This window comes from Phodopus roborovskii, unplaced genomic scaffold (assembly GCF_943737965.1).
Source record: "Phodopus roborovskii unplaced genomic scaffold, PHOROB, whole genome shotgun sequence".
NCBI classification, from domain to species: domain Eukaryota; kingdom Metazoa; phylum Chordata; class Mammalia; order Rodentia; family Cricetidae; genus Phodopus; species Phodopus roborovskii.
This window is the reverse complement of record NW_026126448.1, coordinates 119,141-260,587: the sequence shown is the minus strand read 5'-3', so window position 1 is coordinate 260,587 and position 141,447 is coordinate 119,141. Positions and strand designations below refer to the sequence as shown.

At 50.4% G+C, this 141,447-nt stretch overlaps 3 protein-coding genes across 4 annotated transcripts; 2 read left to right on the top strand and 1 right to left on the bottom strand.

The window, feature by feature from the left end:
• The first annotated feature begins 23,632 nt into the window (after positions 1 to 23,632).
• Positions 23,633 to 76,439, top strand: Acot11 (acyl-CoA thioesterase 11). Of its 2 annotated transcripts, none has more exons than XM_051188361.1 (16): positions 23,633 to 23,676; positions 53,937 to 54,144; positions 54,750 to 54,819; positions 57,497 to 57,557; positions 58,410 to 58,508; positions 58,867 to 59,002; positions 61,693 to 61,846; positions 63,229 to 63,348; positions 64,057 to 64,201; positions 65,462 to 65,517; positions 66,734 to 66,800; positions 67,090 to 67,173; positions 67,965 to 68,095; positions 70,955 to 71,086; positions 71,693 to 71,819; positions 72,608 to 76,439. In XM_051188361.1, the coding sequence occupies exons 2-16, from the start codon at positions 53,949 to 53,951 to the stop codon at positions 72,761 to 72,763; spliced, it is 1,734 nt and encodes a 577-aa protein (XP_051044318.1). In that variant the 5' UTR covers positions 23,633 to 23,676; positions 53,937 to 53,948; the 3' UTR covers positions 72,764 to 76,439. The 2 variants fall into 2 exon arrangements, with proteins under 2 accessions (XP_051044318.1, XP_051044317.1); XM_051188360.1 differs by lacking the exon at positions 23,633 to 23,676 and adding an exon at positions 28,682 to 28,746.
• Fam151a (family with sequence similarity 151 member A) lies at positions 72,824 to 86,261 on the bottom strand. Its single transcript, XM_051188321.1, is given in 8 exon segments — positions 72,824 to 73,554; positions 73,966 to 74,109; positions 74,751 to 74,890; positions 75,284 to 75,508; positions 77,405 to 77,564; positions 78,580 to 78,732; positions 84,302 to 84,448; positions 85,949 to 86,261. Coding segments are annotated over 8 exon segments (1,827 nt in total). The 5' UTR covers positions 86,076 to 86,261.
• A 4,525-nt stretch (positions 86,262 to 90,786) lies between these two features.
• Mroh7 (maestro heat like repeat family member 7) lies at positions 90,787 to 141,035 on the top strand. Its single transcript, XM_051188358.1, has 25 exons — positions 90,787 to 90,819; positions 94,952 to 94,986; positions 95,875 to 97,052; positions 102,095 to 102,159; positions 104,763 to 104,846; positions 106,033 to 106,112; positions 106,306 to 106,435; positions 108,522 to 108,617; positions 109,248 to 109,352; positions 109,489 to 109,624; positions 112,941 to 113,053; positions 113,808 to 113,984; positions 114,354 to 114,508; positions 115,607 to 115,745; positions 115,931 to 116,121; positions 124,194 to 124,331; positions 125,532 to 125,646; positions 128,974 to 129,114; positions 129,799 to 129,978; positions 130,636 to 130,791; positions 131,378 to 131,500; positions 135,542 to 135,644; positions 137,593 to 137,655; positions 138,304 to 138,575; positions 140,921 to 141,035. Exons 3-24 carry the CDS (start codon positions 95,942 to 95,944, stop codon positions 138,546 to 138,548), a joined length of 3,846 nt encoding a protein of 1,281 aa, XP_051044315.1. The 5' UTR covers positions 90,787 to 90,819; positions 94,952 to 94,986; positions 95,875 to 95,941; the 3' UTR covers positions 138,549 to 138,575; positions 140,921 to 141,035.
• The last annotated feature ends 412 nt before the right edge of the window (positions 141,036 to 141,447 follow it).

Below are 141,447 nucleotides of genomic sequence, written 5' to 3'. Positions count from 1 at the left end.
GTTCAGATTTCCCCTCTTTCTGTGTATACATCTATATCCATATATACACTTTCTACCTATATACTCAACTCAGAGCCAACCCTGGCCTTTCAAAGCCAGAGGCTTATAATTCTATGCCTTGATAATGAGATTCTTACTGCTCCAAGCTTTCAAAGACACTAGAGACCATAACCGTGGTGTTCAGGTCTCAGGCTTCCTGTTCTAGGCTTGCGTGCCAGCAACCCAGCACATAGAAGCTAGAGTTTCAGTTATGTCACTTCGGGAGTTGGGCCTTCAGCTCTCAGAAGCTCTAGCAGAACCAAGGCTTGTGGCACTTACCTTTAACACATAGCAGCCTTTCACCCTCTAATAGTCTCAGCTCTTCACAGTTTCTGCTCTAGCCACCCTCTGGAACTCTCCAGTTGCTTTCTCACTGTGTGGACTGTCTAGGGCTAAAAGCCAAAGAGCGTTGTCAGTTCTTTGTGTAGCTCTGCTCAGCCTACTCCACGTGGACAACAGAGCACAGACAATAAACGACTATTCTAAAGAAGCCTCTTATTCGGGCTTGATGTAATATCAAGGGGTGATACACAGAAGAGAAACCTGGTTGAAAAAATAGCTCGCTTAGGTGTCTGGAAAAGGGACATGGCCCACCTGTGACTGTAATTCTGCAACCATAGCCTGGTATAACAGGGCTCTCAGGCTTCCTGAGTAACAATAACTACAGGGTGAGTAGGGTATTTGTTTTGCTTGGAATAATTAATCTCTTCCAAAGCTAGTGCAAGCTGGCTCCAATGCTCATGAGCTCCTTGCTCCAGAAAGCAAGGCCCTCTCATTCAGGAACCATGGCTTCCATAGTAGCTCTGTTGGCAGCGATCCATATATATATACATATATATATGTATATATATGTACATATATATTAGACATATATATAATAGACATATATATTATACACACATATTATATGTATTATAGACATAATTTGTTTTGTTTTTTTTTGAAACAGTTTTTCTGTGTAACAGTCAAAATAGCCAAGATGTTTGCCAGAACTCTATTCTACCTGCTGAAGTTGAGATGCGTGTGCATGAATATTATATTTGCTCCCCTCAATGCTGGAACTGGACCCATGACCTTACTCATGTTAAACTAGCCCTCTCTTCTGAGCCACAACCCTTAGTCAAATTTTTTTAAAAATTTAAAACCCTTTAATGTTTAAAAGAAATATTTAAAAAAATCCCTCCATTTATAATAGTCTTGTTTGAAAAAAAAAATCTGCAGGATTTTTTTTTGTTGTTGTTTTGATTACAAGAGAAAAAAAGTGTAACTGGTGAAAGTCAGAACCAAAACTTGAACCATGTGGCCTGTCCTTTTTAAGCTGGTCCCCTCACTCTGGTTCCCTCTGCCATCAGGAGGGTCCCAGGAGGCTCCTGAAGAAAAAAGGGTCTGTCTAGGGCATGGGTCCCATCCTGTAGGGAGAAGCCATTGTGGGTAGTGAGGTCAAGGGCAGTCAACGTCAGAACTTAGTCTGAGGTGGTGCATATTTAGAAGCAAGAAGGGAACCAGGCATGATGTGCACACCTTTAATCCCAGCACTCAGAAGGCAGAGGCAGGTGGATCTCAGTGAGTTCCGGGTCATTCTGGCCTACAAAGGGAGTTCCAGGACAGCCAGGACTGTTACACAGAGAAATCCTGTCTCAAAACACAAAAACAAAAAAGTAAGAAAGAAACAAAAAGACCAAAAACAAAAAAAAAAAAAAAACCAAAAAAACCAAAAAAACCAAAACAAAACTCTGAACTCTGGCACCTCTACCCATCTCTGCAACTTTGTCCCCTTGGGTAATCTAATGACTCTTCTATGCTTCAGTTTCCACATCTGGTACTTCTAGTGGCAGTATCTTCCTTATGGAATATTCCAGAGGTGATACACCAGTAAGAGGCTCCAAACCCAGGTTGAGCACCCAGTGGATGGGATCTTTTTTTTTGTGGGGGGGGGGGAGACAGGGTTTGGAGCCTGTCCTGGAACTTGCTCTGTAGACCAGGCTGGACTCAAACTCACAGAGCTCTGCCTGCTTCTGCCTCCTCAGTGCTGGGATTAAAGGCAGCGCATGCCACCAATGCCTGGCATAGACTGGATCTTGTTTCTGTGCTTTGCTTTCTTCCCAAGTCTTCCCTTCCAGGTTCCTCATCCCGGAAGCCTCTGCTCCATTGGTTTCTGCTTATGCTCTTAAAGATGTGCATATTTTGGGGACTGGTGTTTGGGTGCTGATGATCTTCTGCAGCCTTTCCACACTCTGCTTGATGAGCCCTCTCCCAAGCTTAGAGTGAATGTAGTGATGGTGGCCTCCAACTTGTACCCTGATCCATGTGCCTTGAGGTCCCATAGGGAGTGTCCCAGGAGATCCATATCTGCTTAGTTAATGCACACATGGCATAATACACACATGGAGGTCAGGGGACAGATAGCATGTGAGAGCCTGTTCTTGCTTTCTGCTGTGTCGAGGGTCTTTGTTTCTGTTGCTGTGTGTTATAGGGCTACAGATGACTTAGCTTTTTTTTTTTTAAGGTTTATTTAATGTACTTTGGTGTTTTACCTGCATATGTCTTTGTGAGGGTGTCAGATCCCCAGGAACTGAAGTTACAGACAATTGTGAACTGCCATGTGGGTGCTGGGAGTTGAACCCCGGTCCCCCTCTTAACTGTTTAGGCCAACTCCCTCCTGAAAGAGCATGGAAATTTTCCTGATAGTCAAGCTTCTCCAAGCCAGGAAAAGGGCTACATGCAGAGTCTGGGGGTCGGGGAGTTGTATGTTGCATCTCATGTGCTTTTTGGGGTAACTTTACTCTGTCTAGTTCATGACATCTTAGGAACATTGGAAGCCACACGTATGAACACTCCGGGAAATTGAAAGAAAAGATGGTGATTAAGTGACAGGTCAGGGATCAAGAGGGACCAATTGTAGCCAGGTGTGGCAGTACACACTCCTTTAGTCTCAGGTCTTGGGAGGATGGGGCAGGAGGGTCACTGAGAATTCCAGGACAGATGGCCCATATAGTGATACTCTGTCTCTTCCACCCCACTCATTCTTTATTTTTTGTTCATTATTTTGGACAGGGTTTTGCTCTGTAGATCAGGCTGGCCTTGAACTCAGACACCTCCTGCCTCAGATACCTTTGTGATGAATTACAGGCCTGCATCACCATGCCCAACTGCTTGCTTCTGCCTGCCGTTATGGCGAGTTCACCGTGGTGGAAGTCAGATGTCATGTAAGCAGCAGACTGTCCTGAAGCCAACATGCTGTGAGAAGTGTAGAGAAGGTACAGGAAGAAGTCCCAGGCTAAGTCAGAGGGCAAGGCGCTTAGCCATTACCTGGCTCCTGAAGTCCCCTGCTGACCATGTCTGGTTGCTGTTTGATTGCAGTATAAGGGGCCCCTGCCCAGCTGAACCCCCTCCAATGTACTTACATGGAGAAGAGTTATAAAACAAATGCTGTTAAAGTAGGAAGGTGCTGGCTGCTTGATACACAGCAGTGCTAATTCCACAGGCTTATACTAACTCTGTCTTTGCTGACAGATAACAGTTGTCATCTATTCAATTCCCAGAACCTACATTGGAAAGTTCTAGATGTACCACGGATATTTGATGTATGAAAGAGTGAAAGTTGACAGATATGGTGGCTCACATCTGTAGTACCAGTTCTCCAGAGGTTAAACAGAACAGTTGACCTAAATTTGAGACCAGCCTGGGCCACATAGTGGAACTCCAAAAGGAGAAAGAAAGCCAGGTACATTGGCAGCATGTTTATAATCCCAGCACTTTGGAGACTGAGGCAGGGTGTCTGTCATGAGGCCATCTTGAACTATGTAGTTTCAGGCCAACCTGAGCTATAGAGTGAGACCCTTGGCCTTAATAACCAAAGAAAGAATGAACCAGTTAGACAGTTCATTGCTACTGAATCCTGACACGTTCAGTCCACGGTAGTCTGATGTGGTGGGTGAACATCTGTGATCCTAATACTCTTACATCAGGACGGAAGACACTTGTAGGCCTGCCAGCCTGGAGAACACAGAGTGGCAGAAACAGGAGACACCGCCTCAACAGGGTGGACAGAAAGAACAGGTCCCTGGCAGTGGTCCTCTGACCTCTGCACCGCGGCCTGGGCATACCTGCATTCAAACACCCGTATAGTGTGGCTGGAGAGAAGGCTCGGTGGCTAAGAGCATGTGTTGCTCCTCCAGAGGACCTCAGTTCAGTTCAGTTCAGTTCCCCGCACCCACACGAGGTGGTTCACAATTGCTTATAACTCCAGCTCTAGGGGCTCCCACTCCCTCTTCTGGCTTGTGGGGGCACCCAAAACATGTGTACATGTGGCATACATTCACCTAAACACACACACATGAATAAATAAATAAAAATAAATCCAAAACAACACCCACATCATGTACACACACACACACACACAGAGAGACCACACACACACACACAGACAGACAGACACACACACACACACACACACACACACACACACACACACACGGGGGTGGGGGGTGGCATTTCACAATAGATAGAGGGAAAGTTAACAGAGCCATGTCAGCATGGTGTTTGGGGAACTAACATGTCCCTAGCCCAGCCTGGGAGTTCAGAAAGGGTCCTTGGAGAAGGTGTTCTGTCCCTTGGTAGGGCTGGGGACCCATAGAATACCTGTACACCTACTAAGTTCTCCCTTTTCTTGTCCCACCAGAGGCTTCCTGGCTTGGTGTGTCAATAGGCCCATCCTCACATCTGTTTGGGGCCCCTTCCCTCCTGCTCTCCTCCCTCCCTCCTCCCTCCCTCCCTCTCCAGGCCTGCAGGCTCACTCATGCCTCCTCTGTCTCTAGGTCTGGCTGAAGAAAATTAAGTCAATGGGGAGGGAGGAGTTGACAAATAGAAGGTCTGGTAATTGAATTTTTTCCTCTCCCTCCCTCCACCCCCAGAGAGCAGGAGGAATGGCTCTGAAGACTAGCTTGCTTTCCCTGCTCAAAGAGCCCTGCCAGTTTCACCCCTCCCGGCCTAGGCCGATGAGAGCTGTGCAGAGACAAGCAGCCCCGGGTAGGTTCTTGAGGGCTAAGCTTTGTACACAGGGGGAAACTGAGGCAGTGGAGGTCACAGTGTGCTAGAACAGAAGCCAGGACTGGAAGGGAAAGGCCATCCAGGCCAACTCTCCAAGAAGGTGGGAGCAGAAGCTGGGAGGGTTCATGTTCAGCAGTGATTCCCCCTGCCCAACTAGTGCAGAGACCCAGCGGGTTCCAGGCCCTGATCAACTTCCTGCCCACCTCTGTCAATTCCAGAGTCTAGAGAATGACCTGCCCGATAAGCATTGGGTACGGTGAGCTTGTCTACTGCCCAGCCAAGCCACAGGGCTAGCCTTGCAGCAGGTCTTTCTTCAGGTAAAACACCCTCAATGGGTGCAAGTGTGTGTGTGTGTGTGTGTGTGTGTGTGTGTGTGTGTGTGTGTGTGTGTGTGTCAGTGTGTGTTTGTGTGGTCACAGCTGGTGCTGAAGGGCAGAGGGGAGGCCAGGCTGGAAGTAACCACAGGCTGCCAGGATCATCGTTCTGAAGAAAAGAGCAGGGCAGCGTGCATCTCACAGGCTGCGGTGAATTAGAGAGGGCACAGGCCCTTGGTTGGTCCCCAGTCAAGGGTCTGCTTTGCTTCACTGGAGGACTGAGGTTCCTGGGATACCCGGATCTAGTCACTGGCCAGTGTCAGGAGTCAAACCAAGAAGCCAGCGACCTAGATGGGCTTGGGGCGGGAGGGTGTGGGGGGTGCCCGCCTCGTTCAGCCAGGCAGGAGGGAGCTGCGACGGGCGCCTACCCCCGCCACCCGGCCCAGCGGGCGTGGGCGCCGCGGCCCCGCCTAGCAGAGCGGCGGCGGCTGGCTGCTGCGGGAGCGTTTGATTTATTAAGCTAATGTTCTAGCACATTTTCTCCATCCCGTAATGAGCTGTTTCCACCAGGGGGTGTCTGCAGAGCGACTGCGGCTTCCGGCCGCTCCGGGAGGGAGGCTGGGCTGGCGGGCTGCGAGGGGGTGTTTGTGGGGGTGCGGTCTGTGTTTCTCGGAGGGGTGACTTGCAAAGCCTGGGCGGGCGATCCGCTGGAGAGGTGGAGGGAGGCCACCGCCCTGCAGCCTGCTAACGACCCCTGCTTTCTCTCTGCTCGCTCCCGCCGGATCCGTCCACATCCCGGGGCTTCAGAGGACACGCTGCCCCTACCCTCCCACCCCTCATTCAGCCCTAAGTAACTGTCACCCACATCTCATGCTGCTGAGCCTCAGTCTGCCTGCCCCTCCTGGTTAGCTTCATTGCATTGAGACTCATCCAGGTTCAAATCCCACCCCAGCTGCCTTCTAGAGGTGGAGTGTTTTCCATTTTAAAATGGTGCTGAAGACTCGTTTGTGTGGCTCTGTGGAGTTTAGAGATAGTGCTGGTGAAGCTCTGCACTTGTCAGCATCCCTAGGCACGGGGGCAGACCTCCTGGGCACCTGAGCTAATAATGCATGGGACAGAAGCACCGAGACAGCACCCTGCACCCACAGGCCTCACCTGGAGACCTCACCTGTAGTATTTCTGTAGTTTTTCAAGGCAGATTTCTCCCTGGCTGTCCCGGAACTCTCTGTGTGGATCAGTATGACCTCAAACTCACAGAGATACCCTGCCTCTGCCTCCCAAGTGCTGGAATCAAGGGCATGCACCACCACCCCTGAAGGTTTTGTGGTTTTTTTGTTTGTTTGTTTGTTTTGTTTTCTTGTCTGAGACAGTGTTTCTCTGTGTAACAGCCGTGGCTGTCCTGGAACCAATCTGTAGACCAAGCTGGGGATCCACCTGCCTCTGCCTCCCGAGTGCTCACCTGTAGTTCTTAATTCTGTATCCACGGGCCTCGCCTCTGCCCACTGCTCTCACTGATGACAAGCCAGAGCTTTGCTTTCTGCATGGAGGGTATGTGATGTTTCCTTCTCTCCAGGAAACATACTTAGTCTCTTATCGCTGGTGTCCCTCCCAATTGGCACTTGTTCTTTCATACCTATCCTTTGTTGCTCTTTTTCCTGAGCCCTGGCCGGTCACCCAGAAGGTGCTTATCGAGATGTGGCCTTTAACTACAAGTGTTGAGGATGCTGTTCCACTGACTCATGCCTGGGAGGGGACGATGGTATGACTAACTCAGGCTTCTTGAGAGTTGTCTCAATCTGTTTTCTGTTGCCAACAACCCAGCACCACAGCCTGGGTGAGGTGAGAGGGGAAGGGGTTTATTTTGGTTTGAATTCTGGTTTACTGTCATGGGCCACATCTGGGCAGGTTTTACTGTTATGGGCCACATATGGGCATGGCTTTTCTGCTGGCAGTGTCCCAAGATGCAAGACCCCCCCCCCCCCCGCCGTCTCTCTCTGTGTGTGTGTGCGTATTCTGGTCTCTTCTAAAGCCATCAGGATTCAGTCGTAGGGTTCCATTTTGATGGACTTCTCTAATCCAGTCACTTCCCCAAAGCTGGCTTTATTTTTAAAATTACATTTATTTATTATGTATGTGCATGTGTGTGGCACACATGTGGAGGTCTGAGAACACTGCGTGACTCTGTCCTTTCCTTCCACCCTGTGGGTCTGGGGACTGTACTCAGTTGTCAGGCTTATATGGCAAGCATCTTTACCCACTGAACCTTCCTGTAGGCCCAAAGCCTACCTTTAAACAGTATCCCTGATTAAAACGCCACTCTCTCAGTGCCTCACGACTGGGATTAGATTTCAACATGATCTTCTGGTCCCACAAAACTAGCAAAAATACCAAGTATCTCTCTGACAGAACGAGGGAAACAAAACCCTGTTCATAGTAATGAGTGCTGTGGGTACAGGGCTGAGGGTTACAGGTGAGAGCTGAGGGTTACAGGTGAGAGCTGTGGGTGCAGGTGAGAGCTGTGGGTGCAGAGCTGTGGGTGCAGGTGAGAGCTGTGGGTGCAGGGCTGAGGGTTACAGGTGAGGTCTGTGGGTGCAGGGCTGAGGCTTGCAGGTGAGGTCTGTGGGTGCAGGGCTAGGGCTGCAGGTGAGGTCTGTGGGTGCAGAGCTGAGGGTTACAGGTGAGGTCTGTGGGTGCAGGGCTGAGGCTTGCAGGTGAGGTCTGTGGGTGCAGGGCTGAGGGCTGCATCACAGGTGCCATGGCCAGCTCACCTTCCTTAGAACTGGTACCAGCTGGGGCATGGAGTGACTTGTCTAGGTACCTAGGTGTCAGAGCAAAATGGAACACTTGAGTGCTCAACCATAGAGTGATGTTTCCAGGCCTCCCTGGAGGTAGTGGAGGGCCTTGGGCTTCGGCTGCTGATGGTGTCTTCCAGATTCTCCTCTTACAAAAGGGAGAGCCCTGCAAGCCTTGGCGCTGGGTGGTTGGGGAACTTCAGAGAACCCTTTCAGCAGTTGGGGAGGAGGCAGGGCCTGCCGGAGGTCCACTGCATGTCTGTACCTGTTGTCTTCTTTCTGTTCCCTATGAATTCAGAGCCTCACTGAGTCTACCCCCCTCCCCAAGAGAGCAGAACCTTGCTTGGCGAAGCTTGGGTGAACAGGTGGGATGAGTGAAGATTGGAGCAGAGATGGGCCAGGCCCTTTTTGGTCATGCCCCATAACGAAGAACCTAAGGTCACGCGTGCAAGGCAGTCCATTCTCTGGTGTCCATCTCCACCCTTGACCTTCTTTCACACTGCATCCCGTTCTGCTGGGCTCTCTGATGCCTCTGTCCTCACCTCCCAGTCTCTGCAAGTGCCATTCCCTTTGTGATAGTTTCTCTCTTCTGGCTGCTACACCTCCTCAACAAGGCTGGTCCTAGTCTTTCCTGGCCCAGAGAAGCCCTACAACCAGCTCAGCTCCCATCCTGTTAGTGGCAAGGGTTGTCCTTCCTTGTAGGAGGCAACTAAGCCTTGTTTATTGCCTACTCCACCCCCCTCCCCCAAGCACTCATTATGCATTACTTGAGCAGGGACCCTGGCTGCCTTGTCTCCAGAACAAACCCTTGAGTGCAGTGCTGGACTGTCCACTGTATTTGCATATTTATTTGCTTAGATAGGGCCTTGCTATGTAGCCCAGGCTAGCTTTGAACTTGGTATCCTCCTGCCTCAGTATCCTGAGTGCTGAACAACCATCTTCACATTTTTTTGTGGGGGTGGGGTGGGGTGGGAGATGAGATACAAGGGTGCAGAAGTCTTGAGAAACCTGTGCTTGAACAAGTAAAGAGATGGGATGTGTATTAGAAATGTTGAAGGGGACCTGGGGACCAGGCTGTCACTTAGGTGCTGAGCCATGGAGACAAGGAGATGACCCTATTGGCAGACCTGGAGGTAACTGTTGGTGCTAACGCTGGACTTGAGATAACTGTTGATGTTAGTCTCCAGATAACTGCTGATGTTCAATTAGACATTAGATTGAAGATGGAAGAATGACATTCATAAAAGCAACCAAGTGGCAAGTATCTTTAAGACCTTCCAGAATTCAATGTAGCATCAAAACAATGTAGTCATCCCCAAACAACTGATCCTTACTTGAGGGATTAGCAAAGATCAAAAGAACCCTGACAGTTAACAAGGAAGGGCCAGGGAGATGGATCTCTGAGTAAAAGCACCTGAAGCCAAGGCTGATGATCAGAGTTCAGATCCCGGCTGAGTACTTGTGCTCTTATTCACTGAGCTATTTCCCCAACCCTTCAAATAACTTTAAAAATATATAAATTAAAGCTGGGCAGTGGTGACACATGCCTTTAGTCCCAGCACTTGGGAGGCAGAGACAGGCAGATCTCAGGCCAGCCTGATCTACAAAGTGAGTTCAAGGATAGCTAGGAATGGTACACAGAGGAACCCTGTCTTGAAAAACAAAAACAAAACAAAACAAACAAACAAACAAACAAGAACCAGGTATGGTGGTACATGCCTTTAATACCAGGAAGGCAGATCTCTGTGAGTTCAGACCAGTCTGGTCTACATAGCAAGTTCTAGTGTAGTCAGGGCTATATAATAGAGAGACCTTGCCTCAAAAGGCCAAGCTAAAAAGGTAAAGTTACATTATTTATTTTATTTTGTGTGTATGCAGAGGTTGGAGGATAACTTATGGGAGTCGGTTCTCTTTTATCACCATGGAGGTGCTGGAGGTTGAATTTGATTACCAGTCCTAGAGGGAAGTGCTGTTATCTCCTGAGCTTCTTACTGGCCCTCCTTCCCACAGTTTTGATGGCTCCCACACTTGGCCTGGGCTAGAACTGAAGGCCTGCCTCAGGTTCTCAGTGCTGTGGAGTCAGGGCATGGGTATTAGCCTAAGCTCCACAAGGGAGTTGATTTGTGACAAGGTGGGTTAGAGGAGGGGTTGCAGAACAGCCCAGCCAGCCTGCGTGATTTGGGGGTGGGTGAGGCTGGAGTGTGTGTCTGGTTCCGTGGCAGGCCTGGAAGCATACGTGGAAGTCAAGTCCATGAGCGGTGGTGGGTCAAGGGCTTTCTGGGCAGAGAGGCAGCGTGGCTAGAAGCATGGGTGTCGATAGCAGGTGATTCCATTCGTGGGCAGTGGAAATTACCTTTTCTCTGGATGTTCTTCCTGGAGGATGCTGATGGCAAGCCAACGAGTTTCCATGCTGCCATGGCAGTGGTAACCTTGGACTGTGAGTAGAAAGTGTTCAGGACTTCCTGGATCTAGATCTTAAGTCAGGGATACACAGGGTGCTGGTGAGCACCTAGGTTGTGCTGCAAAGCTGCCATTCTGGGTAGGTGAGGTCGAGCCTGATCCCACATGCAGGTCTAGACTCTGTACTATTTCAAATTAGTATGCGTGGCTTGCCTGGAGAAATCATCCAGCAGAAGAAATGTAGGATCCTAGGGTGGAAGCTGAGGGAGCCCAGGGGACTGAATTCTCCCTTAGGGACAAATGTCACTGTTAATGTGATTATGGACAAAGAAATCCAAACACAGAGGAAGGTAAGTCTTCACAATCTTGTTCCTTAGCCATGATGATATTCATGTGTGGTCACCGTTGAGGTTCGTGGTCCGACCGACCACCAGACAGATCGCTCTGAGATATCTCCTCTTGTTGGGCTCATTCAGTGACCTCCCCCTTTTGTGCTCCTTTTGTGCTAAAAAATTAGGGTTCTTTTCTTCCAGGCATGGCCAGCTCTGTACCCTTGGCTGTCACCTGCCATTCTCATTCAGGAGATGGCTGGGCCAAGTTGTGATGTTCAGCTCCCACTGTTTCCTACATAGGCTGAAGTTGCCTGGACTAGAAGGTTCTGGGCATCCCTGTGCGGCCAGTGTCCAAGATGACCCCAGGACGGTGCCTCTGTGCTTCCTCCAGCGCTGAACCATACCTGGCTGCTGTAGGAGCACGCAAGCAGCCCTGGAGAAAGCTGCATCAATGGTATGGGCTTGGCCATAGCCAGCACCTGCCTACCTGTGTGGCTCTGGGTTGCTTCGGAAATGTCTGCTCAGCGGGGCTGGGGGTGCTTTGGAGATGTACACTCAGCTCTTCTGTGCTGGTCTGGGTATCTTGGGCCGGATTCATCATGTGCACTGGTTTAGGGTGGGCCAGAACTGATTCACAGTGAAGCCTACTGGGATATTCCTTTCCCAATGCCTTGCTGGTTAGAATCCCAGCTGTACAGGCTCACAAAATGGCTCAACCTGGAAAAGTGCTTGCTGTCAAGCTTGATGATCTGAGTTTGATCCCTGGGAATCACATGGTAGAAGGCAAGAACCAACCACAAATTGTCCTCCCTCTGACCTCCATGTGGACACTGTGGCACATATCCCTAACCCCGTGAAATAAACGTGATTTTAAAAAATTTAAAAAGAGTTTCAACTGTGTGTCTCTTACTAATGCTTTGTTATTTGTGTTCCGTTTTCCTTCTCGTCCCCGAGGGACAAAGCCTGTGAAGAGCCATTTCTCTCCCGAAGCATGTATTCTCCCCCAAACCCACCAATTGTAAGCAGATGGAACCCTTTTTCTCTGGCTGCAGTATTTGGTTATGGATGCAAGAGTGTGAGTCCCGGCTTGGCTTTCCCTGCTGTATGGCCGTGGGCAACTATTTTAGATTCCCTGAGCCTGATTCCTCATCTGTAAAGCAATGACAGTTCATTCTTGGTGGAGTTGTATGCACACCAAACGAAATACTATATATATCAATACTGGTCCTGTAGCCTCCGCTCAGGGTGGCATTGGACTAGGATGTCACTGTGGTTCCCACAGGTCCACATATGTGTTGTGTGTATGTGTATTCACACTGTGCATATGGGTGTGTGTGTGTGTGCTATGTTTGTGTGCACCAAGGGCAGATATGTGTAAACAGAACTGCGTGGGCATGCCTGGGCGCCTGTCTGCACATGGCTGAATGCGCAAGCGTTTTCCCGGCACTATTAGTGGAAAGCTGTAATTATGCTTTACGGCGGCAGCAACGGCAGGGCTCCCCTAGCCATTAAGCCGCTCATCTGGGAGTGGGGGGACCAGGACCACCCGCACCCTCCCAGTCCCCGAATGCTGCATGAGCACACAGACATCCCCCCCTCACCATATGCCTGTGTTTTACAGTTCTTTGGTGCATGGTGCCCATCGAGTGGCTAATTAGCAAAATGAATTAATTGACATCCATACGTGTAATTAGCAAATGCTTATAAGCAGCTATTCTCCTTGGGATGTCTACATTTCTAAGGGTCAGATGCTGGGGGCTGCTGTGGGGGGTAAATAAGAGATGAGAGCTGCTAGTGTGAGCACCAAGACCTGCCTGGGGGGCTCTGTGTGCCTGCCAGTCGGGAGAAGGGGGAGGGTGGTGGAGGAGATACATGTGAGTCTGGGAGGAGGAAGCTGACTCCATACTCTGGCAATCAAGAGGCCTGGGTTCTGGTATCTTTCATGTGATTTCCTCTGTGACCCTGGGTAGGGCCTTTCCCCCTCTGGGCCAGCCTATGCTTTGTGTGTGTGTGTATGTATGTGTGTGTGTTAGGGTATGTGCAGGTGCAGGTGTTTGCATAGTGAAGGTGGAGGAAACCTTGGCTGCTGTTTGCAGCAGGGTCTCTCAGTGGCCTGGTATTTGCCAAGTGGGCTAGACTACCAAATCAGAGAGGCCCCAAGGAGTCTCCTCTATCATTTCCTCAGAGCTGGGATTACAAGTATGCATGACCACACTGGCATTTTACATGGGTGCTAGGGATTCAAACTCAGGTCCTCAAGCTTGAGTGCAAACAACGATATCCACTGAACGATCACCCCAGGCTTATTCTTCAACTCTAATAGGGATGAATGGGACCAGCTGGTCTCCAGGGGGAAGTTTCTTGTTCCTATATCCTTTCTTGCCTAAAGCTAAGCATTCTGACAACCAATAGGGTGGTGCAAAGAAGGGATGCTGTCTCCCTATTTGTCCCAGACACGGCACCACATTTCACATACATGGGGCCTGGTCCATGCTGTGCCCTCTGCTCCACAAGCCCTCATCTACTTTCCCTGCTACTAGGGCAGTGGTTCTAGAGCAGTGGTTCTCAACCTGTGGGTCATGACTCCTTTGGGGTAGAATGACTTTCACAGGCATTGCCTAAGACCATTGGAAAACACAGATATTTGAGTTACTATTCATAACAGTAGCAAAATTATGGTTATAAAGTAGCAGCAAAAATAATTTTATGGTTGGGGTCACCACATCATGAGGAACTGTATTAAAGGACTGCAGCATTAGGAAGATTGAGAACCGTCATTCTAGAGCCTTCTGAAATGGTAACATATCTCAACCTGTGCTGTCCTCTATGGTAGCCCTGACCACCTGTGATTTCTGAGCACCCAGCAGCTGTCTTTTGAATGCATTGACTTTTGTTTGTGTCTGAGTAGCCGCATGTAGCTAAAGGCTACTGTGCTGGGGAGGAAGGCTCGTTTTATTCATTTATACACCCATTCACCAGAGTCTACAGGACACTTGCTGTGGCACTGAGGACACTGTGGAGAACGGTGTCACTCCCCGCAGAAGCCGAGGGGCGAGCTGAGTCTGAACAAGTTAAGTCAGAGGTGATGATTGTGGGTAAGGCCAGGAGGAAGGAGCTGCGTGGATGAGGAAGCCACGGTGAGGATGGTTAGAGTGATACTGGTTACCCAGGCCTCCAGGCAGGAGCGTGACATGCCAAGCACACGCCTTCAGAGGCCACCAGGCTTCATGAGGGAAGCCCTGAGGGAAGGAGGGCTGGATAGGACCAGGTGTAAATAGGTCGTCTCTTCCCAAGGGACAGCCTGTGCCTACTCTATGCTGCCCCTGGTTTTCTCTGTCTCTGCCACCACCACAACCTTCTACACCACGGCCACCTTTGGATCTCATGACCCGTTGAGGTCATCTCCTACACCTGACACAGTGTCCCCAGATATCTTAGCACAAGGGCCCCTGGAAGGCAGCTGTGGCAGAATGTTATTTTAAGGTGTGTGACTTGTTTATGCTGTGGGACATTTGTGTAATGATGCAAATATGTGTGGCTTTTGTTTATGCTGCCTTTGTTTAACTCTGTGAAGCTGTGTCACTGTGCCTGTCTAAAACACCTGGTGGGCCTAATAAAGGACTGAATGGCCAGTTGTGTGGCAGGAGCAAGGACAAGCAGGCACAGAGTGTAAAAAGAAGGAGAGCTGAAGAAGAGAAGCAACAAGAGAAGTAGCCAGAGGAAGAGGAGGAGTGTAGCAGGGTCCAGCCACCCAGCTACACAGCAAGAAACGGAGCAAGAGTAAGATTTACATAAGCAAGAGAACGGGTAAGCCCAGAGGAAAAAGGTAGATGGGATAATTTAAGTTAAGGAAAGCTGGCAAGAAATAAGCCAAGCATGGGGCTGGAGAGATGGCTCCGAGGTTAAGAGCACTGGCTGCTCTTCCAGAGATCATGAGTTCAATTCCCAGCACCCACATGGTGATTCACAACCATTTGTAATAAGGTCTGGTGCCAGCTTCTGGCCTGCAGGCAAACATACAGGTAGAACACTGTATACATAACAAATAGAATCTTAAAAAAAAATTAAAAAAACTAACAATCCAAGCTAAGGCTGGGCATTTATAAGTAAGAATAAGCCTTTATGTATGATTTATTTGGGTGGGGCCCCCCAAAAGAGTAAAAAACAACCAACAATAGGCAGCCCTTTTCCTGATTGGCCTAATGTCCTCACCGCCTGTGAAGCTGGTGTCATTGGAACTGTGGCTTCACTCCCAGGTGAAGAAATGTGAGGAGGTGAACCTTCTAAGAGGGGTGCACAGATGGCTCAAGTTAAGAGCACTGATTGTACAGTCATGAGGACCAGGGTTGCATCCCAGAACTCATGCAACAGCCTGGTGTCCTGTGCATGTCTACAAAGCCAGCCTCAAGGGTTGGGGTGGGGACAGGAGGATCACTGGGACTTGCATTGGGATCTAGGGTAGGTATGGACCATAACGCCTGTTTGCAAGTTTGGTCCACATTAAACTCAGTCAGAGCTCCAAAGTGACACCCTGCCACCACCTCCAAAGCACCGGAACTGAAGGCGTGCACCACCATGATGCCTTCTGCTGCTGCTGCCTCTACCACCAGCTCTCCTCCTCCTCCTTTTTATCTTCTTCTTTGGTTTATTTGTGTGTGTGTGTGTGTGTGTGTGTGTGTGTGTGTGTCCCTACCCCTTCAGTGTGTGTGAGAAGCTGTACATAGGGCATCAACTGTTACTCTCCACCTATTCCTCTGAGGCAAGGTCTCTCCCTGGACCTAGGGCATGTATACACACTCCTGTACATACGCACACACTCATGTGCACACAGATGATGCTAATTGGATTAAAAGAGAGACAGGAAGAGCTGGCCCCTGAAAGTTCTCCTGTGACCTCCTTCATGACCATGGCATGCACGTACTCCTCCCTGCCAAAATGTAATAAAACTTTTTTTTTTTTTTTTTGAGATAGGGTTTCTCTATAGCTTTAGAGTCTGTCCTGGAACTCGGACTCACAGAGATCTGCCTGCCTCTGTGTCCCCAGTGCTGGGATTAGAGGCATGTGCCACCACTGCCCCATGTAATTTAAAGGAAACTTCAGAGGTACTTGTCATCCAGTCGAATGACCCTCCTTTGACCACTGGGATCCACTTGGTGGAGGAAGAGAACCTTGTCCTAAAAGTCATCCTTCACACACGCTCTGTGGCACGTGTTCACATGCACACACAAACATCCAACATGAATAATGAAATGCAAGTTTAACAACTTCTCAGACTAGACGTGGAATGTGTGAACGTATGATAATTTGGTTCAACCAAGTCACGTGGCCCAGCCTGACATTAGAGGAAGAAACCTGTGCGATTCCCCCAGCCTCAGGTGGGGTCTTGTGTGAGCGAGGACCTACATGCCAGCCAGCCTAGCTCTGAGAAAGGAAGAAGAAGATGAGGGCAGCCATCTGAGCTGGGCAGAGGAAAGCATGGTGATGAGCACAGGGGTGTCATCAGATTGGTCCAGAACTGCTGGGGAAACAAGCAGGTCTATAGGAAGGGAAAGGAAACCATGGGAACCCACCTGGCTCTGATATCACCAATATTCCTGTAGCCTGTAAGGAGGCCACACTGTTTGATAGGATCAATCTATCAACATTTTGAAGGCCTAACTTGATTACTTTGACAATCTGACAATTCAAACAAGTAAGAGATACATGTGAGAGATCCACCCAGCTGCACCTGTGGCACTGACCACACCCATTTGGGCGTGGTCACAGGTGTGTAGGCGAGCCATGTGGTGTTTGGTCTGGGGGCCAGGACAGGCTTGCTCTCTCTTGGTTCCTGGTGGGTCACGGAGAGCAGCCTGGGTGTGGGTCTTTGGAGCGGGAACTTGGCGGGTCATTGGTTTCTCGTGTAAGTGACTTCTCCCAGAATAAAATATATAACCCATATTTATCCTTGTCCCATGTATCTTAATCTGTACATCTTTAGAGAGCTTCGGGAAAACAAGGGCCTAGACAGCTTTCATTTTTCAAAGTGTGTTCGGAGGTCATGCACAATGGTCTGCAGATGCTGGAGTCTTGGAAGAGTATATTTGTATTGCTCACCCTCACCCCCACCTCCACCCCCACTGAGGTAACGAGACAGGAACTATAAATGTTGATGGAGGGAGACTACTGTGGGGTGTGTACTGATTCATTGCTGACCATGAAGCAGCAGCCTAAATGTAATGTTTAAGTTGATAAAACAAGGAATTGTATGAACACATTATATCGAAGAATGGAGCTGGGCCTGGCAGCTCAGGCCTGCAGACCTAACCACTCAGGAGACCGAAGCAGTTGGATCTCAAATTCAAGGCCTGATTGGCTACAGAGTGAGTTGAAGGCTAGCTTAGAGAGACCCTGTTTCAAAACAACCCCAGCAACAACATTTTTGAGTGATTATGTGTGTGGGGTGAGTGTGTGTATGCATGTGTGTGGGCACACGTGTGGCTATGCATGGATGTGGAGGCCAGAGATTGATATCCAGTATTATCCATGTTATATTTTGAGGTGGTCTGTTGGTTGAACCCCCAGTTCATCAATTTAGCTTGTTTAACTAATGTGATTGCCCAAAGTGCTGGGATGTTGGTGGGCTATCACCCCCTGGAGTTTTACATGGGTGCTAGGATCCAAACTCCAGTCACATGTGCATAGCAAGCCAGCAAGCCCTTCACCCACTAAGCCATCTGCCTCCCCACCCTTGTTTTTCCCCTGAGACAGGGTTTTTCTGTATAACAGTTCCAGCAATCCTACCTCTGCCTCCCGAGTGCTAGGATATTAACAGCATGCACCATCTGACCTTTTAAATAATAATTAAAAAATTCATTCATTTAAAATTTAACTTTATTGTGCCTAATTATATGTATGTATGTATGTGTGTCTCTGTGTGGATATGTGTATTTGAGTGGGGATGCCTTTAGAGGCCAGAGATGTTGGAGCCTTGTAGGACTGGGGTTGCAGGTGGTTGTAAACCACTTGATGTGGGTGCTGGGAATAGAACTCCTCTGGTGGTTTGAAAAAAAAAAAATGCCCTCCATAGGGAATGGCACTGTTAAGGGATATGGCCTTGCTGGAATAGATGTGCCTTGTTGAAGGTTCTGAGGTCTCCTTTGCTCAAGCTGTGCTCTGTGCCACAGATCAAGATACAGAACTCTCAGCTCCTTCTCCAGCACCATGTTCTGCCATGATGACAGTGGACTAAACCTCTGAACTGTAAACCAGGCACAAATAAATGCTTTCCTTCATAAGAGTTGATGTGGTCATGGTGTCTGTTCACAGCAATAGAAACACTAACTAACATACTCTGGAAGAGCAGTGGTATTCTTACCCATGAGCTATACTCTAGTTCCTAAAACGAAAAAGGAGTCTGTGTATACATGTATGTCTAGCTGTGGGTTTGCGAGTGCAGTTCCTCCAGAGACCGGAACACATCACCTGGAACCGGAGTTACAGGAGGTTGTGAGCCCCCTGGTGTGGGTGTTGGGAACTGAATCATTTCTGCAGCACCTTCCTTCTTCTTTATAATTTTTTTAAATTTAAAATTGAAACAATGTTGTTTTACATGTCAATCCCAGTTCCCGCACCCTCCCATCCTCCCCTGTTCCCACCCCACCAACCCCCATCACTTCCCCTTTCTGCTCCCCAGGGAGCAGATTTCCATGGGGAGTCTTCAAAGTCTGTCATATCATTTGGAGCAGGGCCCAGGCCCTCCCCATGTGTTTAGGCCAAGGGAGTGTCTCTCTAAGTGGGATGGGCTCCCAAAGTCCATTCGTATGCCTTCATCTAGTAGCTGATGGAAACAGAAGCAGACACCCACAGCTAAACACTGAGCCCAACTCCTGGAATCCAGTGGCAAGGAGGGAGGAGTAGCAAGAAAAGGGGTCAAGACCGGAGAAACCCATAGGAACAGCTGGCCTCCCTTCTTTTTAGAGAAAGATGATGAGATACAGCTGTGACTTAAGATGGATGGGTTGGTCACGAAGTCTGACTATGTCAGAAGCCACATGGGGGAAGGAGACAACTGACTCCAGTAGTTGCTCCCTGACCTCTGAACAAGGGCTGCAGGTAGAGCTCAGTGGTAGACAGTCTGTCCTGCCTGTGTGAGACCCAGTAGCTTCCTTGCACCTCTTCCTCCCAGTGACAGCACCGAGAAGGAAGCTGGGAAGTGATTGTGTATGGGGAACAGAACTAGTAGTAAGGGACAGAAGCAGAAATACATTTTTTTCCTCCCTTGAGACAGGGTTTCCCTGTGTAGCTTCGAAGCCTGTCCTGGAACTAGCTCTTGTAGTCTTGTAGACCAGGCTTGTTTCCAACTCACAGAGATCCGCCTGCCTCTGCCTCCCAAGTACTGGGATTAAAGGTATGCACCACCACCGCTGGACATATTTGTTTAATCTTAATGATTATATTTTAGAAAGAGGTTTAAAAACAACAACAACAAAGAGCTAAAGATCAGAGAAATAAAGGGGCACAGGATTCAGAGCCAGTTATTGGAAGAGCTGGATTCAAACAGGAGTCCTCAAGTTTCCCGCTGGGGCTCAGCTTGTTTGCTCACAGAAGCCTCTGATTGAGGACATGCTTAGGGGCTGGCATGGAGTCAGATGCTAGGGGAGAGATGAGTTAAGTCCTCCCACTGTTTCTAGCCCCTGGTGCTGGGGGGGCACACATGTCAACAAGCCCTTATAATGTAGTGTGGGGGTATATGATCATATCATTATGTGAAGTTTGGAAATGAGAGCTGTTTTTAGCCACAGTCAGTTAAGACTGTTGTCTTTTCATTTTACTTCCCCTTCATAGAACTTTCACTAATGTCAGGCGGTATTGGAATAGCTGTGGGCTCCTGTGATATTGCTACAGAGAAGTAGTGCAGAGACTACGTGTGCTATGGATTTAGTAGGATATATCTAGGTAGTTGGTTTTCAGTCACTCCCAATATAGTTATGCTATTGACAGCTATCCTTGCATAGGATTGGAGTAACAATAGATACCTGATTAATAAAAGAGAAGGCAGAAATAGAACGCAAAGAGAACATTAACAGATGAGACAAAAAAACACAGCAAAAGGTAGATCTAACCTAAGTTTGTCAATAATCACATTACATGTAAATGGCCTAAATATTTCAACAAAAGGGAAGAGATTGTCAGATTAGGTTAAAAAAAAAAAACCCATGAGATTTAGAAATCTGGAGAGATGGCTCAGCCATTGAAAACACTGGCTATTCTGGCAGAGTCCCTGGGTTGGATTCCAAGCACTCATATGGTGGCACACAATGGGCTGTAACTCCAATTCCAGGGGATTCAATGCCCTCTTTTGGTCTCTCTGGGCATTGTATGTATGTGGTGCACAGGCACATATGCAGACAAAAATGTCCATACACACAGAATAAAATAAAACAACAAAAAAGAAACAACAAAATGTAAACTTCAAAAACATGTTTATAAGCAATATATTCTAATAGTGTAAACACACAGACAAAAGAAGCAAAAGAATTATAAAAGATACAGTGTGCTAAAATTAATCAAAAGAAAGTAGATTTAGGGGCAAAGAACACCATTATTGTATTACTCACTCTCTTTTTTTTTTTTTTTTTCCTCCTGTGACAAAAACAACCTAAGGAAAGAAAGGTTTATTTTGCCTCAGTTTGAGGTACAGTCCACCACAGTGGAGAAGGCGTGGCAACTGGTCACATGATGTCCATAATTAGAAAGCAGAGAGTTAACAATCAAGACTAGCCATCACCTGTATCAAGGATAAAAAAACAATAGTTATATAATGATAAGAGGATCATTTAGTTAATCAGCCATAACAAGTCTATATGACTGTGTATTTAATTTCAAAGAATCAAACTACACGAAGCAAAAGCCAGTAAAACTTCAAAGAAAAATGAACAAGTCCACAATTATAGTAGATTTCAATATCTCTTTTCTTTGCAATTTAATTTTTTTTTCTTTTTTGAGACAGGATTTCTCTGTGTAGTGCTAGACAGGACTGTCCTGGAACTCACTCTATAGACCAGGTTAGCCTCAAACTCACAGAGATCCACCTGCCTCTGCCTGCCTCTGCCTCCGGAGTGCTAGGATTAAAGGCATGTGCTACAACTGACTGGCATCAATATCTCCTTTCTCAATATTGGAACATAAAGACTAAAGTATCAGTGAGGGCTAAAAAAACTGGGATAATACTGTCAACTGACTTTACCACTTTCTGTCTCTTTTTCCCTAAATAGGGTCACTGTGTGTCTGTGTATGTGATTGTGCGTGTGTGCACTGTGTGCATGTGCGTGTGCATGCATCTGTCTGTCTGTCTGTCTGTAAGTATGGGTATGTGAATGCCATAGCGTGTGTGTAGGACAGAGAACAAATGAGAACATGTGGGTCCCAGAACGGAAGTGAGGTCATCAACCTTGGTGGCAGGTGTCTTTATTCGTTGCAATATCTTGTTGGTTCAATAATACATTTCTAATTAAACTATAGAGCCAGGCGGTGGTGGCACATGCCTTTAATACAAGCACTCTGGAGGCAGAGGCAGGTGGATCTCTGTGAGTCTGAGGCCAGCCTTGTTTACAGAGAGTTCCAGGACAGCGAAGGCTATTACACAGAGAAATCCTGTCTCAAAAAACTAACAAAACAAAACAACAACAACAAACCCCTGTAGATCAGTGGTTCTCAACTTTCTTAATATCTTTGAATACAGTTCTTCATGTTTGGTGACCATCAACCATAAAATTATTTTTGTTACTACTTCATAACTATAATTTTGCTGCCATTATGAATCATAATGTAAATATCTGATATGTAGGATATTTCATATGTGACCCCTGTAAAAGGGTTATTTGACCCAGTTGTGACCCACAGGTTAGGAACTGCTGCTATGGATCAAGAAAAGCCAAAAGAGCCAGGCAAGGCCCGTTAGCCTCGCCTACAGCTGACAAGGTTCTAGGCCATTATAACCCTGACCCTGCCTCAAACAAATAAAGTAAAAGATGCCCGACCAAACGTCGTCTTTTGACCTCTACACGTTGGAGCATCCACCACCCAAAATGTACCCACTCACACATGAACACATACCCTACCACTCCAAAACAGTGCAACTATTATGGTCATTTTCTTAAAAAGACAATTTGAGGGCTGACCATATGGCTCAGTTGGTAGAGCGCTTGCTTGGCATACACAAAGCTCTCCGTGAAATCTCCGACACCACATCAAACAGGCATGCCTGTAATCCCAGCACTTACAGGTGGAGGCAGGAAGGTAGGGAATTCACAACCAGCCCGGGCACACCATAACAAGATAGTGTGAGGACTGGCATGTAGCTGTGCGACCGAGTTCTTGACTAGGCCATGGATTCATTGACAGCTTCACAAAAAGGAAAAGAAAAGAAGATAATCTGAATATCCTGTAGGATTCACCATCTGACTCTGGTGTCACAGGAACAGTAAGCCATGGTTTATGACTGCCTCATGACATTCTGCCAGAGCGAGAATTCCCCTTCCCGGTGTCCCTGGGATGTGTGTCATCTGCACTCAGAAAATGGGCTCACATGCCATTTGCTGTTACTGGAACCTAGGTATCTGTTGAGCCGAGGCTGGCCTAATGTTGCTGGCCGAGCCAGAGCTGCTCTGTGGCTGGCTGCTGCTGAAACCCATGGGTGGGTACCTTCAGCTCTGGCTGTGAAGGTCTCATTCTTAGTGTGCTCTGAGAGCATGGCCATACAAGTGACAAAGAGAGGCCCCTCACTGGAAGGCTTCTGTGACCCAGTGTGGGTAGCCTCAGTAGGTGGCTCTCCGTTTCACAAACAGCTATCCTTTTGTCCCCAGAGTGGCTGGGGCAGGACTAGTTCCTATGGGCCTCTTTGGGTGTCTTTGGAGGGACACACTCCTCCAGGCCCAACCTCTCTGTAGAATGTACTGGACTGCCAAAGTCCCCCCCCCCTGCTACTCTTTCAGGGATCCCCATTGTGTTTTATCTGATCCCTTCTGGGTTTGACAGCTGAGCCAGCATCCCAAGCTGGGCATCTTTTATGTGGCCCGCCAGTTCTATATGTCTGTCCAGCAGCATGTAGTTCATACTGTATATAGGGTAAGGTAAATACCACTGGGGCGGGGGGTTGAAGGATGGAGTGGGGGACTGCATCCAGTCTATCAGGAAGCTGTGTTAACAGTGGCTCTTACGGATAGAGGAGGTCGGTGGGTAGTGTTGCCTTTGCCTAGTTCCGCCCTGCCACCCCTGTCAATAATCCTAAGCAAAAACTGTGGGTTCTGTTTAGCACCTCATCCCAGCACACAGCACAGGACTGGGCACACAGTAAAGGTGTGGTTGAATAGCAGATAATACTAGGACTGGTAGTCACGCTTTAGAAGTAGCAGTCGGCTTTTGCTTCCAGTGGCTGCCAGGTGCCCACTCTTCAACCTCTGCCCTGTGACCAGGGTTTGACAACTCTGGGGCTGAAGTGCCTACAAGACTCTTGGCATAGAACCTGTCCTCTAAGACCTCCCACCGGGGACCTCTGGGATCTGCTGACCCCGCCGCCCCTGGTGGCCCCACCCTCTCCAGGCAGGGGAGGGAGGGCACAGACTGGCCCAGGAACTCGTCTGGCCGCTCCCGCCTTCTGCCTACAGCCAGCGTTTCCGCCGAGCTCCAGCGGCAGACGCTGCTCTGGCACCCGGGGGGTCCCCCACTCAACCCTGCCAACCTTGGAGTCAGCATTGTCCCGGGACTTGGGTAAGATCCCCGGTGCGCGCGGTCACTCTTCCCCTTCTGGAAGGGCACACGTGTTCCTGGCGTCTCAGCTCCGTGGGTCGCCTCTCTGTACGACTCTCAGGTCGGTCTCTGCTGGGGACTGGCTGGTGCTTAGGTGCTAACCTCCGTGAGGATTGGGGAGGGCTCCAGGCTTGCCACCAGGGACCTGAGGGCTCAGACTTCCCAGAAGGTGCACCTTGTGTTGATTTACTTGGCATAAGGTGAGGTGAGAACAATTCCTGAGCAAAAGCCAAATCTGAGAATTTGGGCTGGGCCCAGGCCCTCCGCAGCTGGCCACGTGGGAGGTCCACTCGTCTCAGGAGCTGGCACAGACTAGAATCCGTTTATCACAACCTATCCGGCAGGATGGTATTCAGGGCTGGTGAAACATTGCTTCCCCAGAGGGGTTCCACCCTCTCCCCACCCTCAGGAACACTGCTTGTCCTCTTCCTGGGCCAGTCAGTGGGCTTCCCGTTGCTATCCTTTACAGGCTTTTACTCCACCAAGTGCAGGGTTTGGCACTAGGGCCTGGCTCTGAATAGTCCCCTCCGTTTCCTCTTCTGCCGGTGTCATTACTCTTTTCTTGGCCCCTCCCTTCATCAATGCCCCGCCCCCTTTATCTCAAAGCTTCCCTTAATCTGCCACACTGCAGGGCCCCAGAGGCTGGGGACAGAGAGAGGGTGACAATATTCCGCTTCATGCATTCATTTGAGCAGATGTATTCGGGCAAGTACTTCCGCTCAGTGTCCCCTTGCCTGTAATATCCCTCCATCCCCCATTGCTAGATGCTCACTGAACGTCTATTACGTTCAAGGCTCTCACTGTGAAGGGGCAGGGTGTCCTGATGAATCTGTTCCATTTCCACTGCCGGCTTACTAGAGGTTAAAAAAAATTAAAGAGGACATCAACATAAGCCAACTAAACTAACAGAGAAAACGCACTACGTGGGGATGCAGTTTTCCTCCCATGCACAATGCCCTGGGCTCAAGTTCCAGCACACAGAGAGAAATGTATGAAATGTGTGCAGAGGTGACAACTGTCAAGTCTCTGGGCCTCATTATCATATCCCTACTGCAATGTACCATTGGTCTATCTCTCTGGTCCAGCAGAATTGACATCTCTAGGGATTTTGTTAGACAGGTAAGTGCCTGGGGTTAACTTCTGCTCTACTGAAACAAAAACCTTGGAGTATGGCGCTGGAGCGATGGCTCAGCAGTTAAGAGCACTGACTGCTCCTCCAGAGGACCAGGGTTCAATTCCCAGCACCCACATGGCTGCTCACAACCATCAGTTCCAGGGGATCTAATGTCCTCTCTTCTAAGGGCTCTAGAGGTACAAGTGGACAGACATGCGTGCTGGCAAAACATACATATAGAATCAAAGATAAAAACAAACTACACACCTGCCTGGGCCCAGCACCCTGGATATTAAGGGGCCTTTGGGAGACCCTGATGCAGGCTCAAGTTTGGGCCCTTTTAGGACCTAGGATAGATGTCTCCATGTGGGGCTGTGGTCTGGGTATTGAGGAAGGGGCCCAGAGATGAGGGAGATGTGGTCCCCGCCGCCGTTGGGACTCAGGCGCGTTGGAAGGGGAGGTGGATGCCCATGGAAATATCTCTTAGTGGGGGCAGAACCTCTGAGGCTCACAGGAACCAGTCATAGCTCTGTGAGTCGCAGGAGTCTCTGTAAAAAGATTTAGTTCCCTGTTGTGCACTCTGGGGTTCAGCCTCCTTGGAAGTCGTCCTTGATGTCTGAGTGAAGCCTCTCCATGGTGTGCCTGTGGCAGGATCAGCTGGATGGGGCTCTTCTCCAGCTTTACTTTCCACATCTGAGCCTGAGGTGGTCCTGCAGAGAGAGGGTTTCAGTAGCAGGGTCTGTTACATTCCCGTGGACGCAGTGAGATGAGCTGCCGGGGGTCTCTCCACACCTGCTCTGACTTCCTTTCCAGGCTTCATCGTGTTGAGCAGGTTCACCACGTGCAGACGAACATCAGTGTTTCAACACTGTTTCCCGATCCGTAAGGCCCCCTTTGACAGTCTCCTGATTTCCCGTAGGGTGACACCATCCCATAGCCAGGACTGCACCTGTCCTGTCCTGTCCTGTCCTGCCAGGCTTTCCTCCACTCCCCCCCCCCCCCAGCCTGCCCAAGTCCATTCAGGCTCTAGGCTGGCTTTAGTACCACCTCCTCCAGAAGCCACCTGGATTTCTCTAGTCCTTAATGCCATCTGTGTGTGTGTGTGTGTGTGTGTGTGTGTGAGAGAGAGAGAGAGAGAGAGAGAGAGAGAGAGGAGGGGCAGAGTTACTTTCCTCAATTGCTTTTTCATCTTTAACAATTTTTAATTTGTTTCATTTGTTATTATTAACTATATGTGTATGGATGACGTGCATATGGCAGGGGCACATGTGGAGGGGGCGCATTTGTGGAGGTCAGAGGACAACTTTGTGCAGTCAGTGCTCTCATTCCACTTTTATGTGGCTCAGGGGGTTGAATTCAGGCTGTCAGGCTGGTGTTGTTGGGCAGTGGCTTAGTGCTCCATTGCTGTGAAGAGACACCATGACAAAGAAAAATTTTTTCTTTTTCTTTCTTTCTTTCTTTCTTTTTTTTTGAGACAGAATTTCTCTGTAGTTCTAGAGCCTGTCATGGAACTCCATCTGTAGATCAGGCTGGCCTCGAACTCACAGAGATCCACCAATGCCTGGCTAAAGGCAACTTTTTTTTAAGATTTATTTATTATGTATATAGTGTTCTGCCTGCATGTATGTCTACATACCAGAAGAGGGCACCAGATCTCATTATAGATGGTTGTGAGCCACCATGTGGTTGCTGGGAACTGAAAACTCAGGACCTCTGGAAGAGCAGCCAGTGCTCTTAACCTCTGAGCCATCTCTCCTGCCCCTAAAGGCAACTCTTATAAAAGAAATTGGGGGTTAGCTTACAGATTTAGAAGTTTAGTCTATTATCAGCATGGTGGAGAGCATAGAGGCACTCAGACAGACGTGGTGCTGGAGAAGTAGAATTCTATATCCAGATCCACAGGCACAGGCAGCAGATCAACACTGCACCTGGCTTGGGCTTCTGAGACCTCAACACCCACCCTCAGTGACACACTTCCTCCATCAGGTCACACCTATTCCAACAAGGCCACACCTCTTTCTTCTCACGTAGTGCACTCTTGATGGCCAAGCATTCACATATGACCTATGGGGGTCCTGTCATTCAAACCACCACAGGCAGCAAGCACCCTTTGCATGCTGAGCCACCCCATGGTCTCACTTTATTTTTTGAAACAGGGTCTCTCAGTGAACCTGGAGCCTACCCATTCTTTTAGATAGGCTGGTCTGCAAACCCCAGGGACCTTGTATATCTCTGTTTCCCTAGTGCTGGGATCCCAGGTGCCCACCACTGCATCCAGCCTTTTACATGGGTACTAAGGAGCCAAACTCAGGTCTCCATGCTTCCAATAACACTTTGCAAAACGAGCTATCTCCTCAACCTCTACTACCATTCAGAAAGTATTTATTTTTAATTAGGTGTAGGTGTGTGTGTGTCTGCATCTACAGATGCCCATGGAGCTCAGAGACATTGGCTCTCCTAGAGCTGGAGTTACAGATGGTTGTGAGCTGCCTCTCATGGGTGTTGGAACCAAACTTAGCTCCTCTGGAAGAGAAGCAAGTGCACTATACCACTGAGCCAGTCCCCATCCTCTTATTTTTTTTTTAAATGACGTCTAACATGGTATTATAGATCAAGCTGGCCTGAAACTCACTATGTAGTCTAGGTTGGTCTTGAACTCATGGCTGTCCTGCCTCAGCTTCCAGAGTATTGGGTTTACAGGCATGAGTTAGCACACTTGGTGTCCATTTTGCCGTTTTGAAGCTATGCCTTCAGTTTCTCTTTTGCAGATAGATGACAAGACCTCACAAGGATGGTGTGATAGCCCTTGGTTCCTACAGCAGAGGCTTTGAGAGAGGAGAGGACTTGCTCAGAGTCCTGGGCAATGGTAGTGAACTCAGAGCCTTTGGCAGAGGGCATGTTATCAGCTGAGTGGGGACTAAAATGGAAGCAGAGAGCAGAAGAGACTGTCCCTTCTGCTCTGTGCCGGCTGTGACGCCCAGGGATGCGTCCCTTCTCAACTCCAAGGGTCATCCTTGTGGGAGAGGGCCAGGGCCAGCAGGAAGCCTGAGTCACAGAAGGGCTCTGGTATTCTAGGACTATGTCCTCAGCCACTTGTTCACCCTTTCCCTTTGGCCTCCAATAAGACGTTTTTGTTCCGTCCAGTGTGAGTGTTAAGCCCTCGTGCAGAAGTGATAGGGGAAAGGGGAAATCCTGGAGGGTTTCAAGCTGTTGATGGCCATACGTGCTGAGTCTGCATGGCATGAATGGTGGACTTTGGCAGCTGCCTCCTTTAGAAGAATCACTAGTTAACATGAAAGTGGCTGTTGGGGGCTGGTATACTGTCTCCCAGATCAGCAGTTGCTGGATGTGGGCAGGCTGGCCATAGGAGCCAGTCAGCAGCACTCTAAAAGGTGAAATCCTGGCAGGTGGATCTGGTGTATCTCTAGGAGGCTTTGGCAGTTTCCTGGCATCCTGCCATGCTCCAGCCTGCCCTCTTGTGGATGAATGGAATCTTTGGCAAGAGAACTGGAGCTCTGCGACCTGGGAGTCATTCTGTTAGCTAAGGACAGGGCGTAGGGGGCTGGAGTTTGACTGAGTCTGGTGGAGCCAGTAGGTGGGCACCAGTCCCCATTTGGCTGTGGCCCAGCTGGCGGGTGCTAGGAGCCTTCTGTGCTGGGGTTGTATGTGTGTGTTGGGGGGGGCACAGAGGGCGGATTGAGGAGAGGCCAGGACATGGGGCGGAGATATTAGCAGCTGGCTCTGGAGGGCGGGAGCTTGGGAGGAGGAGCCCTGGGAAGCCGGCTGCCTTTGGAGCTGCTGGCCGCCTGTGGCTCAGGTGACCAGAGGCCCTCTAGGAGTGTGCAGACCCCCCAGAGCCTGGCAACCCAGCAGGCAGAGCAGCAATGATCCAGAATGTGGGAAACCACTTGCGAAGGGTATGGAATGGTGGGTTAGGGTGGTCTGGGAGCCAGATGGGCCTCCCGATGTGGGGCCCAGAAAGTAGTTGCTTCCCTTTTTAGTCAGGATCTGCATCTCCAGCCTCACTGTCTGATGTCTGTTCTGTAGTTCCCTCTGGAAGGAGAAATTGCAGAACCCACGGACTTCTTAAATTATAACTAGTAGTCTCCCCAAAGAGCCCCGGGGTCAGTAGGCTCCCTCAGCCTGGCAGTTTGTGGCTGGGTGGAATGTCCTCTGTAGCAAGTTCTGGAATTCTGTTTGGTTGAGTGTGTGTCCTGTGCACATAATGCTGCTGCTGCTGCTGCTGGTGTGTGTGTGTGTGTGTGTGTGTGTGTGTGTGTGTGTGTGTGTGTGCGCGCGCGCACGCTCAGGGCTCTATCTCCTAACCTCCCCAGCTCAGGACTCCAAGCTGACTCTTGACAGAATTTACAGTGTGAGGGTGTGTGTGCACAGGCGAGAACAGGAGAGTAAGGACACAACCATGTGAGGGAAAGGCTGTGTGGAAAATGTCCTATGGAGTGACCTTCTGGAGTACTTTTTCCTGGAACCTCCTAACTGGAACTTTGGAGCAGATATAGGTTGCTGAGGTCCCAGAAACACCCAAGTGTCAATGGCTCACTGGGGGCCTTTGGCCTGTTGCCTGGAGAAGGACTCAGGACAGCCTGGGCAGCCTGTGCTGAGCACAGTAGCTGCCAACGGAGGACATTTCAGAAGAGGCAAATACATGCCTCACCCGCCTCTTTGCCAGCACGCAGCTCAGCATCCCTGCCCAGCCCCAGGGACCTTGTCCTCTTTCATCTGCTCTCACAGTAGGGGGTAAAGTAACTGTGGCACCTGCTCAGACTTACCTGGCAGGTCACCATCTTGGTGGCATGCTTGTCTAGGTCTCTCTGCAGGCTCTCATCCATCCCTCTGTGTTCATAGCAGCACCATACTGACTGGCTTCTCCTGCCTCCGTGGGCCACATAGGCTTTCTCCAGCTGCTGTGTATTCCATACCTTCCACCAGTGATCTCAGCCTCCCTGTACCTCCCCTAGCCTGCTGTCTCTCCGGCAGTTTCCTTCTCGGACTCCAGATTCAGCTGGGATGCTGCCTCCTCTGGAAGGCCTTCCTAGATTTTTTTTTTTTTCATGACATCATATACCCTTTGTGAGCCCTGCTCTCACTAGGATGGGAGCTTGGCTCATATCTCTATCTCCATACCCAAGACAACTTTACAAGATGTGATTGATGTACCTAGGCCTAGCCAGAGGCCAGGGGATACCTAGAGAATAAATGTGGGCAGACAGTTTCTCAGCCAGGCCCAGGGTGGAATCTGAGCCATTGGGCCTCTTGCTTCTGCCCCCTGACCCCAGGGTAGAGTATCCTCATGTTGTGACTTTGCCAGACAGAATGCTAAGTGCATGCACCTTCACTTGCCCTGTTCAGTGTGGCAGGTCCTTTTTACCTTCCCTGTGGTGGCTAATCTTCACTGTTAGCTTGACGGAGTTCAGTCAAGAGTGTTTCTATAGAGGTCTAAGTGGTGGTGGTGGGGAGACCCACCCTGAATGTGGATGACACAATGCTATGCACTGGGGCCCTGGCCTGAGTAAAAATAGAAAAAGGGGAAAGTATCAGGGTACCAGCACCATTTCTCTATGCTTCCTGACTGTGGACAGTGTGACTGACCATCATGTGCTTGCCTCATGGACTGTGTTTCCTGAAACCGTGAGCCAAGGCGAGCCCTTCCGTCCCTTAGCTACCCTGCAGGGTGTTTGGTTATAGCAGGAAAGAAAGTAACCCTTCACCCTGCTGCTCTCTCCCCACACTCATCCCAGATGAGAAATAACTCAGTCTCAGAGGGGTCACAGAGGCAGGAAGTGGCAGAGCTGGGATTTGAACTCAGTGGTGATGGTTTGAGAGCTTTTCTGGACATGAGGCTTAGCATTTCCACCCTGAGCCCTGATTTAATCTCAGCTAGCATCTAGCCTCTGGCTGTGGAGCTGGGTGTTGGGTGTGGAAATTGGGACAGAGGGCCACAGGGACCTCACATTAGTTGAAAGTGACATTGGTCATTACCTTTGAACTTGTGCCTGGTTGGCAGATCTTGAATTTCTGTGGCCTGTTAATTTCCTTTGCTCCTATGGAATAAAATGGGGAAATTTGGGGTGCTTTTCTTGGTTCTGAGCTATTTTCATTTTTATATTTGAGACAGGGCCTCATGTAACCCAGGCTGGCCTCAAATTTGATGAAGATGTTTCCAAAGATGATCTTGAACTTCTGATTCTCAGTTCTAGTCTGGTCCAAGTCCACTCCCAATGAGGCTTAGGAACCGTTTTGACTGTACAACTGGTGATGGGCTATTTGGCTCCATTCTCCTGAGACTCCCGCCCAGTTGGTCCTAATGGCAAGCTGATGGAGACCTGAACCAGCAGTGGGCGGGCATCTGTGCCCTGCTCATGGGCCTGTGTGCTGCTGAAGACCTCCATAGGACCCACTTTGAACCCCAGAACAGTGAGAGTGGCTTTTCCATCCTTCATCGTCCCCAGCCTCATTAGGGGTCTGGTTTGGGAAACAGCCCTTGGATTGGAATCTTGTCTTTCTCTCTCCCTTTCTTCTTTCTTTTCTTTTTTGTTTTGTTTTGAGATAGTTTCACTATGTAGCTCAGGATGGTCTCCTATTCCTGATCCTCCTGCCTTAGCTTTCTGAGTAATGGGATTACAAGTGTGTGCCATAGTGTCAGTCTTGGATTAGAATCTCATTTTCAGGTCTGGGAAGTTGGTTCAGCAGGTTCGAAACAAGAGGGTATATGTTCAAATCCCAAGCATCTATGCCAAAAGTTTGGCACAGCTCTGTGAGCCTGTATTCCCTGGGAACTAGCTAAGATTCTAGCCTGGCTAAAATGGTCAGCTTCTAGTTCAGTGAGAGACCCCACCTCAAACCAATAACGTGGCGAGGACAGGACACTTGACTTCTTCTGACCTCATGCATGTACAAAGGCATATACGCCACACACATATAAACTACACACACAAAACACCCACATGCAAACATATATATACACACAGAGGGGAGAAAAAATCTCATTTTACCCATTACTCACTGTGACTTTAGGCAAGATGTTTGTCTCTGGGTGCCTGTGTGCTGGGTGATCCTAGAAGTCCCCCAGCCTTGGATCTGAATGTTTGTGAAGAGGTGGCATATATAACTCTGATGTGGCAGGAGAGGGGGGGCCTATAGACAGAAAATGCTAATGCCCATCATACAGCAGGACCCAAAATGGCTGAATGGATGAGTGACCCCAGGGGATGGAGGGGTTGTGGTGGTGGTGGAAGGCTCTCTGAGGCTCAATAGCTTGTTCAGGAGCTGCATATGGACTCCAGACTCGGCCACCGGCAGATATCCACAGTGTTCTCAATCTGTGTAGTTGATATGTTTTTATCGTTCAAAACACAGCTCAGCCATCACTTCGCCTTTGACTCCCTATCGTGTCTGGCCCCAGAGTTAAAAAACGCTCCCTAACAATGTTACATCCAGTTCATTTGTTCTCTACATGGGTGTTTACTGAGGGGTATGATAGGTGCCGGAGTATGCTATGGCTTATGACAGCATGGATCCCAGCTGTTGAGCTAGTGGAGACAGTGGAAACCTGCCATGAATGCTGTGAATAACAGTAATAATGAGTGTCATATAAAGTATTACCCATGTCTGAGCATGCATGAACTCAGTCCTTATAACTCCAAATGCGCTTGGGCCCTATACTAAAGATGAAATGAGACAGAGAGGTTAAGTCACCTTCCCGAGGTTACACAGTTGTCAAGTAACATTGAACAGCTTGAAACTCAGGCTATCTAGACAGCAGGAACCCAGAGGATGTGGGTGGGGTCCTGAGTAGATGGACATCTGAGCAGGGGGACCCCGGAGGCTGAGGAGGTGGGGAGGGTCTCTGGGAGGCTCGCCTGGGCAGACAGAACCCTTCCTTTGCAGGCTTTAAGGCAGGGGAGTGCCAGGGGTCTGAGCTGCTTAGTGGAGCTTTAGCAGCCTGAGCCTGGGAGGAGCAGCTACCAGCTGCCTGCGGTTGGAGGGACTACAGTTGGCCTTGGAGTCTGGAGCATTGTGGGTGTTGTCTGTGAGCTTTCTGGGGGTTTTCTGGTCCTCTGGTTCAGTTTGTTTTTAAATTAATTTATTCTTGAAACAGGGTCTCACTATGTAGCCCTGGCTGGCCTTGAACTCATAGAGATCTGCCTGCCTCAGCCTCCCCAGTGTAGGGATTAAAGGCTTATACCACCATTCCTGCTGTTTCTTGACTTAGTACCTGCTTTTCTTTAATTGACCAGCTCCAAATGGTCCCAGCTACCTTCCTATCCCCCTTGCTTCTCCCAAAGGGGAATGGGGTTAGGACCAACCAGGAACCCACGAGGCACTAAAGGAGGTACCTGGGCTTGGGAAGTTGTTAGCCGGGGGCCCCTTCTTCATCTTCAGTTTGACTATGGAAGCATCTGCAACTCCAGTGAGTGGTCTTGCTGTCATCCCTTGGGAAGCCTCCTCTCCTCATCCTTGTACATTGACAGTGTAAGCTGGGGGACCCAGGCTGTCTGAGCTGACCCCACCACCCACGTGCCAGGGTCTGGGGCTGGTACCACCACTCTTCACCTGCACCTAGTGTGGTAGTGCAGCCACATTTTCCTCCTAGAGCCTTGGGAGAGCTGCCCACTACTTTGCTGGAGGATGGAAGGGTCCAGAGACACCAACTCACTCTGTTTGTGTAGACCACACGTCTCATCTGTGAACTGGATCCACCTCTGCCAGCATTGTTAGAACCACTGCTAGAACTCGAGACACTGGTGAACCACAGAACTTGCATGTCACTGGCCATGTTAAATAATCACTCCTGTTTCTCATCTGTCTGTGGGTTTCTGTCATGGCTCAGTGGCGGGGCATGTTGGTCAGGTGAGGTGGTAAAATGGTGGTTTCTGTTGAGGCCCTGCTGAATGGCAGGTGTATTTAAACCCCTAACTGCTTTACATGGCTGCTGGTTTTCAACTGGCTTTACAGAGGAGAAAGTCAAGGCACTGGTTTTATATCACTTTGAACTAGTTAGAGAATTAAACCATCTTGTCCAGGGACTCGAGAGATGGTTCAGTGGTTAAGAGCACTTGTTGCTGTTCCGGAGGACCCAGATTCTATTCCTGGCACTCACATGGTAGCTAAAAACTATCTGTAACTCCAGTTCCAGGGTATCCAGTGCCCTCTTCTGGCTCCAAGGAAACCAGGAACAGCTGAGGTGCCCAGATATACATGCAGGCAAAGTACCCATGCACATATATAAAAGCAAAAACATTAAAAAGTTTTGTCTGACCCCGGGCTCCCGCTGGGCAAGCCCTGGGTACTGTGGCTTCTCACCTTGTCCTAGGCTGACCTGGCTGAGCTGACAGTCTGGCATTTTTGCCTTAGGCCTGCTCTGTCCTGTGACTCCAGGACAGATGGTGCAGCCAGCTGGGTCCTCTGCCGGTGTCCCTGCCATTCCAGGAGTAGCCTCCCTATAGGTTGGACGTGACAGTAGAGTCATGGCAATGGCAACAAGGACCAGAGTGCTTTAAGGACAGGAATGAGCCAGACCAGACTTGTCCTTCAGTGCTGTTAGGGCACCTGAGGTGGCTATTAGCTCATAAAGACAGCACAGTATAGCTAGACTGGCAGAGGAGGACTGAGGTGGTCCTCGTCACTCAAGAGGGGTCCAGGCAGGCTTCCTGGAGTAGGTGACCATTAGCTCTGGCTGTAAACTTCTCTAAGGGGGCAGGCAGGGTTCAGCAGAGGCAACCGTATGGAGAGCCAGGAAAGAGCCCATCCCATAAGGAAAGGTAAATGACCCCTTGAGGAGTGGCTTTCTGTTCTGTCCTCCTTGGCCATATGATATAGGAATCTTTCCAAGGGCCTCCTCAGTAGCCATAACTACCCTCAGCAGATGACATATTGATGAATTAATGATACTTGAGGCAGTCCAGGGAGAAAAGCAGGACCTTGGCTCCATACTCACACCTTAAGCAAGCCCTGTAGACAACCTGGCTTCGGCTTTCTTTCCAGTGCTGGAGGGAAACCTGTCCCTGGCAGGATTTGCTGAGAAGTAAATGGCATCTTGTGTGTAGAGCCCCAGTAGGAAGTGTGTGAGGGCTGCCATATTGTAGGAATGGCTGCGAGCTGGTGCGCTGGCTTGCTCTCAGGGCATCTCTCCTCCATCCCCCTCCTTCCCTCTCTGTTGGGGTATTTCAGACACCTTGGCCCTGAAGTACATGGTTGAGGCTGTCCTTGAACTCCCGAGACAGCTGGGTCATTGGTGTGTGTCAGTCACTGCTGGGCATCTCAGGATGTTCCTTCCCTCCTCATGTGTGTATTTACCTCACACTTTAGAAAGTGCTGTATGAACCTTAGCTTGGCTCTTCAGAAAGAGAGGCCTAGGAAACCAGCCCCACACCAGCGGTCCAGACTGGACCTTTGTTCCGCAAGCTCAATGTGGCCCGTGGGCCTGATTCTCACATCTCTCCACTCCTTAGCCTTGTCTTGGGGTGTGGCCTGGCCTGGGTCAAAGAACTGAAAGGGAGCTGCCTATGGGCTTCAGAAGGCAGCCCAGGTTTCCCAAAGCCAGGTGGGTGGGTCCTCGTTTCCTTCAGATCCCTGATGAAGCCTGAAGAGACCAGAGCAGCATCTTCTTCTCCCCCAGATCACAGTCCTGTGAGTAGTGTGTGTGTGTGTGTGTGTGTGTGTGTGTGTGTGTGTGTGTGTGTATGAGTGATTCTGACTGGTTCTTTTCTTTGTGTCCATGTATGTGTGCTGTGCACACACATGTTCAGGATTCACTGGTGGAGACCAGAGGAAGACATCAAGTGTCCTGCTCTATCCCTCTTATTCCCTTGAGACTGAACCTGGAGCTAGGCTGGCAGCCAGAAAGTCATAACAAACTGCCTGTCACATACACCAATACCACACCACACCACACTACATTCCTTCCACACCACATCACACACACATACACACACCACGTCACATCACACATCACACCACACCCACCCACCACATATTACCCACAACCACACACACAACACACAGACCACACCAACCACACACAAACACCATACCACAACACACACACACATACACATGCACACATCACACCAACCACACATGCACAGCAGCAAGTGCTCTTACCTACTGAGCTACCTCCCTAGCCCTCTGGCTGCCTCTCTCCTAGTCCTCTCTGAGCCCCAGTGGGAATATGGGTTCGTGATGGTCCCTGTACCTGGGTCGTGCTGGTGAGAAGGTTCATATTAGCAGACATTTCCATGCTGGAGGAGACTCATTGTTAGAGAGTAAGCGGTGGGCCAGGCAAGATGGCTCAGTGGGGGAAGGCACGTGCTGCCAGGCTCTATGACCCAAGTTCCATCCCCGAGATCCATACAAGTTGTTCTCTGAACTTCACACACGCATGCTGCACACACCTCCCCCACGGCTACACACAAATAGCTGAACAAAATGTCATAAATTTTTTTCATAAGAGAGGAGAGCAAGTGGTGGGTGAGCCAAAGGTTTAATGACTGTGGGGCAAGGGGGAGGGGCCGTCTTTAAAAGGAGCCAGATGTTGGGGGGGTGAGCCCAGGTTGCTTCCCAGCCCCCCTCAGCCTCTCCCCAGGGCCCCAAGGTCCTCTGAGTCAGCCTTCCTCTTGCTTTGAAGATAAAAGTAAAGTTTCCGGGGCGGCAGTGCTGGGAAGGTGTGTCTCACTTGAGAGTGGATTTTGAGCTGGCTGCATTGGCCCTTTGGATGGGGAGTGTGCTGGTAGTTGACACAGCAGCTTGGATGTCTTTGCCAGGAAAGATCCCCAAACCCTGGAGGGCCCCAATGTCATACCAGCTCTGGCTGGGAGCCAAAAGGCAACTGGAGAGCCTGCAGTGCCGCGCCCTGGTCACCTGCTCCCCAGTGCTCCTGCCACAGCTGCACTGGCTTTCCTTTGCCCTTTTAATGAGTGGGAGATGAAGAGTTAACCAAGGCTCACCCCTGCACACAGTAGGCTCACACCAAACAGTAGATGTCTTTTTTAAAAGACTCTTTGAGCTTGTGCCTGAGTACTTCTTAGATGCTAGGTGCCTATCCCGTGGGCAGCTCTCTGGTGCTGGGGATGTCTCCATCTGCTGAACACACCCAGCAGACAGATGAACAAGCCCCAGTATTCCCCAGCCTCCATGTAAGCAAAGCCGTTCAGGTCCCTGCCAACTACTACTCGAGTGGTACCAGTTTCCACTTGACTACTTCTCATCCTTTTCTAAGACACTCTGACTGGACTCCTTCCCAGCATCTCTTCCCCACCTTTCCCATCTGCCTTTCCTCTGCTCAGTGTGTCAGGGAGCTTGCCTGGGGCTGCCCTACAGCAGGCTGATGGCTTCCTGAGTCTTTATGTGTGTGTGTGTGTGTGTGTGTGTGTGTGTGTGTGTGTGTGTGTGTGTGTGTGTGTTCCCGTCTACATCCCCCTAGGGCTGCAGTGCAAACCACACTGAGACTCTGTGGCTTAGTGAACCCACCAGTTCATGACGCATTGTGATTTGTGGGTTGGAAGCTTGGACAAGGCTGGGCAGAGCTCTGCAGGGCGGTTCATCTGCCCTGTGGGGTCCAGGTGGAGGTTAATAGGTGGTTTTAGCTTGTGTGTGAGCTCACTGGGGTCTAGTATGGCTTCAGTAGCATTGTGGTGGGCATGGCTTCAAGGTTGGGCTTTACTGGGAATGTCATTCAGAGCACCCACATGGGGATTCTTTGTTGTGACAACCATATTTCTTACCTGGCAGCTAAGTTCTAGGAGGTCTTGGAGGTGCTGTAAGCTTAGCTTCCCATGACCTGGTCTTGGAGGCATTGGTTGAAATGTCACTTACGGTGACTCAGACCTAGGGGAGAGGATTAAACTCCACCTCCTAAATCCTTATACCCTTTAACCTACTGCAGGTGTAGAGTTCTGGGACTCTCAGATGCCAGTATGTGCTGGTGGTTATTTTTTGCAGTTGTGTAGCCCCTTTTCAATAGTGGGGTACAAATCAGAACTTCGATACATTCAGCGAGCATTTAACAATAACTGGAAATTTAAAAAAAAATTTTATTTTGTGTGTATTGGTGTTTTGCCTGTGTATATATCTGTGTGAGGATGTTGGATCCTGGAATTATAGACAGTTGTGAGCTGCCATGTGGGTGCTGGGAATTGAACCCATGTCCTCTTAACTGCTGAGCCATCTCTCCAGCCCCTCTAGAAAATTCTTGGTCCCTTTCCTTGCTCATTTCTTTTCTGGGATTCCCAGACTCAGTACCTTTACTTCTCCCTCACTTCACGTCCTGCCCCTCCTTATCTCTGACTGTAAGCATGGACTCAGCCACCAGTGCTGCTGCTAGCTGGACCTCTGAAATGCCCTGGGCCAACCCTGCCAGGTGTCATTCCTTCCTGCTGGCAGCACTGAGACCCCACCTCATTCCGAGGGTCTGTCTTCCTTCTTCTCTCTCTCTCTCTTTCTACACACACACACACACACACACACATCCATGCCCAGTGTGGAGAGATCCGAAAGGCAGGTCCCATCTCTCCACTTACAGACTCTAGCTCTTCGGGTCAAATCTACACTCTGGGGATCTGCCCAGTCTTGGGCCACGTGGACCAGGCTGCCCTCCTGGCTTTTCACCCACCGCCCTCTGACGTCACAACTGTCCTCTTGGGACTTTGTATCTTCCCTTCTTTAGAAACCCCCTCCATGACTTTCATAATTGCTCATTCTCATTCATTCATGCATTTAGTCAGATCTCAGCAGGAACCCTCCCCCATTACTGCCTCAAACTGGAGAATTACCTTCTGCCTTCATCACAGTCCCCTGTCTTTCCTTTCCTGTCTTTCTCTTTTCTTTTTGAGACAGGGTCTTAAGCTTCGTAGCCGAGACTGAACTTGATCCTCCTGCCCCCATCTTCCAAGTGCTGAGATAATATCACAACTGTTTTATGCAAGGCTAGGGATCAAACCCAGGGCTTCCAGAATACCCAGCAAGCTCTCTAGCAGCGAGCCACACCCCTCGCTCTGTGCTTTATTTCACTCTTTAAATGATCTTGTCTCTTTTTGCTTGTCATGAGAGAACAGACTCTTCTCTACAGTGCTCGGTAGAAATGAATGGGAGCCCCTCTCCTCCCCAACAGGGTTTTTTTTTCTGTGTAGTTTTGGAGGCTGTCCTGGAACTAATTCTGTTGGCCTCAAACTCACAGAGATCTGCCTGCCTCTGTCTCCTGAGTGCTGGGATTAAAGGCACATGCACCACCACTCAGCCTGAAGAGGAGTTTTTGTTTTTGTTTTTCAAGACAGGGTTTCTCTGTGTAACAGGCCTAGCTGTCCTGGAACTAGCCCTGTAGACCAGACTAGTATTAAAGGCATGCCCCCACTGCCCAGGCCTGAATGGGAGTTTTAGCAGAGATAAACAGCATTGACTGTAGAGCTGGTTTCTTTCTAACTGTCCACCTGGCATGCTGTTGACCTTACATCCTCCCTGGAACCCTGTAGGCCTGGTTTTTAGCCAGCCCTGTCACTCAGCTAGAGGCCTGAGCCCAGATCACGCATAGCCTGGTGCCATCCTGTTCCTCCATCCAGCCTGTTGTCTGTCATATCTGGATTCCTGCTCACAGAGCTGGGCCTCAAGCAAAACCCCAGCCTGGGGCTCCCTCTTCTGCACTGAGTTATTCCTTTCTCCCCTCTCCCACCCTACTAGGGTGGAAGGCCTCAGCCACCACAGGGCCACGCTTTGGTTAACAGCAGGAGTTAACCACAGTTGAGTTTGTGGACAGATGACATCATGAGGCTGTTTTCACATAAACAGCTATTAAGCTAGAGCCAGCCCTGCACACAACCAACTTAAAGCAAGGGGACAGTGACAGATACACTGAAATGCAGGCAGATGAAGCCAGCCTTTTCCAGGGTCCCAACCTTTGAGGCAGCTACCGATGGCCAGGCCCCTCTCTGTTCCAGCCATTTGAGACAGTGCTGAGTGGAGAAGGAGCGCAGGGCTGCACGGGAAATGCCCCTGGGCTCCATGCTGGGTACTGGCGATGCTTGGGCCCTGCACAAATGCAAAATACTGAAGTAGTTTATTGTGGCTCGGGAGGCTTCTCCCAGTCCCTGGCCCACCTTGTTCCCACTGACCCCTGGCTGCTTTCTAGTGATCACAGACTTTGATTCCAGGAGTCTGCTTCCCACCCAAGGCCCTGGAGCCTTCCTAGAACTGGGTGGCATGTCGTTCTGGCAGTCATGGAGTGTGGGATGCCTGTGAGGACCAGACTGTCCTGTCCAGCCATGATTCTCAGTTGAAATGAAGCCCTCGTGTCGACAGGCTTTGTGTTCCACTGGTAGTGCCGGGAGGAAGAGAGGATGTTATGGTCACAGGCCTAGCTGCCTTCGAAGCGTTCTCTGCTTCCTGGCCATTCTCAGCAGACATCTTACCCCTGGGACCTGTGGGCCTAGGCTTCTTAACAACACAACGCACTACAGTTTGGGATGCTTCCCGTGAGTCAGGTTCTGGTCTAAGCACCCTGGCTCCTTCCTATGATACTAGTGTTTGCATTTTATTGATGTGAACAGTGAGGTTCAGAGTGGCTAAAGTTATGGCTCAGTGTTCTCCATCGAACAAGACGCAGGGTCACGTCCAGAGGACTGAGAGCCACAGCCCTCTTACCAATCACCCCCACACCTGTATTTGTCTTTCTTCTCTTTCTGCCTTTCTGTTTTCCTTCAGCAAGCTTTTCCTGTGGCTCAGGTTCCTCTTACACAGTGTGGGGAATATGTGGGGGCCAGGACAGGTCAAGACTATTTTGTAGCCAATCAACTCCCCTGCGGCAGGGGCTGGAAAGGCACCTGAGATGTAGGGGTGCACGGTCCCTGCAGAGCAGCTTCTGTCAGGGTTGCCTGGCCCTGCTTGGTGTCTCTTACCGGCAAAGAGTGACAGGATGTGTTCAGTTGGTAATCGTGAGGCTTGCTTCTAACCGCTCTGCAATGCTTCTTGGGAATGGTTTCTTAAACACAGAGGAGAACTAAGTTGGGTTGAGCCGGAGGAGGCTGGGTAGGGGGTGGGGGTGGGGGTGGAGAGGACAAAGTGGCAGGAGAGTTTCCATGCCTGAGGGGTGGCAGAAGGGGCCCCACTTGCTGGGGGAAGGCCTGGACACCATCCCTTAGCAGGGTGGAGTCTGTAGGGCCTAGAGAGCAGCTGGAGGGGCCCAGCCAGGCTGCCAGCTTCCTGGGGCAGGAAGTCTTAGCTGCCCGGAATCTCTAAAGCTGTGAGAAGCTCAGGTCCAGGAATGTGTGGTGTGGCGAGAGGACCAGGAGGGGCCTCTTTCCCGTCCCTGCTCTCTCCCTCTCTCTGTAGTTGTTTTGTTCCCCTCGTCTCTCTTTTCTTTCCCTCTACCCAGTCTTTCCTTTTCTCTCTCTGATTGTGCGCCCTGCCTCGTAACCGTTTTGTCTTTTTCTTCCCCTTCCCTCTTCTTCTCTTTTCCTCTCCAGAAGGAATTGTGATATCTGTGGCTGCTGTGCCCCACTCCAGGGTAAACAAGGTGGCTTGCAGGATGGCAGGGTCTGGGCCCATTGCCTGGCTTCCCGTTGCCATGGTAACCCAGAGGCAGGGACAAGCTGCATTCTTGGCTGTGTAGTGGGGAGGGTGTAAAGGGTTCTTGTGGGGGAGAAGCCAGGCGTTTTCTCTACAGCCCCCCTCCCGAGTGGCCCACCTCAGTGCCAGCCAGGCACTGGAAGAATTGGGGGATGTCAGTGGGGTTTGGGCCGGGTGTGTTCAGAGTGGCTCTTGGGACACACAGTGGAGTCACTTGGCATTTAGGTCAGACTGCTTGTGCTCAAGACATTCTAGTCTCTTTCTAGGGGTGGGCAGTGGCAAACAGCCTGAGGCAGGAGGCCCACAGGGAGGCGTGTGGAGGAAGAGGGCGGGAGATGGAAGGACTGGACAGTACAACGGTTTACAGAAGGGAGGGAGCCCTCTGTGTCTGGGGCAAGCTCGCTCATGCCACATGTGGTGGGTCACAACACTGGACCCGAGCAGGGTGTGTCTAGCTGATGTGAGGTGTCCTCTCATTCTCCAGAACTGCAGATGGACAAAGTCATTTCCAGCATTTTCCTCCCTGGTGATGGGCCAGTGGACAGTGTTTCAGAAAGCGTTTTGATCTGGGTCCTGACACCAACAGTGTCGTTGCAAGAGGACATGAGGGGACACTGGGAGGAGGCTCAGGATGCAGGTGTGGGCGCTGGCCTGGCCTGCCTGTGGTCATATCAAATGCCCAGAGACAGAAATGACTGTCCTGTCTGCTAGGTGGAAGTTAGCACAGCACAGCTACACAAGTCCCAATCCTATCTCTATTGGCTGTGTGATCATCTGTATTCATGTGCCATTTGCTTATTCCTCTTGAGCCTCTGTCTTCTCATCTGTAAAATGGAACAGGACACTCAGCTATTAGCTATTAGGGCTGTGTGAAGATTAAAAAAGTAAATGTAGCAGGGTATGGTGGATGGAAGTCTGTAATACCAGCATGTAGGAAGCTAGTTTAAGACTAGCCTGGGCTACATAGTACGTTTGAGATCAGCCTGGACCACAGAATGAGATCCTTATCTCAACAACAACAACAACAACAACAAAATGTCCTTAAAGGAGGGTAGTTATTCTCGGTCTCACCCGTACCTCACTACCTCAGCTACCCATTCCAGTTTTATGAACTGAGGAGTCTGAGTTCACAGGGTGAAATACTTGCTCACATTCCACAGGCTGTAAGTTCTGGTACATTGTAGGCACAGTGCCCAAACAATGCAGAGAAGTTGGAGCGAGCAGGGATGCTGTCCAGGGGAAAGCTGGATTCTGGCCACTCAGCCCCCCTCCCCATGATGCTACTTCTTGCCTAGTCTGTCTTTCATCTGGGTCAGCAGCCCCCTTAGACCTCTTACTGGGCAGGCTGACCCAGCCTGGTGGCAGGCCCTTGCACCAATAGAGGCCAGAGCCTCTATTGATTGGTGGAGACCTTTGGTTACATCCCTCATTCCCCTCATTCACACCCAGGTCAGCCCTGCTAAGTCTTTTGAGTCTCATTTTACAGACAAGGAAACTGACCCCTGGGGCTTCTGGGTGGCTGTTGAGCAAAAGAACCACTAAGTGGACAGAAGGCAAGCAAGGTTCCCAGCCCCCCCCCTCCCAGGGTTGGGCTGGATTAGACTCAAATGCCATCCAGACTCTAGAATCTTCTCCACATTCCTGTTTCCCAAAGTGGGAGATGGGCTGTTGAGCTCTGATGTCTATCCAGCAACTCCTCACTCTCCATACTCTTCCACATAATGACCCCCCCAACACACACACACACACACACACACACACACACACACACACGCACACACACACACACACACGCACACACACCACACACGGCACTTTACTGTGAGTGAAGTGCCTGTGGTTTCCAAGATCTGTGTTGATGCTCACAACACCTTGAATGGAAATGGATACAGGCATGTCTGTTCTCCGGAAGACGGTCCATACAAAAGAAAAGTATAAAACTGTGTTTAGATTTTTGTACCTAACGCGCTGCTGGAGGTATCAGATAGGTAGGCTACAGCAGAGAGCAAATGCTACAGCCTTATTGAAAGTTAACTTACTGTAGTGTTAGCTTTGGGGCTGGTGAAGGAGGATACTGGTCTGCTAGGTTAGTCACATGATCCTAGAGGCTTCCTGGTAGTTATGGGTATGTTGGGTCAAGTGTGGAGGTGACTGAATGGCCTTGGGAAGGACTGTTGATAACCCTAGCACTGAGACAAGAGGAAAGCCAAGAGTGTGAGGCCAGCCTGAGCTACAAAAGGAGACTCTGTCCTAACCTATCTCCCTAGCCCCTGAAAGGAGCAAAAGCAATTCAAGATAGGTTTGCTCCATTTCTCCACAGTTACAATGTTCGACTGCCAAGGTCACACCGTCTTCAGGATGTTCAATATAGAGACAGCTTCTTTGAGAAGTTCAATTCACAGGAAACAACTCTGACAATTTGTCTAAAAAACTGCTGGCTTTGCTCATTCATTTGAGACCTAGGACGGAGACCTCCCATGTCTGTTTCCCCACTGATATTTCCCAATAGGTGTGATTAATTTCTAAGCACCTCTCAGCATCAAGATGCTAGATAAAGGCTGTAGGTAGACCAGTAGGAGGCATAGCCTCCAGTCTTGGCTCCTTGGGGAGGATGTAGGACCTCTCTGGGCTCCAGTACATTTTGTCAGTGAAAGCTCTTCCAGTACTTGTCCATGGGTCAGACAATGTATGTGTGAGATCGCATTCAGACTATATCCCTGTTCTTGATCTGGTCTTCTACCAGCTCCTTGGTGGGCCTGGGCAGTTCTAGTGACTAGGTGATGCTAGGCATCAGATTACAGATGAGGTTATTTTTATCCTTGGGGCGGAGGGAGGCAGATGATGTTCTGCTGTGTTCTAGAATGTTCTGCGTTCTTCCTGTTTGTGGTTGGTATTAATTGGAATTGGGAACCCACTGAACAAACTCTTGTGTTTGCTTCCCAGCAAGCCAGGCTTGCTTCCTAGGTCCTGTGAGAACCAGGAGTCGAGAGAGGATTTTTGCTCTGTGTCTTTTTTTCTTTAATATTCCCACAGTTAAATAATAGTGTCACCATGAGAGCAGTGTTGAAGTGAGGTGTTCATACCTTGGAGGCCTGGGCAGGAGGTTCTTCCTGTAGGGAAGCCTTTCATGGCTGGAAAGTCTTGACAATTTGTCCAAGGGCCATTTGAAAGATAAGGAAAGTGAATCTACAGAGCTAATGACCCCATTCCGCAGACTCCCAACATGCTCCAGGTGTCATGCCGGCACGATCTGTTCTCTGCTTCCCCAGCTGTGTGTGTGAGCATGTGTGCAGGTGGACAGGGGCCAGAGGTCAATGTGCTGCGTCTCCTTCATATTGCTCTCTAGCATATTTGTTGAGACAGGGTCTCTAACTGAACTTGAAGCTTGGATTACCTGTATTTTCTGAGGACTTATTTGGATTTCTTTGAAAAATTAAAAAAAAAAATGTTGGGATATACTAGGAGTAGGAGGGCTCAGACATTAGGTGTTTCTGATTAACTTTAAAAGTTATTGTAATTGGGCTGGAGAGATGGCTCAGAGGTTAAGAGCTCTGGTTACTCTTCCAAAGGTCCTGAGTTCAATTCCCAGCAACCACATGGTGGCTCACAGCCATCTGTAATTGGGTCTGGTGCCCTCTTCTGGTGTTGAAGCAGACATGTAAGCAGAGCATTGTAAACACAATAAATAAATCTTTAAAAAAAAGTTATTGTAATTTATGTGTACATAGGTACACATGTAGGTTTGTGCATGTATGAATGCTCATGGCAGTCGGAAGAGGGTGTAGTTTCTCTGGGGCTGGAGTTATAGGCATTTGTGAGCCTTCTGAAGTGGGTTCTGGGAGCTGAGCTTTGTGATGCTCTTCTGCAAGAACATCCCACACTCTTCACTACCGATCAATGTCTCCAGACCCTCTGTTCAACTTTCTTCTCAAGGAAATGGTCTTCTGCAGGTATTCAACACTCTACATTCCTGCCAGGACTCTAAGGGGTCCTGTCTCCATATCCTGGCCCATACTCATTTCCCATGATTTTGTTATTTTTTGAGACAGTGTCTGTCTTCATTACTTTTCCATTACTGTTGCAAAAACACCGTGACCAAGGCATCTTATAAGAGGAAGCATTTAACGGAGGGGCCTGCTAACAGCTTCCGAGGGGGAGTCCATGACCTTCATGGTCGGGAGCATCACAGTGGGCAGTGATGCACGGGACTGCAGAAGTAGCTGGGCTTACATCCTTGTGTGCAAGTAGGAGGCCAAGACGAGAACATTAACTGGGAATGGCGGGGGCTTTTGAGACCTCAAAGCCCACCCCCAATGATATACCTCCTCCAACAAGGCTACACCTCCTAGCTCTTCCCAAACATCCCACCAATGCTGTGTGTGTGTGTGTGTGTGTGTGTGTGTGTGGTGGGGTGGGATATGACAACATAGAACAGGCATTCAAATATATGAGTTTATGGGGCCATCCTCACCCAGACCGCCCCAGTTACCCGTGTACCCCAGGTTGACCTCTTTACTTGCCATCCCCTGCTAGAGCAGTCTGAGTGCTGGGATCCCAGGCGTGCACCTCCACTTTGAGCTCCTCTCTGTGACTTTGAGTTTAGCTGTCCGAGTGGGCTCACTAGCCTCAGGCTTTTGGCAGATGCAGAAACTGAGATGAGAATGACCTGCTCAGGTCTCGTGGGTTTGATGCGCTGAGAGCCATTCGTATTCAGGCCAAGAGGCCAAGAGGCAGGGCTGAGGACCCCAGCTGAGGCTGAGAGAAAGAGAATGCTTGTCCCTAGCTTAGCCTTTCCTTTCCTTCTTCTACATATTGAGGTCAGGCCTCTCCCTACCCCAAGCCAGTGGAGCACGGTGAGGGCTCAGAGGCACAGGCCCAGCAAGCCCACTTGCTGCACATTTAGCAGCCCGATCACTTCCTGTCAGCCTTTGGTGTGGGACCCAGGGCCCTGGGCTCTGTTCCCTTCTTTGTCACTGGCTGGCTGTGTGACTTGGGGTATATTCTTGACTTCTCTGAGTCTCTGCCCTTTACCTCTAGGGCCTGCAGAAATGCTCATGACCCTTTGCTAGTGGTCCTGGGATGACTAAAGCACTCCCACATGCAGCTGCACAGAAGCCATGTTCCAGGGTGCATGCTCTGCTCATCAGTAGAGGCAGATGCTTTGCAAGGTAGAGAATGAGAATATGGAAACACCTGCCATGGGCCCTGACACTTGAGCTGACACAGAGATGTTTAACCTGGGTGAAAAAAAAAAAAAAACCAAAAGAAACAAAAAGGAAAGGAGAGGACAAGACTGCTCCTAGGTGTGGTGGAGGAGAAAGTTTAGTGTAGGTATCTGGAGAGCATTGCCAGATGCAGGGACATCTGGGAGAGTCCACAGCGGACATGGCCAGACTGAGCTGGGCCATGTGGTGGGGGAGGGGAGGAGAGAAGAGAGAGAGGAAGAGAGGAGCCAGGTGCAGCAGCCAGGAGGCTGAGGGTCCAAAAGGGAAGGGAGGTGCAGGTAACCAAAATGTCTGGATTATATATGGAGAAGCCTCTGGGAGAAGGGCAGCTCAGCTCCTGGGCTTCAGAGTTCAGGGTAGAGGGCGTGTGTGTGTGTGTGTGTGTGTGTGTGTGTGTGTGTGTGTGTGTGTGTGTGAGCCAGCTTTGATATGTTAAATAGGCACCTCAGCGATTGTCCTAGTTTTGAAACTTAACATAACCCAAAAGCACTAGTTCATTTCTCAACCCTTCCAACTCTTCAGACTTGAAAAGTACGGTGCTAGCTAGCACACTGTACCTAGACGTAGCATCCAGATGCTTGCTTGGGTCCTGGGGGAAGATGAAGTTGTAATCTGTTGTTATAGACCTCAGGAAGCCAGAGGAACCATTCTCTGGGCTCATTCCTTCCAATCGCTCTTTTACCCAGGGCTGGAAAACACAATACCTACCTTTTTGTGTGGTCTGCTGGGAGCCTCCTTTCAGCCATTTCTCCCTTACCTGGTTTCTTAACTTGAGTTGTTTACATTCTTGTTCTCAGTGTGTGTTCTCTGGGGCAGCCATTAGGTCACTGGGATGAGTCTGACATCCATTAGTAAGAGCTTATGCACTGTAGTTTGTGTGTGTGTGTGTGTGTATGTGTATGTGTGTGTGTGTGTTCCTTTTGGGGAAGATGGTGCTGTTTAGTGTGAACAGAGCTTTGGAATGTTGACAGATGTCCTCGGCTTGCTGATGGGTCCAGTGGCTGGGAGATTGTCCTGGCAGCACCCGGCTCCCTGAGAGGCTGGGGCCATGGCCTGCTTAGTGAGGACAGCATCCAGTTTAGGCAATACCATTACATGGCTCAGTGCAGCTAGCTTCAGACAATGAGGCCTTTCATGGGGCCTGGCTGATGGCTCCCAGGGTAGACCAAAGAGTTCTCTCCCCACCTTCTTGTGGGATGCCCTTCCAGCCCCTCACATGGCCTTGTGAGAGACAGGACGATGGGGGAGGGGAGGAGGAACTCTAGCTGCAGTCTGTGCCTGGGATTGAAGCCCTTCTCTGTGGCCCAGTGGTCCATAGATTGCTGGTGTTTCAGATTCTTCTAGCATCCCTCCCAGAAGGATGGTAATTAGGCCCCACCACACCCCCAGTTACCCTGTGGACCTGCTGAGTTCATGGTAGAAAGGACAGCTTCTCCTAACTTAGTTTCAGAAGTCTGACTCAGTTTCACAGTGTCAAAAGTAAATGCTCACTCAATAAATGTTCTCCATGGATGGATGGGTGCCAGGAGTGTTACATGTTTGATGTCCTTCACTGTCAACCCCAAGGTAACCCTTGGAGGCAGGTGTTATGATCCTATTTCTTTTCTTTTTTGAGACAGGGTCTTTCTATGTAGCCTTGACTGTCCCTGGACTCTCTATGTAGACCAGGCTGGCCTAGAATTCACAGATATTTGCCTGCCTCTGATCCTATGTCTGTGGACAAGGAATTGGAGGCCTAAAAGGAGGTTGGACAACTTGCCTGAGATTGTACAGGTTCATTATGTAACTACACTTGAACCCAAGCCAGGTGACCTCAACACCTGTTTCATGAGTTGCCTCAAAGCCTCCCAGGCCTGCACCTCCCTCCAGGGCACTCATCTCCCTTGCCCTAGGGCTGCTGCTCTAGAATGGGCCCATAGACACTGCTCTGTCTGCCCTCACTAGCCGCTATAAGCCATTCCCCCCTCCAGGGCGTTTCAGGATTGAAAGGGACCCCGTTGGGTCGGTCTTGAGGCCCCCGATACCCTCTGTCTCCTTATGTCTCTACCCAGAATTCTCCTCCCTGCTCCTCCTCCTCCCCGCTCCTCCTCCTCCCCGCTCCTCCTCTTCCCTGCTCCTCCTCCTCCCTGCTCCTCCTCCTCCCTGCTCCTCCTCCTCGCTGCTCCTCCTCCCCCTGCTCCTCCTCGCTGCTCCTCCTCCTCGCTGCTCCTCCTCCTCGCTGCTCCTCCTCCTCGCTGCTCCTCGTCCTCCCTGCTCCTCCTCCTCCCTGCTCCTCCTTCCCCCTGCTCCTCCTCCTCCCTGCTCCTCTTCCTCCCTGCTCCTCCTCCTCCCTGCTCCTCCTCCTCCCCGCTCCTCCTCTTCCCTGCTCCTCCTCTTCCCTGCTCCTCCTCCTCGCTGCTCCTCCTCCTCCCTGCTCCTCCTCCTCGCTGCTCCTCCTCTTCCCTGCTCCTCGTCCTCCCTGCTCCTCCTCCTCCCTGCTCCTCTTCCTCCCTGCTCCTCGTCCTCCCTGCTCCTCTTCCTCCCTGCTCCTCCTCCTCGCTGCTCCTCCTCCTTGCTGCTCCTCCTCCTCCCTGCTCCTCCTTCCCCCTGCTCCTCCTCCTCCTCCCTGCTCCTCTTCCTCCCTGCTCCTCGTCCTCCCTGCTCCTCCTCATCCCTGCTCCTCTTTACTGAACTGCTGCTGTCCTGCTTCTTTCCTTGCAGCCTCACACACCTCAGCCCTCCCTTCCTCCTTTAGGGCTGGGTGTGAGGTCCCTTTCCTGTCTCCCTTCCACAGGTGGTTGTTTGGCACCTGCTCTGTGCTTGGCCGGGTTCCTCTCCTTGCCCTGATGGGGTGGCAGCACAGCATGGTCAGTGCTGTGGTGGAGACAACAGGAGAAAGGGGAGGAGAGGCCGGGGCAGGTATAGGGTTGTAACAGCAGGGGAACAGAGCTGGAGTGAGAAGGCGCTGTGAGGAGCCTGTGTAATTCGGAGCCGTGAGGACAGCTGCTGGACTTAGTGACTTGGGGACTTGCGGTGGCTGGATCTCGGTCCCGACAGCAGTGGAGAGTCATCCAATAGTCTTGAGAAAGGCACGTGCCTGGTAGGGCTACTCTTTAGGGAGGACAGAGTACCACAGGGAGGCCTGTGGGGGGGCAGCAGCATGGACACCTGATTAGGTCTCCCTGGGAGGCAAGGCGTAGCAAGTGGCCATGGCTGTGGCTGTGGCTGTGGCTGTGGGGTTTGTTTTAGTCTGAGAGTGGCCAATAGAGTGTGGCGGCCTGAGGCCAGGGTGTGGAAACATGGACAGTTAGAAATGCAGGGCCAGAGTGGGCAGGGAGTGGGCTGCACCAAGCATGTAAGGAATTGGGATCACCGGGACTTGGCTACTTGCACCATGGAGGAAATGGAGGGGAAGCTGTTGTCAGGTTGCCTAGCAGCAGCCTGGCTCATGAGGGCTTCTATTGGCTCTTCTTTTAGGTGACATTGGGCAGCCTTTCCCTTCGTGTCTCATCTCTCACTGTAGAGGGTTTGAGCAAAGTGGTTTATTCTGCTGTGACCCAATAGGTCTGTGATGGGACACATGGCCATGGCATGGTCAGCTGGGGCCTAGGTCAGGACTCAAATCTGACCAGGTTTGGGGTGGCCAGGGGCCAGTGCCTGGCATAGCTGCAGTCTGGGAAGTCCTGTTTCTGACCTCCACATGCCCGCCCTTCCTGTCAGCTGTCTTGGCCCTGCTTGGCTGGCCCTGACTCCATCCCAGGCTTCAGCTCTCCTGGGAGGAGTGGCCATGCTCCAGAGTCCCCATTGGCTGAAGCTTCCCTGCTGCACACATCCCTGCCTCCTGCTGGCTGCCTTCCCATCTTGACTGCTGGAACTGAGCTCAGGGAGAGTGGAGTCTGAGGCACTTCTGTGATAGCAACTGGAGGCCCTGATCTTGCTGCCTGGGCATCTAGAAGGTTCTAGGAGCTCCTAACCATGAGAATGGTGTGGGAAGATGGAACCTACCTGCCACACCCAGAATGCTAAGCCGCCTGTATCAACATCTATGCAGACTCCTCCCCCCCCCCCCCCCAGCCAGTGCACAGTCAGGCTGGAGATGCCTTTGGCAGTTGTTTCCATGGTGATGGACCTGGCCGCTTGAATGTAGCAGCCTTCAGGCAGCCTTTGAGAGCCTGAAAGATGGGCAGCTGTCATCTGATGACCCCCACCCTGGCCAAGAGTTCCTAGGCCTGCTGCCTTCTTCTCCCCTTGAGGCCTTGCACCCAGCACTGTGCCTTGCACCGAGGAACTCTTGGAAGAGGCTTCATCTCTGGGAGGCACAGCAGCTCTGGATCGGACAGACTTGGTCCGTCTCTTATCACTCTAGGAGTCATGGGCTTTGGACAAGAGCCAGCTGTGTCCTCATCCCATAGCTGAAGTAGGCTCACACCTGTCACTATCATGTGACAGGGGGCCCTGGAGGCAGTGTGTATAGCCTGAAGGAGGTCAGGTCACAGTCAGACCCTGGGGCATCAGCTGGGTTTTTTGGCTCCAGCCTCAGTTTCCTTGTCTGTGACATGATGTTAGGAGAGCATAAAATGGAGAAAGAAATTAGATTACCACATGTGAGCCCCCGAGAGAGTATGCAGCACGTAAGTGCTGTGTCAACAGGCAGTGACTGTGACCCCCGCTGCACAGTCAGCATTGGCCACGAGGACTGGAACGCAGTGCACGCTGCCCCCTTCACCCGTTTTCCCAGCTCTCGAGAACACTTCTGACTAGGGGGGCAGATAAACCGAGATGGGACAGTAGGTCTCCTGTCAGAGGGGCTACCAGGCACGTTCCCCCTTCTGCCTGCAGAGCAGGAAAGGGTGCTCCAAGCTTGAAGCCCCCCTTCTCGTATGTGGGGTGTAGAACTTTCTCTGTTGGCTCTTCAGCTGGGTCAGGTGACCGGCAGTGACTACCTGGAACTCCGTGGTCAGTAGATCTGAATGCTGAAGCACTGGCTGAGGTACTCCTTCTGAGGTCCTCAAGAAGGGGAGAGCCTCAGAAGGGGGTCTGTGGGCCTGTGGGATGAAGTCGGAGCCATGCTTGAGACACTGTTTTGGGAGCAATTCCCAGGCTCCACTGACCTAGGCCGCCCAGCATAGGAGGTGGATGAGGTCTTCCTTATATCCCTTCCCTGCGCCCAACCCCGGGCCTCACTGTTCTTTTCGTCCATATAACTTTTAATTGTTTGTTGAGAGAAACTACTGCTTAGCCCAACACTCACTCGTCATCACTCGGGAACACAGGTCAGCCATGAACATCTGTGGCGCTCAGTCCAAAGATTTCTTCACCATTCTGAAATCATGTCTCACTTTGAGAGCAGCCTTCCTTGTCTCTTCAAAAGTCTCTCATGGAATCCTAATTCCTGTAGACGTCTGCATACGCCGTCTTTCTTGCTTCAGCCGCACCAAACTCACAGGGAGCTGCGACTCCCAGGGCCACAGTGCATGTGCCAACAGTAGCAACTGCAGACGCTTGGCCGTGCATCCGAGGTCTCAGCACTGCACTGGAAGTCACCGTAGTGAATGTCCACTACACCAGCATCCCTTCTGGTTCTCACAGAAAGTGATCTTCAGCATCAGTGCAGCCTGGCCACCCGCTTTTGCTTGGAGCACTTGTTCCATTTGTTTCCCAGTTTACTACTTTAAACCTTTTCATTATTTTAAAAGCAGGGTTTCACTGTGGAGCCCTGCCTGGCATGGGACTCTCTAAGTACTTCTGGCTGGCCTTGACCTGTGGAGGTGGAGATGTCTCAGCCTTCCAAGTACTGGGGTTAAAGGGTGTACTACCATACCTGGAAGTTAAACATTTTCAAGTGTGTAGTTCAGTGGGATCAACTGTGTTTATATTGGGTCCCCTTCACCACTGTCTCTAGAACTTTTCATCTTGTTTAACCAGAACCCACCCTCTGCTCACCCCATTAAGCAGTAGCTCAGTCCCAAGCCATCCCTACAAATATGATCCAAGGATGTCCTATGAGTGACTTCTAGTGTTTGTCCTTCTGTGACTGCTGTCTCAGTATAATGTCTATACCTTTCATTGAATTTTGAGAATATGTCAGAATTTCCTTCCTTTTTAATGTTGAGATAGAGTCATGGGACTCCATATATATTCCCGCTACATTTTGTGTTGTCTGTGTGAGTGCATATATGTGTTCAGGTGCGTGCGCACCAAAGGAAGGTATTGAGGGTCTTTATCCATCACTTTCCACCTGTTCCTCTGAGGCAGAGTTTTGCCCTGAACCCAGAGCTCACATTTGCTTGGCTAGGCTGGAAGCCCCAAGCCCCAGTGTTCCTCAGATCTATTGACTTTGGAGCTCTGGGTAGTCACTGTCAGTCATCTGTCACAGCTGGAGAACTAACGGAGAAGGTTCTGGAATCCACACATGAAAGGTGGGACTTCAAGCTTGGTGTACCCTTTCCTGTTCTCAGGCAGAATGGTCCCTTTCCCTCTCACGAGTGCCATACATTATTTCCCTCCTGGCTATGCTCACGTTGGGGCTAGGGTACAGGTGTTTTAGTTACTTTTGCTATGAAGAGACATCTTGACCAAGGCAGCTTAAGAAGGGTTTAATGGGGGCTTACAGTTCCAGAGGGCCAGTCCATGACCATCACGGCAGGGAGCATGGCAGTAGATAGACATGCATCGCACTGGAGCAGTAGTTGAGGCACAGCCATGATGCAGAGAGCTAACTGGGAACGGCATGGGCTTTTGAAACCTCAAAGCCTGCCCCAGTGACACACCTCCTCCAACAAGACCACACTTCCTGATCCTTCCTAAACAGTTCCATTGACTGGGACCAAGCATTCAAACATGAACCTGGGGGGGCATTCTCATTCCAACCATCACACTCCAATGCTATGTGGGTGCTGGGATCTGAACTCTGGTCCTCAGGACTCTGCAGCAAGTGCTCTTAACTGCTGTGCTATCTCTCTAGTCCCCTACCATCTTTTGTAGAGAGAAAGTCAAGAGTGAAACTGGTGACATGCCTATAATTCTATTCTTTTAAAGACTGAAGAAAAGAAAACGCTCAAAGCCAATCTGGGCTCCACAGAGAGACACTGAAGGAAAACTTTAAAAGTTGCCCATTGTCTGTCTGTAACAAGGAAGTAGGCACTTCCCTAAGAGGTGGCATTCCTCTGAAGTCTGAGAGCGTGGGCTGGAGGATCATGGGTCATGGTGGCCATCCTTGATTAGGCTGGTGGGAGGAGGGCCGAACTGCTTCTCCTCCGTACTTGAGGTGTCAGGGTTAGCAGGGCAGAGACATGCAGAATGCTGACCGTGTTGTCTTCTCCTGTCCCCAGGGCTTTGCCTCTATGTTCTCTAGTCGCACATCCCGGAAGTCCATCTCACATCCAGAGCACGGAGATGCCATGGCAGAGGGTGAGGAGTACCGGAACCCCACAGAGGTGCAGATGAGCCAGCTGGTGCTGCCCTGCCACACTAACCACCGTGGGGAACTGAGCATCGGACAGCTGCTCAAATGGATCGACACCACAGCCTGCCTGTCAGGTGATGCTCTGCTTCAGGCTCTCCATCATATCCCCACCGCTTGCCCTGTAGAACCTGGGTGGGGGGCCTCAGTTTACAAAGATGGTCTCTTCCTCTCTCATGGTCTCCATACTTGTTCCCCCTCTGGCCTTAGTTCCTGCTCATCCCTTGCCTCAAATCCTCTGTTCATCTAGTTGCTTGAGCAGCCTGTCCCTCTCCTCTAGTCTCCTAGCCCTGGGTGATGGTACCATGAAGATGTCCCTGTCTGCCTCTGCTGCAGCCTTAACCAAAGCTATTTCCCAATTGGCTGGGAGACTGTCAGGCTCAGAGACTGACTGTGAGTGTGTGTGATCCTCTCCACGCTGGCTTTTGTTACATTTCTGTTCTCCAGCCTCCAGGTCTAAAACAGTGACTTGGCTGTACCAGCAGGGATTGAGAGGCCCCTAGCCAGCCATGCGGTCAGGGAAAGGGCTCCAGAGGGGACGAAGGACTGAGGCAAGGAAGCAGAAGTGGGAAAAGAAAGATGGGCACTCTTGGTGGAGAGGTCTCTGGAAGAGGGACATATGTTTAGAGGCCTGTGTGACATGGGGAAGCTGCTAACATTTGGCTTTCTTCTCCCGAGCCAGCGGAGAGGCATGCTGGCTGCCCCTGCGTCACAGCTTCCATGGATGACATTTACTTTGACCATACCATTAGGTAAGTGGCCCTCTGACTTTACTACCCTCTTGGCCTGCCCATCTCGAGCACAGGGCCATCATCTCTGCCTCTCCACCTACCGGGCTGCGCGGTATTAGGAGCTGACTCCATTGACTGATGGCTTTGGAAGGTGGGATCTGGTGTCTTGGGGGTGGAACATCTTTCTGCAATTCTGTGGGGTAGCAGTGGGGTAGGAGTGGGCTGTTGCTTTGTGCCAGCAGGAGAGCTTTCTTGTCAGGATTCGGCCAGGGAAGTTGTCTCAGGTTTGCAGTTGGAAGGACTTCTCTGGGAGGGTCTGGAGGCCGAAGGCCAGCCGTGGAACATGCAGAGCTAACAGCTCAGGTTTCTGAAGTGTGTCGTGTGGTGCGGTGTGACTTTGGGTAGCCCAGATTCTCTCTCTGGGCTTGGTTTTCCTCACCTGTAAAATGGAAGGACTTGAATTTGACCAGGAAACACCTCTTTTATCTCAGACATTTCTTCATAGGCTCCTGGTCACCAGACTGTAGGGAGACGCCCTGACAAGGCACCAGGGCCCAGCCTGTGCTAGAAGAATGAGCCCAGCCACCCCTGGTTCAGATCCACTCCAGCTCTTACCCAGGCATTCTCTTTCTTTTTCAGTGTCTGTAAAGGTTAGAAAGCTTGTCATTACCTCCCATGCTTTGCCACTAATCCTTCTCCTGCTGGGACACAAGGAAGCTGCTGAGCCCTTGGCCTAGGACAGGCTTCACACAGAGCTCTTGCTCCTGGTCTACTCCTAGATAATGCCAGTGCACACAGGGTATCAAGTGCTAAGGGCTTATTCAGGGCTGCCAGGCCAGGCCCCCGGTGTGTGACTAACAAGGGCGATGTTTGGCCAGTCCCTGTACTCGTCAGTCACTACATACTCTGTATTAGTTAATGTGCTGGCTGATTTTATGTCAACTTGACCAAGCTGTCACAGGGGCCAGAAGAGGGGGTCAGATTTCCTGGAACTGGAGTTACAGGTGGTTGTGAGCTGCCCGGTAGATGCTGGATTTGAACCTGGGTCCTCTGGAAGAGCAGCCAGTACTCTTGACCACTGAGACATTCATTACTCGCATTTTCTTTTACTTTTACCTTTTGTTGTTGTTTGGGTACAGGGTTTCTCTGTTTATTCTTGGCTGTTCTGGAACTTGCTTTGTAGACCAGACATCTGCCTGCCTCTGCCTCCCAAGCACTGGGATCAAAGATGTTCACTACCACCACTGGGCTCTTTTCTAACTTTCGACCATGAAAACTTCCAAACACATGGACATTAGGACATGTCAGTGTTGCTAGGACCTGATAGTAGCTGCTTTGCTGTCTTGCTTTATCTACACATGGATACATGCATGTAAAAATACATCTTGCAGATAACACTTTCCTGCTTGAGTGTCAGTATTGCTGGAAACATTAGCAGTAATGACATGCCCAGCACTGTGAGCAGAGATCACTCACTGAGCCCCTGAGCTGACTAGCCAGGTGCTGGGCTGAGTCACCTGACCTCTCACCGATCCTTACGGGTACAGGCAGTCCCCACGCATTCCCAGAGGTATACATAGGAGAAGACAGACTCGGAGAAGTGAGGTGACTTGCCCCAGGTCACCAACTGGTGATATGATGGTGTGACAGTTGAAGCGGGGCATGGCAAACCTAGTCTTGTGTGGCCACACTGTGGCCTTGTGACTGACATGCCCCTTGGAACCGACACTTTCCAGGCTTCAGTCGGGGGCATGCTCTCTGTACGTTCATGAGCCAAGGTGCTGAGAGGTAAAAGGACCTCTTGAGGTCACAGAGAATGAGCTGGGACAGCTTTCCACCTTTTGCCCTCCTCATCCCCATAGCCCATCAGCTGTGCAGGCACAGGGCAAGCTAGCTGGCTCCCAGGAGATTTATGTGAACACGTGAAACATTCAGGGAAAGACAGGCTGGCTGCAGCTGGGAAGAACTGGGCTGGTTCTGTCAACACTGCCCATTTCAGTCCCTGCCCTGTTGCGTGTTAGTTGAGTGGCCTTGTTAGCCGGGTGACCTTGGATGAATGACTTAACTCTGATGTTCAGCCCCTCGAAACCCATCTCCAAGTGTGAGATTGCACACAGAGCACCTTGAAGTGCCCTGTTTCCTTGCTCACTCCTCTCTCCAGCCATGGGCACTTGGCAAGCCTCACCATTTAGGTCTCGTGCTGGCTGCCGCATGTGCTTGGTGTGTTGGTGAGCAAAACATATGCTCCCTGGGCTGGGATGTGACTCCCAGTGGAGCGTGTGGCTGCCCCGTACAGGCTCTGCCTTTTATGAAGCACAGAAATGCAACAGAAGAAGAGAGAGCAGAAGCCAGGGCCCAGTGTGGTTTAAGGACAGGGGAGGCAGAGGTCACACTGGAGGAGGAGTGTTGGGCGCTGTGGGGATAGGAGGGCTGCCCCAGGTGGGGAACTGTGGGCAAAATGAGGCCACGTCGCTCCTGGACAGTGGGGCAGAAGTGTAAAACCAGGCGCTCCTGGAAGCTGTGCATCTCCACCTGTGGGATGAGGGCTCGTGCCGCCCGCTGGCTTGGTGACATTGCAGATGTGACTGTGTTCTGGGGGTCTAAGTTATCCCCCATCTCTGAGGTGTTGAGGGTCTGGGGCCCCTGTCCTCTCCCTTCTTCCCTCTGGAAGGCTCACTTCCTGATTTCTTCTCCTCAGTGTCGGCCAAGTGGTCAATATCAAGGCCAAGGTGAACCGGGCCTTCAACTCCAGCATGGAGGTGTGTGTGGCTGGCCCTGCTGGGGGTGGGATGGCCTTTCTCTTCCACTCTGTCTTTTAAGATCCAAAGCCAAGCCCCCTCACACCTGGGACCCTGACTAGAGTTCCAAGATGGCTGGCTTGGGGAGGAGGACCCTAAGGCCTTCCTTGCTAATATTCCACAGCACAGGAGGGAGCATGGAGGCCAGGAAGGGGAGCAGGCTTGCTCAGGGCTTCCACTCCTGGCCAGGCACATGCAATAAATAGTAGGTGATAAAGGCTGAGGAAGGCAGCCTGTCATGAGGAAGGTCATGGTGCTGCAATGGGACAGACTGGGCTACTAGCTCACCTTAGTGGCCTCTGTTCCCACGTCTGTACAGTGGGCCCATGGCTCCTGCACTGAAGGTTTAGTGGGAGCATGGTGCCGTGGTTTACAGGCAGCTGCTGAGGACTTCATTTCTTCTCCTGGGCTTTAGTTAGGTCCTGCAGCGTCACCCAGTGAGCTGGTGATTCCAGGAGCCACAGAGGCCGGGGTGGCAGGGTCCTGACCATGCCTCTGGGCAGTACATAGTACCAGTTCCTTCCCAGGATCCCACAGGTCTGCCCTTTCAGTATCAATAGAGGACAGGGGCATATTTTAACCCTTTCAGCAATCCCTCAAGGGTGGCTGTGACCATTCCCATTCTATAGATGAGGAAACAGACTTAGAGAAGGGGATGTCCAAGGTTTTCCAGGAAGTCAAGGGAAAGTCAGAACCAACTCTATGTTCAGAGGCTGAGCCTGGGTGTCTCTTTAGCTTCACCAAGCTTCAGGCCTTGAGTAGTCCGCTTCCTTCCTTCCTTCCCTCCCTCCCCATGGCCCTGTCCCCCTCTAGGTGGGCATCCAGGTGGTCTCTGAGGACCTATGTTCTGAGAAACAGTGGAGTGTGTGCAAGGCCTTGGCCACCTTTGTGGCCCACCGGGAGCTCTCCAAGGTAGACGGCTTTCCCAGCTGCTCTGTCAATGCCCACCATACCCCCAGTGGGGCCCTCTGGGATCCTACCCAGGTTCCTGCTCCTTTCCTTGCCTCTCCTTGCCCTTTTAAACAGGAGGAACACTGTTCTAAACAGATCCCTCCATCTTCTGGCCCTTTACCCAATAAGGATCTTGGGGGGCATTAGAGAGATCTGTGCTCTGTCTGGTTACAATGGAGACAGGAAGGCGGGCACAGAGGGGAGAGATCTCTGGAGTACCCCTCTTACCCCAGCAGCCCAGACCTACTAGGTACCAGCCTCAGGCATCAGGCGACTGTGCTGTCTTAGGAAACTGGTCCCCGTCTCTCTTGACCAACAGGTGAAGCTGAAGCAGGTCATACCATTGACAGAGGAAGAGAAGACAGAGCACGGGGTGGCAGCTGAGCGCCGGCGTATGCGGCTGGTCTACGCAGACACCATCAAGGACCTCCTGACCCACTGTGCCATCCAGGATGGTGAGTGTGGGTGTAAGAGGGAAGCTGGGTGTACACAGGAGGGCAGCTGGTTGGTGTCCTTGAGCCCCCTTTGAGTGGAAGGAGGACAAGATCCCTTATGGACCTCTGACCCTGGTGACCTCAGGCTTCTCTGGCCTCCTTGGCCTCAAGATCCCTTCCAGGGAAAGCAGATGCCGGGGCCACTCACTCACAGAGCAGAAGCAGTGGTGACGGAGTGGGGACCAGCTGAAATCCCCGTCACCCACAGTGCACTTGGGCCTCTAGGAGATGTGCGGGATGATAGTGTGGGAAGGTAGTATTGGGCTAGGCTTTGAAGACTTAGAGGAATTTTCAAAAGCATATGTGTACAAATGTGTATATATGTTTTCTTTTTCTGCCCAAGAAAAACAGAAAGATGAGAAGCAAGGCTCCCTCTATCCCAGAGCCCAGGTCATCTCCCCTGAGGCAAAGACTGAGATCTGGCTTTGAATATCTTTCTAGGGGTGCTCTCTGTAGATTTAAGTAACATGTGTGTCATTTAGTTCCCTGTTTTTACCCCGAAGGGAACACATAGGACACATTGCTCTGTATCTTGATCTTGATATTTTTTCCTCTATAAAAATCTCTTTTGATGGTTGTTCTCTATTGGTACAGGATGATCTGCCTTGGACTGGGTGGGATTTTGGCAGGTGGGGGGGGGTGAGGAAGGTGTTCTACAGAGACAAAGGCCCTGGGAGGCAGGAACAGGCACCTTGGGCTTCTTTATTCATCTCCATGTTCTTATGTGAGGTCTTCCTTCATATTGAAATTGAAGGAGCCAATTTTCAGGCAAATAACAAGTAATTCAGCTGAGCCAAGTGACACATACCACTAATTGTAGCATTCTGGAGACTGAGGCAGGAGGATCATGGTTAGAGGCCAGCCTTGATTACATATGAAGTTCAAGGCCACCTATGGATACATAGTGAGATCGTGTTTCAAAATAAACAATCAAAAACTGAGTGTTGGCTGGGCATAGTGATTCATACTGGCAATTCCAACAGGTACTTGGCACAGGAGGCTGAGGCAGGAGGATCAGGAGTTCAAGACCAGCCTGGCTATACAGCAAATTTGAAGCCAGCCTGCACTACATGAAACCCAGTCTCATTCCCTTACATCTCCCTCCTCTCAAAATACCTGCATGAACACATGGTGTGGTAGCTTATTTCTGTAAATCTAGCATTTGGAAGGCTGAGGCAGGAACATGCTGTGATTTTTGTCCCTGAGTCCATATAATGAGCAGGCAAGTCTGGGCTACAGAGAGACCCTCTCTCAAAAACCCCGAGAGAGGATCAGTGAGATGGCTCAGCACATAAAGGAACTTGTGCAAGCTTGACAACCTGGGTTCAATACCCAGAACCTACTTAAAGGTGGAAGGAGATAACTGACTCCACAAAATTGCCCTTTGATTTTCAAATGCATCCTGTAGCAAAAAGCAACCCCACACCACCATCATCATTATCCTCCACACTCATGATAATGATGCTGATAATAATAAAATAAAAAATTAATAAAACAAAGCCAAAAAAGAGCCACATGGTGTCAGTGCCTATAGTCTCAGTAGAGGCAGGAGTTTCACCACAAGTTTAAGGCCAGGTGTCCTACTTATTGAGTTTCAGCCCAGCCAGAGCTATGAGGAGAGACCTTGTCTCATAGACAAACAAAAACCACAGAGGCTCTGGTAGAGCACTTGACTAGCATGCACATGGTCTGAGTTCAATTCTCAGCACTGAAAATAACAGCAAAACCCAAAAGCCAGGTAATTTTTCTTTGCTAAAATGGGGAGAGAGCGGAGGGAACTCACTGCATGCTGAACTCTGAGTTCCTTGACCCTGTCTTGCTGGGTGTAGGGATGCTATAGGGGCCCTGCCCATTCTGTCATAACCCTCCCACATCCCTGCTGTCGGACAGCATGCCTCCAAGGGTCACTCTAGATACAGAGGTTAGGGCTAGGGTTAGGGTTAAGGTTAGCCTCTGACTAATGGTTCAGCCCCAGGGCCTGTGTCCTCCCATAAGCTTAGCCGAAGGCCTTGGCACCTGCCAGCACCTCCTCCAGACTTTGGCTTAGGTAATTTTCAGCTTCTGTTTTCCTGTGACATCTCAGCAGCCTTTCACCCCAGTGAAAGTCATCTCTCTGTTGGCTGCTCTGCGGAGGACTCTTAGGGTTCTGGGGATGAATAACAGCACTCTGCTTCAATTGGGCATGTTGGCATCAGCTCTCTGACCCCAGAGGCTCTGTTTGCTCCTTGACTTCTCCCACCCTGGGTATCGTAATGCCACTTCTGCGAGGAACAAAGATTGGTCAGGGTAGTAGGTAGCAAGGACCGTCCTGAAAGTATAGCACATGACAGCCACAGCCGTCCCTCACTGACACACAATCCTGTCTGGCTGGGGTTGACACTTGCTCCTTATAGATGGGTGTCTGAGACCCAGTGGTCTCCTTGATGCATCAAAGTCACACAGCCTGTGTTCGGTGTGGAAGGGGTTGGCTCAGGTGTGCCTTGTCTCCCAGCTGGGCTCTGTCCTTCTGTTCTTTACCAGGACCAGTCTAGCCGTGTGATCACTTGGTGGTATTACATTAATGCTCCAGGGTGGGGGCCGGAGTCTTGGGGCTTCCACGGAGAGTCTATCCTTAGGGGTCTTCTCACCTTCCCGCCTTCCTCCCTGACCAGACCTGGACAAGGACAGCAGCAACATGGTGCCGGCAGAGAAGACCCGAGTGGAGAGCGTGGAACTGGTGTTGCCCCCTCATGCCAATCATCAAGGCAATACCTTTGGTGGCCAGATCATGGCCTGGATGGAGAATGTGGCCACCATTGCAGCCAGGTGAGACAGCCTCTATTTGCACCTTCTCTGCTTCTTCCAGAGATTGTTTCCTTGGCAAGAGAAACCCTTACTCTGTCAGCATGCAAGGCTCTAGAAGCTTGGATGTTCTGTGAGGATAACCTTGGATTTTCACACCTGTCAAACCAGAGAGGTGCCATTTCTGTGAGATGGCCATACCTTCTTTTACCCACCCATCCACACATTCCAGGTAGCTACTGGGAGTCTCCCCACCAGACTGACCCTGAGGCCTACCCTGGTCTGGCTTTGCCTGCACTCCAGCTAGTAAGCTAGTAACTGCCCCTTCAGCTTCTGTTCCTGCCCTCCAGATCTCCCATCTCATCATTTGGCTCCTGGTGGGACCTCCCACCATTTAGCACACCGCCCAGCCCCACCATAATGCCACCATGATCTGGTCCCTCTTTCTAATGATGAAAATAAGTCTACTTCCTCCGATAGCCCCTATGCTGGGCCGGGGTCCAGCACTCTAGTTGTCAGGGTTAAAAAAAAAAAGCTTTGATAGCCAGTGGTCATTAACCGACACTCCTGTGCCTCCCTCAGCCCCTCCCTAAGCCACCTTCCTCCACTAGGCTAGTTTTCATTCTGAGAGCCCAGCCCAGGCCAACACTGAGGTTAAGTTGGAGAGTATCTAAGCAATACCATCTGAGAAGTCTGGTCTGTGAGTGTGAGATTTGAGGGGTCCAGGGCCTGGGATGATCAGGGAAAGCTTCCTGGGGGAGGAGTGCTTTGCTGGGGCCTCCACTGACAAGAAACTCTTCAGGAGGGTTGGGCTCCAAGGTGTCAGGGGACATAGACACGGAGGCAAAAATGCCAAGGGAGGGAGGGAGAAGGGGTTTGCTTCAGGTCATACTATAATGAGATGTCCACCCCACCCACACCTGTGGCACCGACCACACCCATTTGGTCGTGGTCACAGGTACGGACTTGGGGGGTGGGTTTTAGGTCTGTGGTCAGGACAGGTGGCCCTCTCTTGCTTCTGGCTGGTTCACAGAGGGCAGCCTGGGTGGATCCTTGGAAAGGGAACTTGTGACGGTCACCTGCTTCTTGTGTAAGTGACTTCTCCCCAAAATAAATTGTATTTAATCTATATTTGAACCTAGTCCGGTGAATCTATCCGTGCATCCACATCACACTCTAGGCTTGTTTTCTCAAAATCAGCTCCTTTCTAGCCATGCACTGTGGCTTCAGCATGATAAGCTAGAAACAGATTTAGTGTGATGCATGGAGCAGAATTGTTCCTGGGCTGGGCCAGAGGACCATTCCTGTGGTACAGAATGAATTAGGGGCTAGGAGCTGGAGAAAGCTGTCCCAAGCACCCTGATGCAGTACCAACCATTTCTTCTGTCTCCCTATCTTCCTCCCAGCCGGCTCTGTCATGCTCACCCTACACTCAAGGCCATCGAGATGTTCCATTTCCGAGGCCCATCACAAGTGGGAGACCGTCTGGTGCTCAAGGCCATCGTGAATAATGCCTTCAAGCATAGGTGAGGGGTCAGGATGGCTGCCGCTGGACCACCAAGGGTTGCGACTGCTTCCTGACCTAGAAACTACCTAATGCAGACCTGCCAAGCCTTTCCCTAGCAAACAAGGTCTGAATTGCTGAGTTGTTCACGTGGCCCTAGTTTACCCGGTGTCCCCTTTTCTGGAATGTTCTATGACTCCCATTGTTGTCCAGTGGTGGGTCTGGGGTTTCTGTATGTTTTCCATGGGTCCTGTGTTTCCCTCCAAGTGGGAAGCTGCCTTGTGCTGTGTGCCCCATCTCTCTCCTGTTTGGCTGGAGGATGGAGCTCTGGGGGTGCACAGGCCACAGGGCCTCTTCCTGCTCATGTTTCCCTGATCCTCTCCTACCCATGTCCTAAAACATGTCCTACCCATGTTCTAACATCTCACCTTGGGATGAGTTCTGATGTCTGTTCTCGTCACAGCTGGCTTTAAGTAAATGCTGTTTCTGGGAATGTGTGCTTGTTAAGGGTGAACACTCCGGAGCCAGGCAGCCTGGGCTTACTGAAGAGGACATGTATGGTTCTGGCCAGTGGGACTTGGGTCCAGTTGCTAAATCTGCAAGAGAGTGTGTACACACTCTAGGTGCACCTGCCTGCCCGTGTGTGTACTTGTGTGTTAGTGTGTGATGTGGAAGGGCATGGCTTGGGGAAGGTCCGTTGAACTTGACTCCATCGTTCACTTGACCTTAGCATGGAGGTGGGCGTGTGTGTGGAGGCTTATCGCCAGGAGGCCGAGACCCAGCGACGGCACATCAACAGTGCCTTCATGACCTTTGTGGTCCTGGACAAAGATGACCAGCCTCAGAAGCTGCCCTGGATTCGTCCCCAGCCCGGGGTAAGTGCCCTGTCCCCAAGTTCCCTCACTTGTCACCCTGTGGCTGTCCCATCCCTGGCTCTTCACTGAGGCACATCCAGATCTGAGTGTCCTGGTCTTGACTCAGGGATTCCCCCATGAAGCTGGGCACCTGCTCTGCCTGCTAGAACAGGAACATTCCGTGCGGTCTGGCTGATGTAGGGGGATCATGGACCTGAACAGCCCACAGGTTGCAGAGACCCCTGGCTTGGGAGCCATAGATTGGTAGGGTCTCACCCCTGCCACATTCTTAAACATATATTTTCCATGTGTTTTAGCCCTTATCTATGTGATTAGTGTGTCTGCAACTTCTGCCTGCCAAGATGTGGCTGTGGGGTAACCCACTACCTGCAAAGCCTTGGGGCCCTTGAGAGGTTGTCATAGCATTATGGGGATGGGGCAAGGGAGGAGGATGACTGGGTTTTCTGTGAAGACACACACTCTTGGCTTGCTGGGGGCCAATTGCTGTGTGTGTGTGTGTGTGTGTGTGTGTGTGTGTGTGTGAGCGCCTACGTGTGTGTTTTAAACACTCTTATTTTACACACCAATCCCAGTTCTCTCCCCCTCCCCTTCTCCCCACCCCACTTCCCATCCACTTCTCAGAGAGGGTGAGGCCTCCTATGGGGGATCATCAAAGACCACATCATTTGAGTCAGGACCAAAGCTCCCCCCCCACTGTATCTAAGCTGAGCAAGGCATCCCTTGGGATGGGCACCAAAGGCCAGTTCATGCAGTAGGCATAAACACTAGTTCCACTGCTGGTGGCCCATGAACTGGCATCTTTGTGTTTTGAGTGGGGGTAAGGCTGAAGAGGAGGTGGCCTTAAGCTGGCCTTCTGAGTTCTGACCCCAGCTCCACCCTATACTCTATGACCTTGGGAACTAGTCAACCCCCTAGGCCTCAATTTCCTCCTGTGTAAGCTGGGAATCACAGGTTCTAGGCTCAGGAATGTTGGACGGAGAGCAGGTGTGATCTCAAGCAGAGCCCTTGTGAGGGTCTAGTCCCTAGTAAGTGCCCTCTGAAAGTGGCTCTAGGTACCCCCAGGAGGGGGCCAGGATCCCCGAGGTCACCAAAGACTCTACGGGAAGCTAAGCTACAGCTTGGGGCCCTGGCACTTTCCCAGTGACGACGTTTTGACCCCTGCTGCCGCAGGTCCTCTGGCTCCAGAGGACAGGGATGGCAGAGCTATGGGCTAGCTGGCCATGCCACCTGTACCACAACCTGTCCCTGTTTCCTTCCTAGGAGGGTGAACGCCGATACCGAGAGGCCAGTGCCAGGAAGAAGATCCGCCTGGACAGGCGAGTGGGGAGGGCAGTGTGGGGGACATGCTTCAGCTAGCCACCTTCTGACTCCAGAACATTCGAGCTTCTTCAGGGTTACTCAGGCTCAGTACTGGGATGTCCTTACCTATTCCCTTTTTTAAAATTTTATTTAGAGATAAGATCTCAAGCTGTAGCCCTATAGCCTAGGCTAAGGTGGAACTCACTAAGTAGTTTAGGCTGGTCTTGAACTCTTGGGAATTCTCTGCCTCTGTCTTCTGGGCTGGCCCTTTGCATTGCACATTCTTTTGCCTTTCTGCTTTTTTTTTTTTTTTAATGCATGAGGACATTGAGGACAGAAAGTTAGGTTTCTTGTCCTTAAGGCACACAGTTGAGTGAGAGTTACTGTTGGTCCTGGCTTGGTCTGGGTGATTTGGAATCTTGTTTTTATCCCATTGATCCTGAGGCCTGTTTGGCCTGTCTGATGGAAGGATCTAACCTCAGCACTTGGCAGGGATGTGGTAGAGGATGGCCACAAGGCCAGCCTGGACTACAAAGAGAGATCTGTCTCAGCCAAAACAAGTCAACTAAAACAAAACCCAGAAAGGTTTAGAGCACAGACCCAGTGGCTAACCTGGCATGTTGGAGTCCGCTTATAAAGTTGTAGAGGGGGCTGGAGAGATGGCTCAGTGGTTAAGAGCACTGGCTGCTCTTCCAGAGGACCGGGGTTCAATTCCCAGCACCCACATGGCAGCTCACAACTGTCTGTAATCCAATGGGGATTTGAGGTCCCTATAGGCAAAACACTGATGTATATGACATAAAAGTAGATAAATCATAAAAAGTTTAAACAACAACAGAACAGCTGTAGAGTGTTGTAGCTGCATCCAGGCTCACGCATTGTATTACTAAGGAAAACCTACATTTCCGGGACATTTAACATATACTAAGCACTTTGCTCTGTGCAGAATCCCTCAGAAGACATGGATTCCATTCCAAAGAGAATACTGAGGCATGGCTGAAGGGGAGCCTGAGCCTTGTCCTTTTTTTCCTTGCCAGTCCCCTGTGAACTGCCTAGGGTGCTCGCTGAATGCATGTGCTCTCAGCTGCTGTTTTCTGGGTGTCATTGGGCCCAGTCACTGCCAGGCACTCTTCATCCCCACCGGGCTCAGCACCGGCCTGGCATGCAGTAGGCAATGTCATCTGCTAAGAACAGTGGACTCTGAGAGACTCAGGGTGTCCTCTTCTCTCTCAGGAAGTACCTTGTGTCCTGTAAGCAGGCGGAAGTGGCTCTGTCTGTCCCCTGGGACCCTAGCAACCAGGTAAAGCCCTTGTGTCAAAGCCCACAGGGCCCTTTTTCTTCCCTTTGGCCAGAGTGGTTTTGGAGGGAAATTCACAGGCCCAGGACCATGGAAAACTCTTTGTTCTGCTTCATGATTGCAGTTCACAGATGCAAGAGGGAGTAGTGGCTCTGGTTATGGCTGCTCGGGGTTGTGTGGAGGACTTGTGGGAGCCTGGACCCCTTCCCAGTTCCTTTCTCCATATGCACAGCCCCACACATGGGACCCCTGGGGCAGGAGAAGGTAGCATTTGTTGGTGGGCTCTTCCCAGGTATACCTGAGCTATTACAACGTATCCTCTCTGAAGACGCTTATGGCCAAGGACAACTGGGTGCTGTCTGTGGAGATTGATGAGGTAACTGACCCACCTGCCACCTTCCTGTCCCTTACAAGTGGCTAAGTTGGCTGCTGGCAAGCATCGAAGTGGGTATCTTCAAAGCAATTCAAAGCGAGGTCACTGAGCCACCCAGTTTCGGTGAAGCCCTTGATCCTTTCGTATTGCCGGCCACCTTTTACCCGCCTTGAGCCCATGGCTTTGCACAGCCTGTTCCTCCCCACTCTCCCTTGGCTCTGTGCACAGCAGCTCCCTGCAGGGATGGGGCAGTGGGCAGTGTGAGCTCTGCTGCTCTTGTCTGTCCTGTGACAAGCCATATCCCTATCCATATTATTAGGGAATTGGATAAAGCCAGGATCTGGAGACCTGTTACCTCCGTTACTGCTTTTTCTTTTTTTAAAAAAATTATTTTTATATGCATAGATGTTTAACCTGCATGTGTGTCTGTGTACCACAAGTATGCCTAAGGGAAGCCAGAAGAGGGTGTCCGATCCCCATTAGACGCCAGTGGGCTTATGAGCTGCCACATGGGTACTGGGAACTGAACCCTGGTCCTCTGGAAGAGGAACCGGTGCTCTTAACCTCTGAGCCACCTCTCCAGCCTTGAGTACTGCTTCTTAAAGAGGCATTTTCTGTCTGTCCTTACTGAGCTCTGTCAGAGGTCCATTTTCATGGGGTTGTATCTAAGTCTCAGAGGCATTCAATTAGTCAGGCATTGTGTAGGGGCACCCCTGACTTCAGGAGACATCCTCCACCAGCAGCACGGTCTGGGGGTGTGGTGCAAGAATGAGGCTGCCCTCTATGGTACGCAGGTCAGCCTGTACATCCTGGAGGAGGAGTTCCTGTCCTTTCACTTGGAGATGGTGGTGCACGTGGATGCTGCCCAGGTCTTTACACTGCTCTCTGACCTGCTCCGGAGACCAGAGTGGGACAAGCATTACCGGTGAGGGGCCATTGCTGGGCGAAAGGTGGGAGGGTTACCTGCTGATGCTAAGCATCCCCCATGACGCTTTGTTCCACTGGCCTTCTGTAGGGACAGACCTGGCTACAGGGTATAGTTATGTGTTAAGTGGCAATCAAAATCATGGGCATGCTGAGGCCCCAGGGAAAGGGCTGAGTCTAGAATTGGATGTGGAGGCCTGAATTTAAGTCACGTACCTGTTTTAAATGGCCACGCACTGTTGGTCAGGTCATTTCTTTTCTGGGCCTCCATTTCCCCCTCCTCTTAACAAGTTTTAATCATTCATTTTATGAAGATGGATTTTTTTTAGACAAGGTTTCTCTGTGTGACCCTGGCTGTCCTGGAACTCCACAGACTAGGTTGGCCTTGAACTCAGAGACCCATCTGCCTCTGTCCCTAGAGTGCTGGGATTAAAGGTGTGCTCTGCCACCACCTGGCAAGTAAGGGTATTTTGCCTGCATATTTGTGTACCTCGTGTTTGTGTGGTGCCCAGATTCTCTGGGACTGGAGTTACAGATGGTTGTGAGCTATCATGTGGGTGCTAGAACTTGAACCCAGGTCCTCTGGAAAAGCAGCTAGTGCTCTTAACCACTGAGCCATCTCCCCAGCACCTACATTCTTAAAAATGGCATTTGTGTGTGTGTGTGTGTGTGTGTGTGTAGGTCAGAGGACAACTTGTGGGTCCCAGGGATCGAACTCAGATCAGCAGGCTTGCTGGCAAAGTGCCTTGCCTGCTGAGCCTACCTGTGGGGTTGGGAAAGATAATGTCTAAAGTGGTGTTTGTTCAAGATCCTTGAAGTCAGCTTTTGTCCTGCCGATGCCGTGGCTCATTCAGAGCTTACACTACACATGCTTCCCTAGGAGGCTGGATGGACTCGGGAATGTACTGAGCGGCTGTGAGTGGCTCACCACCAGCTGACTTACCACGAGTGGCTGCTCCTTCCCAAGTGTGCCCTCAGCCGCTCACACCTGGGCTTCCTGCCTAAGCTTTCTTTGTAGCCATGATTGTGCTGGGCTGGGGAGATGGCTCGGCAGATAAAGCACTTGCCCACAAGCATGAGCACTTGTATCTGATTCCCCAGGAGCTAAGTAAAGCTGGGCATGAAATTCATGTTTGCAATCCCAGTGCTCCTCCTTCCAGATGGGAGACAGGGACAGGAGACTCCTCGGAACTTCTAGGGCCAGTTTGCCAGGCACACACAGAGGTAAATAGCAATGACCAGTACTTGAAACCTCAATGATGTGATGCCCACAATGCACCATTAAGTGAATACCTGTACTCACGAACACTCGTACTCATGTGCATGCATGTGTGCGTGCTCGTGTGTGCGTATGCGTGTACATGCTCGCACAAATGCATACGCACATGTACACAGAGCAAGAGATGGAATAAGTGAGTAAGAGATTGAGGGTAAGAAGGAAAGGAAAGGTACGGTAGAGGGGGAGAGGAAGAGGATGACTTGTGTCGATTTAGAAAGCTGTGCCCGGGTAACCCAGGCCTGCTCGTGGTGTGTTCTAGAAAGCTAAGAGGTGGCTGGTGATGGGTGGTGGCTAGGCAGAGAAACCGAAAGAGGTGGGCTGGTATGGATCAAGCTTCACTGAAGGTGTGAGTGACCTAAGGGTAAAGGGCCCCCAGCACACTTCTTTAGCCTGGTACAGACGTCCTGCTCCCAAGCCAGCGTGCAGCAGGGGGGAGGAAGAGAGGAGGGGAAGATATAGATGTGGTCCTGTGTCCTCATGCCACTGTCCTTGTGTGTCTGTAGGTACCAAAATCAGTCTATGGTGTGTGTGTGTGTGTGTGTGTGTGTGTGTGTGTGCCTGGGCTTGTTATGTCTCTGCTACCAGCCAGGCTGGACACCCAAGCCCTGTTGTCTCATGAGCTCTGTGGCCCAGGGTGGGTTATCCCCTAGCCTCAGTCCCTCTGTGTAGTGGGGATACTGAGACTGCCCACAGCACGGCTGTGCTGTGGAGGGGGCCTGAGTGCAGCGCCTGGCACACACTGGGGACTCACTGGATAGTGCATGCAGCTACCAAACCCTTTAAGAGCTACGTGGAGTGTGCACATCTGCAGACAGATCTGTATGTTCAGGGGTGTCCACCTGTGTGCCTGTGTTTGTGTGCCCATGTGTGAGCATATATGTAGCTTCGGCGTTCCTGTGTCTATATGTGTCTTAGTCTCTTTTCCTGTTGCTATGATAAAAATACCCTGACGAAAGCAACTGAAGGGAGAGTGGGTCATTCGGCCTCAGTGTTCAAGGTGCAGAAGTCAAAGCAGCTGATACTTGAAGCAATTGCTCATACTGCATCCACAGTAACAAAGCAGAGCGGGACAAATGCATGCTGGCGCTTCCTTCACTTTCTCCATTTTATGCAGTCAGGGATCCCTGCCCAGGGAATGGCACTCCCCACAGTTGAGATGGGTCTTCTTATATCAATTAATGTAATCAAGGTAATCTTCAACAGGCATGCCTAGAATCCCACCTCCCAAGTGATTCTAGATTCTACCAAGTTGACAGTTAACCCTATCAGTCTGTGTACGTGTATTTGCTCAAATACATGTCTGTGTGCCTATGTGTTCTGCATGTGTCTATATTTACCTGTGTATGTCTCTGTATATGCATACATGTGCATGTACCTGTGTATCTGCTCTGGTGTGCATGACTTTGTGCCTGTTGTGTGCATGGGTGTGTGCACACACACATGCGTGGGCACTTGCATATATACACACATGTGCATCCTGGAAGGCCTCTACCCTTCCTCTGTCTCTGCTGAACTGTGCCTAGTCCTGGCTGAATGGAGAGCTGCTGTGGCTCCCAGGTCCTGACTCCAGCCTCCCAACAGGAGTGTGGAGCTAGTACAGCAGGTAGATGAAGACGATGCCATCTACCACGTCATCAGCCCTGCCTTGAGTGGTAATACCAAGCCTCAAGACTTTGTGATCCTGGCCTCTAGGCGGAAGCCTTGTGACAATGGGTGAGTGCCTGCTTTCTGAGGGGTGCAGTAGGGGTGGAGAGGCCCCCATCTCCCTCTTCAGGAGAGCAGCAACTTGGAGTCAGAGCTCTGCTGCCCACTGGTGGTTGGACTCAGAACCTACCAACTGTGTGGAGGCTGCCAGTGAGGGTTCACCATGACCTCTGTATGTCTCTGTATATCCATACATGTGCATGTACCTGTGTATCTGCTCTGGTGTGCATGTTCTTGAAAGCAAGGCTGTTCATGGTGCTTGTGGCTGAGGCTGCTGCACTTAAGGCCATGGACAGAGTATCTTTCACACGACTATCCCTTGTCCCCTGTCCCCTGGAAGCTTGCGACTGATATCTGCAGCTTGGGTACAGCCAGGATAGACTGCATCTCTTTTTCTGGAAACATGGACCAGAAGAAAAGAAACTCTAAGGCACACAGATCCATGGGGACACATGAGGCCTTAGCCTGGGGATGCTAACATAGATAACCCCTGTCTGCAGCTGGCCCTGAGCAAGACACCGGGTTCTGAGGGAGTAAATTTATGCCTGGGAACAGAACAGGGACCCACCTTCTCCTATGGATGATTTCTGACTTCTCATTCTGACTCCCCTGTAGGGACCCCTATGTCATCGCACTGAGGTCAGTCACGCTGCCCACGCACCGTGAGACACCAGAATATCAACGTGGGGAGACTCTCTGCTCAGGCTTCTGTCTGTGGCGTGAGGGGGACCAGTTGACTAAGGTGAGGTCCCTTCTATCCTCCCACCTATGGGTGAACTGGACTCTATGTTTTGGGCTGGGCGCCTTTCAGCTTTCCCATCAGAGACCGAAAAGAGATCGTCATTGAGATTTAGTCAGTGTCGACAGTGAGTGGCCGCTGCTGGGGCTTAGAAATAGCTCTGGATACAGACTACAGAAAGCCCAACTCTGATCTAAAATTCTGTTTCATTATTTATTTACTGTGTCCCCCTTCTTATCTGGGAGGGCTTTATGTGGCTCTGAGGGCCTATAAGGCTCAGCAGGGTAGTCAGTGTTAATTGAAAAGGTAGGGAGAAAGTGGGAACTCTCTACCCCGTCCCCAGCTTGCAATTTCCCTTGCAGTCCTGGATCAACACTGAGCCTTGCCCAGGTGCTGACTTGGCCAGCGTTGCTAAGGCCCAATGTAAAGCTAGTCCATGGCTTATGTCTACCATGTTTCTGTGACCCCAGCGTAGTCATATCAGGTGGATTCAATGATAGGCTTTGGAGTCTCAATCCCTGTCTTCTGGGGCCACCTGGCCAGTATGGAGGTACACAATGATTTTATCACCATAAAATAGGGCAGCCAGGGTTGAAGTACCCTAAGTGTCTGGAAAACCTGTCAAAGGAGGCCATGCCTGCCAGTCAGGTTTTCTAACTGAGCTCCCAGACCCAGGATTATACCTGTTGCCTCCTCAGAAGGCAAGCAAGACTGACTCTCCACTGGCCTCCAGCCCAGCCCCTGAGCCTCTCCCCATTATGCCTCTCTGAGCTTGGCTTCCTGCCTTGCAGGTTTCATACTACAACCAGGCCACCCCCGGCTTTCTCAACTATGTGACCACCAACGTGGCAGGCCTGTCCACGGAATTCTACAATACATTCAAGGCTTGTGAGAGTTTCCTGTTGGAAAACCGGAATGACCTGGCCCCCAGCCTGCAGACCCTCTAGGGACCACCCCACCCTGCCCCAGGACTTACACAGTGCGTGGAGCAAAGCAGAGGCATTTATTCACCATGACTCCCCAGGGAAGCCTTCCACATTAGATGGTCCAGTCCTACTGGATGGTCAGTTCCTGCTTACATCTGCCAGCAAGTCTTCTCGGTACTCCTGGGGTATCCTATAATAGACTCGGGTCCTGTCCACAGCCCTGGCCACCCACAACCCAGCCCATACATCGGCATAGCTGTCCCCAGCAATGCTGTGGTGCACTGTGACAGTGGCTCGAGGAGAGGCTGCCAGCAGCCTGGTTACAGCTCTGGCTGTACTCCGGCCCAGTGGCCCAGCCTGCAGCTGGAAGGACACAGGTTGCCAGAGCCCCTGACACAGCTCCAGCATATCTGTGACCATCTGCTCCTGATAGCCATTGCCCAGCACCTCTTCAGGCCAGCCTGGTGCCACAGTCACATGGGGGAAAACCTCAGCCACAGCTGTAAGCAGCTCTCTGCCAGCCACATGGCCAGGGACCACAAAATTACCATGTGAGACTGTGGCCCCCACCCACACAGGCCAGGGCAGATGGCCAAGGGTGGAGAGGTGTGCCAGCGTGGCCAGGGATGGCCGGAGAGCTGCGGGTTCCACTATGTTCACATGGATACCCCAGCGCCTGGGGTGTACAGCCAGCTGCAGCAGACATGTCTCCAGGGTCATAACAAGACCACCTGGGGTACGCAGGATGGGCACAGGGTTCCCAACTTCAGGTTGCTGGAGGCCGACATCCAGCAGGATCATGCCTTCTCTGTCTGGAAGAGGCAACAGTGTTTGGAGTACCTGTTATTATGGGATGTCAGTGTCTCTTGGTAAAGGGGCAGGGGAGGCCATGGGCACAGACAAGGAGGAACTGGTACCAGCTGTTCTTGAGTCTACCAGCCCCGTCTCAGGCTCCAAATGCTGTGACTGGTGACTCTCAGGCAGACATGACAAATTGTTGGCTCAGTTCATGGCCTTCCCAGTGACTCAGAGCTGGGTCACCAGCCACTCTTCTAGTCACAGTGTGACTGAGGGCTCAAGGCTGCTCTTGACATGATTCCTCCCACTTTGTATTCAGTGTGAGGCTTATCATGTTGCCATGGTAACTGAGAACGAAGTTACCCATCCAGGCAAATGACAGACCTGTGGGTTAGCCAGGAGCTTTAGGGCTGCGGCAGACTCACCAGGGACAGTGATGGCTGCTGTTCTCCCACTACCATTCACTTGTAGAGCCAGCCACTCCACCTCTAGACCATCACTCCTGGGCTGCTGGAGAAGAGGGATCAGGCTGCCACCTGTGTAGTAGGTTCGCTTCCGGGTGCTGTTCACTATGGGACCCAACATTGCCAAGGTGAAAGGACCACTCTCCACGGTTACACCCTGGCTTTCCTGCATCCTAAACCTTGTAGCTGTCAGTAGTTCCCTCTTGGATAGGTTAAAAGTTGTTGTCTCAAGGTCTGACAACCAGTACACAGTTTACTGGGCCAGAAACCAGATGGGGCTAGAGCTGAAGGACCTAAAAGCTGGTCTCCGCTGCCCCTTGGGATGGCGTAAGGGTATGTGCTCCTAGACTCAGGGTCCAGAGGACAAGGGGTTTGCATGGTGGCATCTGGCTCATGAATTAGTGGGCACAGAAGAGGGCTGTGCTCTGAAACACTAGTGCCACCAAAGATGAGTGGCTGTGGAAACAAGGGGAGGTTGGCTTGGTTCTGATCAAGCTACATTTCTATAAATTCCTTGTAGTTTTGGACCTCCCTTTCCTTCTCTATCGACCAGACACCCGCTTTGTGGATAGGTGAAGCTTGGATAGCATACTATCCCAGAGGCAGAACACAAGATCTCAGAATGGTTCCTGTCTCCTGTTCCACCTAGAACTCTCCCCTTCTAGATGCCCCCCCCCCACTTCTGCTTCCATACCCAACCAAGGCTGTCCTGAGCAGAAACCTCCCCTTCTAGATCCCCTTCCTACAGGCCAGCTGCTTGAACTGCGACAGGACAGGCTCAAAGAGGTCATAGTAGATTTGGTGGATGGCACTGCTGTCCCGGATGAAGAGGAGATCGTCTACCGACACGGGGTCTGAGGCACCCTGCCACAGTGTCAGGCTGTACCTGGGATCAGAGAGCTGACTCAGTGCCCACCTGGGCCCAGAAAGACCCTCAGCTCTACTCCTATGCTCAGAACTGAATGCCAGCTGAGCCCAGGAGTAGACATCTGTCCTCCAGCTTCCCACTAGCATCTCCTGAGCACCATCCCTTCCAGAGGATGGTGGAAAGCAGGACTTCAGGGAGTGAGAGGATGTGCGCACTTGGGATGTCTGTTTCTGAGTTACCATCAATGGAAGTAGCGAACAGCTTGTCTGTCACCAGAGGAGTACAAGCCAGAGGCAGGGCATTGTAGGAGGTTGTTAGGCCTGGGCAAGATGATCTTTAGGACCCCCTTCTGCCATGTTCATCTTAGATCAGAGCCCAGGATAGGTTTGGAACCAGAAGAGGGGGCTTCACCTCTCAGATTGGCCCAGGAGCCAGCTGAAGTGGGGCCAAGCGGCCCGTGCCATGAAAGCCCGAACTGGGAAGGTGACCCTCTGGGGCAGCGCGCCCACCAGCTCCTGCATCTTCTCTACCATGGCTTGGGTGTATGTGCTGTTGGGCAGCTGAGGCACATAAAGAGTGGTAAAGCCAGGAGAAATGGTGACCTCTGGATACTTCTCCTGGACAAGTGCCAGGAACCTGCAGAGAACAGAGAGATATCCACCTTTGCAGACCACCCCAGCCCCCTATTGTGGGTTCTTGTTGAGTTGTGCTTGGAGGTTGGCAACATAGCTCTAAAGAGCAACAGTGGTCTGCACAGGCTCCTGCTGATACTACCACCCTGTGTAGTCTGGGAGCTGTGGAGTCCCTACTCTGCCTCTGGTGGTCACTTCAGCCTTCCATTCTTAAAGAGACAGTGACGGTCTGGCAGGGCAGGTAGGTAGGGCCTTTTAAATGTCCCCATGTGGACCGATGGGGTTGAGTAAGACTTGTAAGGTGTGCAGGTCTGCAAGCTACCAGCTGGCTTCGAGTCCCCAAAGTTTCAGATTCCCATTTTTTCTTTTTTATATGAGCCAAGCATGATGGCACATGCCTGTCATCTCAGCACTTGGGAGGTGGTGACAGGAGCGTTAACACTTCCTTCATCCCCAGCTACATAGTGAGTACAGGGCTAGCCTGGGCTATATGAAACTGTCTCAAAGCAATACATCAAAAAGAATTATTTGAATTTTGTTCAATGCGGATTTCTATAGGAAAGTTATGTCACCTACCACCCAGCCTCCCTGAGGAGAGAAGCCTTTGTTTGTCTTGGGCTCTAGACTACATCTTAAAAATTATTTTCTTCAACTATATATCATTTTGAGACTCACAGTAAATATTGGGTGGGTGGCTGGGCAGATGGAGGGAGAGGTACCTGTAGACCACAAAGCTTGGGGAGGGAAAGGGTTATGGGAACCTTAGCTCTGCCATTTTGTAGACTTAGACAGGCCATTTAATCTCTCAAAGATAGTTTCTAAACTTACAAAATGAAGATGACTAGTTGCTACCTCATTCTCCTAAGAATTCAGCTGTATTCTGCAAGTAAAGTGCTTGAAACGGTGCCTGGGGTCACAATAAACTTGCAAGAGCACGCTTCCGCTGTTGTGAATTTTCACATCTGAAAAATGGGGAAAACGTACTTCTAGCCGGTCAAGGGGCTGGATTTTCTGGAGGGCCAGGGAGGGAGCTATCATCTTTTTATAACTTCTAGCAGGTCAAGTCCTGTGCATGTTACTGGAGTGACAGAAAGGACATCTCTGTCTGCTCCCTAAGAGTCCACAATGGAACAGGGGTGACAAACATGTAAGTCAACAGCAACGGTCCAATGGAATCAGGGCTGAGGGGCCCAGGGAAAGTTCTTCAGGAACCTGGGGTAGGTACTAGGGACACTTCTGGAGATGGCAGAGACTGGGAAAAGGCTCTAGAAAAAGGAGGACAACTAGGCATGCTGGTGAATATCAGGAATAGCAGAGATGGAGACAGAAGGATTTCAGGTTCAAGGCCAGCCTGAATTATATGCAGAGTTCAAGGCTGTTCAGGGCTGCATGAGAACTCATCTTCTCACCACCACAAAAAAGGTAGAAAAAGAACTAATCCAAGGAACAAACACAAACAATGAAGGTATAGTGGCCCATAGCTGTAACCCTGGTACTAGGAGAAAAAGGCAGCAGGAGCCGCACAAATACAAGGCAGCTGGCCCATATAAGGAGTTCCAGGACAGCAAGGTCTGTATAGAGAGACTGTGTCTTAAAAACACACAAAGGGGGCAGGCACGTGCTCACAGGTGAGCTGTTTGCCACCAGGACTGATGATGACCTAGGAGCCCCAGACCCCACGTGGTGAAGAGAAAAACAAACTCTTGAAAGTCATCCTTTGACTTCCACACGTGCACTGTGGCACACAGGCATAAACACACAGACAGGGCAAAGGGAAAGGCTCAGTGCCGAGGCCTCATGGTGGGACCGGCAAATGCAACAAAGGTCCCCCTGTGTCCCCATTCATGCTCGGTGCTGACAGAAGAGGACTGGACCCGGTGGGCAGAGGGTGAACACTCACTGTGTAGCGTTGATCTCCACCGAGATAGGCACATTGGGGCCCCTCATGATGTCAGCATTGATCCACACCGGTCTCCGAATCCTGCCAGTCTCAGTCAGGTGCCGGAGGAGGTCCAGGGAGGGGCCCACAGCCTTGAGGCTCTTGAAGTCCAGTTTGATGCCTGCAGGGAAGGGGCAAGGGCTGGGGAACCGGGCATCAACTTGCTGGGTAGGAAGAGCTGGTAAGGGTGGGGCAGGTCTTGGGAGAGTGGGAAGATGGGAGCAGATGGTGGTGGGGTGTGAGGACAGCTTTCAGGCAGGGAGAGCCAACACTTGAGAAGAAGAGGTCCCCTCTCCATCCCAGGTAGGCAGAGGTTAAAAAAAAAAAAAAATAGCTAAAGGCCTGGGCTGGTTCAGGGAGACTAAGGCATGAAAGAGTTTCTGGACAGCAGGGCAGAGTCTGAGTTCTGAATCCCAACAGCCTGTGAGGGGTCCACTAGGCCTCCAGGAAGTGACATTTGAGTAGAGAGGTTAACTAGGTAGAAAAAGCACCCAGTATGAATGACTGCCCATCTTAACTGTGGAGCCAAGAGATGAGTCTTCCAAGTTAGAGATGTTGAAAGCCAAGCCAGGACAAGGGGAGCCATGGAGGATGAAAGCAGAGAAGTCACAGGTGTTTGGTAGTTAGATGAGGCTCCGAGGAAGACAGTCCGTGGGAGAAATGACATGGTTGTGACGGGAGAGTGCAGCTGTGGAGTGGCTGAGGTGGGGTGGGGGTGGGGGTGGTGGTGGTGGGGGGGGTGGTGGGGTGGGTGGGGATGAAGGGGATGAGGGAGAAGGTGGCCTTGGGGTGAGACCTCCATCCGGACTAGGAAAGGGGAGTTGGAGGCAAGAGAGTTTGGCTTTGAACACTTTATATCCAGTTCTGTGGACCCACAGGGATACCTTGACCCTGTTTGGCCCTTTGCAGTTTACTCTGCACTTTCATGTCCCTGTCTCACCTGTGGAGAGAACCCGTGGGTTGCATTTCCTCTTGCCCACCTCACTTAGCTCCCCCCGAGCCTGAGTGATGGAAGTCTGGAAAGTGAGCAGCTCAGGGTGGGCCCTGGAGTACCCTCACCCAAGAGGAATCCCTACTTAAGGGCAGGGGGCTGGGGAGCCAGTAGGACTGGCGGAGGGATCAGAGGGATGCCTTACCCTTCTGAGACGAGGCCAGTACAGCTTCCAGCCACTGCTGCAGGGTGTTGTCACTGTAAATGGCTGGAGGGTGGGCCATAATGGGCACCCCAGTCTCATTGGCTGTGGTGAACCCTTCTACAGTGACATCTGCCTCCAAGACCATGACATTGCCTATTTTTTTAAGAGGGAGAACTCAATCAGTACTTTTAAAAAAATACTTATCTATCTATAATTCTATCTATCTACCATCTATCATCTATTTATCATCTATCATCATCATCTATCACCTGTCTATCTACCATCTATCATTCTATCTAGCTATCATCTATTTAGCTATAATTCATCATTCTATCTATCTGTCTATCATCTGTCTGTCTGTGTCTGTCTGTCATCTCCTGTGTGTTTGCACATGCACCATGGCTTACGTGTAGTGATCACATGACAACTTGCAGGAGTCAGATCTCCATCAACCATGTGGGTCCTGAATGAAGATCACACTCAGGTCATCAGACTTGGTGGCAAGTGTCTTTACCTGCTGAGTCATACAGAGGCTTCTCAAGTGTCATTTTCAACTTTAACTTTTTTTTTTTTTTTTTTTTTTTTTAAATGAATCTCTCTGGCTGGTCTGGAATTCTTGTTATGTAGACCAAAATGGCCTCAAATTCACAGAGATCCGCCTGCCTCTGCTCCTGAGTGCCGGGATTAAAGATGAAGTACCACCACACCTGACCTGCTTGGGTTATTGATTATTTTTTTTTTTTATCTCTCTGAATAGAATTTGAGTGAGGTATGCACAGGAGCATCGAAAACCTCTAGTGTCAACTTACTGCCAAGACTACACGTCTAGCCGTGTCTTCACTAGCAACTAGGTGCTATTTTTATCTGTTAATTTCATGTAGTTAACACAGGTGAGCCCTTGAGTATTTAGTCTAAATGGAGCTCAGACCTTTGGTGTCAACTTTAATGCGTACAAATGTCAACACAACATGCAACCATCCAATTGTAGATTTTGTAGTTTGGGGTGGGGCTGAGGTTCTCATCTCTCAGTTAGACCACTCTTCCATCCTGGAGCGTTGCCTGAATCCATCTCTTCCTAAGGGCCACAGCCCTCCAGAGTCCTCCCTCCATGAGGGTGGAGCTGGTCAATGCCGGAAGCACTTTAGAGATGACTAGGGAATGATGACCCCGAGCAAATCAATGACAGAAAAGGAAAGACTATGCCAGTGTGGGATTATAGGATTTACACTTGTAATCCCAGCGTTAGGGATGATGAGACAGGTCTTGCTGTGGGTTTGAGGCTGATCTGGGGTACATAGCAAGTTCAAAGTCAGCCTGGGCCAAATACTGAGGTTGTATCTAAAAAACAAACACACACAGCAAATTCAAGGCCAACCATCCAGGCCTAGGGAAGTGAGATAGCTCATGTACTGCCTCTGACAATTTAAAAAACACATTTGCTTTTATTTTATGTGTTCAAGTGACTGGCTACATGTATGTACATGTACCACCTATGTGCCTGGTGCCAGTGGAAGACGCAGAGAACATCAGATCCCCTGGAACTGGAGTCACAGACAATCGCGAGCTACCATGTGGATGCTGGGAACTGAACCTAGGCCCTCTACAAAAGCAGCAAGTGCTTTTAAGCACTGAGCCTTCTCCCCAGCCCTCATGCCTGAGAATGTTATCAGTGTTCTTTAAAGTCCAGGTGCTGGGTTTTTAGGAGGCAGAATGAACACAGGCTGTTGCTGGCACCGTTTTTGTTTGTTTTTTTGTTTTTTTTTTTCTGGGGACAGAGTCTTACTCTGTTACGCCAGGTATCCTGGAACATATTGTACAGCCCAGGCTGGCCTCAAGCTCCTGAGCAGCCCCCTGCTCATGATTATAGAACTGTGCCAGCATGCTCAGCAGTTTACTTCTACTGTTGAGATAGTTCTGTTTTGTGGCCCTGCTAGCCTGAAACTTGGATTTTCTGCCTCAGTCTCCCAGGGCCAGGATCACAGGGGTGTGAGTTGTGGGTCATCAGTCCATCCTGTCCTTGCACTGGATAGCCCAACTCTGGAGTTGGGACTGTTGTCCTCATTGGTGAGCAGGGACAAGTTCCCTGGCCTTAGAACACCATCAGCGACCTCAGAACCCATTGTGAGCCCTGATGGCCTATGGATGTTATGAAATGAATTTTATTTTTTTAAAGGTAATTGGCCCCCATAAGCTCATAGGGAGTGGCACATTAGGAGGTGTGGTTTTGTAAGTGTAGGTGTGGCCTTGTTGGAGGAAGTGTGTCACTGTGAGGTGGGCTTTGAGTCTCCTCAAGCTACATCCAGTTTACTTCCTGTTGCCTGTGGATCAGGATGTGGAACTCCCAGCTTGTTCTCCAACACCATGTCTGTCTGCACGTGACCATGTTCCACCATGATGACAATGGACCAAACCTCTGAAACTGTAAGCTACCCCAATTAAAAGTGTTACTTTGTAAAGAGTTGCCACGCTTATGGTGTCTCTTCACAGCAGTTTTACCCTAAGACAGCATGTGTTTTGCCTGTATATGTGTATGTGTGTCATGTATATGCCTGATGTCTCAGGGGCCAGAGGGCATTGGATCCTCTGGACCTGGATAACATACATTTATGAACCACCTTGTGAGTGCTGGGAACAAAATCCAGGTCTCCTCTGCAAGAGCAGCAAGAAGCTGAGCCATCTCTCCAGCTTCCACCAAGTTCTTTCTTAACTTTGCCTACGTGAACATACAGTGGGTAGAGTCCACAAGGTTTGGGGAATAGAGAATCTAGGCCCGAGCAGGGTACCTGGCAGACACTGGCGTGGCAGAAACTAGGTGTGGTGGCACACATCAATAATCCCAGTACTTGGAGCCTGGAGGCAGGAGGGTTAAGAGTTCAGGGCTAGCCTAAGTTACACAGAGCCCATATTACAAGGGCGGAGCTGGGGGTGTAACTCACTGTTAGAGTGCCTATGTAGTATGCATAAAAGCCTTCCAACACTGCCAAAATCAAATAATTCCAAATCAAGCATGGTTTCTGTCTGTCTGTCTGTCATCTGAGCAGGGACCCTACCATTGCTCCATAAGTGGGACGAAGACAGATGGAAATACTGTCAGCCTGATTGGCGTTCCTGAGGTGTTCATTTGCATGTCCTGTCCTCCTGGACGGTCCTCTCTGTTACTACTGAAAGTGGTGGACGTTCTGGAAGCTGGGCCAGGGCTCTGACTTGCTAGGGATAAGGGACCAAGGAAGTGAGGAGGACATTGGATCCTCAGGGGGCAGGGAACATGCCCAGTTGCCAAGCCCTTCACTCGCCCACCATTGAGTTGTGTGAGCATGGAGGCTGAGTGTGCAGATCCTGAGTCCACACACTTGTAAGCTGTGTGACACAGCCCAGATTACTGACCTCTCTGTGCTCGTTTCCTCATCTGTTAAGAATTAAATAGTAACGTATCCCAGGTTAAGCAATTCACTAAGTGTTAATTATTATTTACACTTAGCGAGGGTAACCCAGGACCATCTGGTATGCTTCTGCTGTCTCAACACAATTACTAATAATGACCTTGTTTGCAATCATGCAGGCCCCAGTTTGGATGGCGGATGACTCACTACCAGCCCACATTTACCCAGGAGGGGACATCACTTGCCTGAAATCACTGCCAGCATTCCCCTATCCCACCTCCAGGAGTCTCTTGTAGCCCATGCTAGTCTGGAACTTTCTAAATGACCCAGGATGACCCTGAAGTCTTAACCATCCTCCCTGACTGTCCCAGTGCTGGGATTACAGGTGTGCCCCACCATGCCTGGCCAGAATCATGGCTAGTAAATACAAAGGTAAAATTTGAATTTTGGGGGGGGGGCTGCCTCCACTGCACTCTGGCTTTTGCTCTCAATCTGCACATCCAACCCTGACCATACCAACTCTGCCAGCTCCCTCAGAGGCCTGCTCCAGGGGCCTGACAGCAAGGAACTGGGCCCTCTCTAGCAAGAGTGAGTCTTTGTGTTCCTTGCTGCCAGCCCCACCCCACCCCACCCCACCCTCATGCCTCCTCACTGTGCTAGGGCTGCCCTGGGTGAAGCTAGGTGGCAGGTCCTTTTGGCATCCCCTCAGGCCTTATCTTCCCCTTCTTTCCAACTTGGTTCCCTTGTCAGGGCAGAGGACGTTCTGTTCTGTTAAGGTTTTGTGTGTGTGTGTGTGTGTGTGTGTGTGTGTGTGTGTGTGTGTGTGGCGTGGTGTGTGTGTGTGAGGTGTGGCTCACCCTCCTCTAGGGTGAAATTCTCAGCACTCAGAGATAAAGGAAAGACTCTTTAATTAGTGCACAGTCGTAGCCGCTAGCGGTTGCTCAAATAGGCCCAGGCTGGGTCAGAAATATTCATAGCTTGTATAGCAATAGGTACTGTCATCATCATCTTGTCTATGTGACCGTTGACATCCCAGGGTGGTCCTTTTGTCCCCACCCCAAAGGAGATTTTTCCCAGAGCTAAGCAGATATCCCACAAGCTAATGTTTGCAGGCTCCTAGTTAAGACAGCCTCATGGTTAGCAACGGGACTTGCTGTCTGCCCTCTCCCACAGAATGAAGACGGGGCTGGCAGACATACAGAAGCAGAGGCCAGTAGCTCAGATCAGAGACAGTGTCTCATTCCTGTGTCACACAGTGTCTTCTGATCAAGCATGGTTGATGTCAAAGCTTGCCATTTCCTTTTCCCCTTCACTCCCAGTCACCAAGGCTGTCACCAAGCTGTCGGAAGGCATAGCTCAAGTAGCTAGTGGTGGATTGGGTCTCTCCTGGCCTGCCCTCTCCTCACTGGCCATTTAGGCATCCAGCCAACCAGTTCTTACATGTCAGGTGACCCTGGATGAGACCCTGGGATGCTCATCTGAGATCAGGAGATGTCCCTCTTCCTCCCCCTCCCACTTCTTTCTGACACGGTTTCAATACGTAGCCCATGCCAAGGTGGAACTGGTGATCCTCTTGCCTGGGCTCTGGGGTTACAGGTCGGCAGGAGATTTTTCTTGGATGGTGGTTCTCACAGTGAGGTTCTAAACAGCAGTGTGGCCTGGGAGTTCTCAGGCCACATCCACACGCTGAATGGGGACCTGTGTCTTCCAAAGCAAACTTAAGCCAGGGATCCCCACACCTGCCTTCCATGGCTTGGAGTTCATGAATTTCTCAATAGCTGCCAAAGAGAACCCAGGGACTCAGATCACAGACTTTGGGGAGACTTTGGGGCTAATGTGTGTTGGCCTCACTCCTGTGTGACAACAGAGCTTGGTCACCTAATTTCTCTGAGTTTCCATTTGTCTTCTATGAATGGTGCCCAGGAGCATGGGTTTCGGGGGACCTCCGTACAGTGTGTGGGGGGGTGTGCCTGTCACTGACACGACACCATGACAGTTCTCCACGCTGACTCTAAGAAGTTACCCATGCATCCACAGACTGTTTCAGGAGCTCTGTCAAGTTCACATCTCTGGTTTCTTAGTCCTGGAGGTCAAAGGCCCCCTTAGCAGGGACCATCAGCCCTTGACAGGTTGAGGGGAGGTTGTTGGAGTGAGTACAGTATAGCGATGAGCATGGAATCAGAACCTGGTCTAAATTCAGGGCTCGGAGCTCACCAGCTGCTCGATCTGAGTGGCCTCAGCCCTCAGCCCTGCTCCCTCAGGGTGGCAGGTATATGAAAGAGCCACCATAGAGTTGCTGTGATCCCCTGATCTCTGACCCCAAGCAGGATGGCTAGACTTACTGTTCAGGGCAGCCTCCATCTCTTTCTTGCTATTGGCTGCGTGGTACCAGGTGACCAGCAGGCCATCCCGTTGGTTGATATGGCCTGTGCTTAGCATGTAGTCTAGCATGTCAGCATCCGAGCGGCAAACTGCATCTTGCTCACAGCCTGAAACCAAGGCCAAGGGGTTGTTATCATCATCTCCCACTCGGTCTAGCGTGCTTAGCTATAATTCTACCACTATGAATCCAGCATATGTCTTCTATCCAGTAGACAGAAAGAAGGACCCACAGCCCCTGGTTCAGTAACACACAGTGAGCCTAGCCTTGTGGTCCATGTCTCTAATCCTAGCAGTTGAGAGGCCACAGCAGGAAGATTGGCACTGGTATGAGCCCAGCCAGGACTACATAGTCAGTTCCAGGAGAGTTGGGCCATAGAATAAAAATCTTCTCAAATAGGGGCTGGAGATGTGGCTCCTTGGTGGGGTGCTTTCTTGCCTAGAATGTAAGGCTCTGGACTTTACACCTAGTCAGCACATAAACTGCCTGAATTGGCACACACCTGGCATCCCATCACCAGGGGGGTAGAGGCAGGGGTATCAGAAGTTCGAGGTTGTCCTAGGCTGCATAGTGAGCTGGGGATCAATCTGGGATACATGAGTCCTTGCCTCAAAACTCAGACAAACAAGGGCTGTCAAGATGGCTCAGCGGGAAGGAAAATTGCCTCCAAGCCTGGTGACCTGAGTTTAATCACTGAACCCCACATGGTAAAAGGAGGAAACTGGCTCCCACAAACTGTCCTTTGTTACACACACACACACACACACACACACACACACACACACACACACACTAAATAAATAAATAAATAAATGTAAAAAACAAAACCCAGCCAGAAGACCAGGAACTGTACGGATTCCTGGGGTCTCAGAGACCATTATGTTGGCTTTGGGTCATTAGGAAAAGGAATGGCATTCAGGAGGTACCTGGAGGGATGGTGTACACTCGACAGGACAGGAGTATATGGATAATGCTGGACTGAAAGAACAGTGAAAGCTTAGCCCTAGGAAAGATTTGAACAGGGATGGGCAATGCCTGTTCCTCATAGAAGAAGGAGGGCTTGATCCCCAGTGGAGGAGTTGGGTCTGTGCAGGAAAAGGGACCAGGGGGTGGTTTAGAAAGAGCATACTTGCTGCCAAGAGCAGCCGCTGGTAACAGCCCATGGAATCAGAGTCCCTGCTAGAGTCTAGGCAAGAAGAGTCCTGAGCTTCTGAGGGCAGTGCAGGGGGCGGGGTGGGGGGTGGAGAGGAGGGTGGGAAGCACAGCCTCAGAATCAGGGTAGGCGCAGGTTTGAGGAGGCTGCTTCTGGGTGCCTAGAGAGCCCTTTATCTAGGAGAGGTTGCAAGGACCAGCAGGTGAGTAGGAAGAGTGTGAAGGCCGCTTGGAGTGCTCTCTAAGAAGGAATGGCCCTCCAAAAGCACGGAGGGCTGAAGGCTGAGATTTGGTGATCACGGGAAAGTCAACCCTAGCACCTTCTGTTAGGGATGAAGGCTGAGCAGGGCTGAAGTACCAAAGAGCTGAATAGACGGAGCTTAGTGGGGTAAGGGTTGAGAAACGGTGGGCGATGGGGAGGGGGGGGACACCGCAGTGCAGGAAGGAGAGTTCCTACCTGGTTGGCTGCCCCGATGCAGGGTGAGGCCCAGGACCATTGAAATGGTCAACACCAGGGTCACACTGACACTGCCAGCAAGGATCCACTTGGCCTGGCTGTTCGAACACCACTTCTTACAGGACATTTTGACCCTCACTGGAGAGAGTTCCCTGCCAGACTCCACAGGCTCAGTCCCTGAGGCGCCCTGCAGCTGAGATCTGGTGGGAGGCAGGAGCCTGCAGCACCCAGACCTCGGGTCTGGCCACTCCTGCAGCCTGGGCGGAGAGAGCTAAGAAGAAACCTTGCCCTCCTGCCATCCCTCACCTCCTTCCCCTCACCCATGCTGTATCTTAGCAGGCTAAGCAGAAAACCCTGCCATCCCCCAAACGACCTTTGAGCACAGCAGGGAGCAGTGGAGGGTTGGATGGAGCCCGACCCCTGGGGCAGGAGTAGGAGGTGAGGGATCTGTTCTGGCTGCTCTGGGTTTCCTGGGGGCCTGGAGCAAGCCGAGGTGTCCTTCCAAGCCTCGATTTACCCCCATGTGGAAGGAGGCAGCTGAAGTGGACTGTCTCTTCTCTCCTTTCAATCTAGACCTTTCTGCCCTGCTCCAGGGACAAGAGCAGATGAGATCTGCCCTAGGGACATGAATTTCCTTCTATCTGAGATGGTGACTGATAGACAGGGCTGGGATGGGAGTTGATAGTCCTGGCACGTGAACCTGGGTGAATATAGGCCATCTCTGGGCAGGATTGAGTCACCAGCTTAGGCAGAGAAAGTGTGTGTGTGCGTGTGCGCATGTGTGTGTGTGTGTGTGTGTGTGTGTGAGAGAGAGAGAGAGAGAGAGAGAGCGCCCCTATTTCACAGGTCAGGCTGGAATCATGGCCAGCTGTGAGTAGTGTGCAGAGAGACTGCAGCTTAGGAGTTAGGAGACAGTAGGTGACAGGTGAATGGCTAAATGAGTGCTAAATTTTCTGTATTCCTTGGCAATGACAATGAACACAATGTAGTTTTTGCTTTTCCAAGAAGTTTATTGCTTGTCACAAGACCACTGTCAAATGGTTCCTGTGTTCCCAGGTCACAGAAGACTGTCCCAAGTCACATTTGTGCCACATGTAAGCACAGGCCCTGCTGTGTCTAGTGACAATGGGAAGCACGTTGCTCTAGGGTCACAATTAATACCAGGGCTCAACAAATCTCAGCGGAGAACCCCATCAGTGGGTAAAGGTGTTGCCACCAAGCCAAGTTTAATCGTCAGGAAGACTAGAACACTCTAACCACTGAGCCATCTCTCCACCCCCACCGAACTGTCTGACAGCCCTCCTTTCACCTGGGACCCACTGATCAGGCCAGGCTGCCTGACCAACCAGCCCCAGAGTTTCTCCATTTTCTCTGTGCTAGGGTCACAAGCATGCTCTGTCATGCCTGCCTTAAATCTTAGATCTTCAGGAGGGCCCTTGATGTTCAGAAGTGTAGACTTCCTCAGCAACATTGCAAGTTTGAAGCTATCCTGGAAATCACTAGATTGTTTCAGAAATTAAAACAAAAAGTTCTGGAACTCTCAATGGTAGAACATTTACACACTCTCTCTCTCTCTCTCTCTCTCTCTCTCTCTCTCTCTCTGTGTGTGTGTGTGTGTGTGTGCTCACGCCCAGGCGCGTGTGCACCCTGGGTTCAACCCCCAGGACTGGGGGAACAAAAAGAGGCTGGAGAAAAGGAGGGCTCTCGTAGTGTTCTGTTTCTCTTTTTCTTTTGCATGTATTTGTGTGTGTGGTGTGTGGCAGCCAAAGGTTGACATCTGTCATCTTCTTTGATGTTGCTTCATTTTATATACTGAGACAGGGTCTCTCATTTGAACTACAGCTTGTTAATTTGGTTACTCTGGCTACTCACCTTGCTCTGGGGGTCCCTTGTCTTTGCTTTCTGACCACTGCGACTGCAGGCAGGCCATTGTGCCCACCCACCTCGCATGTGGGTGCTGAGGACTCAAACTACGGAAAATAAAAAACCATTTGTTCTGTGGCAGATATGAATGGGCATGGCTTAGGAACATGGGTTCCAGTTTTCCTAAATGAACACGGTAACATGGATTTTTTTAATGCTAGAAAAAAAAAGCATCAGCGTATTTGGAGAGGGCGGTGGGGCTACGGCAGGGTAGAGAACAGATACAGAGGCGATCTGGTGGTATTATTAGTGATGGAGATGGTGGGGAGCTGGCTGTGTCAAGTGATCCTTTCTAAGATGTTCTTGGAAAAGTCAAGAAGGTGTTAGGTCACATATAGGTTGATAGTAAGTGGCTATTAAAAGGAGTGAAGAGCCAGGCATGATAGCACACACCTTTAATCTTAGCACTCATGAGTCAGAGCCGGAAGTATGGTCAAGGCAGTGTCTCTCTCCTCTCCACATCCTCTCCTCCTTCTCTGGTGCGTGTTATCTGAGTTGGGGTTCCGGAACTTGCTCTGTAGACCAGGCTGGCCTTGAATTCACAGAGGCCTGGCTCAGCCTCCTGAGTGCTGGGATTAAAGGCGTGCGCCATCACTGCCAGAAGTGAGGGGTATTTATCAATGCCAGCTGCAAAAGAAAGGAAACGCCTTACTTTATTGATTAAAGGGGAGGAGTTTCTGACGAGAGAGGCAGGCTTACTATACGGTGAATGTCTGTGAGGCTGCCATGTGCTAGATTAGGTATAATATATAACCACACATCAGGCTGCCTTGGGCCTGGCAGCAGGACACTGATTCTGTTCTCTTGCCCTACCTGGGTCTCCTGTGTTTGAGTCACAGCAGAGAACCACCTGCTGTAGTAGGGATGGGAGGGAAGCTGTAGCTGTGGCTAATCTCACAGAGACAGCATCTGTAGCCTGACAGGAAGGAACACCCCTCTGACCCCCGAGAGCTTTGTAGTTCTTAGATTGGACTGGGGTGGGGCTCACAACTGTTAGACAAGCTCTCTACTATAGAACTTAACCCTGAGTTCTCTCTCTCTCTCTCTCTAACCTTGTTTTGAGACAGGACTCACTAAGTTGCCAAGGTGGCCTCGAATTTTCTGTAGCCCATTCAACTTGTGTCTCAGCCTCCTTGGTAGCCGGGATTACAAGCATGTGCCACCAGGCCCCACTCCTCTCTTTTGAGACAGGAATGCACTTTATAGCTCATGCTGGCCTTGAACTCATAATCTTCCTAGCTCTACCTCTAGAGTGTTGGGATTACAGGTGTGTGCCATGGCTAAAGAAGGACTTTATTATTTTATGTGTGTGTGTGTGTTTGCCTACATCTATGTCTGTGGACTATGTGTGTGAGACTGGTGCCCAAGGAGGCCAGAAATAGGCATCGTTTCCCCTGGAATCGTGAGCGCCCTATGGGTGCTGGGCATCGAACCTGGGTCCTCTAAAAGGGTTGCTAGTGCAGTGAGTCGTCTCTCCAGTCTCAGGAGGGACTTTTCTAGGCAAAAGAAAACCTAGCCGTGTTTCTAGGCTGTGGGGAAGGAGGAGGGAGAGGAGGAATTCTGGTTGACCCCAGCCCCTGAAGGGAACGAAGGAGCAAGGACTGGGTGTGGGTAGGAGCAGGAAGGATAAAGGGCTGGAGTCAGGGCAGGAAGAGTGAGTCCAAGGTGGGCAGGAGAGCCTTCAAGAACGCCAACCATGAGCCTGTGAGATGGCTCCGCTGGAAAAGGTTCCTGAGTGACGTCTCACAGGTGGGAGGAGAGAATGGGCTGCAGCAAGCCTGACCACCTCCACATGCCAGAGTCATGTGTACACACACATGTACACACAGAATAAATAAAATTTAAAAACCCACAAACATGCCTATCATTCACTGACAGGGCCAGGGATGCTGAAGACTCTGAGGCAGTCTGAGGAGGCTGGTGCTGTGACAGCGTGTCTCTGAACAATGTCTCACATCTTCTGAGAATATCAAGATTTACTGACCTGAGTCCAAACAAAAATACAACCTCATGTACAGTTTCACTCTTGTTTTGTTTTTGAGATTTATTTGCTATGTATACAGTGTTCTGTCTGAATGTTTGCCTATAGGTCAGAAGAGGGCAGCAGATCTCATTATAGATGGTTGTGAGCCACCATGTGGGTGCTGGGAATTGAACTCAGGACCTCTAGAAGAGCAGCCAGTGCTCTTAACCTGAGCCATCACTTCAGACCCCTTCCTCTCATTTTGTAAATGGTACTTTCAAAGTGTTTCTATCTCATCCCTGTAATCCTAATCATTTTAGGTTATTGCTCATCATTAAAACAATGTTCTTTCGAGCCAGGTTGTAGTGGTACAGATCTTTAATCCCAGTACTGGGAGGCAGAGACAGGCAGATCTCGAGAGTTCAAAGCCAGCCTGGTCTACAGAGTGAGTTCCAGGCCAGCCAGAACTACACAGAGAAACCCTGTTTTGGAACCAACAAAAACAAACAAGCAATTTCGTTTTTGGGAGAGATAGCCTTACTATCTTCAGCACAGAACCAGGTCACACAGTGAGACTCTCTGTCCCTGTCCTCACCCCGCCCTGCTCCACACTCTTATCAGTCCTTGGATGAATCAGGGTGGAGCAGGGAGAAGATCAAGGACTTGGGTTCATTTGTGCCTTGGCTTTTGGCCTCTCTCTTCATGATTGCTTGGCTCCAATGCACCTGTCACCCCAAGATAAGTGGAGGTCTAAAGTCACCAGCGCTGTCCTGGGGGCTCTGCAGGCCCCCTGAAACTCGGCCTTTGTTTGAGTCAGGTCATGTCTAAGTGGTGTTGGGCTCTGAAGACACAGCCTCTTTCCTAAAGATTCCTTTACTTCTCTCCATTGTGTGGGCAGGACCAGGAGCCTTATTGGCTGGGGGACTTCCGGGTCACCGTGACCTCACAAAGACTGTAAACCCAGCCTGGGCTGGGGGGAGCCCAGGTAAGCTGAAGGGTGTCTTTGGGAAAGTACCAAGGGTGGGGTCAGCCTCCACAGCCTCCACAGCCTCCACAAGGCAGTTACTACCTTGACCCCAACCCCGGTTAGGTAAAAGTCTCCTGGTCTGGCTATAATCCCACAGTTGTTACTTCACACACTTGGATTAAAGTTGTCTTTTCTGTTGCCATGTGGATGCCCCACGTGGAGGTAACACATTAGCAGCTCAGGGCTCACAGACAGGGCTAAGCTGTCGGTCTTTAGAGTGGGAGGGCGGGAGAACAGGGAAGGTGAGAGAGAGGCAACCGAGTGGGTATCAGAGCCCGGGAAGGAGTACAGAGGACCTGGGCTTGAGCGCCTCTTGTCACTCAGGGAAGGATGGCGTGTGGATGGACGTCTGTGGAAGGCCGAGAGTGGCCCAAGAGGGAATGGGATGAAACTCATGAAGGGCAGTGATATCTGTCTTGAAGAGCTGTCATTCATTCATTGATTCATCTATCTGAATATATCTGCTCTGCACCGGGCACTGTGTTGTGCTCTGGAAATGGGAGTAATAAGATGGACAGACACCCAGTTTGTATTCTAGTATGGAGACATAAGAAAACAGAGGAAGAGGGTTCCTCAACAGTATTTGGGGGCTCAGGAAGATTTCCTGGGGAGGCAGCCTTCAAATCTGGTCTGGAATGTGAAGATTAGGCACAAGCCAGGCAGTCTGGAATGTGAGGAACCAGCGGCTTGAGTCAGATGAAGGGCTCAAAGGCAGAGTGGGCAGCTGGTGGAAGGGGCAAGGCTCTGAAAGGCTCTACAGCAAGAGAAGACTCCAGTACATTGGAGGTGCCAGAGAAGCAGAGAATGGTTGAAAAGTGAGTTCAAGGCCAGGGCAGGATGTGGCTGGAGAGGTGGCAGGAACTACCTGTGTCCTGAGGTCCTGGCTAAAAGAAACCCAGAGACCAGTGTGCAGACCCCTGGCTGTCATTCAAATTGCTGCTCATTGGCAGATAATGCTCAAGATTGATTTTTGTTTAGTGATGGCTGGGCATGTTAGTGCACCCCTTTGATCCCAGCCCTCAGCTGCTCAGGCAGGAGGATCGCCAGTTTTAAGGCCAGTCTAGGCTACATATCAGTTTGAAAGGCAGCCTGGGTTACATTGTGAAAACCTATCCAAAAAAAACCAAACCACACAAACAAGCATAAAAAAATTAACAATGAAGCAACACCGCTCTTATGGTTGTTGTTTCAGTGTTTTGGCATGGATTTTTTTCAGGTTTACTCCAGGTTTGCGTACTTTCTCTGAATCTGTTGGCTTGTATCTTTTATTAATCAGGGATGATTTTAGTCATTATTACTGTGAATGTTTTTTCAACGCCCTTTCCCCCGCTGAGACCCTAAGAGTAGAATGCTAGAAACTTTGTTATGGTCCCCGAGTCTGCTATTTTCCCCTCTTGCTTGTATTAAATGCATTTATATTTTATTTATGTTATAGATTTGTTTATTTATTGTTTATTGAGACAAGGTCTCACTATGTAGTCCTAGCTGGTCTGGAACTCACTGTGTAGACTGGGCTGGCCCCAAAATCACAGAGATGCTGCTATCTCTGCCTCCCAAGTGCTGTCTCCTTCTTTAATTTTTCCCTCTTGAGGCATGCAATCCAGTCAGGGCTGGAACTTGCTGTGTATCAGAGGGAGACATCTAGCCCTTCTGCTTTCCCGTTCCCCCAGGGCTGGAATACAGGCCTGGAAGATCATGCCTAGACAGAGTAAGCAGATCTTAATGATTTGTCTTTGAGTTCAAGACTCTGCCTTCTGTCTCTACTACTGCATCTATCAGACAAGCTTTTCAAAACTCAGTTATTGGGGAGAAAAGGAAACAGGAATCATTGCTTTGAGAATGTGTTCCAGTGGCAGTGGAAGGGTACATTCTAAGGAGGCACATAATGCATTTTATTTGTTTATTGGACTTATTTATTTTTGATTGAGATAGGGTCATATTCTCTATCATAGGCTATCATTATGTAGCCCAGGCTGAACTCAAACTCCTACTTCTCCTACTTCAGCCTCCCAAGTATAGGTGTGAGTTACCATGCCTGACTTTGTTGTTGCTTGCAACAAGGTCTTACTCGGTAGCTCAGGATGGCCTCAAACTTGTGATCCATTCTCAGCCCCCTGGGCCCTGGGATCTCAATGCTCCCCAGCACACCAAGGTCTGAGAGGCTAGATCTTATATTAAGTTTCATTGGTTTGTTTTTTAGACAAGGTCTCTTTATGTAGCCTAGCCTATTTTGGGACTCACTGGGTATACCAGAATGGCTTTGAACTCATGGTGCCATCCTGTCTCAGTTTACTGGTTCTGGGATTTCAGGTGTGCCCTAACATACCGAGCTGTTTGTTAAATGTTCTTACACACACACAGTAGCTCTATGAGGATAGAGAGATCATGGAAACAGGAACATCCAGAGGGGATATGTTTAATACTCTGGCCGTGATGATCATAGTCTGTATGTATACATATATCCAAACTCATCGAAATATGTACATTAAACACAGACATTGTATTTGTTTTTGTAGAGCAAGGTCTTGTGTAACCCAGGCTGGCTTTGAAGTCTGATCTTCCTGCCTCTCCCACCCAAATGCTGGGATTACAGATGTGTGACAGTTCCTGCTCCTCTTTTTGTTAAAAGTTAATTTTAAAAATATTTTATGCAAATGAGTGTTTTGCCTCAATTATGTTTGTACACTGTGTGCATGCAGTGTCTGCAGAGGCCAGAAGAGGCATCAGATCACCTGGACTGTATTGTGTGTGTGTGTGTGTATGTGTGTGTGTATGTGAGTGTGTGTGTGTGTGTATGTGTGTGTGTGTGTATGTGTGTGTGTATGTGAGTGTGTGTGTGTATGTGAGTGTGTGTGTGTGAGTGTGTGTGTATGTGAGTGTGTGTGTGTGTATGTGTGTGTGTATGTGTGTGTATATATGTGTGTGTATATGTGTGTGTGTATATGTGTGTGTGTATATGTGTGTGTGTATATAGTGTGTGTGTGTGTGTGGTGAGTGCATGTGCAAGCGCCTGTGTATATGACATAGAAAAAGGTCAAGCACAAATGTAGGTCCCTCATCAAGTGAAAGGAGGAAAAACTGATGGGTATAAAATTCAGATCATGGCTTTGGGAAGAAACTCGAAATCAAGGAGCCCCAACCTTTTAAACCCCTTGGCTACAGGTAAAATAGTTTTTGGAGGTGATGGTGCTTTGCAGGCACCAGTTGTTAGGAATGCACATGGCTTCCCCTGGGCACCAAGGTCCTGATTGCCCTTTGCCCCAGCCTCTAACAAAAAGGAATAGAAGGGTAACATAGGAAAGTCTTCTGCAGGCTTCATACTCCCTGCCAGACACTATTAGGGCAATGTCTGTATAGGACAGGGAGCTATTGAAGAGCACAGAACCAGTTCTTGTTCAGGTTCATTCACTCACACTAGTAAGATGAGCTGATCTATGAGCTGGGGACTACACAACTTCAAGTGCATGGCCTTTCCTAAGCCAACCCATACAGACACAGGTCAGTGGAATGAACAAATGATTTAGAGAACATGAGCGAACAAGAAATGAATGGGAGAGCAAGCAAGCTAGTGAAAGAGTGGATGAGCAAAGCAACAAGAAGGTAAACCAAGACTCCAAATGTCACTGAGCGCTTCCTGTGCTCGGATGCTATGGCAGATGTAAATGAGCAGTGAGCAAGGCAGAGGTGGTTCCTGGGGTATCCTTGCCTAGTAGGGAAGCCAGATGTGTGTGCCAAGAAAGGGAAAGCCAGCAAAACTGCTCTGAGACCTTACAGGTGGCCTTCACCTGTTTGGGGGACCTACAAGGGCACAGCTTTAAGTGGTAGCTGGGATAGGGAAATGGGAGAGAGATGCCCTGCCTGTGGAAGGCCCAGCCCTGCAAAGGTGAAGTGGGAGGGAGAGGGGGATATGAGGGAGTTTAAAGAGGACCACACAGGGTGGTGCAGAAGAGGGCTTTAGGTTCTGCTAACAGCGGGTGACTGCTCCAAGGACAACAGGAAGCCATTGATGAGTTTAACCAGAGGGTAGGTGGCACAGAGATGGTCTTGGTTTCTATTTCCCTGACTTGATTTCTTTTGTATGTCTTCCCAGGGGCCCACTCCTGCTTAAGAACACCATGCTGGCAGGTGAGCTGCTCTTATAGATCCTATAGGGAGAGGGTGGCTCAGGGATAGGGGCAAGAAGCAGGGGATTGGGTAGTTTACCCACAGTTAGATTGCTGGGCAAGTAGGTTCCATCTCAGTAACTGTTGGGTACTCTCTTGCCAGGATATTGGGTGCTCTGCCAAGAAGGGACCTCTGAGTCTCTGGGATGTGACCACATGCAGAATAGTTCTAATGACTTAGGGGTTTGTCCCAAGATTCAGAGATCCTTGTTGGTGAACTGAGGTCACGTGGGCCTGGCTGAGTATTGGATAACTCACAACAAAGTACTTTATTCTTTCTGTCAACCCTTAAGTGGGAGAGATTGCTTATTTGCCTGTTTATAGACTGACTTGTATGCCTGGCACTGTCTGGGAGTTGGAGATGCTCTGGGATCCAGTTTCTGCCCCCTCCTCCATTTCCTTTCCCCTTTTCCTCCCTTCTGTCATGTTCTTTCTTTCTTTCCTTCATTTTTGGAGATGGGCTTGGCTTGAACTATCCTCCTATCCCAGCCTCCTAAGTGCTGGGGTTACAGGTGTGAGCCACTGTGTCTGGTGAGAATAACTGCAGTTCTTGACACCTAGAGCTCCTCTCTAACAGGGCTCAGTCAGTCATTAGAATGAAGAGGGATGAGCATTTTGGTAGGTGTAGTGGGAGGTACTAAGCCAGAGGCTATTTGTTCAGAACACAAAGTGAAGGGGAGCAGGATGCCATCATCCATTGACCAGGGAGGTCAATATCCATGGCATGGAATAGAGCGAGAAGGAGCTGGTGTGTGGTAGAGCTGGGGAGAAGGCGCCGGTGACAACGAGAGACCCTCATTCATGACTGGAGGACAGGGTTCTAGCAGGCTTCATTAATCTTCTCTCTCAGGAGTGCTTCAGGGAGCCCCACAGTCAGCAAGAAGGGACAGTGGCATTAAGAGGCCTTCAGAGTGGACATGGCCCTGAGTCGGGGTGCTAGTCTCATTCTCCACGAAGACCTACAGAAGACTCAGAGTCCCAGCTCCTGTGAGGTTCCAGGAATAGTGTCCAGCACCATGCCTCGGCCCACCCCAGACCCGGCCCTCGCTCCTTTCCCAGCACATGGCTTGGCTGTCACTCCTGTCCTTCATCCAGTTCTGAGTCCTGACCCGGAGGGGGCCCCTGGCCTAGTGTCTAATGACCTCCCCGTTCCCAACGCCAGTGGAGCCATGGTCCCAGCCTCCATCCAGATCAACAGCTGCTATGTGGACACTACAGACCCGAGTTCGAACCATATCGCCAGGCCCAATTCATCAGGGACTCTCCACCCAGACTCACAACCAACTGCAAGTCCCAGCTCTACCCAGGCCACTATTTTAAGTTCAGAGACTCCTTCTAGGCCATTCTCTGAGAATGTCTCCAAATCTCTCTCAAACAAGGTTTTTGATTTGGGTCAGAGTAACTCTAATCCATCCAGGCCAGAGCCAAACCTGTTTGTAAGGGCTCTTTCCAGGGACGCACTGGTCCGGAGTCAGAACATCTCTAGGCAGGGCTCACAGGTGCCTCTTCTTCTGGCCTCCAACACTTCTTTGGACCGTATGCGTTCCGGGAACATCTCCAAGGTGAACTTAGGTCTAGTCCCAAACCCAAGTGAGTCCATCACATTGACTTCACGTACTATTTTTGCATCTGTTTCCAAAGAGGCCTTGAGTGCATCCTGGAACACAGGCTCCAAGGGGTCCATCAGTATGATTTCCAGCAGCCAACCCAGGTCTGGTTTAAATGTGACTGTCACTCAGGCCTCACGTGTCAGCCTGATCCCTGGCTCCAGTGAAGGTCTCAGTCTGCACTCCAGTGCCCGAGCACCCAATTCCACTCTCTCTCCCTCATCCTGCATGACCCTGATCCTGGGCTCTGAGTCCCTGAGCATAGACTCCAGCTTCATGGTAAGCGACACCTCCACCTTGACCCTGAGTAGCCAGCGAGATTATTCTGAGGACAACAGCATCCGCACCATGCCCCTGGAGGAGAATCCGGGGAAGTGGGACAGCCTGCAGGGTGTCACGGCCTTCCGCAGCCCCCCTGAGGGTGAGTACAGAAGAGGAATGCAGGCGGCACCCACAGCTCATAGTACGGTGGTCACCATGCTCTGGCCGGGACGTTGGCCAGCTGTATGACTTGGGAGTTGCTCAGCCTCTTTGAGTGTCAATTTCTTTAACTGTGATATGATAATCATTCTTTTTTTTTTTTTTTTTTTTTTTTTTTTTTTGACAAGGTCCCACTATGTAGCTCTGACTGGTCTGGAACTCACTATGTAGGTCAGACTGACCTCGAATTCACAGAGATCCACCTGCCTCTGTATCCCCAGTGATCCCCAGTGCTGGGATCAAAAGTGTGTTCCACCAGGCAATAATCCTTCCTTCCCACTTGTCATATGCCCCATTCAGAATGTCTTCCTCTTTTATATAAATGTCATCCCTGATTCTCTAGGCTGAAGTTTGGCCGGAAGAGCAGGAAAACTCTAGGCTTAGCACGATCTCCTCTACAGAGATTTGAAGAGTCCACTCAGGCCCTGACCTCTGGAGCCAATGCCTCCCTCCTGATATGCAGGAGGCCTGTTGCTGTGTATTCTCTCAGTTGGTATTTCTGTCATACTTTTTGGAGACAGGGTTTCCGTAGCCTGGGCTGGTCTCGAACCTGCTAGGTGCTGGAGGATGAACCTGAGTCTTCAGATCCTCCTGCTGTCACATTTGAAGTGGAGAGATTACAGGTGTGGGCTACCACATCTGGATCAGTCTTTTTTTGTTCCTGCACCAATGCCATGTTGTGATTTTGTGTGTGTGTGTGTGTGTGTGTGTGTGTGTGTGTGTGTGTGTGTGTGTGTGTCACAGTGGTCAACCTCAGGTGTTACTCCTTAGGAGCCATCCATTTGTGTTTTGAGACCACCAGGGTCTCTCATTGGCCTGGAGTTCACCGAGTATGCTAGAGACTGGCTGGCTAGGGAGCCTCAGGGATTCACCTGTCTCTGGTCTCCAGCATTGAGCTTACAAACACAGACTACCAATATTGGCTTTTTCAATGGTTCTGAGGCCCGAACCCAGCTCCTCGTGGTTGTGTAACAAGCGCTTTTACCATCTGAGCTGTCTCCTCAACCCCCAGATTGTGATTTGAAAAGTTATCATGATGTCTAGGAAGGTAGAGAGAGTGAGAACATGTGGCCTGCCTGGGTTATATAGCAAGTTCAGGACCATCCTGTGTTATGAGATTGTCTCAGCAAAGTAGAAACTAAATGAACAAAGAAACCCATGCCTTTGTAACTCTGTGTGCAAATCTGCCAGGGTGAGAAGCCATTCTTAAAACCCCGCTCATATTCACTAGCCATTTGTAAACCTTCATTCCTTTATACACTTTCTCTGACTGCTGTTGTTTTGAAACTGGGTCTTGCTGTGTAGTTCACGCTGGCCTCAGACTTGCAATCCTCCTGTCTCTATCTTCCAGGAGTGAGATCGCAGGAGCATGCCACACCTGGGCCTTGAAGACTTTATTTTAAATTAATTAATAAGTTTTTGGTGCTAAAGATCAAACCCAGGGCCTGGGGGTGTGTTGGGCTAGAGTCCTGCTCACTGAGCTGCATCCAAAGTCTGTACGTTTTTTACATAAATGGAGTTATACAATTTGTGGACCTTTGCGATTGGCTTATTTGACAGCAAAGCTTTTTCAAGTTTCATTTGTACTGTAGCATGGGCCAGAACTTCATTATTTTATTTATTTATTTATTTATTTATTTATTTATTTATTTATTTATCTATTTATTTATTTTTGGAGAGTAGTCCTTCGAGTAGTCCTGGCTGTCCTGGAACTCACTCTGTAGACCAGGCTGACCTCAAACTAACAGAGATCCACCTGCCCCTGACTCCTGAGTGCTGGGATCAAAGGCCTGCACCACCACTGCCCAAGCTCAGCACTCCCCAAGCTCAGCACTCCATTCTTGTGTCTGGAAGTATTCTCTCCTGTGGATATTTACATTTTATTTATATCTATTTGTTGAGGCAGGGTTTCTCTGTGTAGCTTTGGAGCCTGTTCTGGAACTTGCTCTCTAGACCAGGCTAGCCTCGAACTCACAGAGATCTGCCTGTCTCTGCCTCCCCAAGTGCTGTGATTAAAGGCATGTGCCACTACTGTTCAGCTGGCTATTTTAAGTAATGTTGCTATTGCCACAGTTGGGTAGAGCAAAAGCCTGTCTCTAGGAAGTCCCAAGGGAAGTGTCATGATGCTTGCCCTAAAAAGTTCAAGTTGAGCAACCATGAAGGCAAGAAAGGAACTTTATTCTCAAGGAATCCTGTGGGTAAGAATGGAGGACTCATGGGTTGGCACTTGTCTGGGTGCTCTCGGCAGTTCTGTTACAGGGATGGGAAACACAGTTAGGGTTGGGAGAGCTGGGGCTTTCTATGGGGTAATCCAGGTGTGCTTGGGCTGGCCAAAGGCTGGTTGATAGTTACTTCCTCTGTTATCTCAGGAATGGCCATGCAGAGAACTTTGTCGGTATTGTATGAGGTGGTCTGAGTCCTTTTATCTTTCTTAATATCTTCATCAGACCGGGAGTTACTGGGACTAAGGTAACTGTAGGGAAGAGAGACCAAGGAGAGCCTGGGAGGAGGAAACAGAAGCAACATGGGGTTGCCTGTGTCAGTGACTGGGCCTTCCTGGTAGCAGAGTCCCTGGCCATGTGACAGGTGTGAGGCATGTCTGGCTTTTGTGTTCCTTCCCTAACAATAACAGCTAACCTGTAGGAGGAATGGCATCCAATGCTAAGAGCCTGTTTATGTATGCTTGGCCATTTGTGTGCCTTCGCTGGAGAAATTTCTATTCCAAATCCTTTGCCCACTTTTGTTTTCTCCTCCCCTCTGTCTCTCCTCCCCCTCCCCCTTTTTTTTTCTGAGACAGGATCTCACTCTGTAGCCCAGACTAACCTGAAATTCACTAGATAGTCTTGATTAGTCTTAGGTTTGCAGCAATCCTCCTGCCTCAGATCTCCCAAATGCTGGGATTACAAGCATGAGTCACCATGCCTGGTTTTAATTTTAAAACATTATAAAGTGATAGAACTTTATAATTCATGCAAGTTCATGCAAGACCTTAGGTTCTTTACTCAGAGGAGGAAGGGAGGGAGAGGGAGAGACAGAGAGAGAGAAATAGGGAAGAGGGAGAGAAATAGGGGAGAGGGAGAGAGAGGTATAGGGTGATAGAGGAGAGAAAGAGAAAGACAGAGGGGAGAGAGGAAGAGAGAGAGGGGAGGAGGAGAAACTATTTTTTAATTTATACAGGGTTTTACTCTGTAGCCCAGGTTGGCTTGGAACTCCTATTGAATTCTGGGATTCTAGGTGTGTGCTACCATGCCTGACTGTTCACTTTCATTAGGTATACCTAGACACACATGCACCTATTACATGTGTGTCTGTTGTACGTATGTGCTCCAACTCAGCAAGTGCTTTATCCGTGGAGACTTCTGCCCCTTAATGTTTTCTAAAAATCATTTCGAGAAGCACACAGAAAAGCAGAAAACACATCATTAAAATCTTTCTTTTTTCCCAATTCACTTGTTAGTAAGCTGCCAAGCGGTGCCCCATCACCCCTAAATTTTCAGCACATTTCTTACAAAAAAAAAAGCACAAAATACAATCACCATAAACAAAGCATTAATATTTATGTCTCTCCACCAGATTCTCACCCCCTGTTCAAGTGTGGCCAACTCTCCCAGCACTGTACTCTTAGCCCAGGCTCTAGTTCAGAGGCTTGTCATTCTGTCTGTCCTGTTCTGCCTCCTTCTGTCCATGGTCTTCCCTGACATTCATTTCCTTGATGCATGTCAGGCTGTGGGTTGGTGAGGTGCAGAGATAGCTGGGCAGCCATACTGGCTTTCTCACTGTGTTCCTACTGGTGGCTCATGGTTTTGACCTTGATGATTGCTCATCCCGCCATCTGATAAGGGGGCTGCCCTGGGTTCCCCACTGTAACAGCTCGTGGTAAGGGGGTGTTAAAGACACATAATTATCCCATTCCTCCAAACTTTCAACTTATGGGTGCATTTATTTGTGTCATTTTTTAGTTTATTTAAGGGCTATAAACTGGCTGCTATCATTAGTTATGTTGAGAAGATTTCCTTAGTTTGGCCAGCTTAACTTCCTCCAGGAAAGCATGAATATTCCTCCATTCTTTCTGATTTCCTGGGCCAGATGTCCCAGGCTCAGACCTCCCTGGGACCTGCCATTTCTCCTAAGAGCCTTATATTCAGAGGAGGATAGTGTTAAGAAGCCAATGTCTTGTACCAGTTGTGTTCTCTTCCCCTCAGCCCTCCAGGGGCCTCCAGCAGTTCAGCTTCCAGAGATCCTCCTGAATCCCAGAACTCCCAAACCCTGGTGGCTTTGACCTCAGATGGATAGAGATCTGGTCTCCTCCACTGTCCCCCCCAAACAGAAGGTTTTATTGACCCTCCTTAGCTAAGTACCCATCTCTGGTCCTGTCAGTTAGGGGAATGGGGCACTCTTATTGGCCAAACTTGGGTTGCAGACCAATCCCTCTTAGAAAAGGAGAAAGGGTGGAGTTTTACCCAATTGCTGGGAATAGAGACCTACAGGAAAGACTGGGTCTCTTTTGCCCAAAGCAAGGTGAGAGATCCAGGCTGAGAAAACAGCACTCAGCCACTGTAACAAGTGTCTATTGATGGGATAAACTCCGAGGGACACGTGTTTCCCCTTATCCTGGAGCCAGGAGAGGAGAGTCAGGCAAGGTGAGGCCTGAAAACAGGACGCCTAGGGAACAGTAGCAGGAGTAGCGAAAACCACCTGACCGGAAGCTTGCCTGGAACTGGACAGAGGCCGGTGTAGACAGCGCCAGGCATGGAGGAGAGCAGGGAGATAAGTCTGGGGAGGTGGACAGGGAGACTGACCAGGCAGAGCCACAATAGCAAGATCAATGACTTGACACAGAGTTTCACTGAAGGCTTCTAGGGAGGGTCCGTGGCACGAGCTGATGTACATTTTCCCAAGCTTTGCTGGTCTGGTGAAGGAGTGAGGGTTTGGGGAGAGCTGGGAATATGGTGTCCTCTCTTTCACTGAACCTGTGGCGTGCAGGAACCTCCGAAGATGTGAAGGCCAACGTGTCAGAGAAGAGAGACGATGACAACAAAACAGCTATGGTAAGCTCAACTCCTGGCCCACTCCTCCCTCCCTCCCCTCCCTCCCCTCTCCCCATCCTGCTCTCCTTGCCCACCCTCCTCTCTTCAGGTAGAGTCCTGATGCTTGACCTTAGTTGGCCTGGAATTTGGTATGTAGAGTAGTTTTGCATCGAGCTTGTAGCAATCCTCCTGTCTCTGTCTGTCTCCAGGGTGGTATGTGTCAGCATACCCCGTCCTGGGTTGGCCCCGCCCACCTTTCTTTGGCATCTCCTCCCTCCTGGGAACTCTGTGCTGTCTGATGTACTGAGTGCTCTCCAGACCCTCTTGTTGCCCATTCCTCTCCATTTTAGTTTCCTTAGTGCCGTTGTGACCAAAAGACCTGGCAGAGACAGTTTATGGGGAAAAGGTTCATTTTGGCTCATGGATTCAGAAGGTTTCCGGCCAACACGGTTAGGGGAGGCAGGGCGGAGCAGTCGGTTTATGGCAGTGGGAGTGTGTGTGGCAGATTCCACACATCCAGAAGATTAGGAAGCAGTGAGAGGGAGTCAGGAAATGGACCAAATCCCCAACACCTTTCCCCCAGTGTCTGGCTTCTTGCATCCAGCCCCTTCCTCCTAAAGGATTCAGGGCCTCTCCCCATAGCATTACCAGCTGTGTGGATGGAGCGCTCCAAACACAAGCATGTGGGAGACATTTCAGACTCAAATCACAGCAGTCTCTCCCACTAGAGTCTTCCACAGGCCAGGCATCATTGTCTGTCTAATACCTGAGCCTTCGGGGCGCAGAGCAGTGCTTGTCATATAGTAGGTGCTAAATAAAAGTCTTTAACAATCGAGTGACTTGTGGGAGGGGCTCTGAAAGGGACGGAAAGGCTACAAATAGTTTTACTGAGTACACAGTCAGGCCTAACCCAGGTCTGGGGCTGTGCAGCAGAGGAGGCCAGGCCAGTAGGGGCAGACATAAGCGTGGCACAAATGTGGGTGTGGTGGTATGAGTCTGGAGTCAGGAGCAGTGTCCTCATCTATTGAGTGGGCCTAGTGAAGCTTAAGTGAGGCCCTGTCAGACTGCTAGTACAGGCAAGGCAATCATAGCCATCATTCAGCGAGTTGGATGGAGCCCTACAAAGTGCCCAATGCTAATTCCAGCTCCAAGCACAGAATAGTGACCCGATAGTTTGGTCTGGGGAAATTGACCTACTCCCTTATTCTTGTTACTCAGCGTTAAACCTGAATGTCCACTTGTGAGCAGCTGTCCTTGACTATTTATTCTATACTGTTACCCTTCCCCCTTTCCAAACTGTGATTGATAACCCAAAGCAGGTCAGTCCAGTCCCATGCTGGGGAAGGTAAGAATTCACAGAGTTACTTTCTCCTGGTTGCAGTTTGACTGGACTCAGCTGGGTGGCTCACCTGTCTACATTGTACAGACAGGTCCTTAGGGGGCTGAAATTCGACCATCTCTTACCTGCCAGGCTCCCTCTCTGCATGGGCTCCTTCCTCCTTAGTCTAGCCTGGGTTTCCTTTCAGCATGGTGTCTGGGTTCCAGAAAGGAAAAGCATGCACTGGCACAAACCCTGACATACATTCCTTTCGTAACAGTCTGAGCCAGAGCTGGAGGAGATTCTGTCCGCTGATGGGACAAGTGGGAAAGAATTTGTGGCCATCATTAACCTTCCATAGTCTGCATCAGATCAAAGTGGGGTCCCCCCCACTGTGTAATGTTAAGTAAGCTATTCATTTCATGTGATCTTATCTTATTCCTTAAGATGATGGGAATCAGTGGATTGACCCAGGCTAATGGGCTCCATCTCTCAGGTAGCAGAATGCCTTAATCAGACTGGAGTTTAGAAGCTTAGAAGAAGTGTTACTGATAGTAGAGTTTCAGGTTGAGGTGTATGGACCCTTTCTGCCCTCCTTTAGTTGATTAGAGAGGGAGGGGAGCTTTGCAGCCCCTCAAATGCAGACTTCAGGAGCCATCCTTCGCATCACATCATCAAGGTTTTCCATTAATGTTTGACCACTGAGATACAGAAACGTGTCCCTTGCCTTGGACTGTGATAATTCTAATTGCCAGTTTGACATAATCAAAAAATCACCTGGGAAGAGAGATTCAGAGAGAGTGTCTGTGAGAGATTACCTTGATTACATCAGTTCAGTACCTGCCCACTGTGGGTGGCATCATTCTCTAGGCAGGGATTGTGGACTGTCCCAAGAGGGGAAGAAAGGAGTTGAGCACTTAATGGCACAGATTCTTTGCCCCCTGCTCCTTGCCTATGGATGGCATGTGACCACTAGTCTAAAGCTTCTGTCCTGTGACTTCCCACCACACTGAACTGTGATGTGAACTCAAATGTGAACCAGAATAAACCCTTTCTCCCTTAAGTTGCTTTTGTTGGGGAATTTACATTTGTTTACTTACTTTGGTTTCTTTGAGATGGGGGTCTCCCTGTGTAGCTCTGACTGTCCTGGAACTCGCTGTGTAGACCAGGCTGGCCTTGAACTCACAGAGATCTGCTTGCCTCTGCTTCCCCAGTGCTGGGATTAAAGGCGCGTGCCACTATGCCAGATTTTGTTGGAGCGATGGGGAAGTCTCACTATGTGATTCTACTTCCCACCGCCCTGAAGGTAGAGAGCATCGTCACTTTCCAGAAGAATCAGGAAATGATGGAAATGAAAGGAGAGAAGGAGACAACGATGAAGAAGATGATGGTGCGGGAGCCACAGGCGGGGCTGTGGTACTGGGGGGGATTCCTGAGTCCACCAACTGGTCAGATGGCCGGAGTGAGCTGGGAAGGGGACAGGAGTAGGAGGCAGGCCTCCTGGGTTTGAGGCTCAGTTCTGCCCACTTCTCACTGCCCCCACCTGCCAAGAGGGAGTAGGAACAAGTTATTTCCCTTCTCTGAGCCTCACTCTTCCCATCTCAAAAATGGGAGTGATTAGGCCTGTAGCTTTGCTTGTGGGAGGACACAACTCAGTGGCTAGTCCATTGTGAAGTCTGTGTAGCTGGAGAGCAGTTACTATCCACCCATTCTTTCCCTGGAGACCCCTCTTGATGAGCTCCCCGAAGCAGCTCCTTAACTAACCATTAGGATGAACCGGGCACCACTCAGCATGGAGCTTACACAGTTATATTTGGTTTTGTGGTCCTTAGAGAGAGAAAAGGGTAAGGGGGCCTAGGTCATACAGCTGTATTTGCGTCACAAAAAAGAGTTCCCAAGTTTGAGCGCCAGAACACACTTGAAAAGCAGGGATGGTGACACACATTTATAACAATCCCAGTGCAGAGGAGACAGATTACAGGCTCTCTGGCCAATCAGACCAGCCCAACTGGCCAGCTTTGGATGCCAGTGAGAGCCCTTGCCTCAAAACTCAAGGTGCATGGCTCCTGAAGAATGATACTCTGGCCTGTGCATACTGGTGCACATGAACACACACACACACACACACACACACACACACACACACACACACCTGCCCATACACAATGCATAAAAAAGAAAGTTCTTCCCTCTGATACTTTAACTGATATCAACTGAACATCTACTGTGTGTAGGTGTTAGACAAGAAGTAGGAGGACGTTTGAGGAATTTGACTGGGCAGCTCTCAGGGGCCATGCCTGGTGCTTATTCTTGGGTCAGTCCCATGGTCTAGCTGTTGGCTGCCAGGAGTGCACCATGGGAACTCTCCTTAAGAAGCTCTCCACATGGGATGAACAGATCAGGGCCCTGAGTGTTGAGTGGTCTTGAGCTGAGGACTTGAGATTGGTCTGGGCAGAAGCTGGCTCTCCTACCTGTCCAGTGGGGGAGTGTGCCCAGTCCCAGGGCCTGCATGACCTTCTGTCTGAGCCTGGGAGTCAGCCACAGCTGGCTCTTACTACTCTGTACTCCCTTCCCAGAAACAGATTCAGGAGGAGCCCCTGGATTCCCTCCTGAGCCCCATCCGCCGGCAAGCCATGGAGATCCTGACACAGCTGAGGTAGCCACTGTGCTCTCTTCCAAGCCCTGCCCCTCCTCCCATGCCTCTGTCCACTCTGAACCTCCCCCCCCCCCACCGTGTCCCCAGGGAGCATGTCGCCTCCACACCCTTGCATCTCATCTGATCCCGGGTGGCCTAGCTGCATCAGGTGCCCTCTTCCCTCACGGCACACCTCGCATCCTCTCTCTCCCAGTCGTACCAAGCCTGTCCTGAGTGTGCGGGAGAGGGTGGAGCTAGTGAACACCTGTGTGCGGAGTGTGTTCTCCCTGCCCTCGGTGCAGGCCATGCAGGAGAAAGACGAGGCCAGGGCGGAAGTCATCCAGGTGAGCTGTGGTGCTACCCCTCCCCCATCGGTCTTTAGGTTGGGGACATCCCCAGAAGGGACAACCCACAGGGATGAGAAGGGGGCTTCCTATAGATAGTCTGCACACACACACACACACACACACACACACACACACACACACACACGCAAGCACGCACGCGCATGTGCACACACACGTGGTCTGGAATGACTCATCTCCCCAGTGTCAGCCTGAACACACACACACACACACACACACACACACGCACGCACGCACGCACGCACACGCGCGCGCACGCGCACACACACACACACACACACACACACACACGTGTGGCCTGGAATGACTCATCTCCCCGGTGTCAGCCTGAACAGGCGCTTGATAACTGCTCAGCAAATTCAGGAACCAGGGCAGCAGTGGCTCCTAAGGAGGGTGTGTCCACTTGTAAGCCCCATCCTGTATCAGGGATATGGACAGAGGCCGCAAAGCCATAGGAACGGGCCAGGATTGGAGGGTAGGACTGAGGACTGGGGCGTATGAAAGAGGACGGAGGAAACCTGGGCAGAGGCCAGGAGGAACAGAACCTCATAGGGGTTCAGCCAGAACCCTTAAACCTCTGTATTTATTCCTGGAGGCGCCGGTGGGGGTGGGGCTTAGCTCTAGGATGCAAGGAGAGCTAGGGTCAGGTAAGAGACTGAGTGAGAGGGGGTCCAGCTGATCCTTCACTTAGCAGGTGTTAACCATGCCCCTCTCCACTATGGTAGTCTTGCTGCCGTGTGAGGGTGGAAGAGGAAAGCGCTGTCAGGGTACCAGAAGGAGTATGGACGAGGGACACACCTAGGAAGGATGGGCAGTGTTGCGATTCCTTGAAAGAGGATGGCATAAAGAACTGGTACAGAACCGGGCGTTGGTGGCACACGCCTTTAGTCCCAGCACTCGGGAGGCAGAGGCAGGAGGATCTCTGCGAGTTCAAGGCCAGCCTGGTCTACAGAGCTAGTTCCAGGACGGGCTGCAAAGCCACAGAGAAACCCTGTCTCGAAAAACAAAACAAAACAACAAAAAACCCTGTACAGAACCCATTCCAACTGCCAGGACGACAAGAGGTCCTGTGTCTGGAGCCTAAGGGTGAGACAGGAACTCTGAGAAGAGAGCTTAGAAGGGGAGGAGTCAGACCACACAGGCAGGTTCTGGGTTCAGGATTCTCAAATTGGTGCGGAGAGGACTGGTGGAAAGAACAGGCAGCCCTCTTGTAGTTATAAGTATTGCCAGCAGAGGGCAGTGGTGCCTAACAAGCGGCAGCAGCGGGTGGGAAGGTTGTAGGGCTTGCTTGGTTGTGGTGTAATTTTAAGGGCCATTGGTTCCGAGTGTGTGACATTAGGAGGCTGGGACAATGACATCCTAGGGGATAGATGTGAGGAGCCAGCAAAGGGGATCAGATAGGAAAAAGAGGGGCTTCTCAGAGCAGTTTGAACCCACCACTCAGCTTTGCCTGTACTTAAAAGGCAATTTCAGGACTGTAGTATGGGCAAATGATGAGGAACCTGGGCAGGGGACATATGGCTTCCCTGAGGGTCACCTGGGATCTGGGTGGGTCTAGAAGTAACAGTTCAGCCAAGAGGCAGAGCATTTTTCGAGAGGATAAGAGCCAGATGGGCCTGACGGCTCTCCAACCTTAACAGTCTTGGGAGAGAGGGCCTGCAGTAGTCTTTGCTCCTTGCTGCGTGACCTTGGACACGTGTTCCTGGATTTGTAAAATGAGAAAAACAATTTAAAGGCAAAGTGATGGAAGACACTCCAATTACCAGGCACTTGCCGGGCTCGTGCCAAGCAGTGGATGCCAAGCCTCTGCTCCCCGCAGCCACCTCCCCCACCCCATTGCAGGAAGCCTGGGGACACTAATCCCCAATTTATTGCTAAAGAAACTCGGATTCACAGAGAGGAAGTGATTTGTCTAATATTATACATTAGGTGAGGCACAGAGATGGGGCTGGAAAGCAGCTGTTGTGTGTTCAAGTGTGCCCTCCTCCGGGACCCACCCAGGGAGTGTCTGGGGCTGGCAGCTATGCTGGGAGCCCCCAGAGCCCTGTCCTCCTTCTGTCTACAGACGCTTTACCACCAGACCTTAGATTCCTTGCAGAAACTGCTCAATGCACTCTTTATTGAAGACCCTACCCCCGCTGGACTGAGGAGCATCTTGGAGGTGCAGGGCATGGGAGCTGGGGAGGCAGGGGGAGGCAAGGGGAGGCAGAGGGAAGCAGGAAAATAGCTTAATAGAAGTGGGAGGTGGGCCCCAAAGGAGTGGCTTGATTCCCGGACAGTGCCTTGAACCAGTGCTTCCCTGTTGGATTTTATGCCATTCTATTGAGTTTTTGGTGATGCTGGGGGTTGGACCCAAGCCCTCATACCTCTAGGCAAGCTCTACCACCGAGCCACACCCCTAGCCCTTTAAAACAACTTTTTATTTGTAGACATTGTCTCAGTGAGTTGCCCAGAATGGCCTTCAACTTTGGATCGCCTCGCCCCAGCCTCCTGAGTGGCTGGGGTCACAGGCCTGGGCCTCTGCTCTCTCACTGTCTACCATGAGTCTACAGCCTCCCTGAAGCTCCAGCTTTTGCCTCACCCCCCTTCTCCATCCGATCCCCATCTCCTTCCCTGACTCCTCTCCCTTCCTCAGGTCTCCCCCCCCCCCCCATCTGTCATTGAGCCACAAGAGGAGGGCGACTATGGCAAATTTGCTTCTTCTGGAAGCTTCTTGCAGACTATTGGCTTACTCATGGGACAGCAGGAGCTGGCAGCCAATGGTAGCCGAGTCTCTCCCTTGTCCCCACAGCCCCTAGGGCCCTGGATGAACTCTGGAAAGGCCCATGAGCGAGCTCGGGCTGTGAACAGCAACGTCTCTGTGCTGAACCACACACTTGTGACCCTGCCTTTCTTTGTGAGTGTCCCTGGAGGGGTGGACACTCTGGTGACCCTTCTCGGTTGATCCGCTGCTGTCAGCGCAGACCATCTAGGTCTGCTTGCCCTGAACTATGTAGCTACAGACTCCCTCCCTGTGGTTATGACACTAACAGATGTCCTCGGGGTTCCCAGCGCTGGGTCTTCTGCTGGGGAGGCTCCTTCTCCGTATTGGGGATCCTGATGAAGAGATCGGCCGGGAGGCTCTGGACGGCATCGCCATCCTCTACACTATCCTGGACCTCCAGAAACGTATGCCCCACGCCAGGCCCCTAGCAGCTTCACAGCCAGGGAAGGGAGAGTGGTAGTGCTGGTCAGCTGGAGACAGGCAGTAACGGTCAGGTGGGGGTTGGGAGCAGATGTAAAACCCTCATCTCCGTGGAACCAGGGGCAGAGATACAAATGGACCTTTACTTTCAGTGCTTGTTCTGTTTTAGGGACAGGGCATTACTATATAATAATATAGCTCAGTCTGGCCCCCAACTTGTAATGATAACGCGGTTAAATAAGGATCAGGATAAACAAATAGGCCGAATAGATGTTTATTCAGGGAGAAATAACTTACAACCTAGACAGATGAACACCAGGAAATTCAACCCGATCCTCTCCTGTCCAAGAAAGAGAGCGCCTCTCCTGGCCCCCTCCGACCTCCTTCCACAGGTCACTCCGCCCATGGGCGTGGTCAGTGCCACAGAACTATCTCACTACATAATCCTCTTCTCAAGTACTGGGACTATAGACATGTACTGCCCCGTCTAGACAGCAAATCCATCTTGATGGAAACTGCCCTTCATTAACTGAGCTTTTCCATTTTTGTTCCCATCTTAATTTCTCCTTCTCATGGTACCATGTGTACCTAGGCATGATGGGTGTCATCTTCTTTTGTCTGTCCTACTAGACTGTAATACCACGAGGGGAGGGCGGGGTCCTCTGTTCTTCTCCAGTATAGCCCTGGCTGGCATATGACCATGTTCACTGACTTCATTAGGAGCTAATGAAGGCCAGGTCCCCCCCCCCATTAGAATCTGGAGCCTGTGAGAGGATCTCCTGAGATTAGGCTTCAGGGATCTCCAGAGATGACACAAGTCTACTGCTCCCAGGGCCACCCAGCTCAGCTGCCTCCAGACTCCTGCCTTTCTTTTCCTTAGTCCTGATTCTATCTCAACCAGGAAACGTTGGCTGGTTGATTAGCCTCCCCTGACCGTGGAGGGAGAGTGGCCTGCATACTAGACCTGGTGTGGCCCTCAACTTTCCCAGCTGGGTGACCTCAGGCAAGCACTTGCCTTGCCTAGATTTCCTCACCTGTATAGGGTTACAGCAGAGTGTAATTCATAGCTCTTGTGAAATATTAAATGCTGTTCTTCCTAAGAGTGCACGGGAGGAGACCAGCTTGGGGCTCCATGACATAGGCACTTGTCACACAGAGCTTTCTTCTGGCCATGCCCCCACCCCGTTCTGGGGTCTGTCTGGGGGTCTCTGCTCTTTCTCATTTCTGGCATTTGGGTCAATGTTACCTGAGAGATTCCTCCACTGACTCAGGGCTGTTCACAACCCTTAAATGGTGGGTGAAAGGTAGTCTACAATAATGAATAATGATCATCCCTAAGATGGGGATGGCATAGACCAAAGCAAGCCTACCAGAGGGGGCTGGAACTGTGGGACACCCAGTTTAATTTCACTGCAGGTGGACAATGAGTCATTGTTAAGGTATTTGAGTATGATCTGTCCTGCTGAAATTCAGGTTGAGCTGAGTGCCCTGTGTTCTTTGGGAGAGCCACAGGTGACAGTCACTCTGGAGGAGGAGAACAATTAGTTTGGGCTGGCAATCTGTGCCAAGTGCAGGGTTAGACCGAAGCTGGTTCTGCCACAGAACCCCAGTTCCTGCTGCTGGCAGAGCGTGCTCTATACACTCACACTGTCTCGCTGACCCTTTCTTGTGCCCAGGCTTTGGATAGATTCAGTGTGTTCAGGAAGGACTCAGGCCTGGCTCTGATGAGGACATAGTCCCTGAATGTGTTTCCTTCCCCAGAAGACCCAGAGACCCTTTGTGCCAGGCACTGCTTTAGCTCTGGGGACACAGCCTGGACAAGAGATTCATTAAGCAGGCCTCCATCCCTTTGGCTTACCGTCTCGTTACCAGGAGACAGATAATAGGCAACAACAAGCAAGCAGAGCGCTGAGTAAGTCAGATGCAAAGTGCGGAGAGAACAAAAGCAGCAGCGGCTAGAGAGATGAGCTTTCTCAAATGGGGTTGCCGGTGCTGGGCCTGATGGCACATCCTGGGCTAGAGACCTGCCTCGAAAACACACGAAACAGACTAGATATGGTAGTGCATACTGCCATCTCAGCACTCGGGGAGCCAGGAGTTCAAGCCATCCTCAGCTGCATAGAGAGTTGGAGACCAGCCCAGATTATGTGGGCCCCTGTGTCTCAACAAAACCAAGCAAAAGCAGGGCCAGACAGTAGTGGCACATGCCTTTAATCCCAGCACTCAGGAGGCAGGGGCAGGCAGATCTCTGTGAGTTCAAGGCCAGCCTGGTCTACAGAGTCAGTTCCAGGACAGCCACAGCCCAGGCTACACAGAGAAACCCTGTCTCAAAAAACCAAACAACCAGAAAACCAAACCAAACCAACCAAACAAACAAACAAAAAACAATCCCCCCCAAAAAAAACTCAAGCAAAAATAATAAGCCAACCAAATAAAAAAATACTGCAGCAACAACTCAAAAAAAAAAAAAAGTATTGCAAAGCTATGGGTATTCAGTGGTTAGAGTGCCTGTCTAGCATGTGTCAGTCCCTGGATTCCATCCCAGAACTGAAAATGGGGTGAAATAGATGTGGCACACATCTTTAATCCCTACACTCTAGGGGCAGAGGCAGATGGGTCTCTGTGAGTTGGAGGCCAGCCTGGTCTGCATAGTGAATTCCAGACCAGTCAGGGGTACATGGTCAGGCCCTGCCTTCAAAACCAAAAGAAAAAAGAAAAGCCCTGGGCTGAGGCAGCAGGGACTCTTGCACACTGCTAGTGGAAATAGAGCTGGGAAATGGTCTGGCATATCTCAGGGTGAACGCATGTCTACTGTGAGTCGGTGATTTCTCTCCTGGCACATCCCTGGCAGAGGCGTCAATATATTCACCAGGAGACATGCTATGTGTCCACAGCAGCATGGTGCAGGAGGGTTGGAAGCAGCCTAGGGGTGCATGCCAAGTAAGACAGGCATACACACTGCAGGCCCTCCCAGCACGGAGAATTGTACCACACCGAAAATGAATGAGAGCAAGTGCCAGATGCTGCAAGGTGGAACCAGACATGAGGGATAATGTTATGTGAGTCCATTTATTAAAGGTTCAAAAGCAAGAAACTTTACCTAGGGGATCAGGAACCAGAACAGTGGTTGCCCTGGGTGCTGAGGAGGGGCTCTTCTGGGGGATTGGTTGTATTGTTTCTTGACTTGGATACCAGCTGCTTGCACATGTCCACTATGTGAAAATGGAGTGTGCCGACGTTGTTTGCTTAACAGACCCCTCAGAGCAATGGTCGGGACTCAGAAGGTGTCTTCTCCTGTAGGAACCAAGAACAAGGAAGAGACTAACAAGAAAGAGCTGTATGAGAACAACAAGCGCTTCTTAGGGCCCTACAACCCTGTCAGCCCGTGCCAGAACATTCTCCGAGTCATTGCGGTGACTACCAGCGGTCCAGGCTCCCGGGCCAGGATGGGAGGGAAATGGGGTTGCTGCTAGAAAACAACCTAGAAAACATTCTAGGAAGGAAGCCTCCTCCAGCTGCATAGCCCTTCTGAGTGCCTTCCTCGCTCCTCTATGGTCTAGCCCAGCGGTTCTCAGCCTGTGGGTCTCAACCCCCACGGGGCCACATATCAGATACCCTGTATATCAGATTTTTTTACATTACAATCCATAACAGTAGCAAAATTACAGTTATGAAGTAGCAATGAAATAATTGTGTGGTCGAGGGTCGCCATAATATAAGGAATTGTGTTAAAGGGTCGAAGCATTAGGGAGGCTGAGAATTATTGCTCTTGCCTGTGACTTCCTTCTCCCGGGTGCATGCCAGCCGACTCTGGGTGCAGGAACCGTATCACCCCGGCTTGTTTTCCTCCCGCTGCCCCCACCTCTCTCTGCTTTCCCTTTTTTAAAAGATGGAGACTGGCTATCCTCCTCAGGCTACTCTGGACCCCCTGGGCTCATGTATTCCTCCTACCTAAGCTGTCCAAGCAGCTTGGGCTACAGGAGCACGTTGGTGTCTGGCTGTGTCTCTGAGCTCTTCTCCACCTGCTCTAACCTTCACACATTAGAGAATGTGTGTGGCGCATGGCACCAGCCTTCTGTTTGAGTTCGGTGGAGTCTGTGCTTCTCTGTGTGTCTCGGGGGATCCGCCCTACTCAGCAGCGTCAAGACCTCTGTACCTACATTTCAGGAATTTGGAGACTTCCTGGGGCCCCAGCAGGTAAAGGACCTGCTGCTAGCAGCCTTGGAAGGCCTGAAGGACATCTCAGAGGCTCAGGGGAAGGACTCCGGGGAGATGATGCAGCTCGCCTCGGAGGTCACGCTCAGTTCGGTGCTGGAGTGGTACCGCCACAGGGCGCTGGAGGTGGTAAGGCCTCTTGGAGGCAGAGGCTGGGATATCAGGCCTTGAGGGAGTCCCCCAACCCCAGGATCCTTCTTCTCCTGGGATAGCCTGCCTGCCTGTGGACAGGGTTGGAGCTGAGCGCTGGGCTGGGAAGGAGTATGCACCACCCCTGAGAGAAACCAGATGGCTTGGTAGGAGTGGGGAGGTCAGTAAGGGGTCTGTCTCACTCCGGGGGCGGGGAGTATCAGGCCCCAGAACCTTCTCCCCATTTCTCTCCTATACTGTGCCTCCTCTCCCCTGTGTTTCCGGTCCCCTCTCCCGTCTGCCCACGCTCCTCATGCCCATCTCTGCTTCTCCAATGGGCCTTCTCCACCTGCTCACGGCGACCCCCAGATCCCGGAAATCATGCAGGGCATCTACGTGCAGCTGGGCCACATCCAGGAGCCGCGGACACGTGAGGTGGCCCTGCTGCCCATCTCCTTCCTGGCCAGCTCCTTCATGACCGAGGTTGTGGTGGCCCTGCTCATGTGCCCCCTCCCACTGGACAGGTACCAAGCAAGGAAGCTTCCCTCCTCTACACCTCAGAGGGCCGAGGCAGCCCTGTCCAGAGAGGCCCCGCCCTCCCCTGCTCCTACACAGTCTGTGGTACTTATGGCTGCCAGCAAGCCCTCCTGAGGGTAGGAGACCCAGGGAACTCAGAGGGATTAGAATCCCTTACACAAGTCTTGCTTTTCTAGTCCAGCTACAAGGGCCACAGTCCTGCAAAGCCCCACGCTCTAACTGTTCCATTGGTTCTTAGAGTTAATTGCTAGTCCTTTCTAATCCAGATGTTATGTACCAAGCAGCCATAAACATGACTGTTTTTTACCATAAGCAATGTTACCTAGCAACGGAGTTGAAATACTGTCTTTATTGGGTTTCCAGGGGAACAGAGCTGGGAAATGAGTGGAAGGTTCAGATGCTCCTGCATTCAGGCAAAAAAAAAAAAAAAGGGGGGGGGGAAAGGAGTTCATTAACCCTTTAGCTCCCGTGGCCCACAGCTGGAGTATCTCCTGGTACAGCAGGTTCTGCTCCTGCTTGGGAAGCTTCCTGCAAAGGGTCTGGGGTTGTGATTCCTGGCAGTCTGTGATAAGGGTAAGGCCTGGGCTCTAAAGGGCTCTGTGGCCTCCACTCCGGCTCCCAGGAGGCAGCTTCAGAGACACTGGATGTGATCCCATCTTGCCTCTGCAGCTCATCGGCGGCAGCAGCAGCAATCTTGGACTGACGGTTTTACCTCCCTGAGCTTTCATTCTGCCTCTGTAAAATGGGAATAATGTCCTCTTGTGAGGGTGAGAAGTCAGCGACTTTGAGCACTTCTAGGTGTCTGCATCTGTATCCTCAGGCATTTGCGTGGTGCCTGGCGCACGATGCCTGCTCTAATGAGTGTTACCAAGTAATACACTATGTGAGAATAAAGTGTCTGAGCCCTGGAAACGAGTTTCTAAATCACTATCAGCCTTCTGCCTCATGGGGAATGTTTTTAGGACTACTCCTTGTGGGCTTGCTCATGGATACCGTGTCATGGGCACTGCACCGCATCCCTGAAACCATATGGCATCAGGTGGCCTCTGCCCGAGGCACCACTAACCATCTTCCTTCCTCCTTAGCAACGGGGCAGAGATGTGGAGGCAGCTGATACTTCGGAAACCCAGCTGTGATGTCCGAGACCTGCTGGATCTGCTCCTGACTAGCCTGAAGGAGAAGCCTGTTACCAAGAAGGGTCGGGCCTCCATTGTGCCCCTGGCGGTGAGGACCAGGCACCTGCCTTCCTTTCCTTCTACCCTACTCAGAACACCTGCTGCCAGAGGGGGTAGGATTATGAGTTTCTAGGCCGGATTAGAGGACCGACTTCACTCTCTCAGAGCAATAAACTAGGCTTATTGCAGCGCTGGGAGGATGGACTGGGTCAAGCCACTCCCCTCTACCCCTAGGCAGCCAGTGGCCTGTGTGAGCTCCTGTCCGTCAACAGCTGTGTGGGCCGTGTGAGGCGCATCTACCCTCAGCTGCTCCTGGCTCTACTCATTCAGGTCCATTATCACATTGGCCTCAACCTGCCCAGCCGTGTGGCTCCGCGAAAGGATGCCAAGGATGCCACACAGCCTCCTATCTTCGTACCTGTACGGTAGGCCCACCATCTCTCTACCCTGCTGTCCTTGCAGTGGGGAGGGCTACCTATCCAGCAAGGGCCCCTTAAACATCTTATTCATAGACGTTAAGTCTAGCACATTTGTAAACAGGATCTCATGTGGTCCAGGCTGGCTCCAAGCTTGCTACGAAGCTGAGGATGATCTTGAACTTCTGATCCTCCTGTCTCTTTCTCCCTAGTCACTGGGATTATAAGCATTCTCTATCCTGCCCAGTTCATCTGGTCCTGTGGATCAAACCTCCTAGGGCTTGGTTCATGCTGGACAAGCATTCTCTACTCATGGAGCCACCTCCCCAGACACTAGAAACACAATGTTATTGGAGTCACACTTCTGTTCCATGGCTTGTCTGAGCCCCTTTTTCTGCATCCCACAGCTCTGCTTAATGCATGACAGTGGGAAAGGATCAGTTGTCTGAGGACCTTTACCCGATGTCACCCCCAGAGGGCTTCTGTGTATTAGATGTGTATCGCAGATCCACCAATGTTCTTAATTGGAATATAATATATGCATATTGGGGAGGGAGGGCATTAAAATCAACTTTCTTTATTCTGTTTGTACCTCAAATACTTTCCCAGAAGACAAGCAAGTTTTTCTCTCATGCCCTTTCAGGGGTAGTTAGCACATGGGTTTGTATTCCATTTTTACAGGAGTAAGCCTGTGACACAGGTGTACATTTGCTCTTATCCTGTGTTGAACCTTGAAGGCCTCCATACATACAGCTGCCTCATTATTTTTGACAGCTGCAGGGCAGCCTTATGTACAGAAATGCAGTCATCATGTGTGCGCAGCCCTCCTGATTCGGGCATTTCCTTGCCTTTTGCAATTGCAGATGACACGCCTGTGAGCTTGCTTGTGTAGATGAATGCATGTAATTGTATGTGTAGCATGGACTCCTGAAGGGAGGGTGGGGCATCGATGGGCTTCTGGGAGAGGATGCTATATTGGTGTGGGAATGCCTGATGGAGGAAGTTCTTGACCCCTGAGTGATGAAAATTTAAATGAAGGTTGGTGAGATGGCTCAGCAGGTACAGGTGCTTGCTGTCAAGCCCGCGTTCCATACTCATGACCCACATGGTGGAGGAGAGAACTGATTCTCTGACTTCTGAATGTACTTGTGCACATGCACACACACACACACACACACACACACACACACTCATGCACATGAGCACACACATCTGCACACACACGTGTACTCATTCATGTGAGCACACACACACACACACACACACAGATTAGTTAAAATATAGTAATTCCTCAACTGCCCCATTTGCCAGTATGTACAGAGGAAACTGTCACCAGTGGTTGTGGTCTGTGCCAGTGCCTATATCTGCACATCTATTCTAGGGTAATATATTACAGAACATTTTAATCTTTGCATATCTGAGTTGCAAAAAATTAGTTTCTTTCCTTCCTCTTTTTTTAAGGTAAGGTCTTTAAAAGGAATCATGATTCTCCTGCCTCATATATGAGAGCTGGGATGTCAGGGTTCCACTACCACACCTGGTGTGGTGTGCATGTTTGTGTGTGTGCATGCATGTGTGTGTGTGCATGTGCATGCACATGTGCACATGTGTGTGCATGTGAGTTCATGTGTGTGCATACGTGTGTGTATGCATGTGCACACATGCCTGTGTGTGTATGCATTGTGTGAACATGCGTTTGTGCATGCATGCATGTGTGCATGCATGTGTATGTGCATGCACATGTGCATGCATATGCGCATGTGCACATATGTGCTGAAGTTTTAGTTTTCATTTCTCTGATTTAATCAAAGCCAAGATTTAAAAGGCATTTGCATTCTCATTACGTGAGCATGTTGCTCTTTGACCTTTCATATTGGGGATTTTTCTTAGCAATTTTTTTAAAATTAATTTATTTAGTTTTTATTTTACATGTCGATCCCAGTTCCCTCTCCCTTTCTTTCTCCCTCCCTTCCTCTCACTTACCCTCTCTGTCCCCTCACATGCACCCTGACCACCCTCCCCTCCCATCCCCCCACCCCAATTCCACATGTAGGGCAATGCCATCCAGGTGGGGTCATGTAAATCTGTCAAGTCATTTGAAGTAGGGACTAGGACTTCTCTCCTGTCTCTAGGTTAAGGGAGTATCCCTCCATGGGGGATGTGTCTGCAAGGTCCTTTTGTGCACCAGGAATACATCCTGGTTCCACTGTCTGAGGTCCCTTAGACTGCTCAGTCCTTCTGGCTGAGACCCATATTCAGGGGGGCCTGAGTCAGTCCCATGCTGGCTTCCCAGCTATCAGTCTGGGGGCACGTTAGCTCCTCCTTGTTCAGGTCAGCTGTCTCTATGTGTTTCTGCAACCTGGTCTTGTCCTCTCCCTCTGCATATGGATTCTAGTTCGACTCAGTGTTTAGTTATGGGTGTTTGTTTCTGTTTCCAACAGGCACTAGATGAGGGCTCCATGATGGTGGATAAGTTAGTTGTTGATCTCACTATCCGGGAAGGGCATTTATGGTAGCCTTTCCACGGTTGCTCAAATTGTTAGTTGGCAGCAGTCTTGTAGGTCTCTAGACCTTTCTTTAGGTTCAGTTTTCTCTTCAAACCAATAATGGCTCCCTCTTTTATGTTCTCTCTCTCTCTCTCTGTCTCTCTCTCTGTCTCTGTCTCTCTCTCTCTCTCTTCTGTCTTCTATTCCTACCCTGACTCAATCTTCCTAGTCACATGTGTTTTCCTCTCCTCCCCCTCTCTTTCTCCTACTTCTCTCTCCATTCACTGCCCCCCCACTTCCCCTGTGCTCTGAGGGACTTGTCCCTTCCCACTTCTGTGAGGGACTTTATATGAATCTCTTAGAATACACCTTGTATCATCGTTCCTCTGGTGGTGTGAATTATAGGCTGGTGATCCTTTGCTTTAGGTCTAAAATCCATATATGAGTGAGTACATATTTTTTAACTATTTTATTTTCATCTTCCCTATTAGTTTATGAGGACTCATTTTATTAATGGAATTAACTGTCATTCATATTAACTTTGGTCACTTATGTTGTGATTATTTTATGGTTTTTGTCATTCAAAACGTTAACTATTTATATGACATGTTCATCAGTTTCTCTTTCTCATCCTTGTGCACTTAGAGAAGCATGTTTAGAAGGGCAAAGGGCACGTTGTGTGTGGTTGGAGGCCTTTGATGCAGAGCTACCTATCGCTCATGCTCTGTTTTTTTTGGTGGTGGGTAACTAACCTTTAGAATGCTCCCACCCCTGCCAAGAGAGGGGTGGCTAATTTCTGCCTAATGGTTGTGAGCACTAACAGCCTCGCACCTCACTAGAGAGACACCTGCAATCTACGTGCTCTCTTGCATCTCTCCCTGTGCTTGCTGGGGCTATCAGGTTCCTGGGAAACAGCAAGAGAGGAAGGGGAGCTGCAGCCACAGTAGGAGAATACAGATAGAGGCATCCTTTCCTGGAAGTGACGAAGGGCATGGCTTCCAAAGAGGAGGACTCAACTCGGCTAAGATCACAGGACCACTGGAAGGAAGCCCTACCCATAGCCATGGTGATAGCACAACATACCCACAGCCCAGTGACAGTTCGCCTTATCTACAGCACAGTGATATCCCACCCTACCTACCCATAGACACCCTACTCTAACCACAGCACATGATATCCTACCCTGCCTACAGCATGGTATCGACTTACCCTACCCATGGTCCAGTGACAGCCCGCCCTACCCACAGCACAGCAACAGTGTGCCCTACCCACAGCACAGCAACAGCCCACCGTACCCACAGCATGGCAACAGCCAGACCTACCCACAGCATGGTGACAGCCCACCATACCTACAGCACAGCAACAGCCCACCATACCTACAGCACAGCAACAGCCCACCCTACCCACAGCACAGCAACAGCCCACCCTACCCACAGCACAGCAACAGCCCACCCTACCCACAGCATGGCAACAGCGTGCCCTACCTACAGCACAGCAACAGCCCACCCTACCCACAGCATGGCAACAGCCAGACCTACCCACAGCATGGTGACAGCCCACCATACCTACAGCACAGCAACAGCCCACCCTACCCACAGCACAGCAACAGCCCACCCTACCCACAGCACAGCAACAGCCCACCCTACCCACAGCACAGCAACAGCCCGCCCTACCTACATCACAGCAACAGCCCGCCCTACCTACAGCACAGCAACAGCCTACAGCATGGTGACAGACAACCCTACCTTCAGCATGGCCATAGCCTGAGAGGTAGCAAAAGCAAAGGAGGCAACTTCCAGGCAGATGGGACCAAAGAGCCCTAATATGGTGCCTGGGTGAACAGTGCCCCCAAAGATCCATCCACTTGGAACCTGATTTGGAAGAGTGGTCTTTAAGGGTACCATTACTCTAGGGATGTTGAGGTGAACTTGTCCTGAGTTAACTATTTGGGCCCTGAATTCCATGCCGAGGTCCTTGCGAGAAGAGGAAACCCTTGGACACAGCCAGAAGGTGGCTTTCCAGGACAGAGAGGATGTGGTCATCTCTAAGCAAGGAAGCTGGTGCATGAAGGAAAGACCTCCTCTTAGTGTTTTCAAGGGAGCACAGCCCTGCCAGAGAGAGCACGGCCCTGTTTGAGGGAACATGGCCCTGCCAGAGCGAGCCCAGTCCTACCAGAGGGAGCACAGCCCTGTTAGATGGAGCACAGCCCTGCCAACACCTTGAATTTGGGTTCTGGCCTCTGGAACCAGCAGAGTCTTTTCTGCTGCTTTAAGGCACCTGTGGTAGCTAGCCACAGCAGCCACACTGTGGGGTGGCCTTTGTGTGAATGCTTGTTGCTCCAGACTCAGGTGACAGATGGAAAACTTAATACAGGAGTATGGAGGGGGGCATAGGCTATGAATGTGACAGCTCTACTGATACCAGGTGACATGTCTCAAATGAGTTTGAAGGAAAGAAGGAATCCTGGATTCAAGTTTATGGACACAGGCATGGCCTGAGGAGTATGGCAGCCCTGGGCTTTTGAGTTGCTCTGGGTTGGACCATGGCTCTCCAGTCACTATCCAGGGACTGGGGATGAGATTTCAAGGCACCCTTGCTCTGCTTTGTTGGGTAAACCTGCCAGGTGGGTGGAAGGTGCATGTGGGTGCCTGGTGGAGGCCTTTCCACCACCTGGGCTTCCTACCTCGAGTAGCCACCTCTTCCTTACATGGGTGCTTGGTATCATCTCATCAGGCAAAGCTTGGGAACTGGGTAGAGACATGGGGTCGTTTTTGTCAAAATGTGAAGCCTGACTGAAGAACCGAGGGGAGCGGAAGGAACTGGGATGCTGTAGCTTTTGGCCCAAGTACAGATTCATCTACAAGATTGTTCACACAGCAGCTCTTCCTACCCAGCTGTGACCTTTGCTCCTGCACTAACACGAAAGTGGGGGATGGTAACTGAGTTGTTGCCCACCTGGTCTTGGAAGTGGGTTTTGTGCATCTGGAGCCAGGCCTGGGGCCATCAGGCCAGATGGCTGTCTGGAATGTTTTCACTTCCTTTCCTTGAAGCCCCTGAGCTCAGTGCTTGTCCCCAAGATGGCTGGCACGAAGGGGACCAGGGCTGTGCAGGACGGGAGGCTAGCCTGGTTGCAGTGAGCCCTGAGGGGGCCTTGTCTGCTTCAGGAAGTTGTTTGTGTTGAAGTTGGGAGGGGAAGCCTTTCTCCCAGCCCAGGCCTGATAGCTTGGCTTAGGCATCTAGGAAGAAGGTGGTATGAGAATTTTTATTCTCCCTCCCTCATTCTATACTTCTCCAACTTCAGTACTGGCCTCGTGAGTGGTGGGTAACTTGGCCGCTGAGCCATATTCCTCTTTTTACTGTTTATTGTTTGTTTTTATTTAAAATTTCAAGACAGGGCCTTATTGTGTTGTTAAGGCTGGCCTTGAACTCACTCTGTAACTCAGGCTGACCGTGAGCCTTCGCCCGTGATCCTCCTGCTCCATGTCTCAGTACCTACCACCAGGCCTGTCTTGTAGTTTTTTCTTTCCATTTTCTTAACCTCTGAGCCATCTCTCCAGCCCAAAGATTTATTTATTTATTGTGTATACAGTATTTTGTATGCATGTATGTCTGCATTCCAGCATTTTTCTTTCCATTTTCATGTGTGTGTATGTGGTATGCGTGTGTGTGTGTGTGTGTGTGTGTGTGTGTGTGCATGTGTGGCCTGAGGTTGATGTCACCCTCAGTCACTCTTCCACTTCATTCATAGAGTCAGCGTCTCCCCGTCAAGGCCAGAGCTCATCTAGTCTCACCCGCTGGCTTGCTCTGGGGGATCTCCTGTCTCTACCTTCTGAGACTGAATTACACACAGGCTGCCATGCCCACCCAGCATTTACCTGAGTTCTGGGGGTTTGAACGCCAGACCTGAAGCTTGTATAGCAAGTGCTGTCTTGTTCTTTTGAACACAGAGTAACCAGTAGGGGGCAGTACAGAGGCTGACTGACCTGCAGGTCCTGCCCTAGGACCTTTGGTTTCCACACTGAGGTGCTATTTCTTAAACAAAGGCTATATAAAGAACAGCAGCCAGTTCCAGGGATTGATTGTAAAATGTTGTGTGTTCGTCTCTGTTTGTGATGCTGACTATTGCATACTCAGCACCACTCTGTCACATGCCCAGCCTTTGCCTCTTCTGAGACAGGGTCTCAGAAGGCAGCTCTGGCTGCCCTTGACTTTGGGGTGGCTCTGCCTCTCCTCCCTGAGTGCTGGGATTGCAGCTGTCTTGTCATCAAATCTGGCTTAAAATTTGTCTTGAATCCCAAGAATCAACAGCTCTCAGTACCGTGGGAGTTATGTCTGCACTATGAACTCTTCAAGCCAATGTTCAGGTTTCTGTAAAACAATTCCATACGTTATCTTATTTTAACAGTTTAGAATCACAGTTTGAGCCTCTGAGGTTTTGGTCAATGACAGGATGAATCTACCGATGGTGGGTTTGTGTTTGCCACTCTAGAGGTGGTGGGACCTGAGAGAAAGGAACTGCTGAGTGAGGCAGACTAAAGTCTCATGCAATAGCCAGCTTTATCCAGAGCTCCAGACAGTTTATACTTTGAGACAGTTTATATCACGAGACTAAAGTTCTCATGATTCCAAGCTGTATACAACCACAAGGACAAGGAGCACGTGGCAAAACCGTGTTTTTCCACAGAGGCATATAAAGGGTAGTTAAGTGTTTACTTGAGTAGCAAGGGCAAGCAATAATGAGTAATCTGAAGCAAGCATACTTCTATCCACTACACCTGGGAGGAGCATGAAAATACACACCAAGAACAATTCTGTGTTTTGAAGAAACTGAAGTCATAGAACTCTTATTTTCTTACAAGCACCCAGAATCCTCCTCATGTGACTCCTTACTTGGACTGTGTTCTTACAATGATGTTTCCCCTAAGACTGTAGAAAAGTCCAGTGTGTAGTGGGCAGCACTATGTAAGCTAGAATAAGTATACACTATGATGCTCACACATGGCCAGCAGCTCTTTCTCAGAATGCATCCCATCAGTATATAGTCTGTGACTTCCCACCTAAAGTGACAATGGGATGGGCTAGACGTCCAGTTGGTTGTTAACGGGTGGCAGCACCCTCCAGGCTCCCTGAGCTCCCTTGGAACCTCTGAGCTCTGCTGAGTTCCTTGGGTGTGCCAACTCCCCAGGGTCTTCTACTAGGCATACAGATGGCAGACCTTCCTGAAGGGTCCTGAGGCAAAAAGGGACTCAGGTGATGGTAGAAGACTGTCCCTCGGGCTGCCAAGACAGCCATGGCTTGATGGGGAGTGGAGAAGGGAAGAGGCGAGACATAGGAAGGAAGCCTGGCCAGCCAGCTCCTGCAGTAAGCAAGGCCCCTGAGAAAGGGAGGGTGGGAGGGGGACTGTTTCTGCTTCCTCTCATGATCTGAAAGCCATGTGTTACCTGTAGAGTCACGGCTGTGGACCCAGTACACCCTGCTAACAGTGTAGTAGAGAGGAAGCTCGGTGGTGGGGTGGGGGGGGATAGAAGCCTTGGCAAGAGGGGCCAAGGAGAAGGCACACAGTGCATAGGAGACTTTACCCCCTTGTCTTGGCAGCTGGATGGTGAAGGTGGTGAAAACCCTGCTACTGAAAATGGGCTGTTCTTATGAGTCTACGTTCCTGGAGGAGCAGGGTGGCTGGGAGCTCATGGGCCAGGCAGAGAACCACTACCGGGGAGTGTCCCTGCTGGCAAGGTGAGGCGAGAACCTCAGTGGGGTAGGGTGGGACAGAGTGGACCCTCCCAGTCTTCAAACACACCCAAGTTTGCACCTCTGAGCAACAGTTTTTGTTCCTTCCCATCCCCTCTCTGTAGCTTGGGGAATACTGTCCTCCTAACAGGGGACACCATCTGTGTGAGAGATGGCGTTCATTCTTGGGAGACAAACTTGGTCCTAATGGTTCCTTGGGTTTGTAGATCCCTGAAATAATGTAGTTAGTTCCTTTTTTTTTTTGGCTTGATGAGATGGCTCAATGGGTAAAGGTCCTTGCTGTCAAGGCTGCTGATCTGAATTCAGTTCCCTGGACCTGCATGGTGGAAGGTAAAACCCAACTCCCACTAGTTGTCCTCTGACCCCCACATGAGCACTGTGGCATGCACATCCACTCCACATACATGCACACCAGAGAAGTGAAAAATGTACAAATACTTTACTTAAAAGTTCTCTTCTTCAGCCAGGCATGATAGTGCCCACCTTTAATCTCAGCACTTGGGAGGCAGAGGCAGGTGGTTCTCTGTTTAAGGCTAACCTGCTCTACAGAGTGAGTTCCAGGATAGCCAGAGTTACATTGTGAGACCTTGTCTCAAACAACAAAAAACAAAACAAACAACAAACAAAAAAAACCCAGAACATGCTCCCTTCCTTTTCAGGCTGTGACCTTTGCCCTTACACTAACACAAGCATGATGGGATGATTGAGCCCATTGAGAATGTGGCCATGGAGGTGGGCTGCCTGGGTTTGAACCTCAGAAGTTTCCCGATTGGAACATTTCTGTATGATGCTCCACCCTGACCTCTATTACCCGTGGTTAATTGGGAAATGCTACAAAGGCAGCCAGGTGGCGGTGGTGCACACCTTTGATCCCAGCACTTGGGAGGGCAGAGGCAGGCAGATCTCTGTGAGTTCAAGACCAGCATGGTCTACAAAATGAGTTCCAGGACAGCCATAGCTGTTACAAACCAGAGAGAGGGGGGAGAGAGAAAGGGAAGAGAGAGAGAGAGGAAAGAGAGGGGAGAGAGAGAGAGAAAGCAGCATAGGCTACTGTTATGGAGGCTGGTGGCAGGCCAGGGTTTACCTATGCATATTTTGCACATGAGCACATCTGGGTCACTTATCCAAGGCCACACAGCTGGGAGGCCTTGTGGGGCTGGGATCCTGAGGGTCTGCCCTCCCTAGGGCCATGGTGCGCTACTCCTGCCAGGAGCTATGTCGTATCCTCTACCTGCTCATCCCGCTCTTGGAGAGAGGAGACGAGAAACACAAGATCACGGCCACCGCCTTCTTCGTGGAGGTACTTCCTGGGGGCCTGGGGACGTGGTGAGGGCTATTCAGGTCCTTGAGTCACATTATGATCATTTCTCCTGGGGAATATACTTTTCAGTTTTCAAAGCCTTCCCGGGACCTTCATTTCTTGATTATGAGGCTTCATAGGTCTCTTTCCTGAGACTCCTCCTCTGCACCCCTGTAGCTCACTTCCAGACTCTCCAAAAGCTCCAGGCACCCATTAATCTTTGCTGGGCACCACCATGTTTCAGGCACCAGATACAAATGTGACCTTGACTCCACTCTGGCCTCGAGGAGGTCTCAGAATGGCAGGGGAGACAAAGAACATCCCAGTTATAATGCAGGGTGCCATAGTGTGACTTGCATTAAGTCGGGGACAGTCATGGCAGAGCAGGAGACTGGAGGGAGAGGCCTCAGGGAGCATTTCTTGAAGGAAGAGACATAGGCAGAGTACGTGGCAGGAAGTACCAGACAGGCTCAGGAGACAAGTTAGGAGTTGGGAAGGCCAGCCGAAGAAGGGCACTGCACACTCACACCGATGGCTGGTGTTGATTGAGCACTTACTAGCCTCCCAGCTTGCTCTCAGAACTTTAAGCTAATTGGCTCATTTCATCCTCCTTCTAATTCCCTAATTTAGATATTAGTTCATGGCTGCCTCAGAGAAAGCACTAATTTTTAAAAATGAGGCACACTCTCATTCTAAGGCCCAATGGCTGATCCAGGATTCAAACCTACACCTTCAGCTCTAACTCTTCCATGCCACTCTTCCTTAATTTATTATGGTAAAATCCCCACAACATACAAAGCACAAAGGCATTTGAAGTTCTCAGTGGTACTGAGTTCCTTCCTGTGGGTGTGTGATTACAACTATGTAACTCCAGGACCTTTCCACCCTGCCCATCAGAAGTCCTGCTCCCTGTGAAACACCAGCCCTCTGGTCCTCCCCAGCATGGACCTTCAGTCTTCTGTCTTCGAATGTACCTTTTCGCAGCATCTCAGCTAATCAAGAGAGCTGGGCTTTTGCGTCCAGCTATTTTATAGCATCTCCAAGCTTATCTAGGCTGTAACCATCGGGTGTCCCGAAGTGAGGCTAAGAACATCCCATTTTACGTTTTGTTGAACCTCTATCTGTGGAGTGACAGTATAGGACCTGCTGTGGTCCCTGCTCACACGTCTGACAGTTGTCATTTGGGGGCTCCAGGGTTTCACCAGAGTCTGTAGAGTGGGGCTTGCCACCTGCCTAGGTAGTGGGAAAGACAGAGGAGGTGACATTTAAGCTGGACCGGAACAGGTGAGTATAGTTTGCCAAATGAGCATCCTTCTTGAAGCACATTTCAAACATTTCTGACTCTCTAGGCTGTGAGGCCGGGGAGCAGGGACCGTGTTTATATTGCAGCACCGATCCCAGCCCTGGGAAGGTCTCCACAGTGGGGACTGGGCAGCAAGCAAGTGCTTGCGAGAGCACTTCCCCTGGCTCTGGAGCATTAGCAGAGCCTGCCGCATACAGAGAGAGACTAGTTTGGGGGTCAGGGTTTCTGGGTTCAGACCCAGCTCATCCCAGTTCTTCTGACCTCTGTGACCTGGTGAGATATTATTCAGTAGGCCTGTCAAACATTGCCCATCTCATCCTTGCATCATTCCAAAATCTGTATAATGGTCCGGAAGGGATTGTGTTGTTCAGAGACAGGTGAGGTCAGGGGTCACTCAGCTCAGAGTCCAGAGGTCCCAGTCAGGTCTTCCTGACTCACTCTTCTATCCTGCTGGCTCTTTCAGCTTGCTCATGGCTGCCAGCAGTTTCTCGGGATGGGATGGGGGCCAGACCTGGAGCCCTAAGCACCATCCTTGTTTCCAGAACAAGGGATCCCAGGCCAGGCTTTTCCCTCCTCCCCGGGAGAGAAGCCTGCATCTCAGTGGATCCAGTACTTCCGTGTTCCCTGAACTCAGAAGTCACTACTAGATGCCCAGAATCCCCTCTCCATGATTATTTGTATAACTGGTTTTCCCAGTGGCAGTTTCCCCCAGACTCATCAGTGAGGCTATGGTGTCTCATGCCTGTAATTCGAGCTTTTGGAAGGTGGAGGCAGGAGGATTACTATGAGTTCAAGGCTAGCTTTGGGGTACATAGTGAGTTCCAGGCCAGCACAGCCTATAGAGTGAGACCTTGTTGAAAAAACAAAAACCAAACAAAAACCACAAAAAACAACAACAACAAAGCCCTAACGTAATTAGTCAGTTAACTGAATTATCAATGTAAGAGATGTGGCTCAGTGGCAGACGGCTTGTCTGGTACATGTGGGGCCCTGGGACTGATTTCCAACACTGCAAGTAAAAGAGACAAGAGCCATTATCCCCTGTGTATCATGCCTGGCCCTCAGCCTGGTGCACAGCAAGCCTGAGTAGCTTGCATGGACAGACAGAAGGCAGCCATGGTGTGGCCCTTCCTTCTGTCTCCTCCGATGGTTGCTGGTGATCCTGCCCTCTCCTCCAGCTCCTCCTCCCAGGACTCTCCATCTCATAGACATGGTTCTCCACAGTGGCAGCCAAGGTGATAGAGTGTTGTTTGTGAGAATGAGGTGGTGAGAACCAAAGCCTATTACCTGCTGAAGGCAGGGAGGGAGGGAGGGAGGGTTTGAGACAGAAGGCGGAGAGGAGAGTGGGTTCTCATTGGAGATGGTACTAACCCTGCAATGGGGACATGGAGGAGGAGCAGTCCTTAGAAGTGGGGGGGGGGACTTGACTCATGTAGTAAACACACATTGCACCCTGGTTCTTAGAGTGAGTGATGCCCCAAAAAGAGCTGGCCAAGTTTTTGTCCTCTAGGAAGGTCCCAGAAGTCCAGGGGGGAAAGAAGGGCAGTTGGAACACTGAGGTTCCTAGTTGCTGCTGTAGGAGGATGCCCAGAGTTCCTGGACGGAGAGAAGAGTGTTCAGTGTGGAGCTGAGTTTTGGAAGGAGCTGTGCACAGTATGAGAGTGAGAATGCATGTAGCTGTCCTAGTAGAAGGGCGTCCTGCCAACATAGGAAGGACAAACTGGCCCGGTCACTTGAGCAATGGCGGAAGATGGCTGGCTAGTGGAGGAATGTGGGCGGCAGGGTGAACAAAGAACCTAGGAGGCCAGAGAGGCAGGCAGGAGTCAGGAGTCAGGAACCAGGGATGCAGAGGCACAAGGAAGAGACAGCTTCAGCATTCCCATTGGTCTCTGATCAGTATCAGGGGGAGCACCAGCGACCTTCAGTTTTCCAAGTCCGCAGCTCCAGGTGGAGACAGATCCCGGGAGTCCCGGGGAGACAGTGGGCCATGTACCCCTTGGCTCAGTGCAGGTTTGCTCTCTCAGCTGTTCCGTATGGAGCAGGTACGTCGCATCCCTGAGGAGTACTCCCTGGGGCGGATGGTGGAAGGCCTGAGCCATCGTGACCCCATCATGAAAGTGCTGTCCATCCGGGGCCTGGTCATCCTGGCTTGTAGGTCTGAGAAGGTGAGTAGAAGGTTGAGGGAAGCCCAGCACTGCCAGACCCTGGGCTGGAGAGAGCTAGGAGGCCAGAGAGGCAGGCAGGAGTCAGGAGTCAGGAATCAGCTGTCATAGTCTCTCAGATGCTGGTGGCTGGAGTCAGTCTACATGGATCTGCCGATACAAGCCTATGTGTTATACAATGGATCTGCTGACACAATCCTATGTGTTATATGCTTTTTCAGCATTTCCTGATCCAGATTTTGCACATGTCCCATGGGAAGGGGTGGCAGTAATTATTTCTATCTTATGGGTCAGGAAACTGAAGTCTGGAAGGGTAGTATGAGCTTGGCATTGTAGAAACTGCCCTATTTTCTCTACTAGGTACCTGTTGCAGCTTTTGACACAGCTTGGAAGAAGGGGCAGGGTATAGACTCAGAAAGTTAACTTGTGATAAAGGGTATCATCCATCTGGGACCAGAAGAGGGAATAAGCCAAAAGGGATCAGTGTCCCAGCAGGAGGGAGTCAAGGAGACCAAAGAAGGCTTTAGGAAACAGCCAGGGAGGGAGTTCAGAATAGGTGATAAGGTATGGGCAGGGCTCGGAGGTGAAAATGGGGCTGGGCTTCCCAGGTCTTCTGCGGATGGGTGGCTGTGTCTCCTATCTGCTGGCCCAGGCAGAAGCCCCCAGCTCCACGCTTCTGACCCACAGATGGCCAAGGTGCAGTCTTTCCTGCCCTCCATGGTGAAGTGCCTGAAGGACATGGATGGGATGCTGGTGGTGGAGGCTGTCCATGACCTCAAGAGCATCTTCAAGGGGCCGGGCAAGAAGCTAATGGACAGCTCAGTCTATGTGGAGATGATGCAGATCCTGCTGCCTCACTTCATTGACGTAAGGCATCGCGGGAGGGGGAGAGGAGGAGGGTGGGAAGAGGAGGGAGCACTCAATACCTGAGGTTGCAATATTTCCCATCTACCCCATCAGATAAGAGGAAGGGGCTCCTCAGCCCAACTGCTTTCCCAGATTTTTATTTGAAATAAATTTTATTTAAATTAGAAACAATCTTATTTTACATATCAATACCAGTTCCCTCTCCCTCCCATCTTCCCATGTCCTCCTCTGACCCCCCATCTTACCCCCATCCACTCCCCAGGGAGAGTGAGGCCTTCCATTAGAGATCATCAAAATCTGTCAAGTCATTTGGGGTAGGCCCTAGGCCCTCCCCTAAGTACCTAAGCTAAGCGAGTATCCCTCCACGGGAAATGGGCTCCCAAAGTCCGTTCATGCACTAGGGATACATCCGGGCTCCTCTGCCAGAGGCCCCATAGACTGCCCAGTCCCCCAATAGTGGGACATGGCTGGGCAGAATGGAGAGCGCCAAGCCTAGGCTCATCAGTGAGGAGGGAGCTGGCCCATGTCAGTCCCACCCCATGTGGCCTGAGCTCTTTCTGTCTTTGTGCCAAGAAGACCTTACAAATGAGGGACAGGAAGGCTGTGGAACCTCCCCCCTGGGTGAGAGGTTCCCCCTGAGCCTCCGGTTTGACCCAGGCAAGAGAAGAGGTCCAGGTCTCCTGCATCAACATATATGGAAAAGTGGTTCAGAAGCTTCGGATGCCCCGCACCCAAGCCTTGGAGGAGCAGCTGACCAGAACGCTGTTGCCCCTGCTCCTCATCATGCAGGAGGGCAATGCCAAGGTGGGCCAGGTGAGAGCAGGCATGGGTGTCTGGTCCTGAAGGGGCCCCTCCTTTACAGAACCAAGCCAGGATTGCTTGGAAAGCATGGAAAGCAGACATTCACACACAGCCAGGTGTGTTTTCTAGAGGCATCTCGGACAGAATCCCGTCCCCCAAATAGTTCACTTCTACCCTTCTTTCTTCCTTTAACTTTTCTTTATTTGCGATAGTGATGGTCAAGCCTTGCTTAGGCTTCATGTACACAAGGCCAGCTTTCTACCACCGAGCTACAGTGCTGCCATTCACCCCTTTCAAACAGGACTTGGTTTCCCAGAACCCAACTAAAAACATTGTGTGTGTGATGTGTGAGTATGGGCACACGTGCCACAGTGTGTGCATGGAGGTCGAAGAACTAAGTTGTGGAGTTGGTTCTGTCCTTCTACCTCTACAAGAGTTCTGGGGATAGAACCTGGGTTGCCAGGCGTGAGCGGTAAACCCCTTTACCCACTAAGTCATCCCATCAGCCCCCAAACCCAGTGTTTACGTGCATTTCCCCCTGGAGGTCTGCTGTTTTGGAATTCCACACTGCTGGTATTTTCTTCCCGTTGGTCTGCAGAAATGTGTGAAGACCCTGTTCCGCTGTTCTTGCTTCATGAATTGGGAGTTGCCAAAAAGGGCATACAGCCAGAAGCCCTGGGAAAACCAGATACAGACAGTGACAAAAATTTGCAAGTATCTTGTAAGTGCTTCCTGTAAGTTTACTGACTCCTCCAAGGGTGTCGGAGGCCAGGAGTCACCCTTCCCTCCTTCGTTTCATATTCTGACTGGCAGCCCACATTACTGCCTCCAAGCCACTGGCTCTTGAACGTTCACCCCCATCTCTGACTTCTCCTCTTCTAGAGTCCCCCTCCTCTGAATCACCAGATACCTCCAATGCCACCATGCTGCTGGATCCATCCATCCATCCATCCATCCATCCATCCATCCATCCATCCATCCATCCATCTTCTATCATCTATCTATCATCCATCCATCCATCCATCCATCCATCCATCATCTATCTATCTCTAATCTCTATCTGCACTCTCTCTGTACTCCCCACTCTCTCTGTGTGTGTATGTGTGTGTGTGGGGGGTGGGTGCTCTAGGGACTGAACCTGTGACCTCATGCATGCTAGACAAGTGCTCTACCACTGAGTTATAGCTCCAGTCTATCTATATTTTATTTTCTGCTTAGATTTTCTTTTCCTTTTTAAAACTTTTTGAGACATGTCTTACTATGTATCTCAAACTGGCCTAGAAGTCACTATGTAGCCCAGGCTAATCTTAAATTGGCAGTGATCCTGTCTCACCTTCCTAGGTGCTGGGATTAAAGGTATGTGTCACCACTCCCCCAGAGTTTTCTCCCTTTTCTGCAACGGAATGTCCAGTCAGTGTTTCTAGTGACAGATGTCTCATCAGTATGCCCACAGGGTGGGGATGCTGGGGGTAGTGGTTCTGGGGTGTTAGAAATGCTGGATGTTAACGGCAACCCTGCAGATTTACAGTGGCCTCAGAGGGCTTGGAGGTGCTCTGTGATGAGAAATGACATTTGTGGTCACCGACTCACGCTTTCTGGGACATCCTTTCTCGGTGATCTCTGGGAACAGCTAAGCAGGGAGCAAGCCACACACATGCTGTTAAGATGTCACTGTGGGTCATGAACATCTGGGGAGGTGTGCCATCTAGTCCCACTCTCCCTTCCCTGTTGACATGGGGCATATAGGAGGGAGTCCTGATGGCCTCACCCTTGAGGAGGGGAGAGGAGGGGGCCGGGAGAAGTCGGGGAGTGGAGCTGTGGTGTGGTTTGTGAGTTCTCAGACAACCCTGCACAGACTTTTCCAAACTGGCACCAGGGGTCAGCTCATTTGTTTGTTTTTACTGTTGAGACAGGACCTCACTATGTTATCCAGGCTGACCTTGAACTCTTAAGAGTTGAGTGATAATCTTGCCTTAGTTTCCTAGTTAGCTGGGGCCACAGGCATGTGCCCCTCGTTTAGCTGAAATTAGATCGTTATGCTCTGGGGTCCATCTGTGACTGGGTCCCAGGCATGGTAAAAAGGGACATGACCTTGGTGTGGGCAGTTTTCAGTCCAGCTATGTCCTTCCCATCTGAAGTGAGAACTGAGGGGGGGGGCGGCGGCTACCAGTACCCTCATCCAACACAAACGTCCAAAGGAGCAGATGGCCGTCAGATTTAGCAGATACCCCTGCTAACAGTGACGCCTGAGCTCAAGGGCTCTGCAGTCAGCACCTGCTGTTATTGCCATCACTTTACAGAGGGAAGAGCACGTGTTGAAGCATGACCTCTGTGACATGGAAGTAGAGTGTCCTGGGAGCCAGGAAAGCCACATCCTATCAAAGGCAGGAAGAGAGCCTGGGCTCACCAATATGGCCACTCTTGCCACAAGAAAGGCTAGAAACCTACATTTTTTTTTTTCTTGCAAGACACTAACAGCCAATTCAGCTTATTTAGAAGTATGCTTTGAGGGCTTTTGGGATAGCTGGTAAGCTCAATTGGTAAAGTGCTTCTTTTGCAAACAAAAGGACCCAGGTTCAATCCCTGAGAACCTATATAAAAACAAAACAAAACAGCAAAACAACAAAACCATCCAGGTGTGGTGGTACATACCCGTACTCCGAGCACTGGGGAGGCAGATTCAGGGTGATCACTGGGTCTCCCTGGACAAGCAGCCTAGCTTACTCAGTAAGCTCCAGGCCAATGAGAGACTGTCTCAAAGCAAAACAAAAGGGAACACCAAAGTGGACGGCACCCACAGAACAACAGAGTTGTCCTTGGGTCTCCTCATACATGTGCCACCATGCCTGGCCTTCTGGCTCCCTTTTCTGCAACAGAATTTCCCTGGCAGTATCCCTAGTAACAGGAGTGTCCTTGTGCATGCCTGTGAACACACACCCCTATGCATACATTCATGCTCACATATGAACACCACACACACGCACACACACACACACGCACACACACACACACACACACACACACACACACGTACGCATGCACACGCAATGTATTAAACTAGACACAACCCTAGCACTTGAGAGGCTGAGGCAGGAGGGCTGCTAGGAGTTTGAGCCCATCTTGTGCTATAGAGTGAGACCATTAGCACCCCATAAACCCAGTTTGGTGCTATGGGTGTGGTGGTGTGTGATGGCTGTGGTGGTGCATTCAGGAAGCCATTATGCGCTACAAGAAACCTTGTCTCAAAAACAAAACAAAACAAAATAACCCCCCCAAAAACCCAAAAACAAAAACAAACAAACAAAAAAAAAAACAAGGGAAGAAGCCAGTGACTTATTGTTAATCAGTGAACTAATCAATTATAGTTCCTTCATTCATTTATCTAGGACAGTAGTTCTCAACCTCCCCAATGCTGTGAACCTTTAATACAGTTCCTCATGGTGACCTCCCCACCATAAAATTATTTTTGTTGTTACTTCATAACTGTAATGAATCCTAATGTAAGTGTCTATGTTTTCCGATGGTCTTAGGTTATGTGATCCCTGTGGGAGGGGTTGAGACCCATGGGCTGGGAACCGTTCTTTCTTTCTGGTCACCAGCTCCAATACAAGTCCTGTCCAGCCAGGGTGCTGAGCACTCTGAGCTGAGTGAAAACTTCCATATCTTTGAAGAGCTCCACATACAATGGGGGAAAGGGTACACAATTAACAGCTACGGTTCTGGGTACCATGGCTGAGGATGTGCAAGATGCCACAGAAGCATTAAAATGGTGGGTAGCCAGGCACTGGTGGTGCACGCCTTTAATCCCAGCACTGGAGAGGCAGAGGCAGAGGCAGGTCGATCTCTGTGATCTCGAGGCCAGCCTGGTCCACAGTGAGTTCCAGGACAGTCAAAGCTACACACAGAGAAACTCTTGGAAAACAAAAACAAAACAAACAAAAATGGTGAATGAGCTGAGGGTCATGAAGGCTTCAGTGGGAGGTGGCATCTGAGCTGACGCTTGAAGGATGAGAGGCCATTTATCTGATGGAGGGGGAGGGTACTCTAAATAGGAGCAATCCCCACCCAGGACATAGAGCTGGCTCTGGCTATGGCTGCAGAGCATCGTGAGTACGGCAGAGGAGGCAGCGAAGGGAAGATGTCAGACTCAGTAAGAATGCAAAGGCTTTGCCTGCCAGACCTGGGAGTTCAGACCTTGGCCTTGGCCTGCAGAGGTTGTGAATAGGAGAGGGAGCTGATCGGTTCTCCTTCTCTCAGTAGCTCTTACCCAGTTCTCTGCATCAGAGCCCGATGGTCTCTGTCAGGCTCTCTTGCACAAAACACGGCTTTGTCACCACCAGTCACGAGTGAACGTTTGCACTTTCCAATGCAAGAAGATGCCTTCTTTATGCCTGGCTTTTAAGACTCCTCAATCCTCCGGCTGATTCCCCATTGCTCTGTGGCTCCAATCTTTCTTGCTGGCCAGCCTAGTTGCCCTTTGCATGCCATGCCCCATGTTATCTCCTGTGGGGTCTGCAGTGGAACTTTCCTCCATCACACCAGGGAGATGGATTGATAGGAGACCCAGGGCTGGCATGCCATTAGAAGTGATGATTTCAGTCAGGTAAAACAAGACAAAGTCTGGCTCCTGAGGGTCCCTGGCAAAGATCTGGGCATTAGGGATGTTTAGGAGATGGGATCAGGGCAGTGCTGGCAGGTAGAGCAGTTGGCTCCAGCTTTGAGGTACTGGGCCCAGCATTTTGGTGGCTTCTCTTCACTCCAGGTGAACTCTCACCGTGACAGCATCTTCACTTTCCTCAGCCAGAGTCTGGAGTTTGCCAAGAATCCACGGGCCTCCCTCCGGAAGGCCTCTGTCATCTTCATAGGTAATCTGTTCTGGAATAACAAGTCCCACTGCCAAGTCTCTGCCTGTGTTCCATTCTGAGTTTCCCAGAATCCCAATCTCGGGGGTGGGGGGAGATCAATTATAGATTTTCTTTGCTCAGGGTTCTTCTTCTTAAGAACCTTCTAATGGGGGCTGCCTCTCCTACCCCACTATACTACATTCACGATATTATATTTCTTTTCTCCCCTGCCCAGATAAACATAGTCCCTTCGCCAGGGTCAGGAGACCTTACTGCAGAAGGTCTGGAGGTGATGACCTCTGTAAAATGATACTTTTTAGTGTGTGTTTTAAATTCATTTGCTCTTTCTCATGCCCCATCTTTCCATCCATCCATGCATGCATCCACTTACCCACACATTCATTCATCCTCACCATATATGTTACTTTCATCTACCTATCCACTCATCTGTCCATCATATACCCATCTATCCATCTACCTATTCATCCATCAATTTACCCATCCATCTACTTATCCACCCATCCTTCCACTAAACAGTTGGTTTATCCATTTGTACATCTCCTCATCCATTCTTGCTCCCACCATCCCTTCGTTGGTTTACTTTTAGCAAATGATTCCCTGCTGTTTATCAGGCATGATGATTAGGTTACAGAGACAGAGCTGCTGGGATGGGTGGGAGTGAGATGGGAGGGTCAGATGCAGGGGGTGGGTGGTGGTGGTGAGGGGAAAACTAACATGACCAGTGCTGGGACAGAGGATCCAGGCCTAGGACACATGGCACACATCTGAATTAAGGGGCTACACAGAGGCAGCTCCTCACATGCTGATTTTTTTCCAGTCTTGCTCCAAGCCAACTATTTCTAAGACTGTTAATGTTTAACAGCTGATGGCAAGGCTTGTGCCTAGGCAATAATGTTGAGCACAGCTCACCTCTGCCTACACTCAGCTTCTAGAACAATGTAGAATTTCTTACTTCTTTTGGGACATAGACCTCTTGTGAGATTTGGAAGAAAATTAGGAAAACTTTGTCTAGAAAATGCATATAAATTTAGAATCCTCAGAAATGTCCTTTCCCCTTCCACCCTCCAAATGGATATCAGATTAAGAAGTTGATAGTCTTGTGGGAGATAAAGATTAATAAATCAGGGCCTGAAGATGTAGCTTAGCGATAGAACAAACACATACTTGGCATGCATAAGACCCTGAGTTAAATCCTTAGACCCCCCAAACACATAAACAAAAGTAAAATAAAAACCAGTGTATATAGACCCAGTGTTTACAAGCCAGTGAATAGAGGCTCAGTGTATACAGGCCCAGGGCATATAGACCTAGTGCTTATAGGACCCGTGTAGACATACCCAGTGCATACAGGCCCAGTGGGTACAGACTGTGTATACTGACAGGAAACTCGCTGAGACTCTAGGCACCAGGTTCATCCTGGGTCAGGGTCAGGAAGGACTTCATGGAGAGCCACTCTCTGAAGTTAACATAGAACAACAAACAGGAACTTCCCAGGAAAACACATGAGTGAAGGTTCTCTGGGAAGGGTGGAGTATAACCAGGATCCAGACACAATGGGAGAGAGTCAGGTACATGGAGCAAGGACACCTCAGAGGTCCTTTGTAGCTATGACTGACAGGTGTACGAGATTAGAGCCTCAGATTCCCTGGGAATATTGGGCAAGGAGGCATTACTTTTCCATGTCACAGACAAGGAAACTAAGGCCCAGCCTAGGGTGGCTTCATCAATTGCCTGCATCCAGGATCCTGCACTATCTGGTTTGATCCTGCCCACTGGACCAACACCTCCCTGGGACTCTTGTTGAGAATCTGCCCTGGGTCATAATGAAGTTCCACTTTCATGCCCTCTTTGGGGCTGGAAGAGGGCAGGCAGATTCTCTGGGGCTGTCTGGTCCAGAGTGGGAGGAGCAGGTATCAAGGTGGACGCCTTCACGTCTTGGATTATCCAGGGTCCCTGGTCCCCTGCATGGAGAACATAATAACTGAAGAGCAGCTGAATGAAGTGAAAGCCAGTAAGTCACAGCCTGGGTTGGTGAGATTGCTGAGGGAGGGAGACCATGAGTAGAATCACAGTGGGTGACAGGAAAATAGAGCTGTGTGGGTCAGGGCAAGAGTCTTCAGTTCAGTCCTGCCCTTCAAAAGCTTTATCTATAGTGAGTGCCATGTTAGCTGCCGTGGGGTCACCCAGAGGCAGAAAGCACAGCATCCTGGGGAGTTTGTGACTTCATTAAGGCAAGAAGGCTAAAAAACAAGACCCAAAACCATTCAGTGCAAGCCAGGAGGTGGTGGCACATACCTTCAATCCCAGCGCTGGGGAGGGAGAGACAGGTGGAGCTCTGTGATGTCGAGGCCAGCCTGGCCTACAAGAGTGAGTTCCAGGGCATTTAGTGCAGGGTGGATAGTTTAATGGCTTAAGGGGGCACAGGTTCATCTTGCAACTGAGAGAAGTGATAGCACAAACTTAGGCTGGGGAACTCCAGGAAGGCTTCCTAAAGGAGGCAGCATTTTCATACAGGCTTGGAAAGATGCAATCTGAAGGGCTGGGAAGGTGCTTCATAGAGGGGTGTCTAAGCAAGGCTAGGAGTTGGGAAGGAGGGATGGAGCTCTACTGAGGGAGGAAACTTGTCTAAACAAGTGGCCTTTCTCTTTCTCCAACCCAGCTCTGGAGATCTTGAGACACGATTCAGAAGCATCAGTGTGTATCTACGCAGCCCAGGCCCAGGACCACATTATGGCCAGTTGCTGGCGGAACTCTTGGCCACTGCCACATGGGGATTCATGGGTGTGTGACCCATCCAGTACACACCGCTGGAGCTCCAGCTGTGAGAATCTGCCCACTTCCCACCAGCAGCGCTCCTGGATTATGCAGGCGCTGGGCTCCTGGAAGATGTCTTTGAAGCAGTGACGTGTCAAAGCCCCCAGTCAGATCACTGTAAATACTATATGGGCAACCTCTCCAACCAGATGGCTTCCTCATGAGAGACACCCCGGGCCCCTGTGTGACCCTCACTCTGACAAGTCTGTGAAAAGAGCATGGCCTTCAATTGTTGATTTAGCTGACCTTTACAGATGTGTGCAGGCTGTTTTGTTCACTTCATATAACGGGATACCACGGCACAGAGAGCTGAAGTGGCTTGACCGAGGCCACACAGGAGGTCTCCTAGGCATCTCAGTTTCCTCTTCTCCAGTGATGAGAGCAGAAGGGGTGATGGTTTAGGTGGCACTTGTGGAAAGGGAAGGAGAGAGAGAACACTCTCCTGCCTATAACATCATGCTTACTCAGAGACCCTGGTCCCTGAGTCTCACCCTTGAGTTTTTGCCCAATAATTGCCCTCCACTAATGCAAAAATATCTGAAGACATTTTTGTTGTTGCCACCTGAAGGTGTCAATGCTACTAACTAACTCTGGTAGGTAGAGACCAGGTGTCGGGGCACACCGTTGAATATGTTACAGTGTGCAGGACATCCCCCACGTCTAAATGGTCAAAAGTTCTAAAGCTGAGCTCAGCAGGAGGCACGTCATCCAGATGTTGTGTGTTTCAGTTCAGCTGGAGTCTGAGGTGCTGCAGAAAGACTTCTCAAGGTGGTTTGGAAAGGTGGACACATTTGGGCATCTATGGGTGGAGAGCAGGGTGCATGGGACCAAAGACCATCTTCAAAGTCACAGTGATATGGAACCTAGAAAAGAGCAGAGGTGCAAGGGACAGGCCTGAGGCCATGGAGACTGTGCCAGGAGATAGACTTCATTGAGAGGGCAGGGGAGGCAGGGTGGGGTGCCAAGAAGGGAAATAGATGAGCAGATGTTGACTTTAGAAAACTCGCTCTTCATGGGATGTCGGAACCCTGGGCACTGCTGGTGCAGCAATAGGCAGATGCAGCTATTCTGAACAAGAATCTGTCACTAGTCAAAAGTGGCGAGCTTAGGAATAATCATGACCCAAGGATTCTACCTGTCAGCATACATCTTGGGGCAATTTTCCCACAGGCCCATTGGGACACGTATGAAGACATCTGTTGTGGTCTTACCTGTGAGGTAAGGGGAGGGGAGGAGTCAGGCTGGGTACCCTTCCAGGAGGGTAAGCCCCATGGAGTCTTGTATAGTTATGAGGTAGGGATGCACTTAGCTCCATGGGGGCCTCAAGCCTTGTGTTGAGTGGGAAAAAGATGTGCTAAAATCTGTGAGCACAAAAATTTTGTTTTGTTTGAAACTGGGTCTTGCTATGTAGTCGAGCCTGGTCTTGAACTTGTGATTCTCCTACTAAACCTCCTAAGTGCTAGGATTACAGAAAAATGTAATCAGGCTTGGCTAAGAATTCATTCTTTGAGAACGTTTACAGAGAAGACAAAAACATCAAACATCAGGGTTGGGGAGGATGTGGAGTGTTGAGATACAAAAGGGATCTTACCAAACTACTACCAGAAACCAGGTGACTGGAGGCTAGGTAAGCTCTCCTCACCGATTGGGTGCTGTGGAGGCTCCCTGCCAGGCCCGCCCCAGGCCACGCCCCCAGTCCAGCGGAACCCAAGAGGCAGGGTCACACAGCCCGGACAGTAGAAGGAAGGACACCCGCGCCGCCGGAAGGAGCCGTACGCTTCTTGGTCCCCGGGATCGAGCGCTGGAGTCGCGAGCTGCAATGGATAGTTCTGCGCCTAACCCTGCGGATGACACTTCCATGGACGCATTCCTGGACAAGTTCCAGAGCCAGCCTTACCGCGGCGGCTTCCGCGAGGACCAGTGGGAGGAGGTGGGCGGTCCCGGGGGCTCCGCTGGGATAGGAACGTGGTCCTCGTGCCTTGATCGCTGCCATAGGACGAGTGACTTCCAGTTGAGTGCTAAGAAGCCATCTGCTTCGGCGTTTTGAGGGTCTAATTTGTCAGTGTAGTTAAGACCACAGGGTTTGGCAGTCAGCCCTATGACCCACCACCTCCAGGTTCTTCTATTGGATCGGTTTCCCGAGTTCTCTGAGCTGGGTTCCTCACTTGTAAAGTTGCTTTATGTGCAGCAACCTGCCGCTTAAGGTTAGGGCAAAGATGAAAGGAGACAGAGAAAGGTAGGAACGTGAGAGAGCTCAGTTGAAGGTGATTACGACCACCCTTGGAGAGTTGAGAACTCAGAAGTTCAGTTTTCCACCTCAGAAACTGGAGCCTGTATAGATCCAACCAATCATGAGGAGTTGCAGGTCATGATCAGAGAAAAAGACTTTGACGTTGAGTCCTGGGATAGGATCTAATTCAGTAGACAATGCTAATTATGTGCTTTATTCCTTTAAACTATAGGAATTTGACAAGATCCCCCTATTTATGAAGAAAGCACCATCAGAAATAGATCCCAAGGAGTTCCCTGACTTGGCTTGCCTTCAGTCAATTATTTTTGATGATGAGCGATCTCCAGAAGGTATCTTGTGTGACTAGTGTTTGCTCTGTGTTTTTGTTGAGTTGAGGTAAAGTATGAGTTAGATGGCTAATTTGTTGCTATTCAGGCCACACGCTCGTTTGTTCTTTAGACACCTAAGTGCACACAGTTCCAGGTCAGACTCCAATAAAAAGCCAAATTCTTCTAAAGAATCAGAAATATGTCAACAAGTATATACTGTTGCCTTATGGGCTCTGTTGGAGCACTACAGGGGCAGGAATGAGCTAACTATGGACCTGAAGTGTGAACTAAATCTTAATAGCTTTGTAGGTTGTTGCCAGAAATCGGAGGGACATTTGCATCTTGGTGAATGAAACAATGTAAGAAAAGGAGTGGTATAATTTCCTCAAAAAGAATTTTAAAGCCCATCAAGAATTAGTATAAATGTGTG

Bases quoted from the DNA above. Each gene is read 5' to 3' on its own strand.
- Acot11 (XM_051188360.1), top strand. From the start codon at position 28,714: ATGATCCAGAATGTGGGAAACCACTTGCGAAGG. The intron at 54,820-57,496 runs GTAAGTGGCCCT...TCTTCTCCTCAG, and splicing joins TACTTTGACCATACCATTAG to TGTCGGCCAAGTGGTCAATA. The intron at 71,820-72,607 runs GTGAGGTCCCTT...CCTGCCTTGCAG, and splicing joins AGGGGGACCAGTTGACTAAG to GTTTCATACTACAACCAGGC.
- Mroh7 (XM_051188358.1), top strand. From the start codon at position 95,942: ATGGCCCTGAGTCGGGGTGCTAGTCTCATTCTCCACGAAGACCTACAG. The intron at 108,618-109,247 runs GTGCAGGGCATG...TTGTCCCCACAG, and splicing joins GACTGAGGAGCATCTTGGAG to CCCCTAGGGCCCTGGATGAA. The intron at 116,122-124,193 runs GTAGGCCCACCA...TTGTCTTGGCAG, and splicing joins CCTATCTTCGTACCTGTACG to CTGGATGGTGAAGGTGGTGA.